Raw genomic sequence first — 142,001 nt, 5'->3', positions numbered from 1 at the left:
TTCTAGCGCACGCTCTAACCGAGCAATTCAAGTTTATTTTAAAGTTTAATGTTTAATAATAAATTAGGCCTGTGAGAATGAATCCGCCATTCATTTTTGTTTACCTCGCAATTAATGCTGCGGATACAGGTTTCCATAGTTTTTCTACACAAAATATATTGTGAAATTTTTATGTATGGTTTTTCCTGGGCGGCGAGGGAAGCATAGTTGTGTTGTGTTGATATAATGTACTAGTATTTTGTATTATTAATTACATGTGCATGGTTACATTAATATTGCTCTGTTTACGGTGAAATAAAAATCCTAGCGTCCCACCACAGTGCGCTAAAATACATCATATTGTTTTGTTGTTTTATTTATTTTTGTGAAGTAAAGTGTGGACAATATAGTTCTTTCTTTCTTTATGACGGAAACAGGTATGTAAGAGTACAATGAACTGTGTTCAGTAAGTTTAGTTTTTTTTTCTCGAAAATTCTAAAAGTTTTAACGACGGGAGCAAGTATCAAATTATTACAGCCGACGCATATTTTATTTCAATTAAATTTAGTTTAATCAATACACATATAAGTATTCGTGTACACTTATATTCTGCCTATTGGAGAACACTTCGTTCAATGCAAACATTACACTACCATCAGCGTGATCTTATGATCTCTCGGGAATTAAGATGGAATTTACTAGTAAGCTTACATTAGTTTAAATTCGAAAGTGCTTCATCTAAAAAATAAACAGTCTGTAGTCATTAGCAACATCAGCTCGTATAAATGTGTTTTACCCCTTGATCATATCTACACTTATACTCTCTCTCTCTCTCTCTCTCTCTCTCTCTCTCTCTCTCTCTCTCTCTCTCTCTCTCTCTCTCTAACACTACGCTTTATTTAAAAAATAAACAGTCTGTAGTCATTAGCAATATCAGCTCGTATAAATGTGTTTTACCCCTTTATCATATCTACACTTATACTCTCTCTCTCTCTCTCTCTCTCTCTCTCTCTCTCTCTCTCTCTCTCTCTCTCTCTAACACTACGCTTTATTTAAAAAATAAACAGTCTGTAGTCATTAGCAACATCAGCTCGTATAAATGTGTTTTACCCCTTTATCATATCTACACTTATACTCTCTCTCTCTCTCTCTCTCTCTCTCTCTCTCTCTCTCTCTCTCTCTCTCTCTCTCTCTCTCTCTCTCTCTAACACTACGCTTTATTTAAAAAATAAACAGTCTGTAGTCATTAGCAATATCAGCTCGTATTTTATGTGTTTTACCCCTGTATAATATCTATTCTTCAAGGCCATTTATCTTCAAAGCTTTATGAAGCGATATTTATTGTTCAGGGGTGTGTTTGTATTTTCAAGATCATATTCATCATAAAACAAACCCCTGTTTTGTTCAAATATTTACACAAAGTATGCAATAAATATCTTTACATAAGCAAAATATTGAAATTTATGAAATCCCCTCATGTTATCAATACCGAGTGACTCTCATCTCGTTTCCACAAATTTTGAACTTGAAAGTTATTTAGATAATTTATACTATACAGGTGAATGCACTCGATCTTGAACAAATCTTGAATAATTTTATAAAAATATGTTTATTTGAGGAAATTGTTTTATGTTTTATGACCTGTGTTTTTAGTTTTCAAAGACAAACATGTACGTACAATTACAGATTAATAAAACATTCAGTCTATCTACCTTATGAAAATATACAAGGAGTAAAATGTGATTGGAAGGTAAATTGCAGTTTTGTGGAAAATTCCGTGCTACGTTTTTCAGTGGATATTAACGGAGTGAACATAAACTTGATGATTCTCGGAATGTTATTGACAAAGATATCGTTCATGAGTCTTTTTATTAAACCCAAAACTCCATCTCCTATATAACTATAAACGCATTTTTTCATTAACTTTAAATTGTGTGTACTTTTTTCTCAATTAGATGCAAATTAAGATACAATAATATCGAAAGTAGCTGAAAAATGAAAAATTATTGATACATTTCGTTATGAAAAATTGCACTTTTGATTTTTATTTTCTGTTATAACTCTTTTAAGGAGGGAGGTGTTGATTATAATTCACTTTCTAAAACCCGTCCAAAGTGTATTCATTTTTTTTTTCCAGATAACCATTACTCATTCTGTATAAAGAGAGATAGAGCTGTGGGACAATGTAAAACTTGCTGACATAAAAGGAGAGGGAAAAATTATTAACACTGTATATTAAAAAAAAAAAACTTTTGCACTTTCTATCGTAATGAAAATCAGTTTATCATCCATGACAATGATTATAGCACATTTACCATCTTCGCGAAATCATTATCAGAAAAAGAAAATGAAAAATGAAAATACAATACGTTAAAGGATTACTGGCCATGTCATTATTACATGACATCCTATCAAATTTTTATTTGAGTTCCTGGGTATCTTGAATAGTTTTTATTCATTATATCTTTCGGCCCTTTCTCCTAAATTCATTACCTTATGAAAATGTTATCTATCGGAACCAGTCACTGCTGTGTTCAATCTGCTCATCAGGTACGCCTTTTATTAAACGCATAAAAAAAACTGTTCAAAATTCTAGCAGTAATTATTAACGACATTTTAAAAATGTCTGCACTTGAAATCATTGAACCTCAGTGAAACGAATGCCTACGCATACATAGCATCAGTCGATCTCCAAGGGACTTTAATAAGCTCTGATATATATCGAGTATATATTCTGAAACTGACTTTCCCCCAATTATCAATTTAATTTTTTGAACGCAACATCTGACAACGAAATAGAAAGTTCTATTGAAGTTTGTTCAGACGGACCAACAGGTCGATTACAGACTCAAATTGAATTTTATACCCCCTGTTCTTGCTCATTTAACAGAAAACCTTGCCGGGTTAAAAGGTATATTCTACAGGTACAAACGTTTTAGGATCACCTGTAAACGAACCTCAAAAAATCCTCACTTATTAATCTTAATGTTTCTGACAAAGAATTAATAGAACGTTCAAAGACTTTTAAGATACGATGAAAAGCTATCTTAAAATGATGTAAAGCTCTTGCGAATTTGGTAGGAAAATTAGCCACTGGTTCTATTTTTGGATCGCCCAAAAATGGATTAATTATGATAAATGGCGAGAAGATAAATTTCTCCACTGGTTCAAAGTGAGGTAAATACTCTACTACTTTTAAATCTCTTAAGAACACATTAGGCGAAAAATCTAAGAGACGCATTCTATCTGATTGAGATGTTTAATGAGAATCTCGATTCCTCTTTCGATCTTAAAACAAATATACACCCTTGGCAATAAAAATAGAAACAGAGAACAGTTAAAGTATTTTGATTTGATATCTCCTTCAATAATTGTAAATGATTTGTCAGGTGCATGTTATTTTCATACCGCCAAAATTATACAGATCATCATTCCATGAGAGAGAGAGAGAGAGAGAGAGAGAGAGAGAGAGAGAGAGAGAGAGAGAGAGAGAGAGAGAGAGAGAGAGAGAGAATTTGATACATGGTTGCGTAAATTGGTCAATGCATGATTGCAATGCAACTTTAACAAACTGTAAAAAATTGTATTCATTACTCCTTATCCCTTCAAATGTCATATGAAAAACGTATGAGCAAATATTCTAACACCGTACATTTAAAAAAGCGCATCAGCATTTTGATATTCAAATGAGGAAAAAAATTGTATGTGTACATGTACCCCCTTTCCTTTCTACAAAACGCCCCTTTTGGCAAAGAGGTATGTAATCATATTAATTGCAAATTTCAATTAAATGTACATATTCCATTGTTAAATCTGTGTCAAACCAACATCCCAAAATCTACTCAGTTTTTGCAAAGAAATGACTTCGCTGCAAAAAGTTTTCATCTTTAGTCAATCCAATTAACGCAACCACGCCCCCCATGGAAAAAAAATCAATATGGACGATAAAACCCTCTCATTATTTCAACGAAATCAGAAATACGTGTTTGTTGAAAAAATAAACCTTTGTGAGATTTTAAAAATGAAATATAAGCATGGATGTAACCAGTTTTTCGATAAAAATGGAAAGGTGTATACATATATAAACTAGGTGGACGCTCGGCGACGGGAGATCAGCGTTGCAGCCTATCACGCGAGGATTAGGGACTATAAGTGGTTATAAATTCTTGTCTAAACGCAAAAACAAGCACTCCAGCCCAGAGTATTTAATGTACATGTACCTGTATCGATAGAGCTACGTGCATCCAGCTTTCGTGGAGTATACGTACACTATATATATATACTTAGCGCACACGGGATTATTCGAAAATCGGGGGAAAATGTTTTATGTCTTGATAAGAAAAAGAAATTTAATTTGTGCAAAAAATGAGGACATTATTTCCTTCTTTTGACTAATAGAAATCATGGAATAAATTGCAGAGCTGGAATTATAATTAAGAAGGAGGACACATGATAGATAAACTTGGTTAACAGAAAGCCTTTATTTCGGACCAAAGTTGTTTCGTGGGCCATTTCATTGATGAAGACACGTTTAAATCGAGGAACAATAGCTACGAACGTAAGCGAATCGAGGAAAAAGGACAATTGTTCGCAATGCATTGTGTAATGGACGCGAGGGGAGGTGTAATCATTTCTGGAGTTTTGTTTGATATCGAACTTCTATAAAATATCGATAATTGTGCTACACCTCTGTCACTGACTTCTTTCTTACACAAAAGAAGGATAATACAAAAGAGACAACGAAACTCTTCATACCTGGGGAGGAAGGAATAAGCATCAGTACTGAACAATAATTACTGGCTCGAACGAGACCACGGATTTTGTGGCAAAGATTTTGCTGGTATTTTTTTTTCCAACAGTGAATTATTGATATGTAGCTAGCAAAGGACGAGGAACCTGCCAACAATCCCATGTATAGCAGTGGAGCGTTGAATTGCCAATCAATTTATATGATCCGTTCTTTATCAACATTATTGCATCAGTAACTTAACGAACCGTTTTTGCCTTTGACTTGGGAGAAATCCTTGAGTTTTCATTTTCGTTTGATTTGTGTTAATTACAGTATATTGCTTTATACTTCACGATGCCGACGGACGCTTTTCTGGAGCGTTTGAACGTTGATACCCTTCTAGAAGCTCCGCCGATGAACAATGCTTGTATTCCGGATATATACAGTAAAATCGACGCTGATACTATAGAAAAAACTCGTGTGGTTAACGCCGTCTTGGAATTTCGACTTCAGGTACAAGAGAAATTAATATCAAAATACAGACTTCAGGCAGAGAAAACATGCCGAAAGGAGAAGGAGAAAATTTACAAAGAATTGCGGAGAATTCATAGGAAACTACCGTATATGGGAGAAAATCCACACCAAGACACAAGAGAAAAAGTTCGAGAATTTCGAATGGCCCAGAATCACATCCGAACACCTTTGGGATATACCACGGTGCCGAAGGAGATTCCGGGTCTTACTGAAGAAAAAGACAATCGACCTTTCTGTCAGCGATATCATTCGCACCACCTACCGACAAAGTCCAAGTGGTTCCAGGATATACTTAATAAAAGTAAACCACGATACCCAACTATTGCAACGGAATCAGAAATCTTTTCTCAGAGTCGCTCAAAAGACAAATCTAGGAGTTTTCTTATATCTAGAGGACTAAGCGCCAGTGAGAACTGTCTTGTGGCGGGGAGTACCCCCATTTTTCGAGAGGATCGCTTAGGACACTTAAAAGATAACGATGACGCAATGACAATTTGAGTAAGAGTCAAAATTAGGAATGTTCATTTGTTTGCATACCTAAGATTGGATTTGTGCAATGAAGGTTTCGAGTGTATGTAATGCAAACATTTCATCCTTCGCGTTTCAACATTTGTTCTCCTGGAGTTTTCTTTATGATAAAGAATATCCTATGCTTGTTCAAATATTAATATTTTACGACCAAGAGTACCAAAATATATTTCTTGAGACGTTTTTATTACAGAATTCTTTTCTTTTCTTTTTTCGAAAAATGCCATTTTACTTTGACTTTCTCAATCATGACATCAGTGCACTTTTGCAAATGAACATAAAAAGAAAGTCTAAATAGGGCCGTCATCCTACTCTCTAAAGTGATTTGATTTGACTTTGCTTTAAAATGCTATTACCACATTCATGCAAAAAAAAAACACATTATAAACCCGTGTGTCAAAGGTGTAAATTTTTTCGCCAGTGTTTCGTTTAGACTTAAAAATTGGAAAAGGTGCGTGGAAAAGAAACAAACAGTGTTTGTTCAGCCTTTGGAACAAGGCGTAACAATCACGAAAATAAACACAAGCTGCCCTTTCTAATAGCCTAATACTACCAAACCAAATAGCGATGGAAGTATTCTTGCCAGAGTAAAAACTTTTAATTATTTAAAACCCACCGTTGCTTGGCGCGCAATAAAAAAAACCACAATATACAATTTCAGTTAATTAATAAAGAATTATTAATTACAACCAATTGCCAAACTATGGCAACAAAGTACATTTCAAAAATAAACAAAATTCGGATATTTATATGTTTTTATCAGAACAAAGATGACAAATTTAATTCTAATATATTTCTTTGGGGAGGGGGGAGGTAGATTTTTGTTTTCAAATTCAAACTTGGTTTCTTTATTTTTCATTTAGTTTATACGTCTGGTTCGTTGATGCATTTAACCTGGAAATGCATCTTCAAGGATTATTCACGGAGTCTTAAATGTTTGGTTAAATCAACCTTCCCAGTCTGGCTATTAGGTGCTAACAATCAAAAAATGGGGGAGAATATTCGGTCACAGACATTACACAAAAAAGAAGTTATTTGTTAGAATTAACGTAGATATTTCCTCGGTGTTAACAAATGCAGGCAGGCGATTTTTGTCTCCTTATGTTAAACACCTTTGATGTTTTAAATTACACATAATATGTCTTTAATTACTTTCATTGAAGTTTACATGTTGCAGTGCTGAACCTCGTCAGTTGTTTTTTTTTTTAGCTCAGGTGGTCTTCACAATCCATGTAAACAGTTCACTTCAAAATTCATAGCATCCATACATGGCAGATCGCATTATCATCAACGCTAATTGTTCTATAATAAATTACAAGCTTTCCATCTGAATAGGTAAGGTTTACAGGTACATTAATTTATTAATGCACGTTTTAGAAAGCGATATCTCCATATAAACCCCCAGTAAAGCCTCGCAATCGATCCAATTTGCATAAGCATGTGTTGACGCTGGGTCTCGCTCCCTTGAGACTTCGAATTTTTATAGGCTGTTTATTACACAGACGAGACTTCGTCATTAATGGCCGAAAATGAAAGTAATTATTAATATGGAAATGTAAAACCAGTTGTTAGTGGATTAGATTTTGCATCGAACACGTTCATGTCATTATGATAATACCCGACTTTATCCGGTACAATGCATGTTGTTAAGACACTTAACGCTCACATTTAGCCAGATACCGAATTCCCTGCATTAAGACCTCTATCTTTCTGGTTTGGCTAGTTTTTTCTGCTTCTTATAAAGCTTTATGGATGGCCAGGAACAACGATAAAATTCTTCTTTATTATGTAATAGTGAGTTTTTTGGGAGAATTTTGCATGATAACTTGGTATAGGACATGTTGGTTAAATGTAACACCGTGTTCAACGGCGATAACTCTATCTTATCTTTCCAGTGGTAACCATTGTCAATGTCATAGGTAAAAGACTTACTTAAACAATAGAATATGCAATCGCGGATCTAGAGAGGGGTGTCTGGACCCCCCCCCCTTCCTGGAAAATTCAAATTTCTTAAATTTACATCTAATGTAAAAACACCGAAAATATGCTTTGAACCGACACCTGGGCCCCCCAGCAAACTCAAATATCCCTCGGACCCCCTCCCCCTTTACAATTTTTCTGGATCCGCAATGATAAGGAAATATTTAAATAAGATCACTGAAAATCAAAACTATACGCATGATCATTTTTTCAAGAACTCACTAACTTTAACAAAGGTAAAATAATTGAACACAGCTTTATAAACTGATTCAGATTATCGTTAATAGGCGTAATTGATTTTATTTTGATTCATGTACATGTTTTGGTTGATTATAAAGTAAGGCATTTCCCATTTTCTGTGTTCACCCGCATGTATAATGTCGGTCATTTGCATGGATTTTAGTCATGAATCACTGATTACGGCGTGTAAATGCAACAAAGCCCGGGAATTAGGATATCATTTTGATGCGATATCATTCATAAACATCGCATTCTGGCACATTTATTACAATAACCAAACAATCGCGGATGCTTTAAACCCAGTAAACGGATTACAACAATGGCTTGTGTCAACAGTTTATTTTGGCCGACATCGCCATCATGTCACCCTATACTGCGTCCATTGACGTCAAACCGGATGAAATTTACATATGACAACTTTCCACGATCTTAAAGAGATTCTTGTGCCGTGTAGCATAATGCGGAAGCGTCTTATCAATTTTGTTTATGTTTCCAAGTATTAAATAGATTTGGAAAGGAACCGGATATGACGTGAAGTGTAGGAGTTGAATTTTCTTATGTCGATATTCAAAATTATGACAAATCTTTGTTTAAGTTTTGAATATTATAGTTTTACTAACAGCGTGCCAGTTTGCTTGTCGGACCGTGCTGAAATTTTGTACGCTGTTTATCATATTACTCATCGATTGGTTGTTCGATTTCATTGAAGTTAATACTAATTTGCATATCAAGCACAGAACCCAGAAACGCACTGGCCAATGACATTACATGGTTTTTGGGGTAGTGAATATCAACACGTGGACAGTATAAAACTTGTTGTTTGTTAAATGTATTGAATGTATATGCCTAGAAATGTGATTTATAGTAGTATGCCTACACCATTTTACTCGGACCTCCTTGACGGGGTCTTCTGCATATTGTACTAAAAGTTACGTACTGTTTCATCAATTTTCATATCGGTAACAAAACGCTAGGAAGGGGAAGATGGACAATGTAATCAAATGAAATAAACGTCGCATTAATCGAATACTCCCCGGTAAATCTATTTATACTGGGAGCGGAAGCGCTCTTGCATGAAATAACCAGTCTTGAAGTAAACCAAATATTACGAAAACTATCGGATAGTTACGAAGTTATAAACGTAAAGAAATAAATTCAACAAACAACAGGCTTTATACTGTCCACGTGTTGATATTCACTATCAAAACATCATGCAATGTTATTGGTCAGTGCGTTTCTGAGTTCAGTGTTTGATATGCAAATTAGCATTCACATCAATGAAATCAAACAACCAATCGGTGAGGAATACAATAATCGGCATACAAATTTTTTAGCCCGGCCCGACAAGCAAACTGGCACGCTGTTAGTAAAACGATAATAAGTACTCCATGTGAAATCCTGGTAAACAATATTGTATAAGAATGGGAAAAAATTGTCATTTATCATAAAGATGTAACAGCCTAGGGGCCACATTGCTAATATGAGCAACTATAGCCAACAAAGGCTTTAGACCGTCTTTAGAGTATTAAATACAACATATCTAGACAACTGCATGTAAGAAAAGAAGACCTTGATTTTCAAAATTTCCTTTGCATATCCTTAAGTAAACATTGAGGTTCTTTTGTTGTTTTAGTTTTTGAGAATGCCATGTTTGAAGATTTTTATTTATTAATTCACTCCCATTGTGGCCCCACCTTACCCTTCGGGAATATGATTTAAACAAATTAAATCTACATTACCTGAGGATGCTTCCTCGCAAGTTTCAGCTTTCTGATCGAATGGTTGTGAAGAACATTTTTAAAGATTTACTCTATATCTTCCTAAGTAATAAAATCCCACCCCCCCCCTTTGTGGTCCTACTCTACCCCTGGGGATGATAATTTGAACAATCTTGAATATACACTGCCTGAGGATGCTTCCAGCGATGTTACAGCTTTTCTGGCGAGATATCTTATGAGAAGAACTTTTTAAATTTGTTTTAAAAATATTACTATGTAAAAGTTTTAATCACCCATTATGGTCCTATCCTACCCCAGGGATGATGATTTGAACAAACTAAAATTGAATCTACACTACTTGAGGATGCTTACACAAAAGCTTTTTTGGACGATTGCTTTTTGAGAAAAAGATCTTTGAAAAATTTCAATGATTCAAAATTATTTCCCCTTCATTTGAACAAACTTGAATCCCCTTTACCCAAAACTACTTTGTGCCAAGTTTTGTTGAAATTGACCCTGTGGTTCTAAAGAAGAAGATGAACATGTAAAAAGTTTACGGCAACGACGCCGACGCCACGGACAGATTGAAAACGAACAGATTTTGATCAGAAAAAATTATGGCCTAGTGAAAAGTGAATAAAAATAGGTTCAACAAAAAAAAGGGGGGCAAGCATATGTATTTACACATAAAATACGCACAATACTGTAAACAATATAAAATATGGCTCTCGTAAGTTCTGTAAACCAACTTGTATTCGCTAATATTTTATTTACAGCGATAAACTGCTACAGTATACAGCGAAAAACTTTCAATCAAGACTTACTAGGTAAGAGTGCCATTATATAAATAGTGCCCGTTTAGGAGGGTAAGAGTTGAAATTGACACCCCGAGAAAACTATTGTCGACCGACGCAAAGCGGAGGTTGACAATGGTTTTCGAGGAGTGTCAATTTCAACTCTTACACTCCTAAACGGGCACTATTTATTTTATTATACTGAATGTCTTAATTTTAAAGAAAACTTTATATATACTTATATATATGAATGACGTGAATTCTTTCGCAAACCGTACGCGCATAGTTTACGCGAATGTAACAATTCGTTGTGTTACCCGTTGCTAGGTTTGTTGCTAACGCTGAGGGTAATAGAACAGATTATAAACTGCGTCTAAACCTATCAGATTTCAGTATTTAACATGAAAGTATAATAAAGGTAAAATGGTTATTCCGACAAAGTCGTCGTAAGTTTTTCGAAGATTTCTTTCACTAGAATTAGAATTTATTTACAGTTTACTTATATAATCTAATGTTTTTTGCTGACGCCATTAAGAAATTTTTAAAAAATTGTTTTACTATAAGATTTGATAAAAACTAATCGCTCAAAATATCAAGATTATCATTTAGTATTTACGTAATCAGATACATGTGCATAAAAACACTCAGCAATTTATACACCTTTTCAATTAGTTTAAATCAGTGCTTTATTTTTTTCTGTATTTCACCTTCTGCAAAATTTCCAGGACTGATAAATCCAAACTCTGGTATTGGCAGAAAATTTCTCACCCATAACACTGCATATAAATTTCATCGCAATAACTTGCTTAATTACACTTCTTCACAAGAACATAAATATAAAATGACATAATTACAAATTGATTACTTCCTACTGTTACATACATAAAGACATTACAGCATTCTTTGAACACAATGTGTATTGATTCACTTCAGATATCAAGCCCCCAAAATGAGGTTTTTCTGATGTTTTGTAATAGTCTTGCTATTGATTTATTTCTTATAATCGTTGATGTTTCCACATTTTTAGTGCACCAACTGAAGCAATTTATCGTAATTTGTCGGTTAATTTGTTCTAAGGGATCAATTGCAATCGGTATTTTTTTTTATCGGTGTCTAACTAAGCCCTTTTGTTTCAGATGTGCCTTGTGCCTGTGACTTCCAACATCTTGTCTGTTTCACGTCCGCTTGTGAATGTCGATGTTTTGAAGGAACCGATCTATTTCGATTCATCCGTGTGAATATCAGCAGTTCTTGTACATTTCATTTCTAAAATAGACGTCTTTGATATCTAATATATACTGCTTGCGATTGGTTGGTCGTATTTCCTGTTCATTCCAAAGATCTTATAAAAGATTTGAAACACTTAACTTCTTAAATGTAAAATAACAATGAAAATGCAAAAGAATTAAATTCATGCCAATCGGGGACATAAAACGAAAGTTTCCTTTGACATTATTGATAGCTATTTATTGTTTATTGGAAAAAAGGCTCAAATTAGGTGGCAGTTATCGCTGAGGTAGGAAACATTTAGCTTTATCAGAGGTTATTCCCCTTTCATCTCTTGGAATTGACATGAACATGAGATCTCTCTTTTAAAACACTATATACAAACTGTTCTTAATTTTCCTAACAACCTCCATCTATAAAGTTTTTTACTCTGATTTATTCAAAATGTAAATATAACAGCGGTGCCTCGCTAATTCGGAAACTTAACCCTTGAACAATAAAATGGTCAGGATTAATGACAGCATGCACGCATACATGTGATCTTTCTTTTACGTGTAAGTTATTGGTTGAAATGAAGAAAAGAACATTAATTCAGCATTTTAATTTTATATATACTTCATATAGATAATAAGTTAATCATCGACCAGGCAGCAAATCTATTTAGTAAAGGATTTCTATGGAAGCGGTCTAAATCAATTTGCTTATATTTTAAAAATCTGTTTCAATTTTCTGACATTCTTTGACATATATTGCTATATAATAAAAACAAAACAACGTACACATTGGGACCTAAGCTATAAAATATCTTGTTTGTGGCCAAAATAATACTTCCGGTTTCTCTGAAATCAAAATAATAAAATACAACAATTATAAATCATGTTTTGATAATATATATGATATATTTTGAATTGAATTGAATTGAACATATTTTATTGAATAAATCAAAAGGATAAGACACAAGTTCTAAAACTTAGATAGTCCTCTCCTAGTAATGAAATTTTATAAATATTGCCATACATTGAATATATTGAAATATTGAATACACATAAATATACATGGATAAACATAAATATACATGAATAAACAATCTACTGCTTATATAATATCACCTTATAAATTCAAACATTTTTTGAAAAACGACCACATTCACTCAAAAAAATTTGTACTGTCTTGAAAATTTCATGAGTGTTTTGTATATTTGTCAACGAATCATCCCCCCATAATAATAAATGTGCATCTATAATGTGTACGTAACTTAATGTCAATAGCTTATTCATTAGAGAATTCCGAGCTCTTGTATACTTTTTACAGACAAAAAAAACAAATGGTATGCATCTTCTGATAAACCACACGAACAGTTTGGACTGGCTATTAAGTTACAGCGGAATAAGTCAGAATTTAAAATACAGTTGTGTCTCAAACGTGTATGTGTTATGTTTAAAAATCTTTTTCCAAATGAAAGATGTTTCTGAGGCTTTACCGTATCATTGTATAAACATTTTTTGAATATTTTAATAGAGGTTGCCTCCTTTGTATTAAGACTTAGGGCATTCCATCTTCTGACAGTATCAGGAATAAATGATTTATTAAATAGTTCTAATCTAAATTTTGGAACAGAATAATCAAGAGAGTTTCTAGTTGTGTACCTTGAAACACTGCCTCTTGTATATGGTACAATGTTTTGTATGTAAGTAGGTACTAAGTTATTGTGCATTTTGTACATAGTTATTAATTTAGCTCTATTTCTTCTGTGTTCCAAAGGTTCCCAACCTGTTTCAAAATAAATTGAGTTTCTTGAAGCAAAACTTGTGAGCCCAGTTACTATTCTTGCGGCATTTAATTGAACCTTTTCCAATTTTTCTATGTCCATCTGTGTGCAACCAGCCCAAACTTCGGCAGCATATTCCAATTGTGGTCTAATAAAAGATACATACATTTGTGATAGAATATCTCTTGAAACAGAAAATTTTAGCTTTTTAAGTAACCCCAGTTTTTTGTAAGCTTTTTTAACAATGTTATCAATATGTTCTGACCAACTTAAGTTTGAAGATAACTGTATACCAAGATGTTTGTGTTCAGTAACATATTCCAATTGACAATTTTCAAAAAATAAATTAGGAAAATGATGTACATTTTTCAAATGGAAAAATACAGCTTTGGTTTTCTGTGGATTGAATTTCAACAACCATTTTTTTGACCATTCATCTAATATTCTGAGGTCATGATTAAGATTTTGTTCAATAACATTAATATTATCTGAACATTGTTGTAAAGAGTTGTCATCAGCATATAATCTACATACAGATATCATATTTTCAGCTACATCATTTACATACAATAAGAATAATAATGGCCCAAGTACTGAGCCCTGAGGAACACCAGCTTTAACATGGCCTACGGAAGAAAAAATATTTCTATACATAACTTTTTGTGTTCTGTTGCTTAAATAACTCTCAAACCAATCCAGCATGTTTCCACTAATTCCATACATATTTAATTTGTAAATTAGACCTTTGTGCCATACTCGATCAAACGCTTTTGAAAGATCACAAAACACCATACAACAAAATTTGCCTTCATCAATACTTTTAACAATCGAGTGGTATATTTCTAATAGTTGATACATTGTAGAATGACCTGGTAAAAAACCTGCTTGATATTTGTAAAAGAGATTCTGCGAATGTAAATGATTGTATACATGTTTGAAAATAATTCTTTCAAAAATTTTGCTTATTCAAGACAAAAGAGAAACTGGCCTATAGTTTGAAGTGATAGAAGGGTCTTAAATAATGGAAGAACATGTGCTAATTTCCAACATTCTGGAAAAATTTTGAGTGATAATGATTTGTTAAATAATATGCAAAGTGGTTTTGAGATGGTATCTTTACATGATTTTAACATTTTGTGACTGATACAATCAGGACCAATTGCCTTGTTAACTGGAATGATAGATATGATATCTGTAATCTCTTGCTCTTGTATTCTTATTTCTGAAAAAGAGTTATTAAATCTACACCCCCTATAGTTGGAAGGTCATGATTGCTGTCATCTAAGAAAGTAATAGATGTAAAGTTATTGTTAAGTAATTCAATCTTATCAGTGTCTGAAAATGCATAACCCTCCTTGCCATTGTCCATGGTATACCTTATAGGTGGGATGTCGTGTGTTAGTTTAGTGTGGAAACAATCTTTCAATAATTTCCAGTATAATTTTTGATTGTTTAAGCTAGCATCCTTAAGATGAGAGTCTATATTGTCATAGTAGTTTGCAATTGCATGTTTCTTCATGTTATTAACCTTGTTCCTTATTCTCCGAAAAATAACCCAATCAGATTCTCTTCTTGTTTTTTGTGCCTTTTTTCTTAACCTATTACGAACTCGCAAGGTTTTTCTAAGAAGAGAATCCATCCATGGTTTATCATTCGGCCTTATAGTTACAGTTTTTTCAGGTATGCAGTGATGAATAAAAGATATATTTTGATCAAGAGGATATCGATTTTCTTTTTTTTTTTTTGGTGAAATCACTTTAAAAAAAAATATTTTACATTTATATTATATAGTTTTTCGATCCAACTTAAGTGATGATAGATGAAATATTTGAATATATAGACTTATAGTTTTGGGGGTAAAAAGCTCAAATGTTACCAGTAGCAATGCAGTGGCAATACATTAACAAAATAAGAGTCTTTTCATATTCTTACCTAAGCTGATGTAATACAGAACTTAGTTTTGCTTATTTCATAACCTTAATCGAACAAACTTAAGGATTTTCCTGAAGAAGCTTTTAGAAAATTTCAGTTTTAACTACAAACTACACGTATATACATATCATCAAAGTAAATGTCGCGGTTTATTTACTTACGTATATATCCATTGGTACATCTATATAAATGTTGAGTTGCTACCAGTGACACCATATATAAAAGTAATTATAAAGATTTATCTAATTTTTATATAATGCAAGTTACGTTTTCTACATGAAAGAAATTTATTTTATTTCTTAATATAAAAGACGGCTCTTGTAAAATTTAACTTTAACGATTCCGTATTGTTGGCGTTATTCAGTGTCGATTTATGATTAACGCATATTAAAGTAAAAAAGATATGATCCAAATTGGCGTTTATTAGGTAATTAACTTTTACAAATTATGACAAGCTGTATTTATATCTGAAAAATCTTGCACACAATTAGCGGTCTTAATATGGTGTTAAATAACAATAATTGAAGACGGCATGCAATTCAAGAAGACGCTTACAGTAGCATTAATGATTTTGGTTCATTTTTCGTTGAGAATCAGGCCGATCTTTATTTTACATATACAGTACGACGTATGGGGAGTTTGTGACGTACGAATTCCAGCACTACCCTAGCCCTTTTTTCCGTGTCCCTAGAGCCATAAACCACAAGCACAGATCGAGAAGGTTGAGAACTGAGCGTGGCTGATCATTGTCTTTATCATACATTATAAAACTGTCTTCTATGATGGGATTCTGGTGATCCTCGGAAGTTTTTCGCCGTATATATGAATTAGTTCTGAATCATTACTCAAATGGCGACACGGAAAATTCACAAAGAGATGAATAAAAGCACAGACTTATACAATTATTTGCAAGTTTTAAGTAGACCTAACCTGAAGTATAGTGAATGTTGTTTTTCAGTGTCGGTTTCGTAAAGCAGATTCTACGTTGTACTATAAAACTGCGAGTACTGCTGACAATAAAAATTAACTCTTTTTTTTAGTTCTATTACAAAAAATACCATGCAGTAGTGTTTGCACTTTCGATCGCGAGTTGTTCACACGTGCACGTGTTGGTGTGACCCAGAAAACAGAATGGATTAACCTTTTTTTTTTTTTAAATCTGTTTAACTTGTATTAACCCAAATATTAATTGATTATTACATCTAGGTTTTTAAAAATTGTATTCAGAAAATACCAAAACAATTGTTGCTAATGCACTAACATTACTTTTTGATTTGATGTATTTTGGGAATACGATTACTGAATATATAATATTTCCAAATTATATACACATTTAATGGTCAGTAAGATTTGACATTAGAAGCATATAACCCCCTCTCATCCACCCTATTGATACTCTCTCTCTCTCTCTCTCTCTCTCTCTCTCTCTCTCTCTCACACACACACACACACATAATAATTGTGAAACGTTTAATTCGTGCGTGTATCACCTGGATTTTCCCGTATTTAAAGAATAAATATTTTCTCAATAATAATGATTGTAAACAAAGGTGTTTTTTAAAATGTAAACAAAGTAATTTGTATATTAAGGAGTCATGGAGTTTAGTCATACGCCAGTAGGGGGTGATACATTTTTTTCCCCTCCGATCCTTTGTGGTCATCGAGAGGACTTTAAAGTTTTAACTTTCAGTGACGTTTTCGGTGATTTACGCCGTATCGTCTCAAGAAGTCCACCACACTTATTCATATCCCTTGAAATGACCTGACTAAATCCAGATTAAATATTACCTTCACAGATCTATGTGATCATGACGATTAAATGCCAATTCAGCGGACAAAAAAAGATTACTTAAGATATTTAACGCGTATTGCTTTGACATGGACACAATATATGGTAATCATGTTAAAAAAATAAAAGTTGAAAGAAGTTCTGTAATAAGAACTACATGATTTAGATTATATGTACTACGCTGTTTTGTTAATAATTTACAGTACATTGTATATTAGCCTTATCCCCGGGCAGGTCTGCCAAGCTATCGCTGTTTAGTAAAAGAATCTGGTCTCTTCATTCTCTTCAGTATGGAGCGGTCAATATTTCTTTTATTTCTTTTATGAATTCGCAAAAAGGCGAGCAGGCAGGCGACCCCACATTCTGTGTGGTCAAATAACCGAGTAATGCGTTGTTACCGGGTCTTAATAAAGTTTCTTTTTCATTTAGTGTTGTCAATTCGATATCTGGTTGTGTTAACGTTATAGATTCCAGAGTTTATCTTAATTCTTTGCATGTACTTTATAATGCTACAAAATGAATAGTAATCTGTTCTAATAAGGATGTAGATAAGCACATGGCAAACCATTCTCTTCAAAATGCAATATTTCTCCTTGAAAATAATATTAAAAGAAAACTTTCGTCCACATGAATTTAGACCTCACCATTTGAAATATAGCCTTCTTGGACCTTATGAGGAATCTGATAATAACTGTATTCTGAGGTGAAGAAATAGAACGTAACTATATAGCAGAAGAATTCAAAATTCAAATGTAGATAAAACATACATAAAGGCCCTTCGAAAACATATTCAAATTTCAATTTTATATAAAAATCACCAAGTACAGGTTAGATATAGAAACTGATAAATTAATGTGAATATAATCACCGACTCGAAATCCGGTCACATTTTAAAGATTGCGCTGATGACAATAAATAAAAATGGATGGCGTATCCATATTTAATGCTGTAATGTCAATTTATATTACTTTTAATTTATATCATGCGAAAGAATCTTACGTGTTTTTCCAACAGCACATGTTGATAGCAGATGGATTCAAAACATTAGGTGTCATAGAAACATAAATGAAGAGAAGTTTATAGTCGATAATGACCATAACTGCTACACATGTACATGTATATGTATTTATACATGACATTGTATATGTAGACGCATTTTTATTTAAATGAAGTTACTTTAAACGAAGTGTACTTGTAAATTGACATTTACTAATTTACAACATGACAGTACCCTTGGTACAGACTCTGGATGTCTAATATTTGAACTGTTGTCTTTCCAAAATAAAACTGACCGTATAAATATTTTGAAATTTAGTATTGATGCTTATATAGCATATATTTCATTTATACATCGGTACATGTACAAATGACTCATAGAATGTTAAGTGTATTTGATTTTTCAGTCGAATAGGTACACCACTTGTGCATTTTTTTCTTGATAAAAATCATTCAATCTTAAGTATTGAGTATATTTATTCCAAATCATAGATGCTGTTTTTTTTTTAAGAAAAAATATTGACTTTCAATAAAATCCAGCAGGGATGAATATTACTTCAAATTAATTCATATCTTTTTTTAATTTTTTTTTAATATTTTTGCTCAAAAAGAGACGAATTCTAATGAAGCTGAGAAAAAATTCATAAGAAAAAATGCAGACTTTGAATGATTATTTTAAAAACGTGACTTTCCTCTTCCATCTGTTATGGTCACGTGTTGTAACATCTGTTTGTTTTTCTTAAATTTTCATTGCATCGTATTATAAAGTTTGCAATTGAAAGATTAAAAAATCCCACTTATCTATAGTTAATTCAAGATTAACGGCGTCATAAGGCTTGGAAGTACTTTGTTCTTAAAGATAATCCTTAACGTATGAGAAAGTGCCCATTTATTGTTTGAAATGTTCATCACGTGATCGCCAAAGATTGCAAAATGTCCTCGAATTTGGCAAAAATCAAACTTAATCACATGGAGTGGATTATCTTTTGTTTTCGGAATTAAGAAATAACGATTTGAATTGTTCAACAGATTTTTTCTTTTACAAAATAACAACCAGGTGTGACTTACATTTTTATCCCTTTTTTTAAAATATATCAATGAGAGAGGGTACTTGCATTTTATTAATGTAGTTTTTTCAAAATATTTTCATTTACGCGGCATGATCTCGTGAAATTTAAAGAAATTGAATTTTTTCTTATCCTTGCAATATATTTGCATAAACCCACAGGTTTTTAAGTAAGGGGTGCTATTATTTTTTTCAATCGCTGTAAAACTTGCGCCTTTATTAAAAGGTGGAAAAATCTCCTAACATCCACCCTTTATTTTATTAACGATCCCAAAACCTTTGTTTGTCCGTCCGATGTGTTAATAAATATGACGCACAATTTCAAGTTCATTTTTTTTTCTAACAAATTAACAACGAAAAGGTCCATGTAAACAAGACTAAGAGAAAAAAAAAAACTTAAATCAAATAATGTAAGATTTTTTGGATAAGGAATTTAGCGCACTTTAATGCTGATCCGCACGAGGTGTCTTCAATGGCGGGCGCACGGTTGTCAAAATTTGGCAACAACGATCAGCTGTGATAGTGACAAATGCCCTTCAAACTCAATTATCTCGTCTGAGATCTTGACCATTTATTTCATTTGCCAATAAAAAAATCTGTTTAATCATTTATCATTGGAATACATTCAAATTAATTGTATGAAACAGACATTTGATCCCAAGTATGTAGAACACATGTAGTTATTAATCATTGTCTTTCAATCCTAATTAAGAATCTTAAAATGTTACAGTCATCAGTTTTGTTTGAACATCGGTTCACTATTTCAATGTACCAAATTCATCTTAAAGCACCATACGCTTTTATATGTTACGATCAAAGTTCAAGTAATCCATTCTAAATTAATGTATAAATCAAAAAACTGATGCAAGACAAATGACACTCGAAATATTCTTTACTTGTATTTGAACACAAATAACAATGAACATAAGTGGCCTTTGGATGTGAGTTAATAAATATAATGAGTAATAAATAATCACGCACTTATAGGGCGAACTTCAGGGTAGTGATCGGCATGGTATCGTACGCGCTTCACTTCCTTTTTCTCTCCGGCTACACCGTCCGTCATCGACATATATCCGAAATACTGGTCGGAGTTTCCTATCACTTTAAAGGAACTAGTCTTCCTTAGAATTCCCTTCTTTGGTTTAGAATCTGACGTCTCTTTCTCCTGGTTGTCCTTTTTAGATGTATCACCCGTCTTGGCTTTTGTCTTTTCCCCTTTATACTCAGGGATTTGTCCAGTTTTGACCGCACTAGTTTTTGAGTCAGTGGAAATTGGTTGTTTTGAAGGTTTCGTTGTATTGCCCTTGTTGTTCGATGTTGTCGCCTTTTCTGACTGTTGTTTCTGTTTGTTGTTAGCGGCGCGATGTGAGAGATAGTCCTCCTGGACTTTAGCGATTTCTTTTTCTATATCTTGACTTTTGTTTAACTTATCTTTGTTTGATGCAGGTACTTTCGAACTTTCTCCAGATTTTCCCTTTTCTCTTGTCGTCTGCGACGGTCGCGCGCTCTCTGTCAAGTTATCATTCAGTGTTTTAGAACTTTTCTCTTTCGTCTTTTCTCTGGTTTCTGACTTGTTTGGCCTTTTCTTCTGGTTATATTGCACCTTCGAATCGTTCACAGACTCTTGCAAGTTAACAGTTTCTTTAGTTTGAGCAACACCACGACTTACTTTATGAGAATGTTTAATGTTACCAAAGTCCTGTGAGTTTTGAATTTGTTTGGAACTGCCTACTTCCTCATGTTGAGCATCATTTACACTCTTTTCGTTTTCTTTGGGTGTGCTTTGTTCCGTCGTAGCTTTCTTAGATTTCTTATTTCCAGTTTTAGAATTGTTTGAGGGCTTGGCTTTGTCTTTGGATTTTTCATCAGACTTTAGAGTAACCTGGATCGTCCCTCGTGCACCTTTCGCGGCCTGTAGCGCTCCTTTGGTTTTCTGCAGTTCTTGAATCTCGCCATCAATTAGATCCGGAAGATCCCCTTCCGGTATCGAATAATCATTCCATTCGTTGTATCGCTCATTAGTTTTCAGAGGAGAATAAATCGAACCCTGCCTGGAGTTATACGAATCGACGGAATGTAAACCCCTACTCTCAGTAGACTTCAACGAAGTTTCCGAAGTGATGTCCCTCTGCCGCCGGGGTATGCGGGAGGGACTTATCAAGTCTCTTGACCGCCCACTGTTGTTTCTGGAGGACATATTGCTATTTACAGTACTGTTGGATAACATTGTTGACCGACTAGAATTATTCGATCTCATGATACTGTCTTTGCGGAATTTCTGAGCATAACTAGTGAATCCTGGTACCCGTTGTGTGTTGATCTTTGGAACCTTCAAAGCGCTTAGTTTTTCATAAAGATCGACCTGGGGATCGTACACTTGGGAGCTCCCTGACCTCGGGGACTGAAGGTGACCGAAACTACTCTGACTTCGTCTTGCCTCTTCATCCGGGTCGTACATCCGCTCAAACGTATGCAGTTCTCTGGCACTCTCTGTTCCGTAATGGCGATGATTTTCAAACTGGTAACTGTCCCGAAAATCAAAACTTATATTCTTGGGATCGCTTCCATGAATTTTTCTCTGACCTTTCCGGCGTTCCGAGTCGACCAGATGCCTTTCAAATGAATTCTGTTTTTCCTGTTCATATCGATGTTTCACAAGCACTTTTTCTTGGATGATTCGTCGTTTGTCTTCAGACTTGTCCTTACCCTGATGATCGAAGTACGAGGGATACATTACATTAAGGCCACTACCTTGCTGTTGCAGAGTGGGATCCAAGGTTCTTCTGCTTAATACATCCGTCCTCATGGTGGGTGAAAAAACAGGCGATTCCCTATGCAGTTTATCGCCCCGAGCTTAAATCACAGATGAACATTTCCGATCCATGGTCCGTTTTATTAAAAAGATGTATCTATCAATTTATACAATCCAACAATGAAAATCGTATTCCAAGTGCATCCAATTACATTTCGTCCGTCGTTTTTCTATGACAAAGGATAGTGTATTTAATCTTTAAGAAATTGGTCTCTCCCCGCAAACACTGTCAAATTTATCTTTGCAGCGATTCAGTATATAAAGAATGGGAAGCGCTGCGATTGAATAGTGGACTGGGGACTAGTACTAATAGTTGTGGTTCTCCTTTAAATTTTAAGCTAACCACCTCTGCAGAAAGCGACTAATCGCGTCATTGTAACAATAAGCCCTCGCAAGAATTTTGATCTGATTAGAGATACGGGGATAATGAATGAAAACCCGTGCTACACTTTAATTTTAGAATATAATATCAATCCAAGGCTGGCGTAGCTTTAAAACACGGGGTGCAAGCAAAGAAGATTAATTTGCCTTTTGATGTTTGGGTTGCTACCACTGCCAAAAAACACTGCTGTTGTTGTTTTTCGAAAGTGATTGTGTTATTGACCAAAACAAGGCCTTGGAGACCGCTGGTGGATCTATGTTTTTAATGCTATTTGAAAAGAAAGTTGAATTAATGTCAAACTGTTTGAGGTGTGAATGCCAAAACTGACGTTCAAGCTTATTGAATAATGTTAACTAAAGTAATTTGAATGGTTAAGACATTGCAATGGGGAAAAAAGCCGTAATCAGTGTCAAGGAAATTAGAAACTTTTAAATTTGAGTAATTTATAAAAATCAAATAGGATTATTTACTTTTGGTTGAGTTTATTTATTCCTGATAATCTAGTCGTTTTTATTTCAAAAGTTTGATCTGATCGTAATCCATTGCTAATGGGGAGGGGGTATATTTATTTTATTGTTACAAAATAAAGTATCTCATAAGTTTTTTGCATTGCCGACACAAATTGAAAGAATTTCTTTGAAAATTATCATACATTCACTATAATTGTATTTTCTTATCAACCATGGAATAAAAGAAGAATTTTACAAGAATTTATATCAAAACAATAAAGATGAAGATTTGACAGTAATTTTAACAACACGAGGCCATATGCATGCAAGTAAAAAATATATGATTATGGAGTGGAAATTTGGAAATGAGGGTGTCATAGATATTTATAAAATTTCTTTTGAACTTTTGACTTCGGTGAACGTCTATGGAACATCACAATTGACACCATGAACCAAGGCAAATATTTACAAACGAGTTTTTCCAATCCCACTGGAAACGTAATTGCATGCTTTAAAAGATATTGAACCGATTTTGACATCTGATTTTTTTTTCGTTGACAATTCTTGTTTTACAAGTGGGACTCTTTCGCCGACTTGATGAGTGGATATGTTGAATAGATCACCACGGTTTATATATTTGATTGGGTTTTAAGAAAATATTTAAAGAGAGCCTTGTCCGTCTTCTATTTGATTGATTTCAAATTTGTGTCGAAGTCTTGAATAGCGGAGATTGGAATTCATGTTAAGGTCTTTAAATTGAAGTGCATTTGTCATGCAGTTGTTCAAATGATTTTTTTTATTTTCAATCTTACTACCGCCATTTGAGATAGATTAAAATCACAATTTTTTTCAAAGCTATATGTGCAAAGGGAAACTACTGGGTTTTTCCCCTACCATTTTGCATTTATTCGAACTTGAATTGAGTTCAATTCAAGTTTTAGATCTACAATAAATTTAAAGATGCACATTTTCAATTATATAAAATTGGCAATATATATTACTAAAAGAGGTGACAGATTCGAAACATTTCATTTTGCATTAATTCGATTAAATTACATCTACAGTAAACATATTTTGCAAGTAAAAATACTTCATTGTCATTGTATATATAACGGCTCTGTGTTGACTTTTATAATTCTAAAAATATCTGTTACCATTAGAATCTCAATTTTGTGTGAGGAATATTCAAAATGATGCTTTATTAACATGACAGTTTATTGTGTTGATTCACTGGTAAAAAGTGTACATCATTTCCTTACAAATCTGTGACAGAATTTCTGTGGAATGGATATAAAACACATAAATACGTATGTAACTCATTTATGTAAAACACTATCAAGTTGGGTATTTACGAGGGTTGTCCCAAAATAATGTAGACAGGACACATAATTTATAATCTGTTCATTACAATTTCATTAGACTTTTATGTTTTCTTCAATGACCCTTTGGCAAACAATGCTGAAAAGTTCAAATCTGTACTCTATTTATTTCTCGAGAAATTGAATAATTAGTAACAACAAGTTTTGTCAGGCGGCGCAATGTGCGACGTCGAAAATTTCCAGTTTTACGTTGTTGCTAAACCCTCCACATCGTTCACGATGTCTTAGAAAAAATACTATCTTTGAACATGTACCCTGAGTGCACATTCAACATAAATTTCTAGGTTTTTTAAAATATTTATAAGTACAAACGATCTGTCGGTTCCAAACTTGCCCTGTATTACTTGTTGTCTAACGTCCGTCTTGCCGAAATGTGTCGTTCAACATTTTGACGTCTATTGATATCGTTCGGAGTTTCTTTTTTCCACTTATTGTCATCATACTTGTTCAAATATTTTCAATGTTGTTTAACTGCTTATTCACAAAACTCATCGATTTTGTTAATTTATTTTACTTCCAAAGCCGCTTAGGATTTATTTCATGGTCTTTACAAAATTGTATCAGTTATTGCTGCGCCGCCTTAAACGCTGACATCGTCATTTTATTACGAGTTAACTTTTCAACTTGTCACAAAACGCGCTATAAAATATTTAAAAGTTTTGTTATAGCCAAAACATTTTCTGAGTAAATAATAGAATTATTATCAAATATCAATGTATGTTTTATTTGAATTTTTCATTCGAAAAGTACTTTTCTTCGCAATTTTCATTTCATTATGTTGATTTTATCTTTTTGCTATTAACATTGCGCCGCATGTCGAATTTCTGAACCAACATGCTTTCATTTCACTTATTTAATCTCAAACAATGTTTGATTTTAAAACATTATTTGAATGCAAATTTCTTAAACCCTTTGTGGCACAAATTTCATCTTTCTTTGTCTTCGATTAACTGATTAACGCCACTTGTCTACGCTATTTTGGGACAACCCTCGTTCTGTGATTGACTGAACTCAAAATCATATTTAACAATTTAAAATCGATGATTTACGAAACCTTGGTTAATGATACGTACAACGAAGGGAACGGGGTATAGACCAACTGATTTTTTTATTCTTTTTTTTTATTTATTTTGTTTTTTGTTGTTGTTTTTTTTGTAATAAAATGTCTCTGAAAGTTTTATCTAAAATTTTGACAGGATAATTTAAAATATTTTGTCTCATGCCCTTAAAATGCATGATTCATTGGCGGATCCAGGGGGGGGGGGTTCCGGGGGTCGGACCCCCCCCCCCCTTGCTCTGGGACATATGAATTTTTTTGGAAAACGTTTAATGCCTATTTAAAGGCAATTTTTCCCATTTATAATAGAAATACTGTAATTATCTCAAATAAATGCCTTTTAAATACGAGTACACGCATTCGTTTTACTTTAAAAAGCCGCTTTCAAATGTATTGTTTAGTTAATTAACTTTAGTAATTATAATAGATGAGTTTTACTTCGTTTCATACGAAAAATAAAAATAAAATATTGCGGATTATGTTATTTTTCTGGAATGCTGGCTACCTTCATACGCACGTGAAACACAAAAGAAATCCTTTTTTTGTTTTGTTTCCAAGAATCGGAAATCTGTTACAAATCTATCGTGTAAAGGGTTTATATGTAAACCATTCTGAAAATGCCCAACTTTTCAAAACTGTAATTTTCTAAATATGATCGCATCTGTATTAGTGCCGAATGATGTAGCGCACCGATTACAGAGGTCACATCAAGTTCCCTAGGACGACAATTGCTTTTATCATTGTATTACACACGTACCATCTAGAGAAAGTTACTTTTAACTTCAGTGTACTTATTTTCAATTCAAATTTTAACATGGTCCCATAAAAGTGTGTGTGTGTATGGGGGGGGGGGGGCAACTCCATCTTAATTCAATTTTTTGTATGTAAATTTAAGAAAAATCTTTGCTGCCCAAAAAAGTGGGGGGGGGGGGGGCTGATGCTACGTGCCTGCTGTTTACGCACGGAAAACGTTCAAAAAGTCCTTGTTTATTGACAAATAATGAATTTTGCACATATTGGTTTTCATCAAGTGGAACCCCTCCCCCTTTTCCAAATTGCTGGATCCGCCTCTGTGATTTATTGTCGTCATTGGCTTTATCGTAAGATTTTTGAATTGGTTAACAAAGTTTCAATACTTTCTAGCGGTTATTTCCCTTTGCTTTGCAAGAAAGTTTTTCAATAAACAAATAAGTTACATTTAATGGGCTCCAAAGTAACTTCATTTGTTTGTCTTTTGCAATTTTGGAAATTTTGGGCTCCTTTCTTTTCGTATATGGCCTATTGAACAAGCAATAATGAATGACATTGCTGGAAATGTTTTAGAATTATCACTTAATGGAGTAAGACAATGGGTTATTTATTTTCAGAATATCAAGAATATGTTCAATACTTACTGCGTATTTTATCTAGACAGTGTAGAACTTACTTTTGAAGGAAAGTGCCGAAAACACATTTTGACATGTTTGATAAAATTATCAAACCAATATTATAATACGAATGTGAAGTGTGATCCGTTAAGCATATCTTTGCATAAGTAAGCTGTTTATTTTTTTAATGGTGCATTTAAAACAAACAGTTGTCCTGTTGTAAATTTTGTATTTCCACCTACCCAGTAAATTCAAAATTTACATCATGACATATTTCTTAGAAAATACGTCAAGTTTAAATCTGAAAAGCTTCGCTGGTATCATGTGAATAGTCCGCTCACAATCGAAACTGTCCGCGAACTTTTCTAACAACCCTCGTACATGTATGTCAAATTTAAATGTCACAAACAAACAAACAAAACCAACAACTTATCAATAATTGTAAAGAGTTAACTCTCTTTGCTTACCTAACACTTATCTGTTATTCCTTCCTTATGCTTGTATCGATCTTTTTTTTATCGATTTCTATTTTCATCTATTATATAGTTTGTACATACTTTACAAGTATTTTCTCTATACTATTACTTCAGTTATAATCATAAAGTTTATTGTCATTGTCATTTATAAGTCAAGATATTAATTGACGCTTACTAGACAATTATCACTGGTTGTGAAAAAAAAAACTTTATGAAAGCATGCTTGTCATTTTAAAATCATAAAAGAAAATATATCACCCATCCATTTCAATTTCTCGAATGTGAAAACCACTGAGCAATATTTTGTAAGATTTTTAAAATTATTTTTGTTTTAGATTAAAACCCATTTTATCTCTTCATATCATACTTTTTGACGCGGTGTATTTTTTTTTATAGATAAAATCTGCATACAATATGACTACTTTTATTTTATTTTAGATATAAAATATATCAGAGAGGACCATCTGAAAAGTGTTGCATGGGTTGGGATGATGGTGTAATATATATATGCATGGCGAACAAATCTACTAGTACTTTGTACCCACTGTACTTAGTGGTGATTCTATGTCATGTAATACTCAATTCTTTCTTCTTGATTACACCATAAATGGTATCTGTAAACTCCGTAACACCCCCCCCCCCCCCACCTCCTTCCCGCAGAGAAGTATGAAATCCAACTATACGGTTGTCAAAACATTGTTTTAAATTCAATCATTGACATTGCAAAAAACTGCACGCAAAGCACACATCCGGATTTGAGTTTTCACCACCAGTCCCTTTGTTTAACTACCTGTATAGATGGTATTTCTAAATGTCACTCTGAAATCGTCCATCACCGTCACCAAACATTGTCACAAAAACGACCCCCCTTTTCCCCTCCAACCGCTTATACTTTCTCTCCATCCATTTTCAACGCAATTTTTTTTTTTTTTTTTTTACAAAGTCCATGTATTGTGTTTTTTACAATTGAAAGGCCTCTCGGAATTTTGATAGAAAAACGAAAAATTAAAAATGACAGCAGAACCTAACTTGAGTTTGTGTAACTTTTAAAATTTCTGTCGTATAACGAAACATTTAAAATGACAGCATAAACTACCTTAATATTTGAGTAACTTTTCAATCGAGACTTCTAGAGATTTTTTATCTTTCAAACGCTAACATCAGAGGTAAATAGCATTAGATAGTGACAAAATGGATAGATATCATTATTATCATTACTCACAATTTATCATTCAAACATTTTATATATTCATTACGTGATAGATAAACTAAAATTTCGGGGGGGGGGTGGGGGGGGGTAAAAATCTCGATACAATCTACTGTTTCTACCACTTAAGATTTCAAAATGACACTTCATCGTTCAGATCTACACTACAACATCGAGCTCTCAGACAGAGGAACAAAGATTTTATCAATATATCTCATTTCAGAAACTTTAAAAGAGAAGGTTGCAACACATTGAATTTTCTTTTTAAACCCAAAATTTAACCATTAGATGAGCTGCTACGAAGTCCTATATTCTACAACCTTGGTTGTAAACTTCAGCTAACGATTTGAGCAGAGTGTAAGACCAGAATAAAGGGGTCGATGAGGTACAGCCATTTATCCAGATAAGTTTGAGCTGCCCACTTTCAATTTGTAGATCCATTAGAGTGTAATCGAAGATTACATGTATTGATCATTTAACTGAAGGACGAAGCCGTTTGATAATACCCTGAGTAATTGATCGTTTTGATTTTAAATCATCCACGAAATTTCGAAGCTTCACTAAAGGAATTTTTCTGTTAGGTATAATGATAAGTTTCTCAATGCTATTCGAAATGGTGTTCGAAATACTTTTTTTAAAATGATGATCTGTCAAATCAAGACATTTCTCATTTAAGCTTTCGTCTCAACTAAATCGAATGTTTGCGAATGTTTATTTAACGATACACAAAGAATGCACTTTTAAAACATTAACTTTTAATGATCGCCGTTAAAATGAGTGAAGTGGATACATTAAAACCCAAGCTCTCCCACCAACGAGGTTTTGTTTCGAAATAGACGAGTTTTCGGTTTATACAGAGGCAATGTAAATGGAATTTAGCGTAGCATACAGGTTTTTGTATATTGTGGTTATCTCAACTGAATAAAGATATGATAAATAGGTATAAATCAATTCCAATTTGAAAACAGACATTTGTCAAATATATTATAACATGAAGATATTAAAGAGAAGTTCGAGTAATAGTTTCTATAGTTGCTAAAACACGTTATTGAATGCTATACACATATCTTTTTATATTCCCGAAAAAGAAACACAAGCTATTGTTGCCGTAAAGGAAATTTTTCATTTACCTTGCATAAAAAGAAAATTTAATACACTTTATGAAAAATTGATTTAAAATTTGATAACCGAACAATTGACCATGTGACAATCGATACAACTGTAAACGAGATTGCTATTGATTCATACAATTTTTTTCCCAAAATAAAACTGTTTATCGGTTTTACACAGTTAAAGTGACCTCCCGTTTCGTATGAGAATATATTGTTGACATATTTATCGGTAATTTGAGAACCTTTTCCATTAAAAAAAATTGTTAAAATAAAAAAAAAACAAAAAAAACAAAGTAGTCGATTTCCATTGAAAAACCATATGGTGAATGATAAATTTATAAATTCACTATGATTGAACAAAATTGTAATAATTGAGGATATTCCACATTAATTTCTACATTAATTTCATTGCGTTACACACATACGGTCTTATTTCCCTGTTGCTCGGGCGATAGTTATACAACAAATAATAGCCTCATTCATTGAAGAATGTTTGAACTCACACCCTATACCAAAAACTGGGGATCAGTATGAAGATAAATGGCGATTTGTAGTAATCTAAGCTTGATACAAAACAAACACTGCAATCGTCCCATTGCCCAATAACTCTGACTTTTCCGTACTAATCTGCGGCTATTTAACAAAATATAAATATTTCCCTTTAATGCGTCTTTTAATGCATTTCGTCCAAATCTAAATCCTTTGTTAGTAGGAGAAATTGAGGAGCGTGCTCGCTATTGGTTCCAGGGGTTTAAAACTATAAGTGCAGTGTGTAAAGAAAAAAAGTCAGAAAGTTATTACGATGAATGACAAGCGATAAATCAGGAATTTACAATTCATCACTTCTTGTCAAACTCGAGCATGGTTTGAGAGCAAATTGAAACGCGCTCAAGTTTTTACCGAAAATTTATTATAATGTTTAATAGCTCCAACCATTTCGTATGGATATAAGTCTGCACGTGAAGCAGACGAACTTTGACGTATGAAGTAGTGTTGAAATTGACAATCTTTGCAGAAAGGATTTTCGCCGCTTTTCTGCCACATGGGAAAATATACTTTTCGATTTTAAGATGAAATTAAAGATTTCTAATTCGTTGGCAAACAATTTCAACGACGAAAGGAAATATATATATTTCATGATCATTTAAAGGAGAGAAATCTATCCCCTAGGTGTATATGTATAGAGGAGGAATGAAAAAATCAATTTCATTTTTTGTTTGATCACAGACGAGCGTGGATGAAAAGAAGAGAGCATCTAGATTTCCAGAAACGCCTCCTATATAATTAAGGCCTTTCTAAACGTAGAAAATGACATGCTTATATGGATTCAATTCTAAAACTTCGTTATGACAGATATTGATTAGCGGATAATCAAATTTAAAAAAAAAAAAGAAGAAGAAATTATTGACTGGAGTTTTCTTTCCGACGGATGGCTTATCACTAGGAAACCGGAAAAAAATATCAGGGAGCGGTTTTATTATTATTTTAATTACCGTTCCATCATTGATGTGCTGATGTGATGAAGGTTAAATGTTTACCGTTCTACTGAATAAACGGTAATATGGAGTAGAAATCGATCTGACAGTTCATAAACTAAAGCCAAATTCCAATAGTGTTCCAAACCATCGGAAGGTCTGCAGACTCGACCAAGTTCAGCTCTAGTTTGGATTAGTCTGATAATTTTCTCGATGTTGGAAAATTAATATAGGACGACAGTCTCCTGGGAAGGAAATCAACAGCATTGAATGTAAGAGAAGAAGAGAAAAAAAATCGACCAAAAAAATTGTGTTCAGCTAAAGTGCAAAGATGACACTGGACGATACAACACGTTTATTAATGAGTCTAGGGGGACTTCCTGTAAGTGCCCCTCCCATTAATAATGCTTGTCTCCCCAACGTTTACAATAAACTGGACGCTGAAGTCAAGAAAAAGACCAAAGTGGTCAATGGACTTCTTGATTACAGACTACAAGTGCAATGTCGGATGCTGGAAAAGTATCGACGCGATGTGGAAAAGGTTCACAAGAAAGAGAAGGCCAAAATTCAACGGGAACTAAAGACGTTTGACAGAAAATTACCTTATATGGAAGATATGACCTATCTGAAAATTAAGATTCCCATGAAGAGCGGCAAGGAGCATGATTACAAAACACATGTTACGCAACCAAAACCTCTGAAAGGAATTATCAGTGAACGAGAGGATAAGCCTTTCTGTGACCGATTCTTTCACCACCATGTTCCGGGTGTGCCAAAACTGGAAAAACAGCAGCCATTTTTCACTTCTTCTTTGCAGTCTGTGAAATCTGAGCATCAGGATGATATGGCTGTATCTAGAAGAAACAGTAAAGTGTTGTTATCTAAGCGGCTCAGCATGAGCGAAACCTGCTTGTCCGCTCGAGGTGATTTTGAGCGGTCGTTTATCCTTACCAAAGAACCCACTCTTCTGATTGAAGATGATGCAATGACGATTTAAAATATGTTGTTAAACGATATTTTTTTAATTACCTATTTATTTCAGTTTATATTTATTTTGTTTTATGCCCAGCAAATCATTGATGAATGTAGCAGACAACCTCGGATGAAAGACTTTTTGAAATGAAAAACTACTGCAATTTTTTTTCTTCTATCGATTAGCTGTGGATTTTCTTCTCCTTTTATACCATTAAGTTTGAATTTGACTAAAATAAATGTTTAGCTGAAAACGATGACACCGAATCCATTGATTTTTTCCGATGCATTTCAGATAAATGGAGTCAAGTTATTGTCAAAGGCTCGAACACACATTATGAATCCTGCTACATTTCAGTAAACCTTTGAAGCATGTAATCATGATTTTTATTCAGAAAAGGTTAGGTTAAAACCATCAAAGATTAGATAAAATATTACACTGAGCTTTATTGTTCGATAATGCCATTCCAAAGTGCGTTTTGCAATTCCTTTTCCTTACCAACTACTTTTGATGAAATGCATAAATATTGTTTATGAATTACCTGCTTTGTTCTTTAAATTTCAACGAGTCTATTTGAATGTACTTTTTTTTTTTTTTCAAAAGTTCTCAGTTTGCGTAAAATATTTTTCTTGCACTCGTTCACCAAGTGTGGAGAAATCTCGGAGAACAAAAGTCTTGGCTTAGCAAGTTAAGAGAATATTCGTGTACATGGTCTTGTTAAATTTCTATTCATAATGACGGTATATCCAACTTTGATTTTATTCTTTTAATTTCTAACATACTTTAAGAAATGAAAAAAAATATATGCGCATATTTTTTATAGGATTATCTATATACCTTCTTGTCAATGAAAAGAAACCCGAGGCCTAGATATTTATGAACGTTATGCTTTAGCGGGTATATGGCCCTTCCAATTATGATTTTGTGAATAAAACACATTATCGTAAGATTAATAAATTCTTCTTATGAACATATTAAAAATATTGGAGGATTTAATTACTTGTATGCATAGCTTTTGTCGATAATTTAAAAAGTCTGCTTCGATTTTTGATAATTTCTTTAATAAATGTCCTTCAGTTAAGTGTATTATTAATTTTTATTTTCTTCCATCACCATTGTTTGCTTAAGGATTTTCTTGTACTTGTAATTGCGTTCTGGTATCCGTGTAAAACTAATTTATTTACTGAGGTGCCAATGTAATCCATGGGTCACTATGAACTCTTATTACACACAAATAAAGGCTGTAACCAGATGATTCAAGGACAAAAAACAGTATAAGCCACAAAGAACCAAATGACTTTAAAAAAAAAAAGTTCACAAACAAGCAAACAATGAGAGCCATTTGACCGCGAATGCACGCTAACGAATAATTATACACCTGTAAGTCAAAAGTCTTATGTATACTAGAATTGTGCAATAATAGGTTTAAAAACGAAATCCAAATTAAAGCTCATTCTCCTCAAGCCTTAAAACCCGAGATTAATCGCCTTATCATATTTTTTTTATGAATGGCCAATTTGTGTCTCAGAAACATAAAATGCAATTGCTTTCCACAATAGAATATTCCCTTAACGACAACATTTCAAATTCCTGTCTACTTTCTCACGTGTAGAGATCTTGACATTAGAAAAAATTAGTCTTTTTTGGAAGGGGGGGGGGGGTGGTGCTTAGTTCACGAATTAACATAATTAAAAGAAATCACTACAATTTCAAGTAGGAGGGTACAAACCAAGAAAATTACTCATATAGCGTAGAGATGAGTTCGCAGATTTAAAGCTTTAATGGCCCCGATTGTGTTCCTATGCCGACCTTTTATGTTTGTACATACACGGTGAGGTCTAAACGTGTATATTTTGTGTGTGTATAATTGAGATAAGTTTGAACTAACCAAGGTGGCGAACTAATCCCTCGCTAATTAAACACGCTCGTTTCGCGGTGTTCTTTTTCTTCACCTTAAGCATTTTAAGACATCTAATCACCTGTTCACCTTGAAAATTTTGCAAAAGTACATTTTTTGTTTAATAAAAATCTTAAATGATTTCGCTGAGAGTTTTTCTTTTAAAATACAAAACAACGTGCGTTAATTGAAGGTGCGGATATTATACATCATTTTTAATAAATGATACCATACTCTATGGAAATGGAAGATTAATGGAGAAAAAGTTGCTTGAGGACCCCTTACCAACCCAGTTAGACCGAAAGAGTATATGATTCTCTTTTTCTTGACATCTAATATATATATTTATAATTTATTAGAAAGCATTGTTTATTTGCCGTTATTTTCATATTTTAAAATAAAGCATGCTGTATAATTATTTATATTTAACTGTAAAGAAATTCTATCAAGAGGAGAGTTAACTAACCCCCCCCCCCCCCTTTCCCCTCGCCTTAAGCACCTATATATTATGTCTATCAACTTACATGTACGATACCTAATTTTGATTTTCATATGAATAATGGCTTACAGTTGAGATTTTCAACACAATTGCAGCGCATATCGCAGTTGCGCTGATGTCGTTCGGCGTGGACTTGCAATAGTGATTACACGGTAAGCCGCGCCTGAGACGAAACTTTGTGCCCCCGCCGATATGTCAATTTCTAGGGTCATCCTGAACTGATAACGTCAGTTCTAAATGCCCTTGCAGCTTACACCAACGTGAAAGTTGCTGATTGAAATGTTAACTTTACTTCCTCGGAAGGTTGGGTGAGGGGGTTGTTGTATTCTTACGAATAAATAAAAAGAGGGGGAGATCTGCTAACTAGAAAAAAGAAATATTTACCAAACACACACATGCATATAATGATTGTGGACATTTCAAATCAAAACATTTAAAGACCTTTTCAAGTCCTTGTCGTACCTTGGCCAATGAAAGTTTCATTAAATATTGATATTATTTCGAGGCATTTTATATTTTGACATGGCATGGTCATGATAACCATTAAGAATAAATTACTGTTCATACAAAATTGATATTAGCTGAAGATGATATACTTGGTAACTGGTCGTCAGAATTTATTAATTATAAGCCTCTTGTCAACAGCAAGTCAAGAAACGGCTTGCTTATTCAATGCAAATTTTGTTAAAGTTCAACAATGCATGCAAAGATCAAAAGAGAGGGGGTATCCGTAACCCCCCCCCCCCCCCCCCATTGAAAAATTCAAACTTATCAAATTCACATAGTAAAATTACCCCCCCCCCCCCCTCCGACAAAAAAAAATTATACGCCCCCCCCCCCCCTGGAAAATGGTTTTGGATCCGCGCATGATGTTGTGTCATATACATGGCCTTGTTGTTCTGTCTTTAAACTTTGAAATAATTGATTGACAGAGTTTATAAAGGAGGGATGTCGTGTAGATGAAAAACACATTAAAACAATGAAATTCATAAAGATTTATGAACTTATTTTTAAAACTAAAGTTTAAAATTTCGACAGTGTTTGAAATAAAGGCCAACGCTAATGCTGACTACATCGACAATTTTTGAATGAAAATCTCCACGGAAATCACTTCAGATTCATTTGGTTATTACAAAAACTTCGACCGACTTTTTTTCGAACGATCGTGTGATTATTATCTCTTTAAGTTTAAACAGATAAATAAAAATCAAAGAAAGCAGAGCGCTATTTTACGCCAACGAGAACAAAGTTAATTGATCCTGACAGTGAGAACCAAGGTTGTGACCAAGGACGTTGACATTTCTATGTAGTATAAATTCTTTTTGAAAAGAAGAATGGATCAATCGATTTACGGATTGCAGCGTGAAAAAAACTCTGTCAAACGAAAATTTGATTGAAATTATTAATCTAATGCAATATATATACGAGAGTCTCGAAAGTTAAAACTATTTTTATAAAAACGAATAAAAATGTTTTTATTGATGAATAATGTTTGTAATATTAGGGGTCTTCAATTTTAATTCGAAAGGTAAATGAAATATTTGCCGTAATTTTTGCGAATTTATTTTACTGCATAGACGTGATAATATTACAATTCTGCTTGCAACTTTTATGATAAATGATAATCATGACATTAAACTATTGCTAAATTTTGGAAGAATTTTCAGAAGGAAGATTTCTGTACCATGCGTATAGAATACAATTGAAACTTTTTGTACATGAAGACATTTATAATTTTCTTTTAATTTGAATGGCTTATTTTGCCAAAATGACCTTTACATTTTGAAATTCACAGTCTTACGATAAAAGTTCACGACATAAAAGCTGCTGCTCATATCAACTTTAAGGCATGACTCAGTTAGATTTATCTATGACATTTATCAGTTCTTGGCTTACCATTTAAAAGGAAGAAAAGCAATCAAACCTAATGAAATGAATTAATTATAAATAAATCATTAGCAACAATATTAAAAAAAAATAAAACAATTAAATTTAAACCAAAATACTTTTAAAACAATACGTTAGTTAATCAAAGAAACCATATCTTCCTTAATGGTCACGTTATAATAAAAGTTTGACCTTCAGGCACTTCGCCTATACATATAGATCTATGCATGTATTGTTATAAGTAATATCAATCTCATTATTGGAACTTATCAGGTTGTTGACCCATTTTTTCCAGTTTCGCTGACTTTGAAAAAGAATTGGTATAAACCATGATTCCTTTCTTTCAGTTGTTTGTTTTCATCGGTCTTCTTACGAATTTAACATTCACTGCTGGAAAAACGGGTGAGATATTGTTTCCTGTCTTTTTTTTTTAGTTTCCGCAATGATTTGGTCATTTGTCTTAGAAACTTGACCTAAAACGATTCGGACTTGATGTAAATGTAGTAGTGAACGATCATGACAACATACCTAATGGATTTTTTTATATACATTGTAGGTAAAAGTTAAAATGTACATTCATAAGAAACACGTGCATATTCCCGATAAAGAGAGAAATATGACTTTTTAAATTCTTATTCCAGACATTCTCAGAATTCTTCGTCAGACAGACAGCTCTTCCTCGTTCTTCAATTCCGGAAATGGTGGAGGAGGAACCGGAAATTCTGCACCGATGCCTCAGCAGATCATTGATCCGAGTTTTCAGTCATCGGTTGGAGGAGCTTCGTCCGGAATCAATGGTTCATCCGGGTCTTTTCAGCAAAACTTAATCGACCCTTCTCCTGTTCTAAATCTTGGAAATTCACAATTTTCAAATTTGGGTTCTGGATCGTCTATAACTGCAAATGGAATTACCAGTACTAACCAACTCCAAAAACCTGGGAACTTGAGTAAACCAAATCTTTTCTTATCTCTGGGAATTTTCAATAATTTTCAAAACCTGAATTTGAATGGAGGGATCACAACCAATCAACAAAGCGGGAACCAATTTCAGCAACAGACCGGAAGCGGAAGCACTTCGCCTGGTGGAACTTCATTTTCAACGAATTTTTTCCAACCCTCACAATTTCTAAATCCCGGTGCATTTCTAGTTGGAAAAAGGAAAAGAAGAACATATAATATTTAAGACTGTCCTTCATTACCCCGAAGACTAAGAATAAATCCAGAGCGCCAAATATTGTACAGTATAGGTGGCTATGATTGTAGCGTAATAATTCTTTCTATGGAGATTTATATTTACAAAACACTAATTGACAGAAACAATAACCTATATATTACCTTCTTAAGATCATGGAATACATTGTCCTTATTCTGTTGGTATAGACATTATCTTTTATCATTGATCAAATATTTTAGTTGAAATTTTAAAATTTATTTCATATCATGTTTATCATTGTTTTACATATGGGTTATTTTTGCTGTATAAATAATTGTAATAAATGCTAATTTTATTTGAATATAAAAATTGAAATACTTATCATTGATTATTTTGTTGCTTGGTTTAAGAACAAGGAGTTACCCCTCCTTTCACTTCACAATTTTGGATGATTACTATACTACTAATGTATGACATATATACGCTTAAAAAGTTTGTCAACCAAAATATTATATAACAATCTAATACGTTAAAATATTAATAAATTATCAATACTGAAAATATGTACATGTGTATTCCTGCATATCATTTTAGGAGAGTTAATACTTTTACAACCATCTCCCCATTTCCTTATAAAACCAACTGAAAATGAAAATAAAAAATGAAGATACTATGTTCCACTTAATTTTCCAAACACGCACTGTATAAAATGTAACTAATCACAACACAACTGGGGATACCTACACATGTGACTCACAAGTCCTTCGTCATATTAATTCATTAAATTTTTTTAAATAACATAAAATATATATTTTATGAATAGATCTATAAAAAATGCGGGTGTATTTTTTTCTGTATGTCATGTGAAAATCTAATGCAGTTTTTCGGGAGAATTGAAGTATATTTCAAACACAGTACTATATAATTATTTGATAGGATGACCAATACACAAGAAACACACACGAACACACTTATCATAGTAAACTATTGTGACCAATTCCTCGCCTCCGTGACCTTCCGCTCCACAGGTGATTGATAATGAGACAGTCAAAGATTAATCGTAGAATCTACACAAGTGGGAGGCTAGTGATTGCCGGACACCATTTAATGACTTTGAAAGACCGCTAGTTCTGTTTCGACAAGATGAGAGGGGTGTTCGGCATAGTGTGCACAATATGTCTGGTTTCCAGGGCCTGTGGTAAGTACAGATTCTTTTTCTGTGGGTTTTACATCATGGTCTGAACTATATTTTCGAATCATGACCTCTATAACTTACTTTTATTGTATATGGTCACTTAGAGGTCATCAGTGGTCTGAGGAAAGATTATGTGTTCTATCGTTCATCGTTACCTACATTAACCATGTTCGAAAAATTATCAAGATTACTAAGGAGGTAAATATTACATAATCCCGTTGGGGTTTTTTCTTCATTTTCCTATAGGAAATATGCTAGTTATTCTAGTTTATTTGATTAAGATATGTTTTATCATCGACGCATTTATAACTAAATATTTCTATGCTTTTAAATTGTAGGGTTTGCCTTGCGACAATCATCATTTGACCCAAATGCGCTTTTCCAGCAACAAGCTCAGATAGCGTCTTCATCCATCAAAGGAACCGGAAGCGTAGCGTCACCTAGCGGAGGAACATCGGGTTCCCAAAGTGGAGCAAGTTCTTCTGGTGCAGCATCCTCCTTCGATCCTAATTCACTAAACAATCAAATGATGCAAAGTGCAAACCAGGGTCCCCCAAACACCGGAGGTTCTTCTGGAAGTTCTTCCGGATCCTCTTCCTCTTTTGATCCGAACGCTCTAAACAACCAAATGATGCAAAGCGGTGGCTCAGGGGGATTTGATCCTAATGCCTTAAACAACCAGATGATGCAACAAAACTCACAGAGTAGCAGTGGGGGCGGTAGTAGTTCCACTTCATCGTTTAATCCAAACGCGCTAAACCAGGGAGTTTCCCAGTCTCAAAGTGCTGGTGGATCGACCGGCGGATCAGGGAGTTCCGGCCAAATGAGCGCAGGGTCTTCGTCGTCATTAAATCCAAATCAGCAAATGTCGCAGTCACAGAGTGCTGGAGGTTCAAGTAGTCCTTTACAGACCAGCGGTAGCTCTAGTGGTTCATCAAGCGGTTCATCATCGTTCAATCCTAACGCAATGAATCAACAAATGTCGCAGTCGCAAAGTGCAGGAGGTTCTAGCGGTGCCTCAAGTCAGATGGGCAGTGGCACAAGTCAGATGAGTGGTTCTAGTCAGACAACTGGTGGATCAAGTGGTGGTTTCGATCCTTCATCGATGAACAATCAAATGCTGCAAAATAATTTACAACAAATGTCAGCGGGTCAGCAGATTAATTCTAACATGATGAGCAGTGGTTCTTCCAGTGGAAGCGGCAGTAGTGGGGGTTCCTCCAGCATGTCAAGCGTAGGTGGCGGATCAGGAGGAAGCGGGAGCGGGGGTAGCGGAGGTAGCTCGGGTAGCTTTGATCCAAACTCAATCAACAAACCAGAAAATAATAAAATCGACCCCAGTTTATTTATGTCAAATATGGGTGGATCTGGTGGTAGCTCCTCCGGCGGAAGTTCAAGCGGTGGATCTAGTCAAATGATGAGTGGTGGTAGCTCTGGGGGAAGTTCAAGTGGCGGATCAAGTCAAATGATGTCGCCATCTAACATGATGGGTGGTGGGAGTTCAGGTGGAAGTTCCAGCGGTGGATCCAGCCAAATGATGAGTGGAGGAAGTTCTGGAGGAAGTTCAAGTGGCGGATCCAGTCAAATGATGTCGCCATCTAACATGATGGGTGGTGGGAGTTCAGGCGGAAGTTCCAGCGGTGGATCCAGCCAGATGATGAGTGGTGGAAGCTCTGGAGGAAGTTCAAGTGGTGGATCCAGTCAAATGATGTCGCCCTCAAATATGATGAGCGGTGGGAGTTCAAGTGGCGGATCCAGCCAGATGATGAGTGGCGGAAGCTCTGGAGGAAGTTCGAGTGGCGGATCAAGCTCTAGTAGCGGTGGAAGCATGCCTAACTTTAACCCCAATCAGCTGATACAGAGTATGATGGGTGGAATGAATCTCATGAATCCTAGCCAATTTATCGGAAGGAAACGATTTGTTCAATAGACATTAATTTGTATAATGCAATAAAGTCAATATGATATTTTCTAAATGTTTTGGTATGGCGTCCATTGATCACATATCAGTGTATATACAAATAAAGCACCCACTTACTTGAATGGTTTTCAATTAAAGAATCACTTTATCGTTTTACACGATTTGGCGAGTGATAGTTGCATAGAACTTATTTCGCAAACAGAAGGCAGAAATCTAGATAAACACACTAAGAAGCTATGCATCCATTTCATCAGCTATCCTTAATTTAAAATGCGCTCCATTCTATTATACTGTGAAGTTTTATTCAAAATCTATGGAACGCCATAGCTGCCTTATGTGGCTATTTTATATGAAGATGGTGCTTTATTATATTATGCTGTGGTTATTTCATGTGAAGATGGTGCTTTATTATATGAAGGTGGTGCTTTATTATATGAAGATGGTGCTTTATTATATGAAGATGGTGCCTTATTATATGAAGGTGGTGCTTTATTATATGAAGATGGTGCTTTATTATATGAAGATGGTGCTTTATTATATGAAGATGGTGCTTTATTATATGAAGATGGTGCCTTATTATATGAAGGTGGTGCTTTATTATATGAAGATGGTGCTTTATTATATGAAGATGGTGCTTTATTATATGAAGATGGTGCCTTATTATATGAAGGTGGTGCTTTATTATATGAAGATGGTGCTTTTTTATGTGATGGTGCTTTTTAATGTGAAGATGGTCACTCGGAACTTTATTTTTGAAGACTGAGTTAAACATTTATTATCTGGAAATTTTGAAACTAGAACAAAATTGATACAGTTAAAATCCATTTAATACACAATTGCTAGTTTCTCTTTTTTAGCATAATAAGTATTTGTGTTACGAGATGAACTGTACGACTTAATCTCAACTGAATTGACAAATATTATTAATTGAATGATACAATATTTTGTCAGTATTTCTTGACATTTTACTTTTGCCTTTAGCACTTATAAAAGGGCCTTCTTTGAGCTATATTATAGTATACTAGACCTCTCCCTGTGACTTTCCCTTACTTTATCTTCAAGTCAAATCCTAACACCTAGGGCATCAGTCTGTTTAAAATCAGATCCTCAATCCGTTTTTTATTTGTTTTTTTATATTGTTTTGTTTTGAAACACTCAGAATGTGAGCTCTTCCTCCAACTCACCACTAAGGTTAAAGAGGAACGGTCATCAATGACGAAGACCGACTGGGGATGACAATAACAAAATCAAAGTATTGAAGAACTGACGGGAGTTGATTTTGTCGATGTTTATTTATTTTAAAATCAATGATATGTTATTTTGCATGACAAGTACATGTAGTTTCTAATTTGTATTTGAATTACGCACATTTTTATGATATGAATTTTTGGACTTTTTCGACAAGAATGTCGATAAACCCCCATATAAATCATCTTAAATAATATTTAAAGATAAAATTAATTCAATCAAACTATGTATCAGTAATAGAAAAAATTCTCGAAAATTGTATGGATCCAAGCAATATTGAACTCTATAATTTCGTTCAACCAAACGCTCGGCTGACACCGTAAATCTCCGACAAGCAAGGGAGACTCTCTGCTTGTCGGAGATTTACGGAGACAGCTGAGCGTCGAGTTGAACGAGACTATATTGAACTCTGGCGTAGGAATACATACGACTACAAAAAATACCTAAATTGTTCGTACCATTTAAAATCTGACTATTTTCAAGGTATTTATAAATAAGTTTCCTTGAAAAACAATGCTTTAGCATACATTACATCGAATTTATCAATTACGTTCAAGAACTAAGTCTTGTCAGCAGCGATGATTTGTGATGAGGTCCAAACACTGTTTCACTTTTGGTTTGTCTGAGTAACTGCATAGGAGAGTTGCTTAAAATCAACTCCCAATTAAGAGCGGATCAAAGATCTTATTTTAATCAGATTGCTAGGGCATAACCTTCGCTTAAACACACATAATTAGTAAATTCAATTTTCTGCTTTTGAGGATAACGTTTCTTGGCTTTAATTCTTGTAATATTCCGTCATTATATAGTTGTCACTTAATAGATGTAAGTTCGGTTGGGGTAAAGTGGTACACAGCTAGATCTTCTCCATAGCTTATATACTAATTGTGCTAGAAAAAAGAGGAACTAGCAATAGTGTATCAAATGGATTTTGATCGCATCAATGTTTTGTTTTACTTTCAATATTTCGAGATAATACATAAATGGTTAACTCAGTATTCAAAAATAAGAGGAGTTCCGAGTGACCACCATCATATAAAAAAGCACCATCATATAAAAAAGCACCATCATATAATAAAGCACCATCTTCACATAAAAAAGCACCTTCACATAAAAAAGCATCATCACATAAAAAAGCACCATCTTCATATAATAAAGCACCATCTTCATATAATAAAGCTCCACCTTCATATAATAAAGCACCATCTTCATATAATAAAGCACCACCTTCATATAATAAAGCACCACCTTCATATAATAAAGCACCGTCTTCATATAAAAAAGCACCATCTTCATATAATAAAGCACCATCTTCATATAATAAAGCACCACCTTCATATAATAAAGCACAATCTTCACATGAAATAACCACAGCATAATATAATAAAGCACCATCTTCACATGAAATAGGCACATAAGGCAGCTATGGCGTTCCATAAAAATCATTGGGACAAATTTTCGTAGACGATCAGCGAATTGATAGTTCGCTTGTTTGTACACTTTATTACGTCCACGTTTTATAAACATGCATTTTAGGATGTTAGTCCATCAGTTGGGAGTACGCACAAACTCCCCCAAAAATGTGAGCCATTGCTAATGACTTAAGTACCGTATATCAGGGGTTTTTTTCCGCGTGTATCCAATTTCCGCTTTGTTCGCGAAGATTGCAGAATCGCGGAAAATAAATCAGCGTAAATTTGTTCTTATGAATTAACAGAGTTCCCACTTTCCTTATAAAGTAAACATGTCAGTTACAGTACGGTGAACTGTGTTCAATTAGTTTAATTAGAGGTACAGTATATATTGCGGGATCGAAGGATTGACCCCAAAGATAAGGTAGCATATTCTTTTTTATAGTATACAGATTTAATTATGATAGATTATAATAGATTTGTTATATAATCATGGTACATAGAGTAATTCAATCATGGTACATAGAGTAATATAATCATGGTACATAGAGTAATTCGTGGTTGATTGGTGACGAAAGTCCTCCCGCCTCCCGAGAGCAGGTCTCGGTAAAAACAGATCGAATTCACCGGATGTTAGATATTTTTTTCACCAAATGAAATCGTTTCCAATTAATAGCAGTCTTTGTTAAAAGCTTGTGCTATGTTTTAGCTTTTATCATTAAATTTAATGAAGCGAGGGAGCAAATCTCAACAGATTTTCATTGTCCTACATAAATAACAATACTATAGTAATAAAAGAGGGGTTGTCATGGACATTTTTTCCGCTTGTCGGAAAACCCCAGGAAGTTAAAAATGACAATGATCTATTTAAGTCTATTAGCCCAGGTTCCCGTTTCCCTGAATTAAAAAAAACACTTAATTGAAATCCGCATAGAACAGTTAAAATTCAATGTAAGCCCAAAATTCAAAGATTTTCTACCTTCACTTGTTTCCTCTTTTTACCTTTAAAAAAATTAACACGAATGATCTTGCAATTTTCACCATTATCATCCGGGTACTTTCCAGCGCTCACACGAATTTTTTTTTTCAGAGTAGCTCCCAGGTCGTCCATTCGATTTTTTTCAGACCGGGAGCTTCAGACATGCAGCTATCTATGCATGTGGTATTGCCACAAAAGGTACATTGTATTTATAAATATTGATTTATTCAGCAAAGCAGGTGAAAACGGGACTGACGAAAGGATTTTGAACAGTAGAATACTAGTAACCGCTGTGTACGTCATAGCGAGTACAATAAATCATTTCAATGCCGCTAGCTGACTTTTCACCCCCTTTTTTAATCGGGACATAATTGGTTATCAGATAATGTCTTTTGACCACTTATTGAAATTAAGCATGTCGTGTATATGCCTTAATCTTGATCAGCTTTTAAGCTGATATATTATCGTTACATTGTACAATACTAAAGGTAACATTTTTAATGAAGAATATTTCATGTGTGCAGCTTATTTTATTTTTAAAAGATATATTCTCAAGAAAAACAATTGAATATCTGTCTTTTTGAATTTCATACAATTAATTTCTAAAATAATACTTTAGACTGAAATATATGTAACAGATATAACCTGTTAATAACAACAAAAAAAATAAAATCACTGAGGGCAAAAATAAAACTGCACTAGTTAGTATCCTGACTTTAATGTCGCTTGCAGGTACGTATATTATATGTTTTTCAAAACTTTACAGAAATATCCAATTGTGTTTCTTTTTTCAAGTTGTTTATATGGCTGTTAATTTCTTGTGTTTATTTTGATCCTTATTCCTATATCACTACCGGTATAAATCTTGTTTTAAAAACAAGTTTTTGGTGCATGAATTTCAAATCGACAAAACTCGGCTACATCATAATTACGTTAGGAAACATCTGCAGAAAACTGGCCTCCGTTTTATCGGAAACGGACATGAAGGAGATAAAGTTTTCCGGACACGAGCGGATAAGATACATGTAGAACTTAATATTTAAATCGACCTTCCCTGAATTGGTGTGAAAACAACAACCACAAAAATTTGGAATTGTTCATTCTGAGTCTGTTTCAGACATGAAGATGCTTATTCCATTACTTGCAGCTTTGATTCTGGGCTTAGGTAAGACATTCATTCAAACTTTTTTTTTCTTTTTTCTACTGTACGAAGATTAAATGAATGCTTTTTTACAGGTGTTGCTGATAAAGTTAATTTTGCAAATAGACGACCAACAGACAAAAAGAATTTGACATCAGCAGTTGACAACAATTCGGAAGAATCCCGGTTAAAACAGTATTCGTTATATCAGAGCAGGGAACCAGCCTACACAAAGTACCAGTTTTTTCGTCCGCATTCAAAAGGAAAGAATTTTAACAACTGGAATGGAAAACCACATTTGTCAAATGTCCCGATAGCAGCAATTTTAAAATTGATGATGACAGGAAAATTTGATGTCATTGCTAATTTTGCTCGACTTGAAATTGCTCCAACAAGGAAAAATGGTAATCTTCATCAGCAACCATACGTTACATTGCCTGGGAAATCACAATACAACTTTTATCCAAGACCATCAGCTTTTTCGTTTGTATCGCAAGGATATAAACCTTTTAAAGAGATGACCTATGAACCTCGGGAAGGAATTGCCAATTATCTGCCCCAATTCGCCGTTGGTCAACCTGTTTTCCAAGATACAGTTGTCCAACCAGTTCTGCAATCTGCGGAACCAAAAGGTTATGCAGTTTCTGGACCATCATCTTTACCCATGTTTCAAAATCTACCTTCCAAGTCTTCACAATTTATCGCTCGAATGCCTGAGCAAGTAGCAATCATGACAAATTCTGTTTCTCCGCCTATGGAAGTTGGTTTCAGCGGACAACCAGATCAGGTTTCGTTAGAAAATATGTATCACCAGTACCAGAATATGCAAGAGAAGTCGGAGAATACTGAAAAATCATACTCGGAACTCTCCAAACTTTACGACATTATGAATGCATTGAAAGCTTTACATACAGAATCGAACGATAGGGATCAACAGATCAGCAGCGAAAACAGGACCAATCGACCTGTAATCCAGGCTATTAACAATTCCTCAGCTCCTTCTCATCCAGATAAGAATTTATTGTAAAGGAACTTTACCTTCTGACAAAAAATTAATTCACCTCGGAGGCTCTAAATTGATATTTTACCAACTCTTTGTATTAATTGTACCTTTCATAGAATGCTTAAAAATAAATAAATTTTGTGTTTTTGTTTTTGTTTTACTTTTTACCAAACGTGCTTGGGTCAAAGTTTCCAACAGGTTGAGAATTTGGATCAAAGTTTCCAGCTGTCATGGAACTTGGGTTAAAACTTCCGGTTCCACCGGCACTGGGTTGAAAGTTACCGGTTCCACCGGCGCTGGGCTGGAAGCTCCCAATCCCTCCAGCACTAGGTTGGAAACTACTGACTTGTCCCCCACTGTTAGCTCCTGTCTGACTAACTGACAGTGCTCCGGGGTTGAAACTTCCAGCGCTCATAGAGTTGGGGTTAAATGCAGCCCCTCCATAACTATGGGTATTTGGATCGTAGTTTCCAGCTGCAATGTGATTTGGGTCGAATCCAGGGGCGCCAGAGGGGGAGAAAAGAACGTTTGATTGCCGCTTGATAGGGTCTAAAATTGAATAATATCAAAGATTGTACAAATAATCTTATTTGTCGATAATTAACGTCTTTATAATGGCATTTCTTATACACTAAGAACTCTCTAAATCGCCAGATATTAGGAACAAAAACTGTAAGTTTAATGCAAAAAAAAAAATTATTCTGTGAAAATAATTAATTATAATAGTAAACTGTATTGCGAAAGCCGTATGCATACTGATTTTTATGTGTAAATATATAAGGGCTTACTTGACAAGCACAGCGGAAGAAATGCAAGCAATACGACAAAATTCATTTTGCCTTCTTTCCAGAAAGTTGGAATCCTTGGAGAATTAGGACACCGATGTTTATAAGTGTGATAAATGTTGATTCCAACATGTCCAGCTTTGTAGAAGTGATAAGATAAGATCGAGTCTCCGCGACCTGCAGGTATTATATGTTAAGTAATAGAATCTGATTTTTCCTACTCTGCTTTATTCTTAGATAATGATGCATATCAAACACTGTCAATTCTGTTGCTCATAATCAATAAACTGCCCTGAGCTGTACATAGAATACATTTATATATTACTCTTAACCATAATCGTTTAGATTTTGAATCTCCAAGCGCGTGGCATTAGGGGCGAGAGGTGGGTGCTGCCCCACATTTCGGCGCAGCATTTACATGTAAAAAGTGATTTATCATGGAATAAGTCCCCATTTTTGGAACAATGTTAAAAAAATGGAACAGAAAATAAGAAAAGTGAACAGTTTTGTTTTTTTTTTGCTTGTCAAGATTTTTTGGATGAGCTCCCCCCCCCCCCTTTCAAAAACGTTGCTACCCGCATGGAATCCCAGCGCAGCAAGAAAATGTCACAAAAACCATTTTTTCGAGGTTTTTTTACTTTTTTTTTTTTTTTGAAAATAAATGTATCGAATATAATGTATTTACATTATAAAAATAACAAAACTATGCCTCGAACCCCCCCCCCCCCCCGGCAAACTGAAATAACCGTCGGACGCGCATGTATACGGTTATTTCCACCAGTATATAGTTCAAATGAATCGTAGGCCATACATTTTAACACGTATCGGCCATGCTGTCGCATTTGGCATATACATACACTTTGATATTTAAAAAATGCGAGTACTTTTATCCTAACATTATGTACAATAAATACGATGTAAGAAAATTAAAATTATTTTTCTTTTCTTTCCTCATCTCAATAAATATTATAGTTAATTAGATGCGCATGTCCCAAAGAACTTCGTGGTTAAGCGCCATCATTAACCATATACCACCTTTTTCATGTGTGTTTGTTTGTGTTTTGAAGTTTTTGTGTTTTTGTTTCGAACTATTTTTTTTTAATGGGGGGATAAAAACCAGACACAACAATGTTGAGAACATAAATAAATAGATAATTTATTTCTTTCCAAATGCATTAGGATCAAATCCACCGGAGTTGAATCCGTTGAGTGAATTGGGATCGAAGGATGGAGTCGAAAATCCGTTAGGATCGAAAGTTCCCATGTCAATCGCAGGTGTGCTAAATCCGTCGCCTGTACATAAAAAAAAAAAAATAATAATAACCCTTTTAATGACATATATCAATCAATGCTAATGCAAGGTGGCACCATTTGGTACATTTTCAAGCTATTTAAGCGTTTATATAGTTTTTATATATATGAAAAGTCTTAAGAAATCTAGTTAATTGGAAAAAAATCCAATATTTCTACAAGAAGAGAAGAGCCCTACAGGCCTTCACGGTCACCTGAGTACCATAGCCCATACGTAGACCTGTCGAGCAAGCTCATTATATGCATTAACACTACATGTATATTACCATTTTGGTCCAGACCTAGAGTCAAAATTCCTACCTTAGGGACATGAAATGTACAATATGGGTAGAGGGTTTTATGGTCTTTCTAATTATGCAGTCAGTTTCTATTCAGTATCAACAGCAGTTAAGAAGTTTTTTAATCATTATGTGTATTAACACTATATGATTATTTTGACCCCGCTCTAGGGCCGAACCCCCTACTCCGGAGGACATGAAATTAACAATTTGGTAGAGAGCTTTCTGGTCTGTATAACTATGAATTCAGTTTTTCTTTCAGATGTGTGGAAGTAAAGAAGAAGAGTTTTGAATAATGGTCAGATTTTGACCATTTTGGCCTGCCCCTAAGGCCCATATGGGACAAAATTTGTTCCCCTTACCCCCAAATTGCATTATACCAAATGTGAAAAGAATTAACCATGTAGTTTTCAAGAATGACAAAATGTTTATTTGTTAACACACGCCACACAACGCACGACAACGGACGACGACGGACAGTAACCATTGAAATAGGTCACCTTAGTGACTCAGGTGACCTTAAAAATTTATAATGCAATGTGAAGCGTGCACTTTCTAAATCATTCTTCACAAAAGAATGAAATAGGTATAAATGTTACGCATGGTCATTGCATCAATAATATGACATAAAAAACAACAAAATACAAACTGTCCAACCGTTTGTTTACTTAAACATGCTCTTTTATTTCAAAGCGTTTTAAAATCATAAACTTTTTTAACTGACTAAAATAAGACTGAACATAATTCATGCAATTTTCAATGTTTTGGCAATGCTTGCAAAAAACAACACGGTCAAAGTATCTCCCATTTGAGGAATTCATCCACCGAGAGACAAACATTAATTTACGAATACTCGAAGGATCATTTAAAAAGATGAGTATATTATGATAAAAGCACTTTGTTGGATTAATAAATAAGATAAATTAATTACCAAATCCGCCTCCGCCAAATCCATGGTTAAGTGCATTGGGGTCAAAGTTTGAGTGAGAAGCTGACGCGCTCACTCCGAACCCCCCTCCTCCGAACCCATCTCCTCCGAACCCCCCACTGCCGAAGTTCTGGTTGATTGCATTGGGATCAAAAGGTGCTGTAAAATTATCAAAGCAAATCGTGTGTTAACTTGTATTCTTAATATGATATTTTTTATATTTATAAAAGAACAATCAATTTGAAGCACTTAAGTTTCTAGATCTAAAATAAATTGCTTTCATAAAAAAAATTTAAACGGTCACCACTTAAGCTTTTTTTTTAATTTTCAATTTTAAATACTATAAAAAAAATTTTGCAATCAATATATCTTTTTTTTTTTAGATATCAAATATTATTTTTATAGTTTAATTATTGATTTCCGGCAATGATTTTAACAAAGAAATAAACTTAATTATGGGGATAAAAATTCGTAATGCCTGTAAATTTGAAGAAACCTTACCCCCAAAGCACAGAGGTAGCAGGGTCAGTAGAGCTAGGGCAAGTCCAGCCATATCACAATCGCGCTTGGTTTGGGAGCGCAACCTTATCATTTCTATTTATTTATAACGCCTATGTGCCGGTCATAGTCATTGTCAAAGTTACATGCCCCTATAGCCATGTTTCCGGTATTTTCCGGATTTTCAGACATTTGGAAGTGTAAATGACTGATTTATCCGCTGCAAGCTAAAGAAGTTTGTTGTGTTTTTGACAGTTTAACGGACACTAATTATTTCACACACGTCCATGATCAAAAAGAGTCTAAGCTAGAACCGGTATTTTCTGACCACTTTTTTATGTTCATTCTAGTCGACCCTTTCATGAACTTTATACATGAAATAAAATTAAAATCGGTTCATATCATAAAAAGATGTTGTTTTCTATTTTGTGCATAAACTGTGGTCATTTTTCCGGTCACTTGTTATTCAAATGCATGTAAATTTAATTAAAATGAAATAAAGTCTACTCAAATTAAAAATTAAACATTTTACAATACTATTAATATGAATATTAAGAGGATTATCATAAATATATGAAAACTTAATGCTAAAAACTATCTCCTGTGGTTTGCGTGAATAATCGTTCAGAATTTTTGTGGCTATTAGCATGTCCCGTGCAATGCACTTATGAAATGGCCAAAAATTTATCCAGAAGGAAAAATTTAAAATTAAAAAAAATGAAATTTAAAACTATTTTAAGACTTAAACAAACACATACTTTAGACTTTAAGTCTAACATCTTCAAAGAGTTACCAGGCGCGGATCATAAGATCAAAGGAGATGTGCAGCGCGGTCGAATTTGATCTGATGATCCGCGCTTGGCAACAAGGGGAGAATTCAATTTTTTGTATGCAATTCTACAATAGAAGGGTTAGGAGAATATTCGATTGGCTTTGGTTTGATGCCAATAAATTTTCCTTTTACTAGAAAAGTGGTCGGAGGAACGTCCGTATTTGATTTCATACATATTTTTAGTCCTATTTAACAAACAATATGTTAATAATGAGTCACTATACCTCAGTTATTGTTCGATATTTCTTGTTTCTGTAAAGTGTTTCACAAATAAATACCAAGGATGAGATCAAAACAACAGTGTGGTGTTTTTATATCATATATCTAAATCAAAACACTTTTATTAAAATTCAAATAGGGAATATAATTTATTCAATCTAGTTTAAAATATGACTCGCACATTCACTCCTCTATTATACGCTGACTATAGACGAACAACTCTAACATGATATTTTGTCTTCAATAAGCTTGCGATTCCAACAATAATATTCAAAATTTAAATTGGATCAAAGGAACAAGACTATGATGATCAGTTTTGAGACCAAATGTCAAGCATTGGTAAAGAATTCTCTCTCTCTCTCTCTCTCTCTCTCTCTCTCTCTCTCTCTCTCTCTCTCTCTCTCTCTCTCTCTCTCTCTCTCTCTCTCTCTCTCTCTCTCTCTCTCTCTCTCTCTCTCTCAGTTTGTAGGTATTTATATTTGAGTTTTATCGTATAAAAGTTTTACATTTTAAAAGAAGTACTTTTTGGATATTGTAGATTTTGAAAGTAAACATTCTTCTGTATCATTCTTCTGTTTGATATACTAAATACATATTAAATGTCTTCCAATTGTTTATAGAAACTCAAGGTATGTTTTCGGATATTGTGATGGCACGATAAAGGCCATGTGGTAAAACGAACGCGTGCTCCAATGTACTGTTTATCAGAACTTGGTATCATCAGCAGATAATGGCAGCCGACCCATCGTCATCAAAATGACTCTATCCAACGGCTGTCGGCAAATGTGAACATTCCTATTTATTTTCTGTATTTTCTCTTCCACTCAATGGATTTCGCTCGAGTTTTCGTTATTTTCGCTGTTGTCACAAGTGAGTTAAAAATTTGGCGTAATGATTTTTTAAACAGGATTACTCCATAAAAAAATGTTACATGTATTTTGTTTTACTATTCATGAAAAAAACTGATATTTAAATTTTTTTCGCGCAATGCCTATTTTTAACTTCAAAGAGATTAATGGATATTGGGTGTAATTGAATTTTTGCAGTAACCAAGAGCATTCCACTACCCGGATTGGAAGAACTTTCCTCTGAATATTATGTCAAGAAACCAAAAATACCGACAGAAGCGGCCATTCAGAATTTTATCAGAGGGGGCGCTGATTTTAATTCAATGACAGATAAAGGCAAACATAGGAATGAAGCTGATCAAAAACCCATTACTAAGATGGCGGAGGGTCAAGATTCGGCTACACTTTTAACAATGTTAAAACATATGAATGGTGTCGAGCTGCTAGAATTGTTAAACAAGGCGTTAGCCTTGCCCAATTCAAAGGAAGAGGTCTCTAAAATTCAAGAGGTAAAAACCGTTACAATTCCCAGAAAACATGTGCTTCCGTATGTAGGGGAGAAACAAGAGAGTCAGTCGACAATGCCTTTAAACATTGGTTCCGATGGAATGGAAACAAGATTGAAACCAAATTATCTTGAACAAAGCAATTCTAACCTTAATGAAAACCATGCAACTGATACAAGTCGACAAACTCCACACCTTAATACTTTGCAAATGACAGAAAACAATAATAATATGGCATCGCAAAATGGTTATGAAATCAACAAATCAGGAAATAAAATTTCATTAACCAATGAAGCCAAAGGACCCATGCCCGCAAAACAAACGTTTACAAATGAAGTAAAATTTCAGCAGAATAATGGAAATTCTAATCCAAGTTTCACTGGAAGCCAAGCAGTACACAGTGGGAATTCTATGAATACGTACAATTCTGCTCAGCTCAACACAAACCCTATGTCCATGTTATCCGCAGGGATGAGTTCATCCGGGGGTGGCAATGTAGGTAAAACCCAGTATATTCTACCAAACGAAAATCAAGTAAGCAATACTGCAGAGGTATCTCGTTTTGACCCCAATCGCTTAATGAGCTCTTGGACGAGTACAAATGGCTTCAATCCGACGAAGTACAACGTTGGTCAAAACTTCATATCTGCTGATGAGTGGACGAGATATGCAAACAGACCAACTGGGTATGCGGGAATTATGCACAAGTTTAGTCAGGCACCGGCTGGGAACCAAAATCCCTCAAATTCCCAGACGTCAAGCATGTTAGATCAAAAGAATAGTCAATCCTCAACACAAACGACTTCGTCAAACGCGATTCAAAACTCCGCTTTATCTGCGAAAATGAATTTCATCCCGAACAGTATGATTTTACCTAACTCCAAACTTTCCAATATGAATATAAAACTTAGTTTTGATCCAGATAGACTGAACATTTTGCAAGGATCATTCCATCCAGGTCAGTTTGCGTCTGTTTCTACTTCCAAGTTGGGCAATTCTCAACAACCGCAATTCGATGCTAATGCAATTAATCAACAGCTGATGGGACTTTCCGGTAGCGGTAAGCATACGATGCAAAATCAACCGCAAGCTAACCAAGGAGCAAAGAAATCTGGATTTCAAAAGCCATTTAACACTGCTTTTAACACTGCAGCAATGGGGTTTAGTCCCGATCTTTTCTTAGGCCCTTTGTCTCAATATTCAAAGACGCAAACTCAAAATAGTGCAGACAGAAGTACAGAAGCACAAAATACAAAACAAAGACGATCATTTTATGATTTGATAGAACTGGAAGCAGACGATGATCAAAATGGTTCTTCGTCAAATGTCTCTGCCAAGAACGTGACTGTCCACACGACCATTGCACCGACTGTATCTTCAACCGACCAGACGATGCAAACTACGACGCCATCGGAGATGGTCGTATCTTACTCGGGTTTTGATCCTGATGCAATAAACAAGCCGATCATGTATAACCCAGGCACGTTGCCAGGGATGAACATGGGGTCATTTCAGTACAACTCACAACAACAACAACAAGTGAACCCGAACTCTACAGAAAACAAGTATGCATATCTTGGATTTAATCCTTCTCAAGTGAACAACGCAAAGATGAGTTTTGACATCAACTCTCAGCTAGGAATTGATGGAAAATCCCAGTCGTTTGGGGGTCAAGCTTTTACTGGGGGTTACGATCCTATGAAAACTAACATCATGGCGATTCAAAACCCGTTTGCCAAAAACAACGACAATAGCAGCCATTCTTTCACTGCAGGTACCGTATCCGGGTATGAGTCGGCTTTTGTCGGTAATTTCAACCCGAATAGTATCAATCAAGGAATGATGCAAACAATGATAAATTCAAAAAATGAAAATAAGACTGCAGGTGCAGGAGGTCACTTTGGAATGGGAATGGGATTTGACATGTCGGGATATAGTGGCAGTTTCGATCCATCATCGGTCAACAATGCCGTTTTTAATCCGAATGAAGTAAACAAGGTGCAAATGCATTTCAATCCAAGCGAGATGTTGGAGAAAAACCCTGGCTACGACGCGGACAAAGCATTGGCGTACAAGTTTAACCCCAACCACATCAACAATATGCAGATGCATTTTAAACCGTCTTTCTTGCAAAATATTAATGGAGCGCCGTCGTCTGCGGCTGATAACGTTACCAATAGCTCCACATCTAATGGGGGTTCAGGGTTCGTGCCTGGTCTGCTCGGTGGCGGAAACAAGAATGAAATACCAATATTCAATCCGGACTCCGTAAACAATGCTCACATGCACTTTGCTCCAATCGGAGTAAACAACCAAGTGGTCCCTCAAACAAATAACAACCAGACGACCAATACAACTGCTGCGCCAACCAAGGCGTCGACTTTGTTTAATCCTAATAACGTTAATAACGCCAAAATGAGCCTCCCAGGCGGAATTGTTCAATCTGACAGCCCCCGGACAAAGGGTCGATTTAAGTCAGCCCCCACATCTGGTCTACTGGAGGGTGTAAATGTGTTGTTGGAAAATAGCAAAGGAATGGAAGGGACTAATGAGTCGTGGTTTCAGCTGTTATTAAACAATCATTAATTTGTAAAGCGTTCTTGTTCTGATATAAAAACGTTAGGAGTTATTGAGTGTGATATTATTTAATTTTTAATTAATACTACATGAAATAATTGTCTTCTTATTTTAAACATTCCGATGTTTTAATCCTTCAAGAAATAAGCCCATCGAAATTGTTCATCGTCAAGAATTTCGACAGAGAAACAGAAGCAATGGCAATGACTAAATGTGAGTGAATGTTAGAAAATACTAGTAGTTTTCCATATACTATATAGTAGATACTGAAGAAGCAGAATTTTCGTCGTGATAAACTTTTGTTTGTGATGTGAATTGTTATAATATTGTAGTTGATTTTTTTTGTTTAAAACACAACATTTCTTATAACATGCAATATCAATTTTCGATTTATAAAGAACGAAATTTTATCATCAAAACCTATTCCTGCTTTTACAGTTTATTTTACAATTGATTGTTTTTACAAGCTAAATTCTAAGAAATTTGTGACCAAATGATTTTTACTGAAGCTTAATTTTAAAAATGAATAGCAGTTGTTAAATAGGAAAACATAGTGTCAGACTAAAGAATTAACTGATACGACACAGATTAATTTAACATGCAATATCAATTTTCGATTTATAAAGAACGAAATTTTATCATCAAAACCTATTCCTGCTTTTACAGTTTATTTTACAATTGATTGTTTTTACAAGCTAAATTCTAAGAAATTTGTGACCAAATGATTTTTACTGAAGCTTAATTTTAAAAATGAATAGCAGTTGTTAAATAGGAAAACATAGTGTCAGACTAAAGAATTAACTGATACGACACAGATTAATTTAACTTTGTCTTTAACCATCACAAGAATGAGAAAACATGAAATTTTGACAAGTCTGTACATTCGTCATTGTTTCAATGTTGTAAAAATTCCCTATTTCTATGGCAATGTAAATCTTGGCTGGTATAACCACTGACCACCAGATACATCAGACCATTTACCGTGTTCTATCGTTCACCTGTCCAGCACCCTAACTGGACAGTGGCTCTTATCACAACCTCGTGAGCTACTGAAGATAAGATCTCGTACTATTTCTTGAAACAGTAGAATCGTTAGATTGACCACAATTTATCATCATTACGTGATCATTACGGAATTGTAGGTTCGAACTATCGAATTAACAATAACAAATACTGACAAAACACAGCCATCAGAGTCAGGTGTACTATGTGGCTGTCTGTCATCCTCGTCGTGGCAGTCATTTCTACGGGCGGAAATGCTCGATATCTCAGAGGTAAGGTCCTATTTCGGTCCCGTATTAAAATTCGTTATTAAAGGATTCAAAATAAATATATTTACTATGAGGATATTTCCCAATTTTGTTCGTAATGTTACAGTCCGCCAAACACAAACAGGAAGTACTAGCACCGGAACTAGTGGCACTAGTTCCGGGTCAAGCAGTAGCGGAACTGGCGGAAGTACAAGCACATCAAGTGGCGGATCCGGTTCTAGTCAACAACTCTCACAAAACATGCAGCCACCATCATTCTTGCTCAACCCCTCACAGTTCATGAGTGGCTCAAGTGCGTATGTACATATCTTTCCCACCTTAATCCACATTCTTTAATCTAAGAAATAGTTCACTACATTTGGTTTTTTTCATTTATCATTTGTATGTAAAAGAAATTCACGATATTTTAGATCCTCCCCTTCAAACCCAAGTGGTGGTGGATCCAGCAGCACCATGAGTGGTGGGTCCAGTAGTAGTGGTGGTTCATCATCACCATCTTCAAGCAGCAGTGGTTCATTAATTCCATCATTCGACCCTAACAAGGTCAACAACATTCATGCTAGCTTCTTAGATCCCTCCAAGCTTCAGCTTGGCCAATCTGGCGGAGGAGGAGGGGGATTCGACCCCGACCAGGTTAACAGCATGGCCTTCAGCTTCTTCAACCCCAGCGCTCTCTTGAGTAATGGTGGAAATAGTGGTCCATCAGGAAGAAGTTAGTGTTTTCAAGTTTTTATACTGTATGTTAACAACGCTTTGATTCGTTTAATTGTATCGATTTTCGTCATCTTCAATTTAAAGAAAGACGACAGACTTCAAGCGGTGGAAGTAGCAGCAGTGGTGGAAGCAGCCCTCCAAGCTATGACCCAAACAGTGTCAACAAACTGACAGCTAATATGCTCGATCCATCCTCTTCCAAACTTGGAGCCAGCAACGGTGCTGCCGGAGGCTTCGACCCAGACCAGTTCAATACCATGCAATTCAACTTCTTCAACCCCAACCAGATGTCAGGAGGCGGTGGTGGTGGTGGTGGTGGTGGTTCAGGTGGTAGCAGTGGTAGTACGCCCAAATTCGATCCCAACAGCGTTAACAAAATCCAGTCAAACATGCTGGATCCTTCATCCTCAAAGCTCGGAGCAAGCGGAGGGGCTGCAGGAGGATTCGATCCCGATCAGTTTAACACCATGTCTTTCAATTTCTTTAACCCACAAGCTCAAGTTGGAAAAAGAGGTAAGAAAATATATCTTTGAACCTAGACCGTTGTGCAGCGATGACGACGACGATGATGATGATGATGATGCATTTTTGATAAAATAGTTATATGACTGATATTTTAGTTATTCATAAACGCCAAAGCTCACCATCCGGGCCAAGCGGCAGCGGAAGTAGCAGCAGCAGTGGTGGAAGCAGTCCTCCAAGCTACGACCCAAACAGTGTCAACAAACTGACAGCTAACATGCTCGATCCATCTTCTTCCAAACTTGGAGCCAGCAACGGTGCTGCCGGGGGCTTTGACCCAGACCAACTCAATACCATGCAGTTCAACTTCTTCAACCCCAACCAGATGTCAGGAGGCGGTGGTGGTGGTGGTTCAGGTGGTAGTAGTGGTAGTACGCCCAAATTCGATCCCAACAGCGTTAACAAAATCCAGTCCAACATGCTGGATCCTTCATCCTCAAAGCTTGGAGCAAGTGGTGGGGCAGCTGGAGGATTCGATCCCGATCAGTTTAACACCATGTCTTTCAATTTCTTTAATCCACAAGCTCAAGTCGGGAGAAGAAGTGAGTATTTGTAATTATTTTCAGAACTAGAAGAGTAATTTTCATTTTGCTCTCAAAAGAATATATGGCATTAAAAAACTTAATTACTAGTACATGGTCTCGACGAATAACATATAATTTAAAAATCTGCTAATTTACGTTGTAACAGAGTTTGATTCATGTACTTTATGATACTTATCAAGCATTTAACGATATTCCAGGTATTAGAAAACGTCAAACGTCAACTTCTGGTTCAAGTAGTGCATCATCCGGGTCATCAACCAGTGGCAGCTCAAGTGGCACTTCCGGTGCATCATCACAAATGATGAGTCCAGATATGTTCATAAATCCGAGCGCATTTTTAAATGGCGGTAGTTCCGGGACCAGTGGCGGAAGTCCGTCCTCATCTTCATCCTCTTCATCATCTTCTTCCTCTTCCAGTGGAAGTGCACAGCAGCCTTCTTTTGATCCAAACAAAGTTAACCAAATCCAATCTAGTTTTTTGGACCCTTCCAAAGCACAACTTGGATCTGGTGGTTCGGCGGCCGGGGGATTCGATCCTGATGCAGTTAACACCCTGTCGTTCAACTTCTTTAATCCTCAAAATCTTCTTGGGCGGCGATAGATTTAAAAGGATAAGCGAGCGATATACAATTTTCCATGTGTTTTAAAAGAAAAATAAATTATATCTTTGTATCTTCAAGCTGGTTACTGGTTCAATTAATTTCCGGTATTTGTTTTTTCTTTTCCACATTGTACCTTTTACAGCTTGAATTGTATTTTGATTGTTATTTTTCAATAAAAAGGCCAAAAGTTGTATACCAAATTAATCATTTAAAAAATCACGTCATGAAATCGTTTCCTTTCATGATAATCCAATTTTTAAAAGAACAATTTAGATTGGATCGTTATTCTGATAGCTTTTATTTTAATTGAGATATAATCTGGATTAAAGAAGCATCTGGATTAATAAACTACCTATTGAAGAATAACATTTGAAACATTTTTTGTTGAAATAATGAGATATGGAGTGTTTGGGTTAACGATAAGACTTTTAAAAATAGAGTACATGTTCTTGTAAGATTACAAGTATTCTAATCATAAAAATAAAGATTTTTTTTAATCTGATAAATCAATCACAAATGTTCCTAATTCCCTGGATTATCAATATGATTCGGGAATAAATGCTGTTTAGATAGTCATACTAAATACTAGTAAATAAGCATGACATTGATAAGTCGCACTGACTTATAAAATCCATGGTTGTATACAAATGACCTCCACTTAACATCTGTCGCACCTATCGCGATAGCAGAATATACTGATAGTAGATAAGACCATACTTATCATTGAAATATTCGACCGAACGTGTTCTTGTGACCAGCACAGAAACAGGTGAACTGTATTCACTAGACAAGATAGAGCAAATCAGAAGGAAATCTGTGACGCGAGCAAGGACTATTACTTAAGAGTGATATGACATGATAAAACAATATCAAACAAAATGGCGCAGTATTATATATACGATAAAAAGGTATCAGAATACTATCAGTATATACCATTATTGTATTTTATCATTTGAGGGAATTAATTAGCTGACTGATTTTAATATAATTTCTACTACATAATTTAAACATCTGGTGAGATTTTTTAAATTGTATGTTGATGTCCATCCCCTTAGAGCTTATTTTGCACATACATGCTATAGACTACAGCAATTGTCAAAGGTCAGTGGTCAGTCTCGATCACACTTATTGACTGGTGGTCAACTCATTGAATTTCTCTCGTTCTCATGAATAATTCATGACCTTTTCCATTTGGCTCCTTCATCCTTTCCTAAAGGAAATCCCCTATTCGTTTTAATGCCTACGCATGCATATATAAACGTCCGCATTAACTTTGTTTTCATAAATCATATTATAACTAAAATATGTTGATTTCCCCTTGTTGGGTATAGAATTACATGTATTAATATTCATGAAAACTACAAATGTTTAAAGAGTTGACCCAAGGTCAATAAAGATACTTGCGTGCCTGGTCATTGGTGTTGACGATGGTCGACTTCAGATCTTGGTTCCCTTACTATACACATAACACATAAATGAAATTGTATTGGGTTTGAAACAAGTGTTTATTTTACACATTGCCATTTTTAATGCACAAAGTCTCTCTCTTTATTTTTAGTTATATTGGCCAGAATCTTAACAAATTGCAGCAATTATTTCTTATGCTGAATTCCGGAGAGGAAACTGTCACAAAATCGTCTGGAAAATATACCTTAAATACTGTACAGATTCTCATTAACATAATATTTGTTTCACGATATTTCAATATCAATAAAGAATGTCCTATAATAGTAGAATGCCTTTACTTGTAGTTCGTGAAACTCAACACTTTATCGATATATTTATAAACACGGTATAAAGTGATTCTGTAACATGCCTTATCTACCATGTATCTTAGAGTTTAGAGTGACCGCTTCTATAATTCCTCGTAGCCTATTTACTAACAGAAAAGCAAAATGCTACCAAAAGTACTTTTATTTACATTGATATATTCCATATCAGCAGAACCGAACCGGTATGTTTTGGAATTCCGAAGACTTGCTTCTGGTAAGTTTCTTAATATCCATTTCATAACTAATCCCGCTGATGTTTGACATCGGTTTATATAAACATGTTTCATTGTTTTGTTTTCAAAGCAGAGTTTTAACAATAATGTACATGTACTTTGATTTAAGCAAATTCGGCAGCGAGAAGACAAACTTTTGATCCTAACTCTATGATGTTTGGAGGGGGAGGAGGAGGTAGTACTTCGAGCACCTCCCAGTATATGGGATCGTTTAATCCCAACCAAATGATGAGCAGTATGGGGAGCGGAATGAATATGTTTAATCCGGGATCCCAGACTAACAGCCAACCTTCGTCGCAAACATCCGGGAGCTCGGCAACATTTGATCCCACAAAGCTCAACAATCAGCTGAGCAGCACGTCAGGGACTTCCACCAGCGGATTGGGTGGTGGTTTCAATCCCAACCAGCTGGGTAGCGGAGGATCAACCCAACAGTCGAGTGGCTCCAGTGGACAACAGGCAGGAAGCACCAGTGGATCAAGCTCTACATCGGGGACGTCTGCTTTTGGAGGCAGTTTCAATCCCAACCAACAAGGTGGTGCTCAGTTTACCAATCCTATGTCACAAATGGGAGGAGGAGGTCAGGCTGGGTCGTCTGCTTCATTAACGCCGAGTTACAATCCCAATAACGGTGCAGTAAACATGGCAGGGGGATATGACCCCAATGCAGCAAACTCGGGACAGGGAACAGGGGGCAATGCTCCAACGTTTACTAATGGGATGGGCATGAACGCGCAACAGCAGTCCATGGGAGGGGGAACCATGCCAAGCGGCAGTGGTACCGCACAGCAGTCAGGATCCGCTGGCACGATGACTCAAGGAGGTTCTAGTACTGGAGGTGGGGCGTCGGCGTTTGGAAGTCCGTCTGGCTCGGGATCTTCATCTGGAAGTTCTACAGGAACCAGCAGTGCTTCCTCGTTTGGAAGCCCAAGTGGATCTGGAACGAGTTCATCTGGAAGTGGCAGCGCCTCCTCTTTTGGTAGTCAAACGGGATCTTCAACAGGGACCTCTGGGAGCGGTAGTGCTACTTCGTTTGGCAGTCCGACTGGTTCTGCAAGTTCGACACAAGGAGGGGCAAGCTCTTTTGGCTCTCCTACAAGTACACAAGGCGGATCTAGCAGCTCGGGAAGTGGATCAGCACAGACTTCCGGTGGTGGGGCCGCGGTGCCGTCGTTTGATCCCATCAAAACAAATGTCGAGACCACACAATCTGGATTCAACCCTTTAAGCCCGACGTTAGGTATTTATTAAGCATTTTTAACCTTGCAACACACTGTAAACTTGGATATTTTGATCCGTGAGTTTTGAAAATAAATGTGATACCATGCAAAGATAAATTCATATACTCGTATTTAACTTTTTTAATTTTGGGATTTTCATACATAGATCTTCTTCTAAATGAGATCAATAAAGTCTTAAAATGGCAACCACAATCGAGTTCTTTTAACATGATGATGCTAAAAAAAATCAAAAAACTATTTTGTTATCTTGCAGGAAAAGTTCAAAACTTCATGGGACCCCAGTCGGGCTGTAAGTGCAACATTGTTAAAAAAAAGACTGAACATTGTTGTCTTTTTAAAGCAGTCTGTAAAGAATATGTTGTTGTTTTTTTAGCAAGCGGAGGAGTATTTGATCCTGGAGCAGTAAACACTCAAATGGCAGTACAGGGCGCAAGTCTGAACATGTTTGGAGGTGGGCGTTTTTAATTTTTTTTTTACTTATTAACATTGATTTTTTCCAACATGATTAGAATATGTATTTATAGATATGTAGCAAAGTGACTACAGTTTTTCAAACGAGTCTTGGTAATTGCAGAATAATGCGGAAATCAAAATTTTTCGAATTAAAGAACGCTCAATATGAAAAAACATTTTTAATATATATGTTTGAACTGAATATACACTGATCACGAATTCCATAAGGTGCTGGTGGAGGTGACCCCAATAAAATGGACGCCAGCTCACTAATGGGTGGATCCCCTGGGATGATGAGTGGTGCCAGTCAGGTTAACGGTGGAGCCAGCGGGGGCAGTACAAGTGGTGGATCCAACATGTTTAATCCAATGGGATCAATGATGGGCGGGTCTTCCGGGGGGTCCGGAGGAGGGACTTCCGGTCCTATGAACATGATGAACACTATGACGGGATCGTCATCTGTCACTGGACGAACGAGCGGTTCGTACATTTTGTATATTCTCAAAAATAAAGATAAATATACAGAGATGTATAAAGTTTCCACTTATATTTTGAACATTATTGTCATTGGCAGATAGTAGCAGTGGGACCGCCTCCAATCCCATGATGCCTGGCGGACTGCCCCCAGGCGGAAATCCTTTGGATCCAATGGGCGCTATGTCTGGTAGTGTAACAATTTTTTAAAAAGTTGCCTCGCTTTCAGCAAGCGCTTCTGCTTCTTGTACACATGTTATAGGAGCTTATTGATCAATGGTTGTTACAATGTATGTTAATATATTCGGGAACCCATGTAAATATGTCAGTTTGATGCCTTCTTTCATCCAAAACATCTTTGCTTTCCATTTTCATGCTTAAAATTTTATCCATTGCTTCTCTCATGCAAGATGAACATATATAATACTACTTGCAATTAAAAAAGACTACACGATCGAGCGAATATAACGAGCGGTTTTAACATCTAATTATAAGGAGGCCGGATGGCCAACAAATTATCCATAAGATTTACCTTGAAAATTTAGAAAATACAGAGGTCTCCGTTTAAAAGAGAATACTTAATTAACACATGTCACACAACACATAGTCTAAGAAAGGCCATGACCAGCTTTACACATTGCATAATAAATCGTTTATTATTACATGTAACTATGAGCATACATATGCATCTTTTGAAGGATATCTTTGAGATCGTTGATAATTTTTTACTACAATCAAGAATTCAGTTTTCATTTAAATGATGCATAGCATGCTGTTAACCACGTATCAACGGCTTTTTAAATCCCTCGAAAAAAATTTATAACTGTGTGCTTAATTTGATGTTGCATATGAGTTTTCGTGCTTCTGGTCAAGCAAACAATGGACGCAGGCTGGGTGTGGGCTTTATTGTTCTCCGTTTTTATTCAATGTTTGGTAGGTGGCGGTTCCATTTCAAAGTTTTCTGGAGGTTCAAATCTAGTGGATCCCAAGGGATTTATGAATGGTAATATTTCCAATCTCTATTAAAATTTACTTGTCCTAAAAATGGTGGGAAATTATATTTTTGTGAAGTCTATGTTTTACATGAATTGATTTCCTTGAATAAGGTAAAAAAGAGATTGTAATGGCTATATTTTTGAAACTGATCATATATTTTGGGATTGTTTTTAAGGTGGCGGTTTGACAGGATCCCAGTCAAATCAATTCTCTTTGCTGGGTGAGTCAGCAATATGTATTGAAGTTAGGCCCCCTTTAAAAAAAAAAGTGTTTTAAAAATTGCTCACATTGTTGACAAAAACATCTTAAGTCGATTACTTTGTTTTAGTCAGTCGGTCGGACGAGGGCGAAGTTTTACTTATAAAAGTGGCTTTAAGAATACAATTGAAATACATGTAAATTATACATTTTAATATAAAAGTTCTCTGTTATATTCAATTTATTCATTCGTATATATTTGTAGGAAAACGAGAAATAACAGGTAAAGTGCATTTTAATATTGATAAAAAGAAAATCGAATACGAAATCAATGTCTATCGTAGTAATCATGTGAATTATATTAATAAATTCAAATACATTAAATGTATATTGCTTAATTAATCATATGTGTGCTGATAATTAAAAGTAAACGGTTTATTGAATTCGATACATGTGTACTTATTCTACGATCAAATAAGGTTTTATTTTTTTAATTAATTGCAGGTGGAGTGAAGGTAAGAAAAAAGATTTCTTTTAACTGTTTCGATTTAAGTCAATGAAACTCCTGTAACTTTATACATGTATGTAAGTTGAACTTCGAGTAACTTTTAAATTATTTTTTGTTTGTAGGAAAACAAATATTTGGACCTGTTTTTATCCCTTCTTAAGGTTCTCGAAACCCTTTCAACAAAAAACTGATATTGTATATGTAGTGTGAGAATCATTAAAAAAGCTCGGTGAATCTTAAAAAGGTTCGAAGTTCTTTGTTCATTTGTCACCGTCAATGCTGGTGAAGAAAAGATCTTTTATTAAATGGTTATTAACATTAGCAGATTGACCCCCCCCCCCCACACACACACACAATTATGTGAACAAATAAACACCTGATGTCATTATTTGTATCTGTCATTAAATGAAAATTTTGAGAAATCATACCCATACCAACCTCCCAAAACCAACAAACCATCACGGACAAGATAAAATCGTGGCATCCTATCGATAATTCATCTGCGACATAATTACACATCTAACTAGGCGCTTACCTTGGGGAAATGGTTTTGAAGATTGGTTTTCAAAATTAATAAAGGACAGACTACGTGCTAGACCGTATTGAACAACTTAAAAAGATGAAAACATTAAAAATATTTGTCCAGTTCCGCCCCACCCCCCCCCCCCTCTCGCCCATGGATTATTAATATCAATATTATCGTGTTTTAACGAATATTTCGTGGATGTACAGTAATATAACAAGACCACCACTTATATGTATAATTTTGGAAACGAAATCGGGCCTGCATGCAACACGTGAGAATTTAGCCATACTTCCCTCGGTCACTGGTTCCGGTCAGCGATAAAATGCAGGTGATAGATATCATTAAAGTTGATAGATACCCCGCCAGTGGACGGAAGTGACGTATTTTGTATTTTTAACAGTAGTAATCAACACAAAACTGGTATCAACACAATACAGTCAATCAAAGATTTTTTTTCATGAAGATGTCGGTAATATTAATATTGGGAATATGTTCTTATGGAGTTTTAGGAGGTGAGTATGCGTTTTATATTTGATAGAAATGTTCATTCATCCTGATTCCATTTTTTTTTATCTCACTCTTACTAATGCAACTATTTTGTTCTGGATACATGTACTTTAGTATACTAATTTGAAAACTTTTTCAAAAGACGGTGTTAAACCCCTGAAAGGTTATGCATGTATAAATAGGTTTATATATAGAATATACATGTACATAGCGTATTGTTTCATCAAAATCTTACTAAATGCATCCACAACTTACAATTTTGTTGCTGATTGTGTAGTTTTGATTGAAATGACACCTTTAAAACCAAACAATTTAACAGCTCCCCCTCCTAGGACGTACAATCCTGCAATATACGAAAATCTCAATATCCCGAAATTCAATCCAAACGCCATATCCTTCGTCAACTACAATCCAATGAAAGAACAAAATCTGGAACCATTCTCGATCGGATTCCAAGCCATCACAACGAAGGCTCCGGAGTATATCAAGGTCAAGAATTTAGATTACTCCGGTGGTGGTCGGATGACCTTTGACATGAGCAACGTAAAATTCGATCCAAACAACGGAAATTTTATGAGAGATTTTGATCCGAATAGCTTTTCAAACAAAGGTACTTTTTTCATATGCATCAGTTCAAGACTAGAAGGGGAGCTTAAAACCGTTGGCTTCAAAATGCACTGGTTTCAAATCTTACCAATAATGAACTGAGAGTGTTTTCAGGTTTTCTTTTTATGGACAACCAGGATCTGACTCCCTCATTTTTTCTAAGCTAAAAATAACTTCTTTTTTTCTCTTATAAAAAGATAAAATAATTGTAAAGTTTCAATTAAACTTTATGGAAAAACTCGGGGGGAAAAGAGATGTTTTAATGCTGAAACAAATCATTGCATATTGTTTAACAATTTGATAACGTCCTGCAGAGCAAAGCTTTCAACAAAACCAAGTCGTCCCGTTTCAAGAGAACCAGGTGACCGAGTCACCGAGAGGACATAGCTGGGACGGACGTTGGCCAGGTCTATTCATCGTTTATAAAATAAAACATACAATATGCAGATTATTATTCTGTTCCCGTAACATAGCAGGTTTTTTAGGAGTATATTAGCAACAATTTTGTGACTGCATTTTACAGGTCAAAATAAAGAAGTTGAAAACAACAAAGAGCAGACGACAGGGAGAGGAAGCGACTTTGGATTCAGTATGGACAGCAAGGGAGTTGGTGTATCGGGCAAATCCTGGGACGGAAGCTGGCCAGACGGTACGGTGACTTACCTCTGATTTTTACACACTGTGTCTTTAAAATTTCCATTCATAGTTTAAAAAAATAACTTAGATCATTATTAATTTCCAGGAGATAAAAAAGACTTCTCCGTTAAGGCGACCGACTCCTGGAAAGCGGCCGTAGGGGCGGATAAAAAGTGGAACGAAGTTGTAGGCACAAATAAAAACAATCAAAAATGGCAAGGTACTGTCTCGATTTTAGTTAAATTCTTACTCATTCCGTCTGCTTAAAGACATATCTACGCTGTCTCTTCATTTATTTATGGCCGTGCTGAACCACTTAATACAACTCTACAGTAGCTCCCTCTCCTTTCAGACAGCGTTAGTTCCGGGGACTTCTCCGAGAAGGCCACACAGTCCTGGAGTAAAGCTCTCAACGCTGACAGAAAGAACGACAATTACCACGGTAACCACAACATTTTATGTCCTTTAAGGGCTATGTTACTTGTATCGACCAATTCAATATAAAAGCTTTGAATTTCAAAACATAAAATCCTGGAATTATTGTTCAGTGCAACCAATTGAGCGTTACTATCTCTTGTAGAATCTTGTAATTGCAACAATTTTCAAAAGAGTAGACGACCGATTTTCAAAACGCCTTTAAATATTTTTCTTTTCATAATTCTATGCATATTTTCCTTTAAGGTAACAATGTCAAGTCAGGAGACATAGACGAGATTATCCAGAGCCTCATGGCTGCTCTTCAAAGGTTACAGTCATATTGACAAGTGTATATTCAACAATGTTCTTTCAACGTCAGATGGTTAACGCTGTCAAATAAAGAGCAAACACAATCAGAGAATATCACATGATTTATTATGTATCAACCACTCATTCATGGGACCAGTTTTTCATGAGTATTTACAATGTGTAATTTAAACAAGTTCTCAAATTCATTCATGATAAGTTTAGCATACACTTCATATTTCATAACATTTCCTATAAACAAGGAAAATTCAGGACATCATCGTAACACACATACCAAAATCATAAGCAAAACGATGATAGAAAATAACACACGTAGTTTTCCTGATTTCGTTTCAATGAGTCAGTGACACTTGTATCTGGTAGGAAGGTCTGAACCACAACCGTAATGTCAAAACCTGGATTGTCTTCTTGGAATGGTGACGGAGGCAGAAGTTGAATGAACATGGACAGACGTGCTAGCACTGCGTCAGGCTGGAGTAAGCTCGAGCATACTTCATCACCCATATTTACACATGCATACATACACCCACTATCACTTTTTATACTATAAATGAATAAACAGCCTAAGCACACATCGTCATCATTTGACTAGACCAAGTTTTTTGGCTTCAGTTTCGTACACCAATAACCTCCACATTTTCACAACGAACACCTCTGCTTCTTCATCTAGCACCTGAAGATAAACAAAGCAACTGTCAAACACTTGTAGGCATTCAATAGGTGTAGACAAATCTCTTAAAAATGGGCTTTCTAATACAAACTTAATAAAATAATTCATAAACACTAACTACTATCTTCCTCAATTAGTACTCTAAAGAAGTATTGGCACTTACCATAGCTACATCGTTGAGTATTGCTTGAGGTCCACTCCTTGCCATCACTTTCTGACAAATAAAATCTGTAAGGGTTGGCTCCTCCTCACCAATGTACTCAATTATCTTCTTGTTAACCCATGGCTTGATCCTCTTGTCCATAAGAACCTACAAACAACACAAATTCATTATTTATACTGTTTTACCTTTCCCTCTTACAAGTGCACAACATATTTTCATTAGTTTTATAAAGCTTGTATTAAAAGTAAATTCTGATAAAGGTTTAAATTCCTACCTGATCAACAATGTTCCAGTCCAGCGAGTAGGCAAACAGCTCATCCTTGGCCGTGGGAATGCTCTCGATCAACTGTTTGATCTTCAGCCTCTTCTCCTCTGCTGTGGCTCCTTTCTTGCCGTCCTTGTCATCATCATAATCCAGAGGTACCAGTTTACGTTTCTTAGAACCGGATGAACTATCTTCATCGTCTTGGTTAAATACATCACCAACTGTCAACTTCTTTCTCTTGCTAGAGATACTCTCTGTCGGACTGCTAGAGCTTCCTGCAATTTGTCACACACAAAAATAATTATAGGAATTTCCAAATTCAAACAAATTTTAGAAATACTGACGACAGCCCATCCAGATTTTGGTATTTTGCCAATAATCTATGCAATGTCATACCCAACTTCAGCCCTCCAAAGCCTAGTTTTGCATTTTCCTCTTTGCTTGGACCATACACAGGCTGGGAGTCCTCATCTGGGGGAGGGAAGTTGCTGTCGTTGTCCTCAGACATGGGGGTCACGCTGTTGGACACATCAATAGGCTTCAGGGTGGATTTCATGTTGGGTGGTAACTGTGGCTTCTCCTCCTCCTCCTCCGGTTCATCTGATGAGTCTACTCTGATCGGCTCCTTCTGCTGGACAGGAGAATTCTCCTCGGAGATATTCAGACGAGGTTTCAGGTGTTCTTCCCTTTCTAATTCAATCTAAAGATAAGATGGAATTAATACACAGTCTTTAGTAGATTTTCCTTTATGATTATGAATGGAGAGAACAAAATTACCCCAAAATTGTAGCATTCATTCCGCTGGAAATTTTAATAATGCTTGCATCGCTGAATTTTAAGTAGAGTTTGTTGTTTTTACCTTCATCAGCTCAGCCTCTGGGTCCGGATGTCCCTCATCCAGTAACTTCCTCTTGATCTCTTCCAGTTCTTCCTTCTCCCTCTGTCGGTCCCTAGCATCAGCCTCTCGCTCCTTTTCTCTCTCTTTCAGTCGTCTATTTAGACAGCTGCCTCTATGGAAATGATAACAACCATTTATCAATCCTTAACAAATTTACCATCAATGTTCATTGGAAGGAAGTATGATATTTTATCGTCTTTAAAAACTTAAGTTACTCTTACTTGTAGTATTTGACATCATCTCTCTCATCATCGTAATCTTCCAGAAATTCCTTCAGCCTTCTTCCTTCTCTTGACTGTAAAACAATTTGTGGTTACATTATACTCTCTGCAGTTCTCCTCTTTCATTAACTAACATTAAGTGTACTTTTGGTAAATCATGACAACACTCACCTCCTCTGCTTTCCTCTCCTCTTCCCTTTCTCGTTCTTTCTCATACTCCCTTGCCTTCTTTCTTTCTCTGGCTTCCCAATTCTTTAATCTCTGGAGAAAAGTAACATAAGATATTAGATACCAATACATTGAATCGTATTATCTCAAGCATAAATCATTCTACACACATTAAAGCATTACAGCTTACAAAATTCAACAGTACAAACAGATGATTCTATCAAAATTGTGTATTTCAAACATCTACCTCTTGATATGCTGCTTCCTTCTCTCTCAATTTTTTCTCCAATTTTCTCCTTTCGTAAGCCTCCTCTTCATCTTCAGCATCTCTATCACGTTCCTTTCTTCTCTCCCTGATCACAAAGTTACATCAGAGTTTAAAAGACAAACTTCAGAGAAAACTCCAACAAATTGTTTTGCTGATAATTTTATCACTTTGCTAAGCTGACAACTTACTTTTCTCGTGACCTTGACCTTTCTCTCCACCTCCTGGGTGACCTAGATCTTGACCTTGTCCTACTTCTGATGCGTTCCCTTTCTCTTTCATAGCGTTCCTTCTCCAGTTCCCTTTCCCTTTCTCTTTCCTTCATTCTCTCCCTCTCTCGTCTTCTCTCTTCCACCATCTTCATTCTTTCTTCCCTCTCCCGGTCTTTCCTTTCCTTTTCCTTCTCAGCATCTTTTTCAACCTCATCCTCTCCCTTCAAAAGAACAGTAAAAAAGTCAAACACTTGCTAACTTTCATATAAAACATTAACTAAATAATCATCTACCATAAATATTGTAACAGAATTTCTCAATGGAAAGATAATAAACCCTGCAGTATGGTCAACTACTGAATACTCAAAAACATTCCTCAACATTCATATATCTGTGTCACTTGATTTGTATATATCGCTTTACTTGTCACTATGAACTGTTTTGAAAAAGCTGCATAAAGTGACAAAATTTGTTTGCAAAGTTGATAGAAACAAAATGTAATGGTGGAAATTACTGGGAACAATTTCTCTCCTTATTACCTCAGAAAGCACACAGAAAAGCTAATAAAGTGCCTTGTCGATTCTGTTGACATTATTTTGCCGATTCATGCACTGTGCCATAGAAAGATCGCTGACCCTCTCCAATAAACAGACAACCAATCTACAGCACAGATCCCTCCCTGTGAACAAAGTCAAGCTACTTTTCACATGACTACTTCTCTGATTGGAGCTCCTCCTCAGCCAAAATGGATGCTATTCCTATTCCTTGCGAGAGCAATTCTGGCATGTTATTAATGAATCCTTAAGATAACAGTGATGCTGCTGGCAACAAAAAGGTTTATTTGCATTAAACCCTAATCACCCACAATCCCAAATATCAGTTTTCTAAGTTAGTATTATTAAATGGTTACAGCCATTTGTATCTTTTTGATGTTGTTTTCTTTCCCATATGAATATTTTTTCACATTTTTATGAAAATTTAAAAAATGCAGCATTTCAAATAAATAACAAACTTTTAATAACCTCATATGTCTATTTCAAATTGCAGGACCATGAATTTTAGATAAAATAATCTATTTGTAAAACCCTAATTTTAATCTGGCATAAATTTACTATCATCTTGATAAGTGGGCATCATTAGATGATCTTTGGTAGAGCATACTGCTATTAAAGACGGCAATTTTCACTTCAAATCAAAACTGGCATGCATATAGACTAAAATATGTTAAACTTGAGAATGATGACAAAAACATCATAGAATAGAGGGGGAGTCAAACAAACATCAATCTATCTTAGACATACTGGGTCTGCCCTCATAGGAAGGATTTGAGAGCAGATATTTTGTGTTGTGTAACTTACATATGTCGTATGTCATCATTACATGTCACTGTAAAAAAACTTTCTCCTGATGGGGGAAAAACCTACAAGAGAGCTATAAGCGATCTATTTTAGACCTGTCAAGAAATATGGGGATTTAATGGCTGCATTCCTTTTTCAGAGAAAAAAAATTCAGTTCACAAGATATGGCAGAACACATACATGTAATCTACAGCACTTACCTGGTCTCTGTATCACGGAGTTTGAGTGAAGATCTGACAAAAGAGTAATTTAGGTTCACTTACTTGCATTACCCCTGTTTCCTGGGCCATACTTCCAACATTATCTAAGTGTCCTATCCACTTACCCTACATTTGCATTAACAACGCTAATTCCTTTCTCTAGCTTAAAGTATCGAATTACTATGAAATGTAATTCTTCTTTCAGAATCTATCGATTTAGGTGTTGGTTGTTCTTGCCATTGTAAAAATATCTATGGTATTAATGCCTTTAACAACCTAAAGTCTGATACATCAGGAATTTTTTTTGTTTGTTTACTGACTAACGGTATATCGCAAGTAAAACACGCTTAAAACAAAGTGACAGGGACGGGCAATTTAACTTCGTTATAAGCGTAATTCGTTATATCCGTCAAGTTTACAACATGAAAAAGGGACTTGGGGAATGAAATTACTTCGCTGTAAGCGTCAATTCATTATAAGCGTGTTCGCTATAACCGTGTTTTACTGTCGTCTATCTCTATAATCATATTATTTAGACATCTTGTACAGGGAAACCTCTCTGTCTACCTACCCATCCCTCCATGTCATCTACCTGGCTGGAAAGGTGACATATTTAAAGAGATATTTGGTAAACACTTACCAGAGAGTCTTTGACATATTATTATACAGGTTGATCAGGACCGTAACAGATGCTTGGCACGAGCATCAGGGCTCATCTATTAAGTGGGGGGTAATGAAATATAACCCATGTTATTTAAGGTGACAGAAAAAATGTCATTTTAAAATTTGAAAAATTAACAAGGTTTAACTGTCAGTTCTGGTTTAATTTTTTTTTTTTTTTAAAATCAAAATGATTTTTAAATCTGAAAGTTTTATCTAACAAAAAAAAATTAACCTAAAAAAAGATAATAAAAAAATCAATTAAAAATTTTTTCATTCTTTTTTTCTTTCCATTCTTTCACACTTTTTTTTTTTTAATATCACTCTAGTTTTTATGTATTAGCCATTTTCTTTTCCAAAATTCTAAATTTATTTCCAGTAAATATTTTTAAATGCCATCTTCAAAAATGTTCCTCAAGTATTATACATGTACATAAACTTGATGACATAGCCAAAAAATGGTAAATGTCAAATATTGGATGTTCAATTGTCAAGAAAAATATTTAGCAACCATTAAAAAACCCTCAACAAAAGGTCAGGAAGCATTTTAACAGCAAGTGTTAATCCACAGAAATACCTACTTTATGGAGATCCCTGAAACTCTTGATTTCTCTGTGGATTATTTCCCTTTTGTCATCTTCTAAGTCAATGTCATCAATTCCCTGAAATTCCAAATCACATATAAAAACTGCTTTAATATTGTAGTGGAAGCAAAAGTGATAAAAATATATTTTTTTCTTTATCTTCTTATCTACATATATGAAAATTTTCAATCTTTTAAAATTAATTGATTATGTGTTCTTGAATACAGCATATTTATCAAGTGTAAATTCAATATGAAGAACAACTGACTGTGTCTTTGATAATCTTTTCTTCTTCAACTTTCTTTTTGACTGGTTTTGGCTCTTTTTCAACTTCTGTAAAATGTAAGACACATATTAAAAAAAAAATTTAAAGTTACCACCTTTCGCTTGAAAAACAGATTTTCCATTGTACCTGTCACTTCCTACCATAAATCTTTGGACTTAAATATTCATGCTTGAATAATTTTGTAACTATGCTCATATTTATAGACGATCTGTTTTATGGGCCAACATACTAAACATATTGAACAGTAACATAGTTTTCATTGCTAAAATTATAACCAAGCATTGATACGGTTACAGAAGGAAATCGGCAACTTGTGCTGAAACAACTTTAGCTTAAAAGAAAGTTGTTCTTACACAGACTATATTGCTACATAAATATCTTCAATATTTGTATTTAAATTTTGAATACTACATGTATTTAGGGTCTTGCCTTCAAAGCGATAAGATAAAATAGCAATAGATTGGACTTGTATGTGTACAGTACCCATGAACATCTTCTTTGAGAGGTCCTCTGCATATTCTCTCATGATGGCGTCTAGGCCAGCCTTTGCCACCCGGTCCTCTCGTTTTGTGAATTCATCCAGGTCTTCCTCAACTTTTGTCTCATTCTCTTCTTTATCTCCATTTTCTTTCTTTTCTTTATCTTCACTTTCAACGCCACTAGTTCTAGATTTCTTTTTATTGATGTATTCATCTAAAAGTGTTTTTGTTTTGGCATCAACTTTTACCTGAAAAAATGAAATAGAATAGGATTTATATAGACTTGTTAATAGACATAACAATTTCTGTTTGTTATGAACTTTCTTGAAATGCATTTTCCAATTATGCACTTGTTGCCATGAAATTTCATAGAGAGGATAGCTATATATTGAATTACCGTATTTTCCCGACAAATCGTCGATGCAGACGACTAGTCAAATTGCTCATTTTTAGCCAAAATTTTAACAAAATCCTACGATACGTCGATTCAGACGACACGTCGATCTTATCACTTCAAAATGGCGTACAAAACTGCAGTAACATTATCAGTGTATGATGCCACGATGTCCTCGATATTGCTACCAAATATTATTAATGATTAACATTTAAACAATTATACTTTATACTTATGCATCATATTTTCAAATACCGGCAACATCTACAAAGTCGCTGGCATTTTAAACAATTCCCGATATCGCGTGATGTGCAAAAACTAAACTTACTTTGACAGAAGTCAAAGTAAGTTTTGAGTTTTTTAAGTTTTAAATAATCACCCACTCTGACCATCGCCAGTGTATTCGCCATTATGTAACCAGCCACCTGTTGACTTGGCGCGTGGTCAATGTTTGTTTAACAATTTCCGGTGTCAGAGGCATGCACCTGTCTCGTGTCGGACTTCAAAGGGAGTACTCAAGTGCAGAAAGCTTAGCAGTTACTATGATTTGATGAAACTTGTTTACTTTGTATCCAGTAATGCAGTTACACGCTATAGTTTTACATAGACACTGTTAGAAATAGATCAATCATTTGTACGACTTGAAAACGACGATATACGACATACATACGTTTCCTAAATTTTTGATTTAACAATAATCAAAGAATTGGACAATAAATAATCAATGAACTATAATCACACTAATAACGGTACTCTTTATATACACAGGGAGGGAAATTGCCGTATAGATCTCAGCCAATGGCAAGATTATTAGCACAACCGGTGTCAGCCTACTGTATAAACAATAGTATTGATAATTGCCTATTACGTACATGTATTTTAAGATTCAATTTGACCATAAAATATTTCTCATTTATACTTTCCACTAACAACTATTTACTAATAAAATAATAAAAATTGAAAACATTCCCCGGACCTACTGCAATAGTTTTTTCCATTTATGTTTGGTTTCAATTTTACTGCGCAATTTAATCTTCCCAGTAGTGATATATGGAATCATGTGACAATGTGTTTATAAAAACGGAACGGTAAAACTTTAAATTGATTAAAGACAATGCACCATTGTTTAATAACTGTTATCAAAATGTATTCTAGTGTTAACAAATGAGTGAAAATGATGATAATTAAAGATGAACATTGAATTCAACAACGTAATTTTCAATAAAACAGCCAGATCAAGACCATTAAAACCAAGATTTTTAATACTATTTTGCACAATTTTCTGACCTTAAGCCTTAGACAAGTCGATCAAGACGATAAGTCGAGTGCTCTGCTTCAGAGAAAAAATACAGACTTATCGTCAGGAAAATACGGTATTCTCTTTTATATGCAAATTAAAATAATCTTTAACGTAATTTATGTGACAAGCTAAGCAGAATGGCAGGATGTGGTAGGTCCTACATGAATTATTATTCAAAATCTGAGAAAAACTGGTATGTACTTGTTATCAAGTAAACAAATTATACTTCAGCATGTTCATCATATACTTTTACACTTACCACTAATTTTTTCTCTGCTATTTCCCATTCATTTAGAAGTCTCATACATCGCAGAGTTGCTTCTGGATCTTCATATTCACAAAATCCGAAAGCTGAAAGTAATTGTTTCCTTTCTTAAATAATCCACATTAATCTCAAAAATATCTGTTAATTTAATGTCAGCATTACAGCTGAAAGATCTTTTATATACTAATTTACAACAGCTATTTTCTCCAATTAGTTGTCAGATTTCATGGATGCAATACTGTGGTTTCATTAATATTCAAGGGTATCAATTTTCGTGGATAAAGTGAAAAATCAGTTTCAAGGATACGTAAATTCAAGGCCAATGACCATATCAATACAAAATCTTAATAGAAATTGCACTTCGATGAACATTTAATTTCGTGGATCAACTTAACAATGAAATCCACGAAAATTGGTATTCAATGAATTTTGATGAAACCACAGTATGTCATGAAATTATAAACGTAAAATTTTAGCCATACAAATTTGATCAAAAATCTATTTATCATTTGATGAGATAATCACTGTCAAACACTCCTCACCTTGTAATTTCCCTGAGGCACCTTGCACACGTTTCCAGCTGAGTACATTACCACATCTCTGAAATAGTGTATTTTTAATATATAGGTAAACGTATGTCTTACAAAACTTCTCTTAGTTCAGATTATAAGAACTGTAGATCATTCATGCATCATAACAACAAGCCTACCTGTAACATCTGTCGTATCATGGCATCTGGGGCTCTGTCACTGATGTTTCCAACAAATACTGTGGTCACAGGAGGTTTTTCTTCCTTCTCATCCTAAAATATATTCAATTTACCTGTACTTATTCTGTATCAGAGGTTCTGCATCAGGAGTATATACATGTAGTTTTAAAAACAATACCATTTTAATAATATTTACAAAGAAAATTTTACATCCATATCTTTTTTTTTTTAATTTGATCATGACATGCGCACTCTATGAAAAAACCCACCCCAAACCTTAGGTATTCTTAGTTTATTTTCATTTTTACACATAGCCTTTGCCATAAAAGCTGAATTGCAAATCTAACAACAATAATTAATCATAGAAATGTGTTACCTTTGGTATTTCTTGTGGAATTAATTTTCTGTTGAATGGTTTGGCTGGTTGTGAGACTGCACTTTGAGTTGTCACTATTGGTCTCATGACCTAAAACATTTATAATTTTGTTTTTCAATACAATAGGCAACATGTACCTAGGCATTCCGTTTGCAACACAGACTTGTATAATTTTTGCAACTGCATTTCTGTTTAAACAGCAAAGTGTTTTGTTTTCTGTTTCGTTAACATAAATCTTTTCATTTTAACACAGTTAGTGTTGACTTTGACACCTTATAAAACTCAACAAACATATCCTTTAATTATAGTAGATTCCACATTCATTTGTTATGAATTGAATTTGCAATTGTTGTTTCAAGTACTAGATTTACACCACATATTCATAATCTGTCAACAAATAATTCTTTTTACTAGATATAATTGAAACCTATTACTGAAATTATAATGCTGTTATAAAAGTTTTGTTTCAAAGTTTATTACTGACCGGTTGGGGCATCATGCCCAGCCCCATGGGCATCATTCCAACAGGTGCATAGGCATATCCCATTGGGGGCATGCCTATGGGAGGCCTAGGAGGAAATGACATTGTCCTCTGGAAAAGGAAAATAAAATTATTCTAACTTTTGGAATAACGCTCAAACTTACAGGTAATGTACTAATGTATAACTTTTTTATTCAGGTAATTTTGTGTTAATGTTGCACAAGTCCTCGTATGAAACATATCCCATCTGAAGTCAATACTGGCATGCAATCAATTCTCACTGAGGACCATTTCCCGCCAGTACATTGTTACCTCATTTTATCATCACATAATTTTTTTTTTTTTTTTACAAAAAATGACATAACAATGCACTGGTGAGTAATGGTACTTCCCAAGAATTGGTCGGCAACCAGAGGCATGTTCAGCAAAGAGAGGGCTCGTATGCTCTCGCCAAAATTTGGGTTGCGGGTAAAGGGAATTTTGGCAAGCACTCGCTCTGTTGAACACGCCTCTGTACACTACTGTAAAAGTTTTAAAACAAGAATTAATAAAATTTCGTTTATAAATATTGATGTGTTTGTTTGTTGTTTTTTTTTAATAATAATAATAAACAAACTTGCTGTTGCAATGTTTTCAGCATTGTGAAATAAAATTAAAAGATGTTTGAATCTAATTTGTTTGGTTTTCCCACTAAGAGTCTTAGTGAATATACAGTAAAAGGACCGATCAGATTGAATGTTGAAAATGCATATAATATTTACATATCATTTCTAAAAATAGCATCAACTTTCAAGGATTTTTTATACAGCTGGTCAGGTATAATGTTGATTCTATTTTAACTTACTAAAGTGTTCATATTATAGTTATTTATTTACGATTTTACAAGCTTAAACTTAAAAATGTAACAGAATACATGATCATAAAATTGCTGATCATTTTATCAAAGTGCGAAAGAAAAAATCTTGAAAACGTTTGGTTACACGGTGCAAATATCAAAAGGTATTCATGGAAACAAATTTGAAATAATTTCATGATGTAGATATATCAAATTAAACAACATTCGATAGCATGGTTTACATGAAAACTAAACAAGAATGAATAAGGAAGGAAAACAAACGCTTCACAAGTTTTAACAAGGAATAGACATTGCAAAGGCTGACATCATTCTTATTCTGCGCATGAAAAAAAACGTTTTAAATATACCAGAGAGAAAGGGATTTACGGAAAAATGTCCCACCTACCTTGCTCAGGAAGATTTTACTTCAGTCGTTTTGTCAAACGTTGTACTTTAATTTCAAAATGGCGGATGTATCAACACGAGGTGCTTGGTTTGGGTAAAAGTAGTTCAAACTAATTGCCGGATTTACAAAAATGAAGGGAAAAGTTTAAAAGAAATGCCTCTTACAAAATGATATACGATATCAAATAAAGATATTATTTTTTTAATCTTTAGAAATGTAGCTTAATATAGCTTAATTTCTGATTATAAAAAACAATGGGAAAGGGGGGGGGGGGCTGCAAAAAATGTTTATTTGAAGCGCTTAATAAGCTAAGATGACATGAAAATACAATTGTATTGAGTGACAAACTTGTAATATATGTTTATATCATTAAATACATGAACCGTATTTTTTTAAAAATAATTTTTTTTAAGTTCAAAGGGCATAACTCTGACAAAATCATTATAGGACCTTGACCAAATTCGAACTTGATCTCTATTTTATGGTTACTGTATAACATCTATAAGTTTTATATTGTTCATTCATCGTGCTTCCATGAGTGCACCATGTAAATTGGTAAATTGCATGACCACTTCCCGCCATTTCTCAAAAATATTCAGCAGTTTTTCTTCATATTCAACAATAGAAAGTATAGAGCGCAATGTTGCTTCAGTACCATTTTACATTATTATACTTTCATGTTAAATACTGAAATCTGATTGGTTTAGACGCAGTTGATAATCCGTTCTATTACCCTCAGTGTTAGCAACACACTTAGCAACGGGTAACACAACGAATTGATACATGCGCATAAAATATGTGCGTACGGTTCGCCAAAGAATTCACGTCATTCTTATATTAAAGTAGTAAAGTTTTCTTTAAAATGAAGACGTTCAGTATAATAAAATAAATAGTGCCCGTTTAGGAGGGTAAGAGTTGAAATTGACACCCCTCCAAAACATTGTCAACCTCCGCTTCACGTCGGTAGACAATAAATAGTTTTCCCAGGGTGTCAATTTCAACTCTTACCCTCCTAAACCGGCACTATTTATTTAGTGTATATATAATTGTTCATAATCTACTCAATGGCATATCGTTGAAGCAAGCATGCACTTGATGTTTCCTGTTAAACAAAATGATAGGAAATATCCAATTTATTCTTTAAAAAATGCACTTTTGCGATAATTGATCTTCATCAATAAATCATATTTGTATAAAGACATTGATCACACAATTTATCTCTATAAACTTGACTTATACGTTATAATCTTTTTTAAAGCAAATTTCTAAAGCCCTACTCATAGCTTTGAATTTCGAGGCACAAAAACACTAAATCCTGCACATAGTCATTTGAGTTGATCGAGTTGAACTTGTACAATTGTTGCCAAGATAACGAACGGAAAGTTAATGATGACAGAACGAACAGACAGAAGGACAAAATGACAGACAGAAGGACAAAATGACAGCAGGGGCATAAAAATAATTTAACTTTAATTTGGTTTGATTTTAATTTTAATGTCAGCATATAGTTTTTAATCATAAAATTCTCTACATTTCATTTCTTTTTGACATGTGCTAAGTCATATTTCCCCCGAACACACTGCAAGTTTACTCCAGGTACATCCTGAAGTCGGCCTCCTCTCACCAACACTATGCTGTGTTCCTGTAAATTATGTCCCTCGCCTGGAATATACGCAGTCGCCTCTTTCCCATTGCTTAGTTTTAAACGCACACATTTTCGCTGAGCAGAATTGGGTTTCTTTGGCTTTTTGATGACAAGCTTCAATACAACACCTCTTTTATAGGCATTGCCACACAGATATTTATTTGGTTTCTTTATCTTGGGCTGTATGGGGCCTCCTCGTCTGTGCATCTGATTAAGGGTCTCAAACCTCTGTAAAATGAGGGAACCTCCCGGTCGTGGTTCTACTGCATGGTTCACCAATGGTGAAGAATCTGAATGAACAAAAATTTCAGTAATTAGTTTCAATTTGTGCATAAAAAACTTCTTCTTTTGTCACTTTCGATCAAAAACTCAAGCCGAGTAGTGAAAAATACCCCCAGCAATTGAAATTTTCATAAAATATTAATTTGAATGTTTATGGGAGTGATTTATAGCGCTCACAATGCACAGGTATGGGCAAATTGATATATGTGTAAGTTGATAGGAGAAATTATGGCAGACCAGACTTCGATTCAAAGCCTGGTCCCCTGAATCTTAGTCAGGTGTTCTACCAGTTGACTTGCTGTATAGAGAGGAAAATTTGACCCTGTTTTACAGACAGGGCGATTCTAAATTCTTAAATGATCTCTATTTAAAATACAAATACCGTATGTCTGGGCAAATCCAAGATGGGGCAAAACTGTAAGTGTACAAGGGCAAAAATTTCACGGAGCGAAAATAACCCTGTGTACTGTATCTGCCATTGAATCTGTCACATTCCTCCCCATTTGCCCTCAAGGACTATCATCCCTAATTTTTTCCCCAGTCAGGATTTGTGATTAATCTGTAAATTTCAGGGGTTCATCACAGCTTCAATTGTAGTACACATGTACTAAAATGAAATAATGAAAGACCAGACTGGTTTCCTAACCTTCAGTCTTTACCCTCAAGGATCATCAATCAGTTCTTTTCCCTGGCAGGTGTTAATTAACCTATCAGTTCTAGGGGTTGGTAACACCACTTTTAAATGTATAACAGGATATTAATGGACAGGACCTCAGACCCTGATTCTCTATATTAAAAGTGTTATTGCTACAAAAATGAGCAATTGTGGCGCAAACTATCGAGCCGGTCAGACTGTCACAGGTACCAAGGGCTAGAGTGAGATCTAGTGTTCAAAAATATAGAATTAATTTTGTCTTCATTGTACAAGGAGGTCATGGTCATGATAACAAATGGATTGAAAGATTGATCATAATACACCTACTTGTTACAAATTTATGTGTTGTTTTTAAGCTGGTGGTTGTCATCATGCGTGAAAATCTCTGGCAAAGGTTGGCAAGCGACATGATTTTCTGTAGATTGAAAATAAATTAAATAACGTAGTTTTTCTTACATAATAAACAGTAACATGAAATAGAGGAATTTCAACCCGAATTTCCTCCACTATCCATTGCACTAGTTCCTCAAAACATTTTGTTCTGGGTTTAATTAAGTATATCCATATACACATGATCAACAATACTACGGAAAGTAAACGTTCGAATGAAATTATTTTTATTCCAGAAACTGACAATCAAATAAGTGAAATAACACAAATAATGCCCTTTATTTTTACCTTGCATTAGCACACTCTCCGGAAAAGAAGATTCCGGATTGTCTTGTACTGGTTTTACCCTCAACTTAAAAAAAACTAAAGTTTGAACCGGATACCATCACCATGTCATGGGTCAAGATGTGGTTTCATGTGTAGGATTACTAGGATACAACTGAAAGGGGTACACGTACAGTATTGAAAACACCATGGCAGCAGTCGTAGAGCCTTCAAGTGGCTCCCGACACAGCCCAATGAAACTCCACTTTATGCAGTTTGCAGCGGGTGGATGTGCAGGTAACCCCCCCCCCCTTTTTTATGGATTTCCGGATAATTTTACAAATTCTAATTTCTAAACACTGCTGAAGAGATGAGGTGGGGATATCACCCAGGATCTATATAAATATAATTGTTTTGTAATACTTTAAGCTAAGATAATTTTTATCGATATGTAGAATTTTTATTAGAATTTATATTGGTCTGTTATTTTTTGTTTTGATTCATTATTTAATTTTTTTGTTGGTTACTTTGTATCAGGTTTTGTGGAGGTGTCACTGATGCACCCACTTGATCTAATGAAAACGAGATTCCAAATCCAAAGGGGACCAGATGATCCGAATCGGTATACGTCATTGGCAGACTGCTTCAAGAAGATGTACCGAAATGAAGGGTATTAATGCCTCATTATTTATATACATGTATTATTATTTAATATTCAGTTGAATTTTGGTATCTAAATCACTGATATCACAAATACCATAGATATGTCAAAGTGGTTTAGAAGTTCCAATGATTGTAAATGTTTCTGAAATTATTATCTCATCAATATCTCAAATATTGCACTAATGTGATTTCTATAGTTTTTCTTGGTACTGACACATGGAGTTTGAGATAACAATCTAAGGTTTAACAGTGGATGTAAAATTATTAGGTTGTTTAACAGAACTCATTATTATTCTGACTAAGGTTTCTGATGAAGCTGGGATCATTGCTTTCTGTAAATCTCCAAATTCTGACTGACATAATGCTAAACTATTATAAATATTTGAATATTTTTTCTAAAATGATATTGAATAAGAGACATTAATTTTCTTATGGTTAACACTGATCGTAAAGAAAGAATAGGTGTTTTCTTTAATTTGTAATAAATCATGTTTATTGGATTATTTCAGGGCTCTTTCTTTTTATAAAGGCATTCTACCCCCATTGATGGCAGAAACTCCCAAACGAGCTGTGAAATTTTTTACATTTGAGAGATATAAAGAAATGTTTGCATCTTTTCAAATCATCCCATACTCATCTGTAAGTACTTTGTTGACTATGAATTGTCTCTAGCTCCTATTAAATAATATAAAAAAACTTAGGTTACTTTGCATGTTTTCAGAAATCTGACAAGTTATCTCTTTATGATATATATGTTTGGATAAATTATTTGTTTACACTCCTAAAAAACTTGAGACATTAAAAAATCAGATTTTATTCAGTATGTGAACTCAATGACTGAAATAAATAATTGATTTTACTTTCTATTGGAGAGTTATTTCCCCTTGTTTTTTCTTCTTGTTATTACTTCTGCATGTTTACCTAGGTGCAGGTCTGTAGCTACCGGTCCGAAAAAGCTTGGATGAATGACCTTGGAGCTACAGTTCCTTAACTGTTAAAAAGTTGCAACTTACTGCACACAAAAACTTGCTCGAGTTTTGGACTGATTAAATTATGTAAAAATTATTTCAAAGTACCATTAAATTCTTCAGACATTTTAATACTGATGACATCGCTTTACCTCAGACTTTTTCTTGACACGCTTGCCGAACAGATCTCGGAAAATGAAGCACATGTATTTCATGTGCAGATCAAGACTTGCCATTTTTACATGTATAAAACAAACTACACTTCTTCAATTCATGAAGCTGGTGATGGTGTTAAAAAGAATATCCTAGGCATATAAAGTAACAATATCGATAGGAAAATGACAGAGAAATTTTGCAGCATCAAATATCTCATATCTGTACAAAATCTCTAAGAATATTAGGTTAATCAGTCCAAACAAGCACAGTTTTTTGTATGAGAGGAATTGTAGCTCTATGGTCCATCCACCTGAATTTTCTTGGTAGAGCTACAGATCTGCAGATCTGTTGACCCTACAGTTAAAAACTACTCAAAATTTTATTTTTAAATAGAATATTTGAGATAGATCTTTTTATTCTACAGCTGTATGTACGATATGTATTTTGTAATGCGTCAGGTGTAATCATTCATGTCTAGATGATTTTCTGTTGTTTATTTTTTCCCTCCCCTTGTAGATTTTGTATCTGGCTGGGTTGTGCTCGGGACTTACTGAGGCGGTAATCATAAATCCATTTGAAGTTGTGAAAGTCAAACTACAGGCAGATCGACATGCTTTTAAAGAGGTATGTACTGGAAAAATTGACACTGTAATTATTCAAAATTACATGTATTTAACTTTGTAGTACTTAATTCAATTCTTATTAATGATTTATTTATTCAATTGAAATTTAAAGTCATATATTTTTATTATAGCACTTTTAATAATCATTTCAGCAAGGCAGCACAATTGCAACAGCAAGAGAGATAATTCGAAATGACGGATTTGGACGGCGCGGATTAAACAAAGGCCTCACATCCACTCTAGGTCGTCATGGAGTTTTTAACATGATCTACTTTGGCTTTTATCACAATGTCCGAGATTTAATTCCACAGGCAGAGGTAATGCACTGCTAAATAGGAAAGATTTGCAGAGTTTTCAAAATTCATGGGTACCAATTATTTTTTATCAATTTCATGGGAATGCAATTTCATGAATTTCTTTGTATGATGATCTAAATTAGACTGTGCCTCTTAATTCAGTTAGGTTTTAGAGTTTTGGGTAGAGAGTACAATGAAAATTTATCCACTACACATCCATATGATTCTGCTGTAAATCTATGAAACTCATGCTTTGAAAATACTGTTTTGTCTCTACAGACCCACAGTTTGGAGATTGGTAGAAAGCTTTTGATTGGCTTTGTGTCAGGAACGATAGCATCCTGTGTCAACATTCCATTTGATGTGGCTAAAAGCAGAATTCAGGGGCCACAACCTGTGCCTGGCGAGATCAAATACAGGACGTGTTTTAAAACTATTGCAACAGTTTACAAAGAAGAAGGGTGAGATAGTAGATCTTAGATTACTTTTATTACAAGTTTACCCATCACATTTTATAGACATCACATTTCAATGTTTACTTGTCAAGTGAACACATTACTTTAAACTGTACGTGTTAAAATGTAATATCCTTTCACAAGGTAGTGTTCTCTTTAAGGTGGTATTAGACATTAATGTGAATTAAAGAACATTAAAATGACAATACTTTCACCGGTTTAGAATTTTCAAATTTTTCAATATTTAACCAAAATTTAGCTAGCATTTAAAAATTTTTGGAGAGGTAGAAAATGTAAAAACCCCAGTGGGATTCGAACTCATGACTTACAGCTTCGTAGTAAACCCTCTAACCCAATGCGCTATGCTGTTAGGTGACAATACTTAGAAAGAAACTACTTACAGAGTGTATATAATTACACTTCATTTTATTGTTTATTTCAATAAACAATACCGAATATCAGATGATTTTCGCGATGATATAATTTTTGCTTTTTTCACGATGTCTTTTAAATCACAAATTATTGAATACGCAGAAATAATACTCTGTATTATTTTCTATAAGAAACTTTTTAAAATTGCAAAAAATGACTGGCGCAAATTAAAAATGCTACACATTTCCCCATTTCCGCAAATTTTGTGACACGCAAAAAGAACTGGATATACGGTATGTTACAACATACCACCTTAAAAAAAACGTGGAAGGAAGAATATTTTTTTCATTAACATGCAGTTTTAACCTCAGTCTGACTTATTGGTAGCAATACATGTTGGTTTATGGATGTTCTTACATCTATCATTATATATTTCTTCCAGGTTTTTAGCTTTGTATAAAGGACTGCTACCAAAAGTACTGAGATTAGGCCCAGGTATGTTTTTATACAAAATGTAAACCAATTATTGATAAGTATTGTACTAATGCAATAAATATCAGTGAGATTCTGCCATATTACATGTTGATACCCCCACCCCCCCCCCCCTCCTTAAAAAAAAAAAAGAAAAAGAAAATACTTCTAGAAATGAATGGAATAGCTGACGTTTATAGTTCATAATAATATGTTGAGGCTGGAACATTAAAATCTTAACAAAAATACATGTACATTATAGTTTAATCTTTCTTGAAAGTGTGCTCCTATTAATTAAGTACCATATTTAATATATTGAAATCAGAATCTAAACACAATTTTTTTGTATTGACAGGAGGAGCAATCATGTTGCTGGTCAATGAATACGCTTTTAAATGGATGAAGGAGAATATGTGATATTTAAATCAACACATAAACTACATGTATAAATACTTTTATAAGTGATTATATGATAATAAAAAAAAAACAACTATATGTGCCAAATATTTATACAATAATTGTGCATGCATTTGTCGACAAACATTTCAATTAAAACTATGCCGTCTAAAATGTGTATATTGGATTTGATTATTGCTGGATTTTTGTATATTTCAAAGATGACCAGGTATTTTCCATTTTATTTGTCAGTGCTACTTTTTTATTCACTGTCTCAAGATGATATTTTGATTATATACATTAAAAGTATTCACTATATAGTTTGAGTAAATCTTCTTTCATAAAATAGAAAGTTATTTTTGAGAGAGAGAGAGAGAGAGAGAGAGAGGCTGTTTGTGCCTAGAGTTAGAAAGGATCTACTATTTATGTATGGGTACATTAGTATGCTAGGAAGAGAAAACAATTTTCTAATGTCTCGAATACATGGACTTTTTAAAAGTGGTAAGTGACATATTTTCATGTTAATTCATTTGTAGATGTAAACATCTTTTGGGCATTTCAGGGAGAATCCGTTTCACAATGGTGTGCATGTATAGTTCTTCCTCGCGTTGTTGTCACGCATTTAAAAATATGCGCTGTTTTCCTTTTTATGCAAAAATGTGCTATATTGAAACTATCCCCATACTGACGCTCTTCAAAGTCAAGAGACGAGACAATCTTTCCTAATCAAAATGATAGCAGATAACATTCTAACAAATAGCAAAACTCGTCTTCAATTTTACTAAATTATAAACCTTTTCATGGCTTTGCTATATCGACCACTCACTATCAATGACTATTGGGAGACGGTGGCCGATTGTTCTAATTTCACCAAAATATTTCTTAACTTTCTAGGAAACACTTTTAATTTAATTAATAAAAAAAATATTCCTCACACCAGGGACGTATATCGGTCCCTGCTCACACGCGTGATACATAATAAGCCATGGCAGTGTTCTCGAAAGCTTTAAAATATCGCACTTCTCCGCTGTAAAATTGTTACCTACTCCTTTATAAGTTCGTTTTTTATTTTGCATGTTCTTAATTTGATTTGTACACTCTCATAGAATTCCTTTCTTATCCAAGATAAAACAATATACACAGGAGATTATCCGGATATATCCTGTGCATCCATAAACTATATAATACAACAAGTAATAGCTTTCCAAAAAGCTTGCCTGACTAAACAAAATTATTCAATGGAAGCATGCATGTATCAATTAGGCTATCTTATCAGAAATGAATTTTTATTTTCGCTGCTGATCATAAATTTATAAATGGAACATGCAAATTTAAGACGAAATGTTAGTCTTTTCTCCGATCTAGAACATGTACATATATATCACTTGAAATTCATTTATTTTATTAATTCAATGTTTTTAGGAATATACACATATCATATAAGTACATGTAAGTTTGAAAGCTGGAGAGTAAATAGTCGTTTTTTTTCAAATTGTATTTGTTATATTAATTGCAAAATCAACTAAAAGGCATTTTTTAAAACTTCCAACCTTATGAAACAAACACGTATTGTGTTTGAATGTGTGTGGGCAGTTTCATTAAAATCATCTTGACAAGCAATTTAAGAAGGGTGAATTCTCAAATTCATGAAAAAACCCTAACTGTAACTTCAATTCAATTAGAATTCCTTATTTGCAGAACTTTTTATTATTGCATGCTCCTACAAAAGTGGAAGGGGGGGGGGGCAAATCCATGATATTTCCATTTATCCTATAAAGTTAAGAAAGTGCCAGCTGTCAAAAAAGAGGGGAGGGGAAGCAGCCTCCCTCACCCAACCCCCGATGCTACGTGCCTGTGATGTAAACACATGGTGTGCACTGGGGTATTTTTCATGATCCCAACAGACTCGTCAAATAATCGACGTACAAAAACTATGAATGAGACATTTTGGCGCGAAATCCTGCTTTACCGTTCACGCAACGAATGAACTTATCCATTGGCAGAGATCCATGGGGGGGGGGAGGGTTAGATGAATTTTTTGACTTTTTTTTTTGTAACAGCTACATATATGTATATTATACTTTGGACCGGATGGTTTGGAAGAAATCTATCGAATTAAGAAACACACTTGATTAGTAATTTTTAAATGTGGTAATGTACATATAGTAAGACATGCGAGTTATGTTCCCTTTTCAAGATTAATGAAATCGCCCAACTAAACGAAAATGGGGTCACACCCCGCTTTGGCGATTTAGTTCCCCCAGTAAACATTCCAGCTGTATAAATATATATTTGTTTTAATCCAAACTGATGACTCTCTTGTAATAATGATAATCCAACACCAATTATTTCTTACATTGTACCATAATAGACAATATGCTACAACTTGTTGCGATGACCCCCTCCCCCTTTTTCACCATTCAAATATGGTGGAATGCTGATCTATTTTTAAAGCAGGATTACACACGTGCTCTGCATGGTGACCGTCCCTGTTTACTTGAAAACTCTTGCTCGCTGTTGTTATTACATGCCATATAACATGTTCATCAATTATGAACGTAAATGCTGATATTTTAAACATGCATCAGTTAATCTTTTCTGTGAAATATCATGATATTGCTTGTCCCATTGTCTGCACTGTTTCGGAGATTGCAACTTTTAAACCTTAGATATGCCTGACGTCATGACGTCAGGCAATTATTTTCGCAAAAATTCTACCAAATAAAGTATCTAAATCTTGTTTTTAATTTAGCAACTTTTTATGATAGTTTTTTTTATGTGAGCAAAATAAAAGCTTAAACATATTTTTTCGGCGGTGAAATCAATTGTAAGTGTAGAGGCTTCGACTTTATCAGTGTACGAGTTAACCAAGATGGCATTTTGCCGCCAAAATATGTCGACGTGCTCAGTTGTCAACAATTCATATAACAGTACTTTGCAAACGATCCATGGATTCAACAGAAGATTCATCGGTGTCATATCAGGTACTAGGGTTTGAAAATTCAAGATGCATGCTATATGCAAGATAAGCGACGTGAAAAGGTTTAAATTACATGTAGTTCACTGTCTAAGGTTTATTCACAGATGTTCGTCACGTAGAACACTTGTATTTTATAGTATAGAAGTGATGACATAAGATAGTAAAAAGATGAAAAGTTGGCGACGAGTCCCAGACTAAATCTTAGCAAAATTTGTCAAGACTGGAAAATTTTGACTGCATGACGCCCCTTTCAAAGACGCCTTAGCCTTATTTTTCTGATTTATAGTCTATGCCTTACATTTTCTTAAATTATTCTATATTTATAAATACCTCTAGATTCAAATGATGTTCATTCAAAGTATAAAAAAAGTTCCAAGATTCCCCCCTTGGAGACGCCCCCTCTACCTTGTCAGGTTTCATTTCATTTTCAAAAAAAAGTTTACGGAGGTTTTGCTTAGTAAAAAAAGATGAAAATACCTGGATTATAATGTTGGAAAGTTGTGCTAAGTATTCCGATTGGAAAAAAGGTGTAGACATTTCCTATTGAATCTCCGTAAAAAATCTGCATTTGTTTTTGTGAATTTTTTCAAGTTAAAAAATAATGTGTGAATGAAAATATTTTGGATATTTTCCCTTTCATTGACTTCAATTTTACAGGTATGTGTATTTTTATTAAAGATTGACCAAATGTGCCACATCAAACTTGGGACAGACTGGAGGAAAAAATTTATTTTTAGCTCACCGAGACGAAGTCAGGGGGAGCTTATGCTATACCCTCGGCGTCGGCGTCCGGACCTGGTTAAAGTTTTTGTTGCAGGTCCTGTATCTAAGTTATTACTTGTCCTATCTTCACCAAACTTGCATGGTTGATGCATCTGGACTTACTTATGGACTTGAAAGACTTGGATACTGAATCTGAGTCCTAAATTTCAGATGCTGGAGGAGGTTAATGTTGTTGGACCAGGTTAAAGTTTTTGTTGCAGGTGCCCTTTGATAGCAATATCTAAGTTACTGCAGGTCCGTACTTCACCAAACTTGCATGGATGGTGTGTCTTATGATACTGATGCACCAGACAGGCTTGAGTGCTGAATCTGAGCTATAGGTTTCGGATGCTGGAGGAGGTTAAGGTTTTTGGACCAGGTTAAAGTTTTTGTTGCAGGTGCCCTTTGATAGCAATATCTAAGTTACTGCAGGTCTGTACTTCACCAAACTTGCATGGATGGTGTGTCTTATGATACTGATGCACCAGACAGGCTTGAGTGCTGAATCTGAGCTATAGGTTTCGGATGCTGGAGGAGGTTAAGGTTTTTGGACCAGGTTAAAGTTTTTGTTGCAGGTGCCCTCTGATCATTATATCTTAGTTACTACTTGTCCTAACTTCACCAGACTTCCATGGATGGTGCGTCTTATGATACTGATGCACCAGACAGGCTTGAATGCTGAATCTGTGCCATAGGTTTCAGATGCTGGATATGGTTAAGTTTTTTGGAACAGGTTACATGTTTAATAGATAATAGTACTATTTCAAACTTGCATAGTTGATTAAACTGTAGAATGAATGAATCACAGAGGAAGCTTCAGATGCAGGCTTGATCTCCATTACCAAGGATGCTAAAAAATAAATCTTAGTTATTACAGGTCCTAACTTCACCAAACTTGAATGGATGGTGTGTCTTATGATACAGATGCACCTGACAAGCATGAATGTTGAATCTGAGCCATAGGTTAGGGATGCTGGACCAGGTTAAGGTTTTAATTGCTAGTGCCCTCTGATGATGATATCTTAGTTATTACTGGTCTGAACTTTACCAAATTGCATGGAGATGCGTCTTATGTATACTGATGCACCTGACAGGCTTGAATGCTGAATCTGAGCCATATGTTTCGGATGCTGGATGAGGTTTAGTTTTTTTGGAACAGGTCACATGTTTTATAGATGATAGCTTGCATAGTTGATTTAACTATATTATAAATGAAACGCAGAGGTTGCTTCAGATGCAGAGCCTGATCTCCATTATCAAGGATGCTAAAGAAATCTCCTACCTCACTCAAACCTGCTCGATAGATAGATGTGTTTGTTGATAAATGATATAACATGATTCCTATGATATAGTATTGTTTGGTATGAAACAATATTGTTTAATATGACACAATATAATATCATATGTGATATTATAAAAATTTATATGATACAATATGATATTGTATCAATTTTTTTTTATATTTTATGTTATGATATTGTATCATGATATCGTTATGTATAATATTGTATATTATGATACAATATTGTATAATATTATATTGTATTATTAATTTATTATTTTATCACATGATACTATTACATAAGATATTGAAAAATATAATATTGTATCCTATGATACAATATTGTATATTTTATAATATTGTATCATACGATATTGTATAATATGATATTAGTGTCTGTAATATAGAATTATATCACATGAAATTGTATAATATGATACTGTAATATTATATAATATTGTATCATACGATATTGTATAATATGATATTGGTTTATAATATGATATATTATCACATTGCATGAAATTGTATTGTATGATATTGTAAAACATATTATTGTATCATATGATACAATATATATAATATAATATTGTATTATAAAATATTTTACTTTATCACATAATATTGTATCATTTGATATGATACAATGTTGTATCAAATTATATTGTATCATATGATACAATATCATATTATGTATTAAAAATGATACAGTATCATACAATACCATACTATATTATACAATATAATATCATATGTTTCAATGTTATGATGTATTATGTAATATGATATTGTAATATAATACTATATTGTTTTATATATAATGATATTGTATTATTTGATCAAATACAATAACGTATAACACAATACTATTACTTATTAGGTTAGTTACTGACTCACTACGGAAAAATATTGGGTTGATCAATCTCATAGATGGCGAGGCGAAGCCGAGCCTTCTATGAGATTGATCAACCCAATATTTTTCCGTAGTGAGTCAGTAACTAACCTTATAAGTGTTTTGTTTTCCCGAGGACTATCAAGCGACATATTTATTCACAAATAGCGATGATCTAGCCATGTACAAGATGCCTAACATCTCATCCAATTTAACTCATTTAAACTCTTCAAAATTTTCAATCTCGCCTTTCAAATAATCTTTAAAAATCCTTGCTTCAGCCATGTTTACTTACAAGGTTTTGTTGCTATTCAATTTTAAATGTTTTCCCCCTTTCCTCTGCAGATATTTGAGCAAAATTCGACGCTGCCATTTTGTTCTGCTCCAGACAAAACAATGTGACGTCAATATTCTAAGGGCAACTACTCTAATTTTAAAGAATTTCAAAGGGCAACTACTCCAAATACTTTAAGAACTTACGGCATGCGGTTTATGTATTAAATACTATGAAATGTCGAAATGAGTAAGCGAAGCGTCGACCAATGACGGCCATATTGCCTAATATTATTTCTCACAGAACAAATATTATAATAGAGATATATGAGGCAATCACGTGCTATGTTTAAACCAATGAAAGTGTGACATTTCAGACCAAGGGAAAACAAAATGTCATATCATACGTTACAATATCATATCTCATCATTGTTTATTACGGTATTTTATTGTATTATATGATATATGTTGTAAATATGATAGGATGCAATATTTAATGTTATATTATTGTATTGATTAACAAATGAACATATGATTATCATACAATTTTTTAACAGATGATATACGGTATTGTGTCAAAACAGAATCCATGAATATCCAAGATCATAAAGTATGATTTTCATTTAATATGATAAAGGTGGTCTCTTAAAGGTGAAGTCTCATAAGGGTGATGTCTCGTCTCGGTGAGCTTTGTAATCTGTGATTACCTATGCTTAAATGTTTAGTAGGAAAATTAGTTTACCATTAGACCATCAAATCAATAATTGGAGTCAATTTACCAAACAGTGACCAGTATCTAACTTTACTAAGGTGGTATGGCACACCTGTCGATATTAATGTGGATAAAAGTACCTTAAAATCATAATTTTTACATAATGATTATAATTTTGAAATTGTACAATATTTGAACCAAAAGTATGTTTTTAAAATTTATGGAAAGATATAAATTATAAAAGTTTGACTCATGAGTTATAGATTTGTAGTTAATGCTCTCACCCAGTGCGCTTCTCTGTTAGGTAACAATTTTTGGAAAGTATAGTTAATTTCGTTAAAAAGAATGCCACAATAAGGAGGTGTTCCATACCACTTTAAATATTAAATTACTATTCTGTAACCTTGTAACTGTAGCTTTAGTAATATAACCTTATGTCTTTGTTTTTCCAATCTGCTTCAACATTTTTTAGATTCCAAGAAGTTTGGATGAATTCGAAAGCAGTATTTTGCAAGGTGTTACAGAAGATGAGGAGGCAAAACTGTTCGCCAATGTCATCGACTTTAAAGCTGGGAGGTGCTTCATTAAAACGAAATTCCATGATGTGTTCATCAATGTGATTGACCGTCTCTACAGGAAGTGTAGGAAACAATGGAACTGTGTCTCAGGAATTCAAGGACTTGGGAAAACGTCCTCGGTTTTGTATTTTGTTTTGGAGTGCAGGAGAAGAAAAGACCATAGGATTCATTACGTTGATCTCAATGAAATTGATGTAAGGGATAAACATTTAGATAAGTTTTCCTCCTTTTCTTTGAATTTTCAAGCAGAGGATTGTCTCATCATTGACCACACAACAATTTTCAACACCCACTATACACAGAAAATCAGAAACATCCTTGAGGGTAAAGACATCAAATTTATTATGATTCCAGCAGGATTTACTGCCACTCCTTATAGCAATGGTGAAATTGACTGTGGAAGAGAATTACAACTAGATGAAGAATGCTTTCTGAAAATCTGGAGTGGGTCTTTGAAGGTATTGAACTGTAAAGATGAAGGACTCACAAAGACAGGGAAGGAGGCATATGATGTTTTTTCGGAGCATTTTATAATGACTCCTAGATTACTCCACAATGTCTTGGAGTACATGTATGCGTTTGGAAAAACGGTTCATCAAGCCTTGATACAATACACCAAAGAAATCCAAGAAGAAATAGCCAGCTTTAAGGGAACTGGAAACAGTGCAGTCTATGATAAATTTATACTGCATACCACTATTTTGCTCCAACATATCCCTGTTGAAGGAGAATACATCTTTACAGTAACTGATGCTAGACAAGTAATGATAGCTTTCAACATCTTTCATACAGATCTTTACACTGTAATGCAGGAGGATATAGAAAACAATGCCAAAATCTTTGAACTAGGAGTACAGGAAGGAGATGTGGTTGTTAAGGTGCATCACCTTCAAGCCTACCTAGCTCCTGAGTGGAGGGCCAGATTGCCATACAGGCTAGATATGGTCTTACAAAAAGGTTATAGTGACAAGATTTTCACAGTGATGTTACAAAATAGTGCAAAAAGGGAGTTCATTAAATTGTTAGTTAGTGCCCAAGAGAAGAAAGGCATCGTATTGCTGCCTTTAATATACAATACTATGGAAACGTCATATCAACCTTCTGAAACTCCTCTTGATGTTCCACAAACTAAGTCTGATGATTGGCTTCTTCTGCGAATTCCTTCCCAGAGATTTTTCCACCCAGATCAACAGAGAATAGAACATTTTGCAAAAGATGTTCCTACAAGTCTAAACAGTCATTACAAAAGTTTGTTCAGGGTTGCGTTATATCTTAAAGAACTTGCTACTTCAGTAGACAAGTTTGTTGTATACCCAGAGATCCAAGATTTCCTGGGAATGGATTACTTTGTATATGTTACGATCAGAATGGATGAAACAGAAGTATGCTCTCCTGCCAAGAAGCTACGGCCCTGCAAAAACTCAGTGCTGTATCTTGTTCAAGTGGCAACAGGTGCTACTCTAAGAGGAGAACGAATTGGTCAAGCCTTGAATGTTGTGAAAAGCGTGTTTTCAGATACGACTGTTGCTGTCCATGTTGTTATAATTATTGCAAGAAGTGATACTCTTGCATATCCATTAACAAGTTGTTGCTTTAAGAATATCACAATCTTGAACTTGTATGAGAAAACTTCAAGCTGTCTGCAAGATCTCTTGCAGTCCAACAGTCTCTTGTACAACTTCTTCCTACGATTGGTAAGAAGTAAGCAAGATTGAATTATACATGTATGTATAAAAGATATTTGGTAAAGGACACTGCTTTTTGTGCATCATTTAGAATTTCTTTTTACAGTTCAAGCCTTTGGAACATTTGTATTAAATGGTTTGGTAAAACAGTAAACCAGCCCATAGGTGTAAAATGTTAGATGAAATTGCTTAAGTAAACCTTACACGACTAAAATGTGAACCGTTGCCATTGAATGAAAATTAAATGATCTCTAAATGCTTGCAAATTTTGATTTTTATACCTGTTGTATTTTGTGAGGCAGGGTTGAACTAATTGTGAATTAGTACATCTTGTTTTATACAATCCTAGATTAAAAATACTGTACACACGCATGAAATGATGCAATCAAGATTTAGATAAATCTTGCACATTAAGAAAATTTGTGGAATGTGAACTGTAGTTGATACACCAACAGTCTGAAAAGAGGTGCATCTTTGCACAGGCACCTGGGCTGCGTTCAAGATCGTAGCAGCTAGCCTAGCCGCTAGATCGTAGATATCCAAGTCTATTGAACAGACCGCTAGGTCTAAGATTTGAAGTTTTGAAATATTCAACTAAAGACTAATTACATCGACATAATTTGTTAATTTTAAGCGGAAATATACATGTTTAAATTCATTACATTCGGCTAGGCTAGCTTATTGTTCAACTACGTAGCAGCTACAATCTTGAAAGCAGCCCAGATGTTGTTCAGGGTTATATTTTTCTCATAAGAAAAAATAAAATCTCTAGCTATATATGTAACCTTATAAATAGTTATTGCTAGGTAGGAGGTATATTTTTCTTGAATGAGAAAAATATAGCAGCTATGTTATAATATGGTATACAGATTGAAAAATTTAGATTATGGCATATTACAACCAATTTATTTGACTTTTCTTGAAAATGTGACAAAATTGTTTACAAAGCAACAAGAACACTAATTAAAACATTGCATACCATTTATAAAAATCAATTGATTTTCTCAAAGGTTATAACTGTAAACATTCTAACATTGAAAAACAGGAAAAAAAGAAACATCTTGAACTCACAACTCGAAAAAAAACAAACATAGATCTTCACAGTGATATAGGTCAAACTACAAATACCAAAACAAAATGGAAAAGTGCCCACAGCAGCATTCATGATAAAAGATGTCAATAGTAAATTCAGGTTTAAACAGTTTTGGTTTTAATTCTCATTTTAACATCCAAACAAAAGCATTGCATTAAATATTGTGGAAATTCCTATGATGTTGATCCATAAATACAGGAGTTTTAATTTTAAGGTTTTATGTACTGTTACGTTTGAGGGTTTGTATAGACAAGACAAAATTGTTATAAATTGGTAACGGTCAAAACACCAACAAACATTCAACTTCCACTCCAAAGCGCCAACCAAAAAAAGAGCACACATTTTTTTTCATACAATAGATAACCTTCCAATTGAAAACAAATTAAAAATCAATGGCACAGTCAAGATTATTTTCAAAATTTGACAATCTGAAAATCTCGATACCCTTTGTAAGGAACACTAGTGCAAATGAGATTTCGTTATAAATTTTAAAAAACAATCAAACCTATCATAATTCATTCTTCATTAACAGTGAATAATAAAAGAAACACACATTGGCTCATAATTTTTCCACATAATTTGGCATAATGGAAGAGTAAACACATTCAAAATAAATCATACAGGGAGAATTTACGACTAAAATTTTCTAACATGCAAATCTTTGACTCTTTGCCAAAACTGATACAAGGCTACTGTTAAGATTTATATGACAAAGTAGCAAATAAATCACATGTCCAGCAGTTTCAGTATAAAGTTACAACAGATATCATGATTGTGCACTTGATAGACTTGTTGTCACAACTTGAAGTATAAAATAATCGACAGCATTTTAAATAACCGGTTTCCACTCGTTATACAAAAGCACAGCTGAACTGCTGTATATTGAAGAAATCTACATGTACATGTATTTGTCTCTTCTCAATTCACTTGACTTTTTTTGTGTATGTGTACATGGATAACATGACATTTTATTCAACTGTTGCTCATTTTCTTAATCTAATATCTTCAGAGTGCAAAATTTTCTTTTACCATAGAAACAAATGAGATTCTAGATACAAGTATTAAATTTACGCAAATCAAAATAGTTCACAATAGTAGTAAAAGAATAATTATATAACATAGGATAATATTAATAACAGTACATGTACTAGTTTACATGTTCATACCAGAAATTTTCACAATATTAAGAACATTCATAAAAAAGGGGGGGGGGGGGGGGGGGGGTCATGCAATTAAAGGATACCAAAGCTGTATTGCATCCCCTTCAAAACTAAGATTTAACCCATTCCAATGAGCTCAATATAAATGTAAACTTCCACATTTGCTGTAATACAGTCAGTAGAATAAATATCATCATCTGATCTCTTTATCAAGCATTGAATTTCAATACATGTACAATTTATAAAATATCTAGTATGGTACACAAAAAATTTGAGCTCATGGTTTAATTTTTTCTCATTGTATTATACGTTCATTTTAAAATATTTTTACTATTTTCGAAAACCCTCTCATAAAAAGAATGAAAGCGAAATAGTTATTAATTTTCAGATATGCATATTAGTTTGACTTGTAATAATTACTTTCTGCATTGTAAAGTACCGATAATTGAACAAACCCTTAGCACTGAGTCAAAAATGAGAAAAAATAATTAATGCAGGTTAAACAAAAATTTATAGACTAAAAGACTTAAAGTTGAATACAACATGATGATTATAATTGACTAGTTTTAAAAACAAACTTCTAAAGCTGTATTATAGTTTTGAAATCACTTGATCACAAACTACTCTCAATTCTAACAAAATACTACCCAAGAAGTTAAAAGTAAGATTAGGGCTTCAAGTCCCCAAAATCCCACCAACCCGTAAAATCTCAACCATGCAGAACTTTGCTTACTTAAAATCAACAATTACATGTACCGGTCCCCCCCCCCCCCCCCCCAAAAATTTTTCTTTCTTTAGATCAGAACCTTGTCGCCCACAGAGGAGATAACAACAAGATTCTGATTATCTTAAATACGACAAAAATGAGAGAACAAAATTTCCACAAACACTCTCACCTGGGACCTTGATACCACCCCCTCCCCCACCAACCCCCTTCCAAGATTGTATGTTGCTAATTTACACCCATACCCCCCAAACTCATTCTCTATCAGATCCTAGCCATCCAGAGGTGATAAGATTTTGAGTTATTAATATCCAACACCCCCCCCCCCCCAACACACACAAAAATAAAACATACTTTGAATCAGAACCTAGCCGCCCACAAAGGAGATAACAACTGGATTCTGATTTCCTTACTTCCATACTACATCCATATTCTCTCTAACTTTGGACCTGAGAGGAACTTGCTGTCCACAACATAGAAAACAAAATTTCAAGTTCCACAAAAACCCAACTGGGACCTCCCCCCCCCCCCCCCCCCCGAAAAACACTGAAAAACTCTCATTAGATCAGAACCTAGCCGCCCACAAAGGAGATAACAACAAGATTCTGATTTGCTTACTACAACCATACTGCCCTCCCCCCTTCCCCCCCATACCAACTCTCTCTCTGTCTCAGTATGGACCTTGCCATAGCCCTAGGGGGATAAAAAGATTAAGACTGAGATATCACACTCCTTGCCTTCCAACATGATCCTGGTATTAAATCAAAGGTGTATAAAGTTTCAGTAATATTTTGTTAAAAATGAGAGTAATGAGTGACCCTTATAATTATTTTATGCAGTGTATACAAAGCATGCAAATATATAGTTTTTTGATCAATTTACACATATACATGTTTTACAATTTAATCACTGTACCAGCAGTAATCTTTAAGAAAAAACATGTTTTAAAAAGATATATTTAGAAAACCTTGTTCTCTTCAGCAACAGGAATATGCATCTATATACAGTGCAAATATTAATTCACCATTACTCTATGCATCACTTGCAACGAAGGTCGATATTCTACCAATCTTACGATCATCTATAAATAGAAATTATCTATAACATCTGATCACGTAAGAAAAAAATCTGCATTGAATTTACTCTGAACAAAAGTACATGTACATGAACTTGGTCCCATTTTAAAAGAGATATAGCAGGATGAGAGTCTTTAATGGTTAAACTGGACACAAAAAACAATGACAATACATGTAAAGAAAAAGTACATGCATGTTTCATTTTTGTCACATTTTACATGGTGCATAAAAATACCAATTACTCCAATAAAATCAACAATTTAGAGTTTTTTTCTTGCTTCTACCATATATATCCATAAATTGCTTGGGGGGGGGGGGGATTGCAGAATTTTGGCCTTCTGTAATATATATAAAAATCTCGGAATTCAGACTCGACATATGCAAGAAACAATTCATATTTTATATACTAGTATCTCAACAAGATTTTCCCTTAAAATCTTTTGCCAAAATTCCTTAAAACACACATGTATATATATATAAATATATATATATACATGTATATGTACATATCAACAAACTCAATAACCATACATATAATAAAAACAATTAATTAATTCTTGGATTTCTTACAAAGCATCTGGTTTTTTAATAATAGAACACTTTTTTTTAAAATAGACAATAGCACACTTTGTCAACATCAACACTGAAAAAATCTAACAAACAACTGTGACTTTCTTTTAAACCATTTTATAAAAGACATCTTGGAGTTAACATGGTAGCCATTAATAAAATTTGATTTCATCATCTGATTTTTATGGTTTCTTGAACCTTTTGACACATGAATTTTTTATGATACAAAAAATTACCAGTAATAATATCATACACCTAATTCAAAAATTGACATTGATCTAATGTGTATAAATAAGCAAAGTGGAAAAAATTGGTTATTAATGTATTATTTCAAGTTGTACAATTTTAGACACATGTACACCGTGGCAATAGACAAGGAAAGGCATGGTGTAATAATGGAATAATTCATTATCAATAATAAATAATACTTCTGGTAGTCAAGGAACACCAATGAATAAATACACAGTATAAAGCATACAGCATGAATCGCTGCTGCTGCTACATACTGTCTAATGAAATTTACATCCTGTGAAATTCACATGCTTTTAAAAAAAAAATTGATGGCTCCATATAAATAAAGAACAGTTTCTCTAGTATGTTGTCCCCTTCTCATTTGTTTCTGTGAATAGAAAAAGAGCAAATCAAATAAAATTATGTGAGAAATCAGGGATGTGATAGGCAGAGGAAGAAAAAGGAGGAAACCAAATCAGTCAAGGAATCTACATTGTTCTCGACAATGACCATTTTAGATTTAAATGATTTTAGCAGAAAAATTACATCCCTAATACCGGTACATATAAAATCACATCCCTAATACATATATCTGTGTATTATTTGTACATGTATCAGAACAAGAAACTTGGAACAATATGTACATGTAGGTAATAAAGTAGATAATGAAGTTTTGTACCTAGACTGCTGCCCAGTGCATGCTCCGTCACACTCAGACACAAGGAGTCCAGCTGAGCGTAGTTCTCCATATTATCACCCGCTGTCTGCTCACAACCTGTCATAGTCAATAATACACTGACAGCCTCACACAAAAGGCATACCATGATTTAACTTACTAAGTTTTCCCAATATACCACAAAAGGGATAATTTTAACCCAATGCTCTGATAACTATTGGATCATGCGGAACAAAAGAAAAGCTGTCAATGTGTCAGCAAAACAGGTTTTCTTTTGTGTGATTAGTATCCATAATCCATTTGTCAACCCTGAATTGATAAACACTACCTATCCAGAGAAATGGGGTACTCTATATACAATATTTTTGCCAAAAAGACTAAGTTCAACAGCTGGCATTTTTTCATAAATAATCAGCCATTAAAATCCTAGCAATATGCAAACCTGATGTGTACAATTGATCTGCAAAACAATAACTTTCTATATTTAAAACTGTAGGAGTTATCCGTACAAGAGGGGTTCCCTAAATACAATATTTTGCCAAAAAATGATTAAGTTCAACAGCTGGTACTTTTTTTCTCCATAAATTATTAGAAATCAAAATCTAGCAATATGCACACCTCTAAAATATATACAATTGATCTGCAAAAAAAACCAACTTCCTATCTTTAAAACTGTAGGAGGAGTTATCCATACAATAAGGGTACCCTTTTGGCAGCCACCCACCCTTGCTATTTTCACCATTTCAACAGGATTTTTCTTTTGGAAAACCCAGTTCAAAAAGTTACATTGTACTCTGAGATACAATTACATTACATCAGAAACAGTTTTATTGCCTTCCTGAAACAGTGAAATCATTCTCGCAGGAAATGATTTTGCATACATATTTACATGTATATGATCAAAATTCGAAGAGCCAGATATTTATGTATGATGTACTTTGAAATATTTAATGATTTTCTATGTTTGAAAGAAACCTGTATCACTGCATTTAGTGCATAGTATACTGGACAGGTATATCTTCTACTCTCCTTTGACAAAATGAACTTGCTAATGTTTGGAGAATACAAAAGGATCTCCATTACAAAATCATCATTTCTTCATGCTGATAAAAGGGACAAAATCAAAATAATGGTGCTTCTGCATTCATAGATTATTTTAACTTTAAAAATGTACTGTCCTACAAAACAGTATATTATTAGGTACAGTAACAGTAAAATAAATGTACATATGCCAACAGTTTACTTCCTTTAAGAGTAGGTGACGTTAACTTTACATTCCATACCTGTAACATTCAAACTGAAGTGGTTTGAGTGTTGCGCTCGCAATGGTGCGGACTGAGTTCTGGTCACCGGTGGTTTTTGAGTCTGCAAAAAGTTGTAATTTTTTTTTATTTAAACAGTTCCACTTTTTGGGCATTACCGGTATTTGAAGATGGGATTTTTAAAAGATATTAAAAACAATAAATCCCGTGATAAACAGATAAATATAATAACATGAACATTGACTTACCTGTAGAGGTTCTTGACGTGAGAATAATGATGGGTTGAGGGAACTATTCCTGGTCAGGGGGGCATGTCCACTTGTGGTCCCTCCCACAATAGATCGCTTTGTCCCAAAGCTCCATTGTGGCCCAGGTTTCTGCAGACGTAGAGGTCTCTGCATTCCCATTGTATTGCTCCAGTATTGTTTTCCTGGAAACCTACCAAGTAAAATAAGACATAAGAAACCAATTCATTACTTCAATTTGTACAAGTACCAAACTAATCAACATACTGTATTATATAAAAGTTTACTAAATGTTTGCTCTTAAAGCCTCTTTCAATTGCAATTATTTGGGGGGGGTTAAATCTATGTGTATTAGCAAACTTTAAATATCAATGATGTAGAACCTGTAAATCATTAACAAAATACTTTGATGAAAGATACTGTAAACAGGTAATTAGTTACCGGTTACCAAAAAGATAACCCCTTACCCTTGTCTTCGTCGGTCTAAGGCGCTCTTAGGTTGCCAGTTTCTTTGTGCCTCATGTTTCCATGAAGCCAACCTCTTCTTCTGACGGGGTGAAAAAGCCTGAGGAAAAATGAAATGGAATGATTGCTGTGCCAATTGTTCTCGACCATTACTGGGCATCATGGAACTTGACAGCTTTGTACTGACCAAAATAGGCAATAACTGATAGGAATAAAACAAAGTGATACCTCATGGTTTAAGCATTTGTCAATGACTTGGATGAACAGGTTAAAGCACTCATCATCAGCAGGTGTTGTTACAAGTAACTGGGTACAAGCTTCAAAAGATAATAAAATAATACTTAAGTTATTTGAATTACTGTAAAGTCTCAGGTATACACCTGTCTATAATACACACTCCCAAAGTTGTGTGTAAAATGCTCGAAAAACCACTTTCCTTATGTAAAATACTCGCCCAAGACACAAAGAAATTTTCAATTGAGATTTTTGAAAATTCATCAATGTGCATGCATTAATACTTTATTACAGCAAATTACAGAATACCAGTAGAGTTTTCAATAACTTGCTGGATAGGTGAATAGGGTTTACAATTTGGTCAGCCAAATTATCACCTGATAATACTCAGAAAATGATTCCTTATTCCTTAAATAAACATAATTATCCCCCTGCCCTCCTACCTTCCAAAGCACATATACAAAGTTTGTGTAGGCCTAGAATATGTATGACTGTTACCTTTCCACATGACCCTGGTGAACTGGCCTGGGATGTCTCCCTCGGGGATTGAGTACCCATCCTCAGAGACAGGGGATGGTGGTGGGGAGGAGGGAAGCTGGGATGAGTCTTCAGCAGAGAAGGCCTTTATTGGGGTGTTTAGCATGCTCTTCATTTCTGAGAGGACAGACTTGATGGTGGAGGTTGAGCCCCCTTCAACAATATCCTGCCATTGAGAAAAAAAATGAAAGATTTTATGCAAGTAGAAAAATTCTAAATAAATTTAATCCCCCAGTCACTGGAAAAAAAGATGAAACACTTCAAAAGATATACCGTACATGTACTTAACAAACCTAAGTTGATGTTTATAGAATATCTACTTATCATTAATATATTTTTTTGCTTTTTAGTGCTTATCCATAAAAATAGATTTTTACAAGTATACAAAATAGTACAGTTTAAAGCCTAACTAACAACTTGTTTCCTTGAATCTTTTTTTATCCTATACATGGACTTGACTGTATTTGTGTACACTATCATCTGTATGCACTTAAACAAAAATTAAAACTATTCATTTTCAAAAATACAAGTGAAGTGAATGCATGTTCCAGAGCAAGTACATCATTTATTTTTTGGGCAGTATAGATTAATATTACACATGTAGCTGGGCTGCGTTCAAGATCGTAGCAGCTAGCCTAGCCGCTTGGTCGTAGATATCTAGGTCTATAAGTATTGAACGGACCACTAAGTATCAGATTTGAAGTTGGAAATATTCAACTAAAGACTAATTACAATGACATAATTTGTTAACTTCAAGCGGAAATATACATGTTAGAATTCATTATAACTTTAAGGATGAATAAAATATCACTAAGTAAATAGATTCAATGTTTGTTACAAAGTGGTAACTAAGGTCGCCATCTTGAATTTGATGCTTAGCATAAAATATTTAGGCTACGAATATCTACGCAGCTGCTAGGCTAGCTTACCGTTCAACTACGCAGCCCTGTACATCATCTGTATTTTTTTTTTATTCTTCACTATGTATATGTATTGCAGGTCTATTCACCTAATTCTTAACTATACACCCTGTATTCATTTGCTAGCTTCAGAAATTGTCCAGGATATATCTCCAGCATCTACCTGCTATTTGGAAAGTAGACAATGGAGATCTACTAGAGATCTCCATACTGTAAATGAGCAAATTAGGATTACTCATGCAGCTATCCAATCGACCAAACGAATACACCCCAGGTCAATACCTATTCCCTAACTATACATGTATGACAGGTCTTAACTAATTTCTAACTTCTGGCTATATATACCGGTACATGTATTACAAATCTATAATGATTCATGTGTTACAGGTCTTTACCTAACCCCTATAAATACACATCTATTTATATAAGTATTACAGACCTTTTACCAAATTTCTAACTATACATGTACAGGTATTAGCATGCTCATGTTTAATATCACTATTGAATTCCTGACAAGTCTTACCTTTTCCATGGACCTAAGTAAATCTTGCCTCTCCTTTAATTTACTAAGACTTAAAGTGATCTTGTGGCGAGCACCTTTAGTCACATTCTGAAACAAATGTTACATTGTTCTGAATTCTCTTCAAACTAAAATATGCATATTTACATACACATGTACATTAAGACAGACAAAATTTATTTCAAAAACCGATTTTGAAAAAAATTTCATCGTTACTTGGGTAGCAAATAAAACTCCTTTTTAACATACCGTGGTAAACTTTTTATCAAATGTATAAGGTCTGTTGCAATCAAGAATCAATAATATCAATATTAACTGTCTTATTACAGCATCAATTTGTCATTTATGTCATGTAAGAATTCACTGTCAAATGATACAAACCATGGACATAGTCATGTACAGCATCACACCCATGACAACCATGGACATAGTCATATACAGCATTACCCCCATGATGAAACACCTACCTGTGTTTCTAGCCATTCTTCTGAGACTGACAACATTTCCTCGTATGTCATCTGCTGGAACAGGTAGGCATACTTGTGGAGCCTCAAACTTTTCAACCATGTTGGTACATCTGTAACAATTAAATGTTAAACATAGAATTCTTTACGTTTACTACTGTAAATGCATATATCAACAAATTTAACACCTGCGTACCACTGCCCCAACTCTACCACTCCCCATAAGGCCATAGCCAAGCATGTCTACGACTATAAAGCGCCTTATTGAACAACCTTCAGACTCTACAATGTAGACTTAATAAATTTAACTCACGATGTCTGAAGGGCATACAATGATAACTTTATTGATTGTCAAAAGTTTTTACAGGACACTGATGTTTTAAATAAACATTTCCAGATACATCAACCATGAATGCCGCTGATGTACCGGTTCATGATAAATTGAAAACAAATCAAGCAAAAAAACAAAATACTTGTCATCATATATGGATAAGTCTGGATAGGTTAACCGTTATGTTTCATATTTGAAGTAAAAATATCAACTCGCAGTAAGTTTCCTAAAGCCAATTTCTGTCTGAAAGGACTATATTTGGTATGGTTAAATATCTGCCCCCAGTTTTAACCAATTTTTAAACAGTGTCGTATAAAAATCAAATCTTCATAAATCATTGTATAGAGGATGCCTATCACTTTCATCTTGATTTTGGTCATTATTGCTCATTCGCTGTTTATCGATGATGTCACTAAATGACCCAATTCCAGCCATTTTGCTAACAAATGAAAATATTGTTATTGTTTCTGTATATTTTGCATTTGGAAGTATAGAGCACAGGTTTGCTCAAGTACCATTTTCAACATATGTTTTTCTTCATATAATTATACACATCATACTAAAAATGGTTCTTGAGCAAGCCTGCACTCGATGTTTCTTAGTCAAAAAACCATCGGAAAATACTGAAATATTGCTACAAAACATCAATTTATCAAAATAAGACAATCTTCTTGACGTTATTTCTACATTATGACGTCACTAAGGTGATAACCTTTTACATACCGGTATTTATTTTCTGTATGATTTCAACTATCTGCCTCCTTATTTCTAAAGCTCTTTAAAACACTTAAATTTGGGGGGCAAATATGCATAATACCGCACATAGTCCTTTGTCACTTTCCACTTGAAAATATTGCAGTCAATGTTTTCCCTCAATTAACCCTTTATTATTCCCCATAAACATTTTTGGCCAAAAAAGAACTTAAAAAACACAAAATTATTTATGATTTTTAAAGTAGGAGAGAATACTGAACATTAATAATTATAACAAAAAGCATCTTCGCTAGCCAAGGGTTTTCGGTCCACTTTGCTCCCCATAAACCCTTGGCGGATTTCATTGCGAAAACTCTGTGATGTGGTGGCGCTATCTAGCGAGCAACTTGAGTTGCGCCCCTTGCATATTTACATTTTAATCGAATTAAACAACGGGTTATATACACACTACGGCATTAATACAACTTGAAAACATGTTGACTACCGAATATTAGAACATAATTAACGATGCTATTAAATACGAATTAAGTTATAAACTAGGGAAAGCACGGAATGTTTTATTCATAGTGTTTTGTATGGACCTGTACCAGGAGTGAAAAAGTCGCCGATTTATATGAAAGCTTTCATGTCATAAAACCAGGTATCGTTGTCGTAAATATTGTGAACCAAAGAAATTAAATTAAATAAATCTCATTGAACCTTTAAAAGCAATAACCATAAGCAGGAACGTATATACTAACGGGATGGGCAACGTCTACATTCGCCATGTTTACTTCCCATGCTATCACGTGAGCCTTGACAAGTTTGTAGAACTATGTTCAATCCCAGTAAAATATATAGGTTTTTAAAGCGATCTGGTTAGACCATCGTTGGCGAGGCACTAGCTGTTCTCGAGAACTTGTGTCTCAATTTATTATTTACCAAAGATCACACATGTGTTTTCTTTTAAAGTTTATATTTACAAGCACTGCGATTGGATCAGCTACTCGCAGCTGCAGCCAATCATAAAACGGAGCTCGTCACCGAGTTTTCGCAATGAAATCCGCCAAGGATTTATGGGGAGCAAAGTGGACCGAAAACCCTTGGCTAGCGAAGATGAACAAAAAGTGGAATTGGAACAAATTATCATAATTTAATTAACTACTACATTTTGTACATGTATATAGTTTATAAATACATGTATATCAATAGCACTAGTTAATCCCAATTGATTAAAAATTTGATGATTTTTTTTTTCAAAGACCAAGGCCCCTTTTTAACAACCCCAGAAAATTGAAGTCCCTGTCAGACTATAGTAGCTTTACTCTGTAGTGTTGCAGGAAATATCTAAAAATACACTGAACGACTTTTTTATTAGGCAGTACGTTAGGCACTACCGAGAAGTTTTTTTTTTTTAAATCTCTAATCCAACAAAGTGAAACCTACTAGTTATAATTATACATGTATTATATAGAATGTTAAAAAACCCAATTTCATCTTCTCTGAAATTCTGTCTTTGAACATGTCAAATTATATGATTCTGACTGCAAATCAAATGAATGAAATATCTTCCCTTTTACACAAATTTACTTCCTGAACATGCTTAAATTGCACTTCATTCAATAACGTTAATTTTGTCATGTCATTGATGATCAAACTGATGCATCATGTTCATTCATTAAAAAAAAATAAATTTCACAAAGTGATAAGAGAGTCTTTCATTTATTAGCCAAGATTTTTTTTTACTGTCAGATCACAGGTTCCCTCTGAGTTACCTCCCTTTGCCGTCATGATGTAGGTCAACCAAGTTTTTTCTATCTTTTTTTTACTTCCATCATTTTCAAATTTTAAAAGATATGTACTTCAGAAATTTCTGATTTAAAAATTCATTATAATACATGTATTAATTACCTTCACTTGAAAATTCCATTTAATATCAATTACTTTGATTTGAACATTCAAAAATATGTGAGCAATACATGTATCCCCAAGAAATGTTAGATTTCCACAAAAAAACCTTAAAGAGGCATTTTTATTTTTCTTTATTTTTTCAGCAACTAATCAATCTAACTTGAAGGAATCTATTTACCTCTCATCCCACTTCCCTCCTCCAGAAATGTGTTTCTCAATGGTTCCATGTCCTGGTGAGTATCACTGCTCCCAGACGAGGTAATACTGCTCTGGGGGGAGAGAGGGGGGTGCCCTCCCTGCCCCTGCTCAAAGGTCAGAGAATGGGAGCGTCCACGGTTATAAGGCACTTCACTTTCACTCCTGCTCAGCCAATCACTGACGTTGTTCATGGAATTCATGGAGTAGCCATGCTGGGGGTGTAACGAGGGTTTACGACAGAGTTGTGGGTGGTTTTTCACTGGGTTCACATTTTCTGTTTAAAAATAAATGCACATGTATTGGTATATAAAAATAAAATAATGAAGATCATACAGTTTTGCGGAGGGTTAATTTCAGTAGAATATCTAACATTTAGATGTTATAATGGGTAACAATGTGACAGAATAAATGGGGGTAAATTTCCCTTAAAATAAATATCATAGTACAAATATGTTTTCCTATTCCTAAAAGAAATGAATACATTGATAATACATGTAATAGTTCCCAACTCTTTTGGTTGAATGAATTGTATTAAAATGTTAAATTTTGAATGAGCCCGTTTGATAAATCATCAGTTTACAGCATGAATTCCTTTTTTTTTAATTTCTTGAGATGTTCACACATGAATAATACCTTGATTGTTCTGTGTGTGGACGTGCTGAGATGAAGAAACAATCACATTAACCGTGGCAGGGGCAGACAGCGTGGCTTTCAATGGAAGGTGGACGTTCGGATGGTTATGGGCGGAGCTAATGGAGCTCTGGTTGGCGAAGAGGTTGGACAGGTTCTCCGTGGACAACATCAAGTTGTTTTGGGGAGTGTCCTCCACGAGACCCGAGTCTCTGTAGTAAGAGTTTGAACCGTTCAAGCGGCCATTCCCCACCTGCCTTTGGATGCACTGGGTGAAGTCGTTATGATCCCCTTTGGGGTTTGTGATATATGGATGATGCTGAGGATGAGAGGGGTAACTGGAAGTGAATCGTTCATTGAGATGAGATATCCACCAATTGAAGTGGGCGTGTTCCTCACTGGTTAGAGCGGGGTGGATGACAGAAAAGGACAGCAACTGTCGACTCTCTTCCACATAAGCACCTTTTTCATTTGAGTAAGTCAGTATTTGAGGAATAAGAGCTAAATACTCTGTTTTGGCTTTGACATTGCCCACTTTCAAAAGAGGAAAGTGGGCTAACAGTTTTTGAACAACAATCTCCTGTGGTTCTGCTCTTAGTTGATGAATGTATGCTGGAAGAGAGGACAAACAGATCATAAATAAAGAAAATTGTATTTTAACAGCTTAAAAAAAATCTAGTCAGGGAAATCCAAATACATTTACCATCATCAGAACAATAGCAATTCCCTATTAATATCAAACTCAGAAGGAAGCTAACAAGGAGAATTTAATTATGATTTAAATCAAATTTCACTTCGAAAACAAGTTATATTGCATGATTCACTGTACTAATTTCCTGATAGTTTATTGATCTATAGATGTTACAAATGACTGAGGGGAAAAAATGGAAGTTAATTCAGTTTTCAAAAAAAATACACACATTATTAAAGCAATACATCTTCACTAACCAAAGGTGAAGATCCACAGTGTTTTTCTTTTGAATAAAGAAACACCGAGGATCATCACCCTTGGCTAGCAAAGATGACAGCAATACAAACAATAAGCAAGAGTTTTGTTTGTTACCTGGGTTATTAGCTTCAGCCTCTAGCCCCTCTGCTTCTGAGCAATCCTTCTGTTGCAACACTTGTGCCAAGAACTTGATTTGTGTGGCATTGAGGTGTTTTAGAAGTCCATACACAACCACTGTCTTCTCACATCCATTCCATTTCTCAAACCAACTGTTCAGAGAATTCACCTGGTCTCGAAACATGGTGTTGGATTTCATTTTGGAACTTTCTTTTCTTTTCAAGTGTTGCCTCTACCTGTCCATTTTATTTTTTGAATTCTACTACCTGGCAGTACCTGCATTGAATTTAATAAAAAAGTAGGCAAACATTCAAAACAAGAATTTCAAAGCATTCTTATGTGTAGCCTTTTCATTTCTCAATGAATATAGTTATTTGTCAATTTAAAAAAAAACAAGAATTACTAGATCAAACATATAAGGGCACCAAGATTTACCACTCACGTGTTAGAACTTTAATTGAAATATGTCTATTGCATTACATGTTTTTTTTTATCGGATACTGAATATGTAATTAATCAATGAGTAATTTGGTGATCATTGTGTATAATACATGGTCATCAATTATATAACTGGCACAGGAATGCTATAACAATGTTGTCATTCCATCGATTTATGAACCATGGTGTAATACTGTACATGTAATACATGACGACAGCCTCAGATGGTAATGCAAAGTAACCATCATGTAAATTACAGAAATCTACCATCTAATCATCAACAGCTTAATTACACTTTGTAATTATATTCCGCTATCACTTGACAAGAATGAACATCTAATTTTGAAATCTCTGCATGCACTCAAATTGTGCCAGGTACAGGAACTGTACAAGGAAATTGAAATCTCGTTATTATTTTTTTTTTCCTGTCCAGGAAACAAACGATAGAGTACAGGTATTCCAACAATAACGCTGGAAAAGATTTTGGAATTCCCCTATCAGTTTTGAAATTTTAAGCATTAATTACGTTATAAGTATAGTTATGTGGGTGGAAGCGGTCAATAAAAGTCCCACCCACTCAGCCACTGCAAATGTGTTTTTCAGCACTGGGTGGGTGGACTCAAAACATGAAGGAGTAGTATTGAGTGATGTCAGCTTAAACATTGTCATTCATGAGTTAAATATTGACAAAATATGTACTTTGTCAATATTTCCTAATTGCTTTAAGTAAATAATTATCAAGTGGGTTGCTGGGATGCCTTACCAAGAGCTGATATGAATATGACCCCCAATCACTCGGGATAATAACAGTGCTAAAAATTGTCAATTTCACAGTCCATAACAACCATTCTTTCAATTTAAGCCCTATCACATATGCTTGTAGAGGAGAAAGATGTTGAATAAATTAATAATATATGACATATCTACACTATAGGCTGTTACACTGTTCATCAATGCATGAGTGAATTTTGACTGCACCAGGGAAGTGGTTACTGAGATACCCATGCATGTAGATGTAAACAATGACAAAATATCACTGGATCTCCTTAGAACTTCATACATAAAAGTGGCCGAAATCGAAAAATTACAGATAAACCATTTCTACACTTCTGTCCAATTATCAGTTTATGTCAAAATAAATTTTAGGGTCGAGGTTCTTAGGTGTGTCTAAAAACCCCTCCGATACGCAAATCATGACAACACAAGGATGGAAAATAAAAGTTCCACGAATCTTAAAGAATAAACAGTATTTAATCACTCATACTTTTACTCTGACGAGTGACATAAATTTGATAAATTCACAATATATGTTTTCAGTTAACAAACAAGTTGATTTGGGAACGGTCTGTGATGTTACAAAGAAAAATATATTCCCGACAAACACGAAACATTGGTCTACATATTTCACATTTTGTGACACAAAACGTGAGTTAATGAATAATACCAAGAAAAAACAAAGTTATCTAGAACTTACATTTGATCATGCTCTCCGAGACTAACACGACAATACTACATTCTTTTGGGAAATACTATTCTATTTTCGTACCACATGTTGAAAGGGATACTAATACAGTGACGTCACGATTGCGGAGTTTACAAATGGCGGCAAATGAGTCAAAACAAATGGACTTTTTGTCTGTAAATCATTTTTATGACAGGAAAAATGCCATATCTTGGGTTATATACGTAATTTGTTATACAAATAGCATATGATAAATACAGGGTATTTCAGGAAAAGATCAAAAAGCACATATAACTTAGGTTTCATGTTTTGACAGTTCTTATGAACTTTAGCCGCAGCGCCCTCTGTTTCTTAGGTGCGGATCAAGTTTTATTGACCGGGGTGGGGTGGGGTAAGATGGAGGCACCTCTAAAGTAGTGGTTAATGATTATCTGATATACACGTACACATAATATTGTTACAGAATATAAGTCCTCAGTATAATTAGTTTTAAAACTATATAGAGTCAGTAGAGTTGTGCCTTAAATTAAATTACCTCAAATAAGTGAAAAATAAGAATGCTAGGTACCCCCCACCCCCCCCCCCCCCCAAAAAAAATTGAAAACCCCCAATAATAATGAGCTACAAATGAGAATGCCAATATATATTTAGTTATCCATTTTATAAATAATGAAGTTACACGTAGGCTACATGTATATGATAATTCATATCAGTCATGCTTTACATAACCATTTGAGATTTGGATTTAAATTAACATCATAGTGTGTATTATATGTACTACATGTAATTATGTATGTTTGACTTGCGCCACAAGTGGTTTTTGTCAATAAAGAAGATGGGTGGATAAGGCGTGTAAAATGCTCATACACGATCGGACGGGCTACTGAAAAATTTAAATATCAATAAATATGATAATTTTTCTAAAAAAATATTTAAAACAATCATTGATTTGTAACCATAAATATGTTCAATACTTGGAATATGTTGACTCAAACAGGGTATACGTATCAAAACCTGCAAATAGTGTCATTTTTTAGAAGTTCAAGGCATTTTCTTTCATGGAATGGGTATGTGCTCCATATTTTTCTTATAATCTAAATAAGGTCTAATGGAAAACAAACCGATTTCAGTCTACAAAATTGTGGAGAGATGACCCACTATACATTAAAAATATCATTTTGAGTCCCAACAATTGAACGTTCTGAAAAAATAATACAAGTCCGTAAATTCATGGCAAAAGTCATACATAGTATTTAAACAGCGTACTTTATTGTGTATGAAATGGCTCAGTGGTTAGAGCACCTAACACAAACTAACATTATATATCTAGGGTTTTTATGTTATGGGTTCAATACCACCAAAATTTTAGGCAATTTTTTTTCTTATCGTTTGTTAAATATTTTAAAAACTGAATAAAGTTAGAATTGTGCTTTTGCAAACTTGTATTATAATATATTTGAATGGATTTAATTGGGAAAAAATAAATTCAGAAAGTATTCCACAACTGGAGCGAATAGGCATTTGCGCTTTCTTATCCCCAATCTTCTTTGTATAATGAATTGAATTGAATAATTATATGCTTTCATACTTCACTCAACTTATTACTTGAATGAAAAATAAATCAATAAATGATATATAAAGAAAGATTAAGCATATTTTGCAATCGAACGATCATATTCAAGTTTGGATTGAACCCAAAACTTCTCAGATGTTCAAGTTGTTTTCTTTTAAATTAATAATTTTTAGGGAAATGTACATACATGTACGTTACGATGATCGCTAAATGTATAATTAGCATTATAATCTACAGGTGTAGCTACGTTTATTAGGACTTTATGAAAGACAATTTTAGTGTAAATACAATTGTTTTTATTAATTATAATTGACTGTTATGACTTCCAATTAATGCCTATTGATTATAATAGTATCCATTTCATCTCATATAAAAGGAAGTAAAAAATCACTAAATCATAAATCGATGCATGTTGATTAAATCGTGAATTTTAGAAAAGATAATATATTATCCATTTTAGCTCTTATCTATAAAAGGAAGTAAAAATTAGTATAGATTAATATATCATATATGCATGCCAATCATGTGGATGTATGTGTATATATATCACGTCAAATTCACAAAAAATGAGCTAAATTTAAGTTCATACGCAGTCGTCAAACTATGATTATCGGCTGTTAACTGTATAGTTTATGGATAGTAAACTATAGTTAGATATTCATTAACTATAATTTACCTCTGTGAAACTATGTATTTCGCACTTTAGCCTTTGCCTTTTTTGTAAAGTATAGTTTACGTATGATAATCTAAGTTTATCGGTCTGTAAATAATTTTAACAATAGATTTTGATTATAAATATAGATTCACATCCATAAACTATAGTTTACATTCGTTAAGTATAGCTTGTAGTTGTTAATCAAAACTTCAAATCGCAAAACTATATTTATCAGTTAAACTATGTTTTGCATAATTATAGTTTTACACTTCTGAAACATAGATGATCGCGTTAACTATGGTTGATAGATGTGAAATATAGTGTAGTGTAGAAGATGAATTTCATTTTTTATTACATTGTTCTTTATATTTATAACGATTATCATAAAAAATTGGTCTTAAACAGCCAGAAGAAATTTCAGATGATGAATTATTACGTACTTTTGCTCATTGTCAATTATCCTCGTCAGGTTGCCAAATATTTATATTCATCTATTAGGAGAAGACAATCAATTATATTTAAGTAATAAGTTGTAAGCAAATATATAAAAATAATACTTAAACCCACTGATATCCCAAAACTCCTTAAAGATTTATTTGTTGTTTTATGTTTTAAACATGTATTTTTTGCTTTTTTGTATTTTTGGGGTTTATTCCCCATCTTGCGTTCTTTTCTTTATGTATTCTGTACATTATTGTGTACCTTATTGTGTTTAAAGTGACATATATATGCCCGACGGGCCGGGTGTTGACCTATTCGAGTTTTTCTTTTTGTCAATTTTACAATGTACTGTAAATACACATGTCACTATAAAAATAAATTATTGACTGACTTTGTTACTTACTATAGATTAACGTTGTTAACTATAGTTAACAACCGTTAAACTTAGTTTATCGAATGTGAAAATATATATATTAAGCTTATTTTAGTGTGAATTTGGCGTGCCATATTTATGCACACAGACTAGTTAAAGCATTTTGTCATGAAGTAAAAATTGAACACCAAATGAATATAGTCTCCGTTATCCAACTCGTTTTATTCTGCCGGTTACAAAAATAGAAGTTTATTGTTAAAATAATAATTAAGTGTTATTTTCAATGTTATTTTTCCACCACACTAGTTCTTTCTATTTTATAGATCACCCGAAGTACGGATATAATAATAGTATAGATTTTTTTGTAAAAATAGAATATCATTTTTACAATACGAATGAAAAATAACAATAACAATACAATTAAGGCTATACAATACTAATGAAAACTTATAAAAAAACAAATGAAATTTATACAATGCAAATGGAAGTTATTCAAAGCAAATGGAAAACTATATAATTCACATGAAAGTTATTAGAATAAAAATAGTTAATAGAAAATTATAAACTTAAGAATACAAATGAAAATTTATACAGTACAAATGGAAATGATCGAATACTGCAACGTTTGACATGCCATTAAACAGACTTTGACACGATTTGAGCTCAAAATTAAATATTTTTTTTGTCCAATTTTAATGTTTAGATTGGTTGATATGGAAACTTCTAATGATTTATCAAAATTTAAAAGTCAAATATTGAGTTATTAGCAAGATACAGAGTTTGAAAAATCTTTGTGTTTACACAAAGCTCGAACTTTGTCATGGTTAACTTATGTGTTTTATTGGTACAAGTCTCAATCAAATAATGTTTTTTTTCTGTTTATCCTATTATCTATAAACACATTGAATCAGTTTACTTTATTTGCCATGAGTCATTTGGTCAAAGAAATGGCAATTGCTTACTTTACATCAATTGTAAACAAATGTAAGACTCGAGCTTTGTTTACAAAACAATGATTTTTTACCTCTGTATCTCTCTTAAAACCTGACCTCTAACACTCAAATTTTGCTCATTCATTCAAAATGAGCAATTAAACCATTTTATACACAATATAAGGGAAAAAAATTTTGATCAAAAATCGTGTCCAGGTTCCTTTAAAGTAATCAATTTGAAGTAGCATTACCTTCATATTCTGTGGATATACAAAGATCATTTTAAGTAAAGAGTGAACATTCATTGAGTCTTATTTTATGAAGCTCGTGACATTATACAACATTTAATTTTGTTACCAGTCTGAATAAAGCCAGTCCCTATTATTAATTTTATTGACCATTACGAGATTTCTTTAGACACTACAACAATTTAATGTACTAAGTACTTTTATCATTCAGATCATTTGTATTGTCCTTTCTGATATATTTCATTTTATCAAATTAAATATACAACATGACTAGTGTCCTTTCTGATATATTTCATTTTATCAAATTAAATATACAACATGACTAGTCATGTTGTATATTTAATTTGATAAAATGAAATATATCAGAAAGGACAGTATGTACAATTGTACACGAGTACAAAATTGTGTAATTTGCGTAAAATCGTAATGTCAAGCGTCAAATTATACATAATATTATAATACAACATAATAATACATCTGTCAATGCAATGTATTATCTTCATATAAAAGATTTATTAGCAAGAAAATACTATGTCAAACCGAGTATTATAAAGTTCGTTCTGTAATCTATTGACAAACACCAACAATTAAAAAAAAATACATGTAAATATTTCCATAGCAAAAGTTTAAGAGATCTGTAAATGAGCCACACAGTTCAAACAGTCGTTAATATACAAACTAGTATATCAATTTGATAAATACTTATATACAATAAACGCAATCTTATTGCCTTGACAACAAAGTGAACAGTAGGGACTGGCTTTAGTCAGAATGGTAAGAAAATTAAATTTTATTGTTGAACAGTAAAAATTAAAATGACATAATTATATGTAATTATAGTTTCAAAAACCTAAATTTTCACTAATCTGTAATTTAAACACATTTCATTGATAACTCAAATAAATTGGGTAACTCGATCGCAAAGTCATTATTAACAATCTAATCTATAGAGACATTACAGTAGGCAAGCATGGAAAAAGAGTAAAAAAAAATTGCAAATTTTTATATAGATGGAAGAAAAAAGGGAGAGAGAGAGGAAAGGTTCATTAATTATGTGTGTGCACACTTATGCACTTTAAAGTTTAATTTAAGTTATAACACATTGCCTCGTAAATATTTAAATTGTACATTCTAAAATATTTTTAATGAAAAAATGGAATTGGTTAGCTTTAACACTCATATTTTTTCAAGGGAAAAAGACTTTTATTTATACAGATGTATTTATCATTTGTCTTTGCAAAAATGTTTTATTTAAAATTGTACAAGCATCTTCCTTTTACGAATAGAATAAAGCACTAGTGTTTTGTGCATTGTGTCCTATGTTTTATCATTCAGTTGAACTGTCTTTCATAATTGCGCATGCATTATCGCATGATGTGTACCACATTTATTTTTATCATAATTTTATGCCTGGTATCCCAAAAATCGTGTATTTATTTCTCAAATTACATGTAAATACATAAGTGTGACTGCCCTTAGCTTGTTGATTTTCTAATGTAACAAAAATTATACATTCAATATTTTGTTTTTACTAATGTTTACTTGGATAAATTTTTACCATTTCATATATTATTATACCCGCGTTTGAACATTTTTCAACTATTTGGCATATGAACATTTTAATTTACTATAAAGCATTTTCCTAATCTTGATTTAAAATGAATCTCACATGGGTTTTTTTTACCTTCACATTATTCAAGATTTTCTGTTACAAACACAACCAAAAACAATCTGTTATTATGTACTATAGTATATTAATAGACCAACCTTTACACATCGTACAAGTTTGTTATCTTTTGATGTCACAAGTCGGCTCCATATTACTATCATAATTGCATCAATCAAGAATTCTCACGATGTCAAAGTTATGCAGATGTTTGACCTAATTATCAAGTACCTTGTTTAACACAACTAATTTTGTTTTGCTCGCTCTTTTTATGTTTTTTTCATCAATCAATTTTTCATCAATTTTTTATATTTCGGCACATAGTATTTTTCATCCTTCTAGGACAATAGAATGTAATATCAATTTATTCAGCGATCTAAACCTTTTTCGTATTGATACCAAAGTTTTCATTAAAACTAACAATGTATGTTTCCTATCTCATTCCATAAAGTGTTTGAAGGGTGAACAAGTTTTGTTTTCTTAAAAAAAAATTTTTTTTTGTCTTTTTAAATGCTGATGATGTTGGCAGAATTATAATATCGGAAGATCATTCTACAATCTGATTCTCGAAGGGTAAACATGAAATGTAAGCAGTTGTGTTGACCTTTAGTAAAAAAAAAATCAAAATAGAGCCGTTTGATGTTTGGGCAGTACTTTTCAAACTCCAATTTGATGAAGAAGCGGTCTACTCATGATTAAATCTCTGGTCATTGGCTTGAAGGCAAACACATTTCTATATAAGATGTAACGAAATATTCAGTTTTGCTTCTGCTTAATCTTTAGAAAATCTTTGTATTTAAAGATTTGGTGGGTATCATATATGGGGCGCCGTTTTAATATTTCTGAGGTGTTTTCTGATATTAGAAAATGATTTTGGGTATGAAAAACTAAACTTTATGATATCAAGAAATTAATGAATTGTGATATCAGAAATTCAAATTCATGATATCAAAAAATAACATCTATTTTCTGACATCCACAAATCAAAATTTCTGATATCACAAAATGCCCTGAATTTCACAATTCAGATAGAGGGCGTCATGGGCATCTAATCATGCTTTTAAATCAACTTTTCACAAAAGTCTATTGGAGTAAAGAAGAATATTTTCTAAGATTTATTATGTGTTCACTAATTGGCCATATTGGAGCCATTTAGCCCTTGGATCTGAACATCTGGCCCAGGGATTACAAACTCAATTTTAGTACATGTAAGAGACGTTCCTGCTCATCATAACCATTGTCCTATGCTTAGTTTCCAGTTGCAAGGAAAGTTTTAAATTTTGCATCAATCTTTACTCAAATGTTTGGCGCCTGAGAAGTAGGTGGCCATTATTGATGCTACACACCAAACTTAGTCACGATAATCTTTTACTACTTTCAAACAAGAAAAAAAAATGTTCCAATTTTAACCCACGTCCTCATGAAAAAGCGATTCAATTATTTTTTGAAATTTTCATTTAGTATATTAATAGAAGATGACGATTAAAATTCTAGAATATTTCATATAGATAATAAACTGAATTGAAATTGAATTGCAATACATTTTTACCATGACACAAAAATTGATTTTCAGATGTTTTTGTCTTTATTGGGCATCTGACTTCTATCCGAAATGATAACAAAATCTCGTTATTGACCTTTTTTAAAATTGACATTTGTTGATAATTTAAAAAAAAATAAATTTGGCCGTTAAGTCGAATGAATTTTAACTACGGAAAGGGATTTTTTTCGTGTCTGTTTGGTACTTGTTTAGGATTTTATTTATTCAACAATAATCCTACAGCCTTGACGGTCACCTGAGGACCATAGCTCTTAGATGGATAAATGCACTAGTCAGGGAGTCTTATGTTTGTAATTTACGCTTCAATTTGGAGTCTAAATCTTATTCCGAGACTACCCCCGCTTTAATTCTAGATCCTTGATGTTTGAAAATCATTTATTAATAAAATCTGGGGGCAAGAGTTGGAGGAATCTCATATTATCTATACCATAGCTCCAGTGACAAAACATTGTAAGCATTTGTTAAAAAGAGACATGCAGGCTTTTAATTGTCAATGCTTCATAATATTCAAAGTTTCATTTAAAATGCACACAACATGCTCATAATTTATTGCTACAATCATACAATGCACAAGATATTAAAGTAGAATTTTAACTTTTTACTTTTTTTTGTAAAATAGAATTCAAATCAAAGTACACGTGATTATGGCCAAGTTACAATTTACTTTTTTGTTTTAAAAATGTAAAATTGTTAGGGCCTAACGGACAACGCACGAACGCTGGCAATAGGTTACGTTTACCAGAGTGACTCATGTGACCTAAACAATACATGTTCACTATAAGGCAAAATTTACCACCCCTCCCCTTCCAACCATATCCTATGGGCAGTGAAATTCGCAATTCCAGAGAAGGACATCATGGACATAATAACAATGCATTTCGTTGATCTCCCACGACTGAGAGAAAAGAAGAAATTATAAAATTTTATACATTTTCATTATGTGTCCATATTGGCCCTGCTCTCTATGGCCTGATTCCCTGAAACAGGGTTTCTGCATTTTACAAAATCGGTAGAGGGCTTCATTGCCATCAAATTAACCATGTATTCTTTTTGTCTCCCCCCCCCTTCCCCGCCTGCTATTGATGTAGAGGACTTCATGAACATCACAATCATGCATTCAGTTCATCCTTAATTATTGTGGAAGTAGAGAAGATGGTTTTCTAACATTTAAATCATTTTTACAATACGACCATATGGGTTCCACCCTAGAGCCTAAACCCCTGACTCAAGGGCCATAAATTAAAAAATTTTGTTAGAAGACATTGCGGACATCATAATCATGCATTTAGTTTTTCCAAAATATATATTGGACTACAGTAGACGATTTTCTAAGATTTTGGCCCAGAACCCCTGATCTTGGGGGCCAAGAATTTCACACGTTTGGTAGAGGACTTGAGTAAAGAAGGAGATTTATTCAGATTAAATACGTTTTTATTTATATGGATAAATTGGCTCCGACATAGGGCCCAAACCCATGATCCCATCCGAAATACCACCGCCTTTCACAAATAATACATACATGTAATATAAATTTTATCCAAAAAACAGGTTAATCGGTCGGACCAAATCGCAAATAACCGACTGGTAATTTGCCATCCCAAATACTGGCGACACTCAAAGGCTTATAATACTAGTATCTCTTGAAGTGAAATCATGGTGCCGATATTTTCCTTCTATATATAAGGATTGGCAGTTTGGTAATTTTGCAATCGACTGACTTCCGATATACATGTACATGTTCTTTTTTAATATACATTTGTATATCACAACGTGGTGGTTTTTCTTTTATGTTTCTTGACTAATACGTCACAAACAATGGCGACTTGATAGTTATCGTATCAATTAACTAGCTAATACTGTCCAATTTCAAGTCAATCATTTTGTATACTATAGATTATCTTCGTGACGCCATAAACTAATGTTAAGTGTATTATAATTGACAAATTGCCTAATAAAAAACACATTCGTGTGTTAACAAAATGAACTGCCGCGGAACTGCTTCAACAGATCAATCATCAATAGCCTCCATACATGCTCTTCATGTTTTTATATGTTATTTTCATTTATTTCATTCAACACAATGATAAAACAAATGCATATAATTATATTTTATCCGAGTAAACAATTCATATTTTTCAAAGTAAAACACAAAAGCATCAACATTTTTCAACATGTTTAAACAATAAAATGTTTATTAAAACATACTAATAGTACACGTTTATCATTATTTCCATAGTTTGTCTGTGTGCGCGTTTATAAAACATCATGATTTCAGCAAACTTAAAAACAGTCAATCAAAGGTATATAACGTTTCATTTTGGGTAAAAAATAAACAATTCATAGTAAATCATTTCTAATAAAAGTTGAATAAAAAAGTTTTTTTTTTCAATGAATACATTTAAAAAGGTTTTTTAAAAACAATGCCATATAATTCAAAGGCAGTGATTTCATGAAACATAATGTTTTACTACAAATTATGAAATATGTTTTATTTGAATTTAAATTCTCACCATCTTCAATTGAAATTATATCTTATCTATGTTTTCCCTTTAAAAAAATGTAGAAGAATAGAATCAGTAAAAAGATTGTTAATACATGTATTTCATTTCTAGACGTATTAAAGTTCCTGAAAACGAAAGTAAATAGGTCAAATGAGTAAATAGTCATTGTAACATAAATAAAGATATTCATAACTATATATAAGCATATTTTCAGAGGAAAAAATATCAATAAACTATTCCGAAATAAATTACAACAACAATGATAAATAGTGCATATATTAAGCATTTCAAGGTATTTTAGTATTATCCAAACATCACCTCAAAGTATTATATACTTTGAAAGAAAAGCTCATCGATTAATAGACTTCGTACGTAATGCAGCTCAATGATGAACAAAAAAGGCCGGAGGGAAACCATGCCTTGGCAAAAAACTAGTACATGTATATAGTCAAGATGCGATAATAATATCCTCTTCAACCCAGCATACATTGGAATGTATAGTACACATATTTTCAGAAATATTGTGTTGCTAATCAGGTTTCTTTCATCACCTGATGAGGGAAAGGAATTCCTCCCGCGTTTTCGGATCCTCTCGGAAGACACCCAGCATTGTACTTGTAACAGTTTTACTGTTGATCTTCTGAACCCCTCGCATCACCATACACATGTGCCTGAAATAAGTCAATGAAATGATGTTGAAATTAAAAAGTCATATATACATCTCTACATATCAAATCATGTGCACTGCTGAGATTTCAAATAAGGATACAACTACTGGTATTGTTAAAATGAATCTTTTACTGTCTTTTTACGGTTTGATAAGATTTGTATAGTTTGATAAGAATTTTTTAAGTAATTGAAAACTACTGCATAAAATACTTCCAAAAAGTGTCTTCGTTAATCCATTTGTCATTATTCAAGTTTAATTCATTAAATACAACACTGCAAAAATGATTGCTTTTTCATTCAGAAATACAGTAAAGTCCATACGTAGCCTCAATCACAACCCCTACTCCCGCCGGTTGTATAGCTTCTGTCAGGGCAACTGCAATCTGCTTTGTCAACCTTTCTTGAACTAAATTAAGTAATAAATAAACTAAAAGTTTATTTTAAAAAAACAGTAAAGGCACTCTTGGGTGCTATAAAATTTATCAAATTTCCATTGATAAATATTCCATACATGAGAAATATATTTAAAAGTGTCATGAAAGACTGCTTAAACGCTTGGAAGTTTTGCTTATTAAAGGATGTTTTTTTGTTACATGTAAAATGTAGAGTGTAATAATGCATTTAATTTTGTCTTTTATCAACAGACAATACCAGAATTTAAAGTAAAGATTTAACTAAAAAAGGAAGACGAAATAACACTGACAAACAGTAACAAGTATACCTTTACTGTTTGTAATGCAGATATTAACTCCGGAGCAATCAAAAAGAAAGCCCCCTAACAAATTATCAGCTAATCAAATTTCATTCCGTGCAAGCCAGTTCATCTATTCTTATTTAAACGTTATAATGTTTGATTCAAAAAATTATGTCTGAAGAAAACTTAAATACTCATTTAACATCAATTCACAAAAGAGATGTAAACATATATATTTCAATGCTTTTTTCGGTGGCTCATGCTGCATGGGTCGGTACATACGACATTTTGATATTAAGTCCCTTTTCGCGACGTAATATCAAAACAGCATGTTACATGCATACCGGTGTCATAAATTGAGATCTCTACACCCCGAAGAAACACGATGTATAGTGAGACTTCTTCTCTAACCGGTCGTAGTGAGGGTGTTTCCTCCCTGGTCACTCTTCGTGCATTAGACACCGTTTTATATAAATTACAGTATTATGTTATACATTATTGAATCAAAGTGATCCAAAGCAAATTAATAAGTACAATGCATCGGACGTTGCAATCGAAAAATATATTTTAATACCTCATCTTTTACAATTTTTTTATATAGAAATAACCATGTTTTATTGTCTTACGTTCTTTGTTTGTTAGTCACAATACTTTGTTATTTATCTATGTTTTATGTATGTAGGATTGTTCCTTTGATGAACAACATTGTGTTTTTAGTTTGTTCTAGTTTACATTGTGGCATTTTATGTTGTATTGTGTACTTTGTCATTTATTATATTATTTAATAAAGACCATTCTTATTCCTTAACCAATGTCTTGAGTTGTATTGTCTCAAACGGAGCACCACCATATCAGTTATTCAAAACGAGACGTGCTGCAAAATAACATTTACAAGAAAGGTTCTGAAATCAATATATCAAATAAACACGCCGATTTTCATAACCTCTTTGCCTTTATGATATTACTTTTGGATTTAAAGATGCCGATTACAGATATGTATTAAAATACATGACAGTGTTATACTGCACTTTATATATTTGGTTACAAAACGTAATGTACACGGCATATACTAGTAACAAATTCAGACAGATGAAATAAAGCATGACAAATTCCAAGAGAAATAAGTTTGAAGAACTTACTGATACTAAGATATGAGATTAATATCTATGAATGAGAAAATACAAATTCACGCATCAGATCATTTTAAAGTGGAGTTCACCAGTTTTTCTCCTAAAGAATGCAATTTATAATAATTTAATAATATACAAAGACATGTGAAGTAGTTTTTGTTAATATGCTATCTGTATATTTAATAACTTATTCAAAGAAATATACGTACTACCGTACACGTTCATTTTTTTTCAATAATCAATGTTTGAATCATTCCAATATTAGTTACAACTTAATTCTTTACCCTGAGATGCTAACCTTCAACATTGTTAACAAGAGGTCAAAGGCCTTGGCGATCACCTGAGTACCATAGCTCTTAGATTGACCTGTCGGAGGGTCTCATTTTTGTATTTTAAGCTTTATTTTGAGGTCATTATTTTGAAGTCTAAATCCTAATCCGAGGTGTGACGTCTCCGACCGTTACCACTGCCTTTCATTATTTAATGTTTGAAAAGCATCAAAACATTTATTCACAAGGAGATGAGAAGGGAGATAAGGGGGGTGGGGGTGGGGCAAGAGTCGAAGAAATCGCGAATTAACGAATTATCTATAGCCTAGCTCAAGGTGCCAAAAATTGGAACCCTTCGGTAAAAAGTGAACTGCAGGCCTTTAATGGCCCATCTTTTATTATATTCAGTTTCATTGTTACTTAATATTAATGCACACAACATGCATACAGTTCATTTCTTTAAGCATACAATGCACAGGGAATGAAAACAGATTTCTTAAAATACTAGTAGAACACAAATTTAATTTAATGTCATGTGATATAATATATACTTTGTGGTTTTGAAGAGATAAAAATGTAAAATTGTTAATGGACAACGAACAGCAATAGGCTACCAGAGTGACTTAAACGACCTTAAAAATTCCACGTTCACTTAACAGCCATATTTGTCATCCCCCACCAAATAAAAAGCCTCAGCCTCTGCCCCATAAGCAGTGAATTTAACAATTTAAGAATAGTACATTATGTAAAAAATATTAATGCAATTAGTTTACCTCCCAAAATTTAATGTACAGAAGAAAATATTATAAAATTCAATACATTTTCACTATGTGGCAATATTGGCCATACCCAAGGAGCCGGTACCACTGATCCAGAGGTCCTGAATATCAAATTTAGACGGAAGGCTTCATGAATATCATAGCCATGCATTCAGTTATCTCCCCTGCTGTTGATATAGGGTAGAAGATTTTCTGAATTTCACAATTTTGGCAGAAAGCTTCATGAACATAATATTCATGCATTCAATTCACGTCCCTCTGCTGTGGATAGAGAGAAGATTTTCTAATTTTTTATACATTTTCACTAGAGCCTAAGATCTGAATCCGTGACCAAGGGACAATGAATTTGGTAGAAGGCTTCATGGACATTATAACCATGGTTTATCTCAAAAAAAAAAAAAAATATATATATATATATATATATATATATATATATATATATATATATACACGAGAAGAGAATATTTTCTAAGATTAAACACATTTTCACTATATGTCCTCATTGGTCCTGACCTAGGGCGTGAACCACTTACCCAGGTACCTTGAATTTCAAAATTTTGGTAAATCATAACCAAGCATTCATTTTTTTTCCAAACATGTATGGGAGTAGAATAGTAGATTTTTGAAAATTGTCATTTTTGGGGCTTATTTGGCCCACCCATGAGGCCTCCAGATGTGATATGGTCATAAACATGAGTTATATTCATCTTGTCCCAGAGATCCTTAAACAAACAAAAAATAGTCACAATTGGCCTTGTAGTTTTTAACAAGTTAAAAATGTAAAACTGTTAATAGATGATAAATAGGTCGCCTGAGTGACTAAGTTAACTAAAAAGTTTTTAAAATGCTTGAGAGGAAGAAAATTTTATCATAACAATAAATAAGATTATTCATGAAACTATATCATATTATTTGAAATGGAAAGTCTCGGTTTAAGTGGGAGATGGAGACTGGCTATATGGGGAGGGAGGCGTTACTATAAATATATAGCCAGGCTTCCGGGGGTGGGGGCAGGGAGAGGAATGGAGGAAGACTCACTATTCAGCCAGTCTTTTTTTTAGGGGTGGGGAGGGGGAGTCTCACAATATAGCACTGGCCTGTGTGGTTCAGTGGTTCATACAGTACTCAAGACTTAATTGTCATGATCAACATGAGCTTCAGTGTACTGTCAAATGTCTACCTTGCTATATGGCTCTCCTTGATTATATTTGCTGTAATATGCTTTACTTGTTTTTGAATAATAGTTAAAATAATGAGTACTTGTACATAATGAACAGTTTAAAAAACGTAACAAGAGTATGAGAAATTTCAAATAAATCATTTAAACATATCAAAAATATCAACAAAAAATAATGATATATACATGCAAAAGCAAAATTTAATTAAATTGATTACAAATAACTATAATAGGTTAATGCATATCAGATTTTAAATGATATATCTCACTAATACTTGTTAAACACTGGAAATTTTAGATACATTGAAATGATGAAGCAGATACTTATACATGACTGTAATTAAAGAGTATATTAAAATATATTCAAAGATTTTTCAAAGGATGTCAATATGATTATGTTAAATATGTACCAGTATATATAAAGAACTGTTTCAAATAATTTGCTTGCAAGATACACTGTACACCCGCATGCCTCTTCGATTCTAACTAGTTTTCATGCTTATCGATAAACTTTATTGTGCAACCATCATAAATCGCCTGGAAATAACTGCAGAATCAAACACAAAGTCTTTTACTAGAATTCATCCACGAATTAGCATTGTCTAAAATTTCTATTGCTAAACTGGGAGAAAAAGCAGAAAATGTTAGTAAAACTGGAATGTTTTGAATTCATCTGATATTTACCATCCAACTCTGTTCAGACACCTAAAATTTGATGTACATGTACAGACAGATTTTGACTATAATTACTCAATATTGCCAATTATAATTAATATACAAGGTACAATAACAATTACATCTATTTTAAAACTAGCTGAAGGGTTTTTTTTAAGAAGACTGACTTTCATTGTACAAGTTTTTGTGCATCCTAGTTATACAGCCTATTTATACCTTTTATGATTTTTTTTCAAATTCATTTATTAAATTGAACACAATAAACAAAAAATATTTAGTTTTTTTTAGGAAAATTTCATTTTTTAAACATTTTTTCCACTGTATGGTAGGTAAGCATCAAACATTGCTTTTATGACATTATGATAAAATGAAGTTTTGTAGGAGTAAAAAAGAAATAACATAAAAGAAAAAGTTGTACGTCATTGAAATTTTATACACAGAATAATGCTATCCTCCGGGTTTTATTTCTTAATTTTTAAATGAATCCATTACAACAATCTACATTTATAATACCCCAAATATGTAGCAAAATTTGGTGCATTTTAATATTCAGAGATGGCTCCCACTGAAAACCAGACGGTAGAATTTAGTATCTATTACATATAAGGAAGAAAATGATATTATTGAATCACAAATTACAATTTTTAGAGAACACCTAGGCAATACTAGGTTAAATCAGAAAAACGGGATTAAATTAAATCAGAAAAACAGGAAAATACTAATAAAATATACCCTTTTTTGCTTGTTATTACCTTGCAGTCGCCTACTGAATACTTCAACAATTCTAAAAAAAAAGAAAGAGAACAGTTACTTAGTCTATTATGTCATAAAATCTGAGTTTTTTTCACTTTATTCATTTTTAATATTCCTAATTTGTTTTATCTTGACAAGCATGCATTAAATTAAATTATATAAAAAAATATAAAATGACTGTTACTAGCTATAAAATATAAAATGACTGTTACTAGCTATATATATATATATATATATATATATATATATATATATATATATATATATATATATATATATATATATATATATTATTTACTCATTAAACGATAAACCTGATTTTCAAATATTTCACAACAAAATTTATGTAATATGAATCAATTGACTCCTAAAAAAATAATTACCTTGCTAGTTTACTCAAACCAAGAACACGTTTGTTTGGCAAATAACCAATAGATACCTGGGAGAAAATTAAATAAAAACAAATTAATCACCGTATTGAAACAAATATTGTTGGAAGCATTTAGTTAGACCTCTAAAAAAACCCATGTTGATGCTGTAGAAATCAGAATTTAGAAGGAATACCAACCTTTCCCATAAAGGGTACCATGTGGTGTTCACACATTGAGAACATTTCAATATCCTTCACAATCACCATTTCATCATGGTCTTCGTCGAAGATAGCGTCATTTAGAATTTCTGAATAATAAAAAATAAACCAAAAACATATAGGTGAAGAACAAAACATTTCTGCACTGAATCCTTTTTTTTAATATCATTTACAGAAATATAATTTAAAAGTTATTATGAATAAAAATTAACTTAAATGAGGCATATAAACAGTGAAAGAATAGGGTTTCCATTTTGAAAAATTGCTTTTAACAATTGAATCTTTTAATGAAAGATCAATATCTATTCAACTTTCATAAAAACAAATTTGATGTTCTTGCATAATTGGTAGACAATTCTCTACAATAAAATGGGGGAAATGTCATCAACATCTTATCTATTACCCCATTTTTTTTTGGCTAAAGCTTTATGGATTTAATGAAGACATGAGTCTTTAAGAAATGTCTGCAAGTCACAAGTAATGCAGCCTTCAGCCTTCTTCATTCTGCTCATGCATACTTATCTTTGCAATAATGAAAGTTTAGTTTCAGCTATCCATGGATCTAGAGGAACTAAGAGGAGAAGTACTAATCTAACACTTTGCTTAATGTGTACATTAGGCTTGATGTTTCTCTAATTTTTGCAACCATAGAAACATCAAGTTAAAAATACTAAAGCTATTAGGACCTTATTAAGCAATCAAGTGGGAGGGATTATTCTTTAGGAATCAGTTTTATTTTGTCAATAAATACTAACACATCATGGTGCAGACAAATTCATCTGAAATTTCACGCAAAAATGCTGCATTCTCAATTAGACATAAAATGCCTCAAAAGCTAAATAAATACATCCTCCTCAAAAATCAATTGCTTATAGAGGCGGTGATCAGATGAAAGTCACAGAAAATGATTGCCTTAAATCAAGATTGTCCAATTTCCCCAAGCCAGAAAACAGCCTCCATTAAATTCTAGACAGAATTAAAGCCATCGTGATTTTGCATATGACATCACAATTGGTCATTTACTGATGTCATATGGCAAACTAAACATCAGTTCCACCCTATCCTCGTTTATTTCAACAAATCTGGCCCAATATCCTGTTAGCAAACAAAAACTTACCCAGAGAAACCAACACCCTTGCTAACTGTACAGATGGAATCAATATGTCCATCTAAATCATCATGACTTAGATGTTGATTTTTGGCGTCTGACTAGCTGGCTCTCTTATACATCTCATGAATGGCTTTACATCAATGAATATTGATGTTCTCCCACTGATTTCCAAAACAGTTTGTGTTTCGCAATTACATTCCCTATTTATTGCAAAAACTGCCAGGCTATAATGAAAGCTTGAACTTTCAGCAATTAGCATAATATGGGGCACTTATGTTGAACTTCTTTAACATCAATGCACATCCCTTTTTCATTAAAAAATATACATGGTCTTTATATAAGATTTACTGAACTGACACTGTTTTTACACTCTGGTTTTGTAAAAATTTTGTTCATGCTAAATGTGTACAAGAAATCTTATAACCAGACTGTCATAAACAAAAAATGTACCCAACCTTTGAGTGGAAAAAAGTTGTATTACATTTACTGAAAAATACTTGATTAGGCAAAGTCTAATAAGAAATGCATTAGTTTCAGGTTTATATGTTGCAAAGCATTCATTTACCTGTAAAGAATTTCATGGCACTGTTATCCATTCATTAAACTAAAATAGAGCACATTCATCGTGCATTCCTATTTCAATTTTTGTGAAAAACACTCATGGCTTAAATTCATTATTTATTAATATACCGTACCTGGCAATATAAGATCATATGTACTATATTCCAAGTCAAAGAACTTTTTTTTCTGATTTTATCTGCAAACCTTAATAGGTATTATTTAAACAATAAAATGCTTTCTTTGGTGATTCATGCGTGATACGAAGTAACACTGCAGAAAATTAGCATATTATTTTAATTTTTTTTAAAAATAATTGCTTCCTTCATAGTCCTCATGAATCATCAAAGATAGCATTTTATTGTTTATATTTTCATCTTTTTTGTTATAATTCATTGGAATTCATGAATAGTAGGTAAATGTAAGTAAATTATTGTTAATGTATATCAGTATGTTAGTTAAAAGGAATAGCCAAGTCTTCATATACTTTGGAATCATTTAAAATTTGTGGGGGCCAATTTCTGTGGATTGTGACTTTTTTGTTTATTCGCGGGGATGTAATTTCGTGGATGCATCTGTTACTGTTTCAGTAACAAAGACAACTCTTCCTAAAATTGTTTTCGTTGAGGATTTAAATTCATGGGGGAGGACTACCCATGAATACATTGAGCCACCACGAATTCTAATGATTCCACAGTATGGGAAATTATAAGTCTGGCATCATCAGGATTATTTTGTGCAGTCTGCGATTTTTCTTAGGCTGCTGAAGGTTGTGACCAATTGATAAACTGGTTAGAACTTGATCATGTAGATTTCAGCCCTGTCAGTTGAGTTTCTATCATGCTGTGAATTACAATCCTTTTGCTAAAGAAATATAATAGGAGAAAAAACACTGTTTATATATCAATTTAATATGATTATATTGATAATCTGAGAATGACTGTTTTTAATATGAATTTGCTTTTATGATTGGTAACTTGTAGCTTAAAATTATGGAATCTGGATAGGGCCATCGTATCATTGACCATTGATGTTTGGGACGATAGTGCGATGACACAACAATGCGATGATGATAAATGTAATGATGTGATGACGATGAAATTGAGAGCTATATTAGATGGTGATTTATGTTCCAAACATTAAAACAAAACTTTCCATAAAGAATCATTTGGATTTTAATTGCAATTTCCCAGAAATACATTATTTTTTCTATAAACAGTCTTTTGGTTTTTGCTTTCTTTATTGAACCTTGGTGTTTTTATTTTACTTTGCAGAAAATATTGTTTTGTAATGAAAATGATTGAATTTTCATGATATATACCCCTGGTATGTACTGTTAAAATCAATCAGAGAGAGAGAGAGAGAGAGAGAATCAATGCCAAAGCAATAATCAAAAAACTATTTTTAGGAAAAAATGTATTTCTAGATTGAAGTTATTATCCATATGATTCTATATTTTAATGCTTGGAACATTAATCACCATCTGTTGTCTCCCCTTAATGTCCCCTCCTGCTTATTTCTTTCTTTTAATTTTTTTCCCTCTGTCATAAAAGCACTTTCTCATTTTTCTCCAGTTTCTTTGAAAAACTACAACACATATGCTTTCTATGGATAAATATGCACATTATATCTATAAAATCTAAAGTATAAATCAAATGAATACTGTTAATGCATATAAGTATATGAATTGTACTTAAATTCTTTAGTGTAATGTTTATTCAGATATATGAAAGTTCAATAAAATATATAGATATCTTAAAATCAATACACTTTTTTCATTAGTATGCAATGGCATATAAGATGTGATAGTGAACTGCATGGCCCTATCCGGATTCCATATAAAACACATATTTCTCTACTTTCAAATGGGATAATAAAGAACAAGGAGATAAAAAAAACCCCTCATAATTTACAATATTGAACATGCATACTGTTGTTTCAAACCTAACAATCCAAATTAATTTATTAAGCTCATTTGTACTAGGTACCTTTTCAATGTTGCAAATTACATTGTATGGGTAAAATGTTAAATAAAACATATAATATTATAACCAGGATTTACATAAATATGATTAAAATAGATAAAACATAAAACTAAATTTTGCAAAGTTTGTGCAATAGCTGGTAAAAAAATATTCAAAAAATAGCAGGTGATTAATTAAAGACAAATGTTTAAAAGGATGATGCTTTTTCAATGAAAAACAATGAAACGTTTATCTCGAAATGCGCAAGGAGTAGGTCTTCCATAGGGGTTTTCAAACGATGACAGAGATGCAATCCTGAAGGATTAAAAGATAGTTTCCAAACCCTCACAAAATAGCAAAACCATATCATAAACTATATTTAACAGTGTTATATGGTGTACTGTTGGGGAGGGCATAGCATGTAAATTAAATACACTCACTGGCAGGCTTTTATCAATATGATAATACATGTAATTAAATTAAAGGGGTGTTTGCATGGTCATGTGTTAGGTCAAAATTTATTTTTCCAAATAAATGTGTAATGCTTTACAATGCTTCATTAAGGCAACCTTAATTTGAGTGTCATAATCATCAAGTTTCAAATGAGATACATAGCTCACAATTCTTTGTTCTCAAGTCATGTTTTTGTTTATGTTTTGAATGATCGAAAGAAAATTTCAGGTTTTAAAAGCCTAAAATAAATGTGACAAATGCTAGGAATTGTTAATTTATGTCCATAATAAGCGGATAGAAAAAATCAGCTCGAAAATGAATTTTTATCGGTATACTGCACCAATGGATGTAAACAAAATCATGTCACGAGCCATGTTTACATAACAAAGAATTGTGAGCTCTGTGATCTTGCTTATAACTGTATGACTGACACTAAATTTGTGTTTGGTCACTAGACATTCATTATTAAAGCATTCTAAACAATAAAAATAAAATTTGACCAAAACCCTAACCATGCCCCTTAAAGAAATTGGCATGGCTTATCATATGGATGGATGCAGCAACAACAAATAATGAAAACAAAAAAAATAAATTTTATAGTGTTTTTTTAAAAAATCCTTATTTATAGAATATAAGCAAAACCACAAGTTTCTGATTGATTGGTGAATCATAAGTTGCATCTCTGATGCAATGTAGTTGAATGATTACAATAATATACAAATGTATATTTTGAAATAGTGTTCAATGCAGATTTCTTTCCCTTTTTTTAAACTTAATTGTGACATCAGAGTTTAGTTTGGCATTCAAGGTTTAGTGTTGTTTGTCTTTTTAAAAAAAACCCTTGAGAATTGGCTTCAAGTAGAATTTTTTATCCACCTTTATATTAATGCACAAAGTTCCTGAAAAATGTTTCTTTCTTATTCTTAGGAGAACATATGCAATTTACAATACAGGAAACTATGGATCCCATTCAATTATAAGGAGCATTCTAAATACGATGCTCAATTTGAAATCTTAAAAATAAAACTAATTCTCAAGATGTTTGATTTATTTCATCTAATTAGTTCAACCAAGATATATGACAATGAACTAGACGAGGATCAAGACATTTTTTTGTACATGTGTATTTCAAAATGATTAATCAATTTAAATTCATTTAAAATTGTATCAATTTATAATAACCAAAATGCTGATTTTAAAGTCAGTATATTAAGAATACTATCCATTTTGGCCCTTACTTGAAATTTAAAACCCTTTTTCTACATTCAAATGAAAACTGACTTGTGATATTAAACTTTTCATATAATAACTATAGTAAGAAATTTTCTCTCCTTAAAACTGCATCTACCCGGTATAATATTAGTGTTGTCATGATGATTGATTTTTTATCGATAATCAGTTGGAAAGATTGTCAATTAACGATAATGATTTAAGATTTTATAATTGATTATAATCGGTTTATTAATACATAAATTTTATACTATTCCAATCTTTTTTATTATCATTTTAATGAAATGAAAACTGTTGCAACCTGGGGTTTTTTTTTTTCAATTTCAAAAGATATGAAACACTTTAACTGATTACAATACAGCATACCGGTACTTCTTATTAGCTTTAAAAAGTAAGTGCATAAAATAAATATTTTAAATTTAAATTATAGAATAAAATTTAGTGCTCCATTTTAATGAATTTAATACAATTTGTTACCGATTTGATCGTTGGCCAAAAATCAGTTGGAAATAGACAACCGATTCTGCAATTTAAAATATAAATTAAAAATAAAATAAAAAAGCCATTATCAAAACATATACTGTAAGCATGCATGCAATGCAATGTAAAATTGTAAATAACGAAGGCAAGTACCCAATAAGTATCATTTTTACAGTACTGTAGATTCCTAATTAAACGCGAGGAATTAATATCCACATATAATCGCAAGAAGCACCCTCTGCGGAATTTAAAAACTTGCAATTATTATCTGAGAGTTGAGAACCATAAGAGAGAGAGAAAAAATGTCAACGTTCGCGATTTTATATTCCCGCGATTTGAAAAACCGACAGGATCGTGGAATTAAGTACTCGCGTAATGTAAGGAATTTACAGTATGAACATGCATACAAATTCCAAGAAAGCTTTTGTGTAATGCTTACCTAGCAAATCTAATTTACTACCTACAATAAAACTAACGGCAATGAAGTTATGTTAAGTGCAATCATGCATTTACCTGCATTTTAATAATGTGCAGTGCATTTTTTTTTAAACAATGTGCAGTGCATTTTCTTTAACTCTCATTTTACAGAAAAAGTAATAAAACAATTTTAAATATGTGCATTTATTGCACCACCATGTCTGTTTGACAGCGATTGTTTATTGATTTGCTGAGCTAGCTATGAAAGTTTATGAAAAGTTGCAATCAAGGCAGATGATTATACATGTTGTGATCGAGTTCAACTGTTTTGCAACCTTTGCATATTGTAAAGTAATAAACATTAATCAAACAAATTCTGCTGAGCTTGGAATAAAAAAGTATATCTATCTCATAATTAACATGGTATCATTTAAGCATTGAATGCTTATTTTTGGATGCTGTCAGTCCTGTAGCACCCCCCCCCCCCCCCCCCCCCTACTCCTTTTGCATCTACATTGTATCAACAGTTTTGGAGCTTGAGACCGAATAATGCTGATGGTAATTTAATAAGCATGTAATGCATATAAACTTGAGACAAAGTAAGTTTATATCAATGGAAAAGCCAGAGGTGTCCGATTCGATCATGATGATGCATGGATCTAAAAGGGGGTCAATGGGGTCTAGACTCCCTGCTCCCCATCATTTGAAAAAATTCAAACTTAATAAATTCAATTCATAGTAAAGTTTCTAAAAAAAAAAAGGCCCCAGGGACCCCCATGAAAAATATCTTTTATTTACAGCAAGTAACTATTTTTGGGTTTGATAGAGATTTTTTCTTTGCAATCAGTTAAATCTAGGACTCGGTCTCTACAAAAAGTCAGTGTAGATTATATAGAGCTACTGTATACAGGGTTATTTTTGCCTCATGCTATTTTTGCCCATCTTCACCTTCAAATGAATTCACCTCGTTTTGATTTCCAAGTTTTGTTAAAGGAGAAATTATATAAGACATTAAACTTAATAAATTCACAGTGAAGTTTCTAAAAATAGGCCTGGGACCCCCATGAAAAATATCTTTTACTTGTACAGCTTGTAATAATTTTACTATTTTTTGTGTTTGATAGAGTTTTTTTCTTTACCATCAGTTAAATCTAGGACTAAGTCTCTACCAAAAGTGACGAGTGTAGATTACATAGAGCTACTGCATACAGGGTTATTTTTACCTCATGCTATTTTTGCCTGGATCTTCACCTTCAAATAATTTCACCCAATTTTGAATTCACCCAAACAAAGTTTTGTTCAAGGAGAAATAATAATATAAGACATTAAAATTTGCCCATTCTTGAATTCAACTGCTCACAACGAGGGGAAAAGGGGCGAAAAATAAAACATATATTTACTGGCTATGAGGAAGGTAGTAAGTTTATTGTCCCCCAAGACACCAACTAATTCCTGAGGCGCAGCCGAGGGAAATGGTTGCTGTTGAGAGGGGCAATAAATTTGCTATTATCTGAATAGTCAGTAAATGCATGGTTTGCTCTTTCATAAAGAAGAAGTCCATCTGTAGAGAACAAATCAAGCATAACATACTTTTTTAAATTTTTTTTACAACAGTTCTAAAGAAAAAAATTGTATGCTAAATGTGTTTCAACTCTGTAATTGACCCAGAAATGAAAATGTAAAACAAGACGAATAAAATGAAGTACCATAGTCCTGTATGTACAATATTTCAAGCATTCAAATATTGTTTTATTAATTCCTTTGATTTTATTGAAAATAAATGTATCTTTACAAATTCAAACTATGATCATGCACATTATAACATTCCATTTTTAAATAATTAATAATAAAATTTTAAGGTGAAAAATGACCGGCTCCTTATATGTTGTCAATCATTTGATTTTGGTTCATTTCAATTTCGCTGTTATCTAGCAATAATCTTTAACTAGTTTAAAATGATTTAAAATTGTTCAATATCTCTTCATTATACACATCTTCGCTAGCCAAGGGTTTCCGATACACTACGCTTCTCATAAACTTTTTAAAACAATAATTATAAATTTATTTCATTGACAAACTGAGATCAGAGACTGTGACTAAAGAAACCAAAAAACTAAGTTGTTTGTTATCCTCATTTTACTTAAAGCTATACACGCTATAATTTGCGTCAATTTTGAATGACAGTGAAAACGCATGTGTTTGTCTACTTATAAAAGTTATCCTTAATCTGTAAATTACAAGGGTGAATTCCATCTCGTTACAAAGATATAGATTTTTAATTGTTTATTTTCCTGCCAGGAAAATATACCTTTTCATGAATATTGATGAAGGAAGAGCAAACCGATCTCATTGCGCATGTCCGCGGAGAACTAGTCGGTCGCTATTGTTTGCCTAATTAAATATCCAACTTGATTTTTAATATGCTTAACAGTTGTTAATTTGAAATACATACATGTATAATGAGTAAAATACGCTTGCCATTCACGATACCCTTACTTCTGCATTAACACTTATAGGATCTATATATAGTACATTGGGGAAAAACACAGGTCTACGTCATTTTTTTAAAGGAAGTATTCATATCTACTCACAGGCTTGTATTTTTTTTCTTTTGTTTGTACTCGTATATCGGACAAATTTATGCTTTACTGAAAATATCCTTTCCTTTGTGAAACTATCACAATTATGAAGATGTTGACCCTTCACCAGTTTTGGTATGATAGGCTAAATTTAGCTGTCGATATCACGTGATAGATTGATATTCACGAGGAGGCATTACTTTCCTGGCAGGAAAATAAATATTTTTTATTGTTTAATATTTGATATATTTGTTATGTGATCGAATTGAGCATTATAATTAACAGAATAAAGGTAACTTTTATTAAGTAATCAAACACATACATTTTCCCCTTTATTCAAAATTGACGCAAATTATAGTGTGTATAGCTTTAACATATGTTTTAAAAAGTTTATGTTTTAGAGCATTCAGTGCAGAGTTGAAATTTTGTGACGTCAGATGATGGCTATGGAGCCTCTGGACGAAATTCAAAGTTCGCATGAATTTTAGCTGATAGCATTATCAATGCGTTGGATTTAAACTTTAGAACGAAATGTACAGTGAGAAATATCACATTTGAACTCAATGTTACACGCAAACCGGTAGGCATATCCGATTTATGTGGCAAATTAAAGCCTGAATTGACGACGGGGTCAAAATGGTGTTGCACACCCCAAAAGGTTTTGGATCGATCAAGTGATCAATCTCCCAAACAAGACATCTTCGCTAGCCAAGGGTTTCCGATACACTACGCAAGTGAAGTGCGAAGATGCTTTATACATTGAATACTTTAAAAGCCAAACAATAGCAATATATTAGTGTAATCAACATGGCAAATTGCACAATGCACAATGACTCACAGCACAAAAGATTATCATTTGAAAAACATGTATTACATGCTAACCCAAGATATTTATTCATATATATGCAGCACAATTCTTCTTAAACTATTTGATATAGATAAATACTATATAACGATAATGTGTCAATGAAGATATCTTTGATATTTTCCCTATCATTGATTTCAATTGCAATTTTTTTTACAGGTATGTGTAATTTTATTAAAAATCAGGCAAGTAGTTTGAAAATTTAGGCTAAAAATAAACAAAGTCGTCATTTAACAGGAAGCTGATGTCCGCTTGGTACAAAAATATATCCCACAATATGGTATGTCTGAACAAATAGTGTGTTAAAATTTCAAGCATCTGCAATAAATAGTTGCTGAGAAATCTTTGACAAAAATTTGTTTGAAAATTTTGGCTAAAAATAAACAAAGTCGTCATTTAACAGGAAGTTGACGTCTGATTGGTACAAAAATATATCCTACAATATGGCATGCCTAAACAAATAGTGTGTTAAAATTTCAAGCATCTGCGATAAATAGTTGCCGAGAAAAATGCGACAAATTTTTGTTACATACAGACAGACAGACACACAAGGGTAAAACAGTATACCCCCTTCTCCTCAGAGCGGGGGCATAATTAAAGAAAATGAGAGAGAGAGAGATAGAAAAGAGAGAGAAAGAGATATTATTTGGAGAAAAAAATTACCATCTAGCACTACCTCTTTCATATTATTTTGTGTCTTTAATACATTGTTCTGATTCAAATCTATATTCAGCAAGTATGTGCAATCAAATTCAAGTCTTTTATTAAATCTTTGCCCCCAAAAAATCATATAAAATTTAAGAGAAAGAAAGTAGAGTAGAAATAAAGTGCAACAGTTAATAATCAGTGTTATCCTGTTTATCTAGACTATAAATTTGATGAGTGAAAGAGACCTCAGAGGGATTTCTTTAATTAATATTCTAAAAAAAAATAAAAATAAGTTGCAAAAAGGATCAAGGACAACTTAAAGATTTAAAAAAAAATCTGCTGAGGTAAAAATTAAAAAAAAAAAAAAGGTAAGTTGAACAAAATAAATAATATTAATAGATGATTTATTAAATATCTTCTATTACTGATATTACCAGTATGGAGAATTTAAAAAATCATATCTTGTTTAGCTCGAAAGTTCCCTTGCAACGTTTACTATACCATATGCACTAAAGAACTATACAATATATTTTGAAGATATTCTCCGATGATAATGATACCAGTAGTATTGAAATGAATCCTTAATTATTGTGTAATCTCAAACTAGAAAACTTTTCTCAGTGCTATATTATTAAATTTGCCAAAGAAATGGGACGTAGTATGATTTCTTTGGCAGGAAATTGCCTTACAACTTTGGTAAAACCCAGGAGCTTTGGAGGGCTTTGCCTCTGGACCCCCACCAGGGTGTTACCCTGGATTCACTGAGGACCTCACTGCGGCCCCCAACCATTTTATGCGTACACCTTTCCATTCTGGCTTTGCGCATGACAATTGTCCAAATGTGCAGCATAACGAAATATCTGGGACAGGTTATAATACCTTCCATAGTAGTATATGCTGAATATAAATCCAAGGATACCTTTAAGAAAATAGGGTGAGTACTGTAGGTAATGAAAACCATTTATTTATTTCATTTGATATTTATAATTGAACGAGAGTAAAATTAAAATTCTACTGATTTGAACATATTTTATTGTGTAAATTACACAAAAGGATTGGAAACAAGTTCTTATAACTTACAAGTTTCTCTCCTATTCTACTCTGAATATGAATTAAGATTAGTTTAAACTTGGGTAATTGTTGGTTATTAATTATGCAGGGATCCAGACAATTTTTCCAAGGGGAGATGGGGAGTGGTTTATTTTGAGGATAAATTAGTTGGGTTTTTTATGAGGGTTTAACCCCCTCCCACCCCCTCCCCCCAAAAATGTTAAAAATTATGGCATTTGTTATCTATAACAAGTTTTGACATAATGGTTTAAAAACTCATTAGAACACTACAAAAAGGATAGGGATCATGCACAAATTATTATCAAAGTTATAGATATATTGTAATTTGCCAAAACCTATGTGCAATAAAAATATAAAATCTCACCACTCATGTTTTCCCTGTAACCTTTAGTGAAGAACATCAATGCTTTGGCTGCCCTCTGTGGAGTTTTAAGAAGTCCAGCCCGTGTTGGATCCTCGCCAAGTCCTTCCAATATATCCCTATAACTACTGGACAACTGTTCCTGCAAACTTGTCTCTACAACTCCATTTAATTGCTTTTGATTTGTGTCTTTTTTCTCCTTCTGATACTCAGTAGTCTGTTCTTTCATATCGAAAGATTCTAGCATTGAGCGAGTTGCCAAAGATTTAACAGGGTTTTCAGTTTCCATTGTAAAGTTTAAGCATTTACTCCTACTTTCTTGACTTTCAGACGCGGTTGCAAACAAATGCGTGTCCCCCATCCTTTATATATACGCTGGTTTTTGAACAGCTGATCGATTCGAGTTATACGCGTCACTGCTAATTGCTGAATAACAGACAAGTATGCGGGATTACTGATCAGAAAGCGAGTTATTGTAGTGGTCAATTAACACATTAAACATCCGTTGTCGAGATTTCGTGTTGGCGTGAACTCCGTCACCAAGTACGCGGCAAAAACACGAAGTATCTTTCCTCCTCGCGAAGATAGGATTGGGGTAAAATTAGGCCTGCGGTTTTGCAGAAAAAGGTTATTGTTTAGAGGACGAAGCCAACAATTTTGGATTTTTTATGATTTTAGTTTTACCTGTACAGTTTTTCTCGAAAAATAACAATTTCAATGTAAATAGCAAATACTGTATACGTTTCTGATGGGATAAGGGTGTTAGGAAATTTTTAGTCAATTCGTTACTTGACCAACTCGTACCAGGTCAATCTACACTCAATACTATTATGAGCCTATTAAGAATAATTAATTACGTTTAGATTCCAAAGCAGTTTTTAAACGGATGATACTCTCTCGTCGTATTCATTTTGAATTAAATTCAATTCAACCAAAGATATATGATGAATTTTGTGACATTATAATTCGATGAACATGATGAAAGACTGTTTTTCTCATATTTTAGTGGAAAATACGGAAGCGTATTAGGGCATCTTTGTA

The 142,001-nt window shown here is 33.7% G+C and overlaps 15 protein-coding genes across 19 annotated transcripts; 9 read left to right on the top strand and 6 right to left on the bottom strand.

The window, feature by feature from the left end:
- The first annotated feature begins 4,318 nt into the window (after positions 1-4,318).
- LOC136276093 (uncharacterized) lies at positions 4,319-5,965 on the top strand. The gene has a single exon (XM_066087010.1). The coding sequence runs from the start codon at positions 5,063-5,065 to the stop codon at positions 5,738-5,740; it is 678 nt and encodes a 225-aa protein (XP_065943082.1). The 5' UTR covers positions 4,319-5,062; the 3' UTR covers positions 5,741-5,965.
- A 14,288-nt stretch (positions 5,966-20,253) lies between these two features.
- Positions 20,254-22,089, bottom strand: LOC136276347 (uncharacterized). The gene has a single exon (XM_066088218.1). It carries the CDS (start codon positions 22,087-22,089, stop codon positions 20,254-20,256), a length of 1,836 nt encoding a protein of 611 aa, XP_065944290.1.
- Positions 22,090-38,469: 16,380 nt separating this feature from the next.
- Positions 38,470-40,629, top strand: LOC105318136 (uncharacterized transmembrane protein DDB_G0289901-like). The gene is made up of 2 exons (XM_011415072.4): positions 38,470-38,606; positions 38,942-40,629. Exons 1-2 carry the CDS (start codon positions 38,552-38,554, stop codon positions 40,531-40,533), a joined length of 1,647 nt encoding a protein of 548 aa, XP_011413374.3. The 5' UTR covers positions 38,470-38,551; the 3' UTR covers positions 40,534-40,629.
- Positions 40,630-44,963: 4,334 nt separating this feature from the next.
- LOC105318135 (uncharacterized) lies at positions 44,964-46,331 on the top strand. Its single transcript, XM_011415071.4, has 2 exons — positions 44,964-45,328; positions 45,400-46,331. Exons 1-2 carry the CDS (start codon positions 45,283-45,285, stop codon positions 46,329-46,331), a joined length of 978 nt encoding a protein of 325 aa, XP_011413373.3. The 5' UTR covers positions 44,964-45,282.
- A 133-nt stretch (positions 46,332-46,464) lies between these two features.
- On the bottom strand, positions 46,465-47,241 carry LOC105318133 (uncharacterized PPE family protein PPE21-like). The gene is made up of 2 exons (XM_011415068.4): positions 47,096-47,241; positions 46,465-46,856 (listed from the first exon to the last, which is right to left on the bottom strand). Exons 1-2 carry the CDS (start codon positions 47,139-47,141, stop codon positions 46,465-46,467), a joined length of 438 nt encoding a protein of 145 aa, XP_011413370.3. The 5' UTR covers positions 47,142-47,241.
- A 993-nt stretch (positions 47,242-48,234) lies between these two features.
- Positions 48,235-50,267, bottom strand: LOC105318132 (heterogeneous nuclear ribonucleoprotein A1). The gene is made up of 3 exons (XM_011415067.4): positions 50,111-50,267; positions 49,613-49,768; positions 48,235-48,385 (listed from the first exon to the last, which is right to left on the bottom strand). Exons 1-3 carry the CDS (start codon positions 50,199-50,201, stop codon positions 48,249-48,251), a joined length of 384 nt encoding a protein of 127 aa, XP_011413369.3. The 5' UTR covers positions 50,202-50,267; the 3' UTR covers positions 48,235-48,248.
- A 1,548-nt stretch (positions 50,268-51,815) lies between these two features.
- LOC105318140 (uncharacterized protein DDB_G0283357-like) lies at positions 51,816-55,099 on the top strand. Its single transcript, XM_034470173.2, has 2 exons — positions 51,816-52,028; positions 52,205-55,099. Exons 1-2 carry the CDS (start codon positions 51,986-51,988, stop codon positions 55,096-55,098), a joined length of 2,937 nt encoding a protein of 978 aa, XP_034326064.2. The 5' UTR covers positions 51,816-51,985; the 3' UTR covers position 55,099.
- Positions 55,100-55,995: 896 nt separating this feature from the next.
- On the top strand, positions 55,996-58,885 carry LOC105318131 (uncharacterized transmembrane protein DDB_G0289901). The gene is made up of 6 exons (XM_011415066.4): positions 55,996-56,363; positions 56,467-56,656; positions 56,771-57,072; positions 57,159-57,587; positions 57,695-58,138; positions 58,339-58,885. The coding sequence occupies exons 1-6, from the start codon at positions 56,297-56,299 to the stop codon at positions 58,740-58,742; spliced, it is 1,836 nt and encodes a 611-aa protein (XP_011413368.3). The 5' UTR covers positions 55,996-56,296; the 3' UTR covers positions 58,743-58,885.
- Positions 58,886-60,564: 1,679 nt separating this feature from the next.
- LOC105318139 (uncharacterized transmembrane protein DDB_G0289901) lies at positions 60,565-63,020 on the top strand. The gene is made up of 5 exons (XM_066088217.1): positions 60,565-60,729; positions 60,858-61,988; positions 62,243-62,278; positions 62,363-62,440; positions 62,671-63,020. Exons 1-5 carry the CDS (start codon positions 60,639-60,641, stop codon positions 63,018-63,020), a joined length of 1,686 nt encoding a protein of 561 aa, XP_065944289.1. The 5' UTR covers positions 60,565-60,638.
- Positions 63,021-65,411: 2,391 nt separating this feature from the next.
- LOC105318130 (uncharacterized) lies at positions 65,412-67,709 on the top strand. Of its 2 annotated transcripts, XM_066089298.1 has the most exons (7): positions 65,432-65,656; positions 65,971-66,261; positions 66,572-66,664; positions 66,781-66,906; positions 67,000-67,113; positions 67,246-67,335; positions 67,575-67,709. In XM_066089298.1, exons 1-7 carry the CDS (start codon positions 65,602-65,604, stop codon positions 67,652-67,654), a joined length of 849 nt encoding a protein of 282 aa, XP_065945370.1. In that variant the 5' UTR covers positions 65,432-65,601; the 3' UTR covers positions 67,655-67,709. The 2 variants fall into 2 exon arrangements, with proteins under 2 accessions (XP_065945371.1, XP_065945370.1); XM_066089299.1 differs by lacking the exon at positions 66,572-66,664 and having other exon boundaries at positions 65,412-65,656.
- A 17-nt stretch (positions 67,710-67,726) lies between these two features.
- LOC105318129 (RNA-binding protein 25) lies at positions 67,727-78,978 on the bottom strand. Of its 2 annotated transcripts, none has more exons than XM_011415063.4 (18): positions 78,833-78,978; positions 77,595-77,702; positions 77,111-77,200; positions 76,735-76,827; positions 76,568-76,625; positions 76,020-76,111; positions 74,071-74,314; positions 73,570-73,634; positions 73,299-73,379; positions 70,479-70,720; positions 70,270-70,375; positions 70,026-70,115; positions 69,855-69,928; positions 69,595-69,745; positions 69,132-69,435; positions 68,745-69,010; positions 68,471-68,617; positions 67,727-68,310 (listed from the first exon to the last, which is right to left on the bottom strand). In XM_011415063.4, the coding sequence occupies exons 2-18, from the start codon at positions 77,694-77,696 to the stop codon at positions 68,218-68,220; spliced, it is 2,298 nt and encodes a 765-aa protein (XP_011413365.3). In that variant the 5' UTR covers positions 77,697-77,702; positions 78,833-78,978; the 3' UTR covers positions 67,727-68,217. The 2 variants fall into 2 exon arrangements, with proteins under 2 accessions (XP_011413365.3, XP_011413366.3); XM_011415064.4 differs by having other exon boundaries at positions 78,829-78,937.
- Positions 78,979-82,102: 3,124 nt separating this feature from the next.
- On the top strand, positions 82,103-86,615 carry LOC105318127 (mitochondrial 2-oxodicarboxylate carrier). The gene is made up of 8 exons (XM_034471017.2): positions 82,103-82,365; positions 82,606-82,738; positions 83,241-83,370; positions 84,372-84,479; positions 84,631-84,795; positions 85,054-85,235; positions 86,044-86,096; positions 86,428-86,615. The coding sequence occupies exons 1-8, from the start codon at positions 82,278-82,280 to the stop codon at positions 86,487-86,489; spliced, it is 921 nt and encodes a 306-aa protein (XP_034326908.2). The 5' UTR covers positions 82,103-82,277; the 3' UTR covers positions 86,490-86,615.
- Positions 86,616-89,314: 2,699 nt separating this feature from the next.
- LOC105318126 (uncharacterized) lies at positions 89,315-95,892 on the top strand. Its single transcript, XM_011415059.4, has 2 exons — positions 89,315-89,452; positions 93,842-95,892. Exons 1-2 carry the CDS (start codon positions 89,417-89,419, stop codon positions 95,660-95,662), a joined length of 1,857 nt encoding a protein of 618 aa, XP_011413361.3. The 5' UTR covers positions 89,315-89,416; the 3' UTR covers positions 95,663-95,892.
- A 3,330-nt stretch (positions 95,893-99,222) lies between these two features.
- LOC105318125 (protein Smaug homolog 1) lies at positions 99,223-112,694 on the bottom strand. The gene is made up of 13 exons (XM_011415058.4): positions 112,551-112,694; positions 110,636-110,914; positions 109,576-110,184; positions 108,923-109,216; positions 105,813-105,922; positions 105,349-105,435; positions 103,867-104,071; positions 103,363-103,451; positions 103,137-103,234; positions 102,673-102,862; positions 102,446-102,527; positions 101,166-101,261; positions 99,223-100,874 (listed from the first exon to the last, which is right to left on the bottom strand). Exons 2-13 carry the CDS (start codon positions 110,835-110,837, stop codon positions 100,846-100,848), a joined length of 2,091 nt encoding a protein of 696 aa, XP_011413360.3. The 5' UTR covers positions 110,838-110,914; positions 112,551-112,694; the 3' UTR covers positions 99,223-100,845.
- A 9,388-nt stretch (positions 112,695-122,082) lies between these two features.
- On the bottom strand, positions 122,083-141,686 carry LOC105318138 (GTP cyclohydrolase 1). 3 transcript variants are annotated; one of them, XR_004601793.2, is made up of 8 exons: positions 140,964-141,686; positions 135,459-135,479; positions 129,203-129,312; positions 129,018-129,073; positions 128,634-128,665; positions 127,891-127,911; positions 123,479-123,563; positions 123,118-123,159 (listed from the first exon to the last, which is right to left on the bottom strand). XR_004601793.2 is itself a non-coding variant. In XM_034471019.2 (7 exons), exons 1-7 carry the CDS (start codon positions 141,319-141,321, stop codon positions 123,036-123,038), a joined length of 786 nt encoding a protein of 261 aa, XP_034326910.1. In that variant the 5' UTR covers positions 141,322-141,621; the 3' UTR covers positions 122,083-123,035. The 3 variants fall into 3 exon arrangements, 2 of the variants coding, with proteins under 2 accessions (XP_034326910.1, XP_034326911.1); XM_034471019.2 differs by lacking the exon at positions 127,891-127,911 and having other exon boundaries at positions 122,083-123,159; positions 140,964-141,621; XM_034471020.2 differs by lacking the exons at positions 127,891-127,911; positions 135,459-135,479 and having other exon boundaries at positions 122,083-123,159; positions 140,964-141,597.
- Positions 141,687-142,001: the final 315 nt, after the last annotated feature.

This window comes from Magallana gigas, chromosome 6 (genome assembly GCF_963853765.1).
Source record: "Magallana gigas chromosome 6, xbMagGiga1.1, whole genome shotgun sequence".
Classification (NCBI taxonomy): Eukaryota; Metazoa; Mollusca; class Bivalvia; order Ostreida; family Ostreidae; genus Magallana; species Magallana gigas.
The sequence above is the reverse complement of the archived record's forward strand: the minus strand, read 5'-3'. Positions and strand labels throughout refer to the sequence as shown.

Coding starts and splice junctions, on each gene's coding strand:
- LOC136276093 (XM_066087010.1), top strand. CDS start 5,063: ATGCCGACGGACGCTTTTCTGGAGCGTTTGAACGTTGATACCCTTCTA.
- LOC136276347 (XM_066088218.1), bottom strand. CDS start 22,089: ATGAGGACGGATGTATTAAGCAGAAGAACCTTGGATCCCACTCTGCAA.
- LOC105318136 (XM_011415072.4), top strand. CDS start 38,552: ATGAGAGGGGTGTTCGGCATAGTGTGCACAATATGTCTGGTTTCCAGG. Junction 38,607..38,941: donor TCTGGTTTCCAGGGCCTGTG/GTAAGTACAGAT, acceptor TTTAAATTGTAG/GGTTTGCCTTGCGACAATCA.
- LOC105318135 (XM_011415071.4), top strand. CDS start 45,283: ATGAAGATGCTTATTCCATTACTTGCAGCTTTGATTCTGGGCTTAG. Junction 45,329..45,399: donor AGCTTTGATTCTGGGCTTAG/GTAAGACATTCA, acceptor GCTTTTTTACAG/GTGTTGCTGATAAAGTTAAT.
- LOC105318133 (XM_011415068.4), bottom strand. CDS start 47,141: ATGAATTTTGTCGTATTGCTTGCATTTCTTCCGCTGTGCTTGTCAA. Junction 46,857..47,095: donor TCTTCCGCTGTGCTTGTCAA/GTAAGCCCTTAT, acceptor ATTCAATTTTAG/ACCCTATCAAGCGGCAATCA.
- LOC105318132 (XM_011415067.4), bottom strand. CDS start 50,201: ATGATAAGGTTGCGCTCCCAAACCAAGCGCGATTGTGATATGGCTGGA. Junction 49,769..50,110: donor GCTACCTCTGTGCTTTGGGG/GTAAGGTTTCTT, acceptor ATAATTTTACAG/CACCTTTTGATCCCAATGCA. Junction 48,386..49,612: donor ATTTGGCGGAGGCGGATTTG/GTAATTAATTTA, acceptor TTTTATGTACAG/GCGACGGATTTAGCACACCT.
- LOC105318140 (XM_034470173.2), top strand. CDS start 51,986: ATGGATTTCGCTCGAGTTTTCGTTATTTTCGCTGTTGTCACAA. Junction 52,029..52,204: donor TATTTTCGCTGTTGTCACAA/GTGAGTTAAAAA, acceptor GAATTTTTGCAG/TAACCAAGAGCATTCCACTA.
- LOC105318131 (XM_011415066.4), top strand. CDS start 56,297: ATGTGGCTGTCTGTCATCCTCGTCGTGGCAGTCATTTCTACGGGCGGA. Junction 56,657..56,770: donor TTCATGAGTGGCTCAAGTGC/GTATGTACATAT, acceptor ACGATATTTTAG/ATCCTCCCCTTCAAACCCAA. Junction 57,073..57,158: donor TAGTGGTCCATCAGGAAGAA/GTTAGTGTTTTC, acceptor TTCAATTTAAAG/AAAGACGACAGACTTCAAGC.
- LOC105318139 (XM_066088217.1), top strand. CDS start 60,639: ATGCTACCAAAAGTACTTTTATTTACATTGATATATTCCATATCAGCA. Junction 60,730..60,857: donor ATTCCGAAGACTTGCTTCTG/GTAAGTTTCTTA, acceptor CTTTGATTTAAG/CAAATTCGGCAGCGAGAAGA. Junction 61,989..62,242: donor CCCTTTAAGCCCGACGTTAG/GTATTTATTAAG, acceptor GTTATCTTGCAG/GAAAAGTTCAAAACTTCATG.
- LOC105318130 (XM_066089298.1), top strand. CDS start 65,602: ATGAAGATGTCGGTAATATTAATATTGGGAATATGTTCTTATGGAGTT. Junction 66,262..66,571: donor GAATAGCTTTTCAAACAAAG/GTACTTTTTTCA, acceptor AACGTCCTGCAG/AGCAAAGCTTTCAACAAAAC. Junction 66,665..66,780: donor CTGGGACGGACGTTGGCCAG/GTCTATTCATCG, acceptor TGCATTTTACAG/GTCAAAATAAAGAAGTTGAA.
- LOC105318129 (XM_011415063.4), bottom strand. CDS start 77,696: ATGTCATTTCCTCCTAGGCCTCCCATAGGCATGCCCCCAATGGGATAT. Junction 77,201..77,594: donor TGGGCATGATGCCCCAACCG/GTCAGTAATAAA, acceptor TAAATGTTTTAG/GTCATGAGACCAATAGTGAC. Junction 69,011..69,131: donor CTTTGGAGGGCTGAAGTTGG/GTATGACATTGC, acceptor GACAAATTGCAG/GAAGCTCTAGCAGTCCGACA.
- LOC105318127 (XM_034471017.2), top strand. CDS start 82,278: ATGGCAGCAGTCGTAGAGCCTTCAAGTGGCTCCCGACACAGCCCAATG. Junction 82,739..83,240: donor AAGATGTACCGAAATGAAGG/GTATTAATGCCT, acceptor GGATTATTTCAG/GGCTCTTTCTTTTTATAAAG. Junction 83,371..84,371: donor AAATCATCCCATACTCATCT/GTAAGTACTTTG, acceptor CTCCCCTTGTAG/ATTTTGTATCTGGCTGGGTT.
- LOC105318126 (XM_011415059.4), top strand. CDS start 89,417: ATGGATTCAACAGAAGATTCATCGGTGTCATATCAG. Junction 89,453..93,841: donor ATTCATCGGTGTCATATCAG/GTACTAGGGTTT, acceptor AACATTTTTTAG/ATTCCAAGAAGTTTGGATGA.
- LOC105318125 (XM_011415058.4), bottom strand. CDS start 110,837: ATGAAATCCAACACCATGTTTCGAGACCAGGTGAATTCTCTGAACAGT. Junction 103,452..103,866: donor CACCAGGGTCATGTGGAAAG/GTAACAGTCATA, acceptor TATCTTTTGAAG/CTTGTACCCAGTTACTTGTA. Junction 102,528..102,672: donor CACGTCAAGAACCTCTACAG/GTAAGTCAATGT, acceptor AACTTTTTGCAG/ACTCAAAAACCACCGGTGAC.
- LOC105318138 (XM_034471019.2), bottom strand. CDS start 141,321: ATGGGGGACACGCATTTGTTTGCAACCGCGTCTGAAAGTCAAGAAAGT. Junction 135,480..140,963: donor TTACAGGGAAAACATGAGTG/GTGAGATTTTAT, acceptor GTTTTATTGTAG/GTAGTAAATTAGATTTGCTA. Junction 129,074..129,202: donor TGGTACCCTTTATGGGAAAG/GTTGGTATTCCT, acceptor ATTTTCTCCCAG/GTATCTATTGGTTATTTGCC.